We start from the raw sequence: 144,179 nt of genomic DNA on the forward strand, positions 1-144,179 counted from the left end.
AAAATATTCTGCTACTACTTTTATGATGGATTTCAGCATTTACCCAACTACTGGCCTACAGTTTCCTGCTTTGTTTTCTTCCATTCTTGAAGAGGAACTTAATTTTTTCAGTTTTTCCCCTTTCTCCCTCCTATCTTCCATCTCCTCTCCTTCCCCCATCTCCCTCTCCTATCTCCCTCCTCCTCGAGGTCTCCCTTCCCACTATATTTCCCCCTCCTCTCACCCTTCTGCCCTCCACCTCATACCCTTCCTATCGAAACCTCCCCTTCTAACCCCCCTTCTTTTTTTCCCTCCACTCTCTCCCTACCTCCCACCTCTTTGCCTTCCGACCACCCCTCCTCTACACCTCCCCTAACCCCTCCTCTACACCTCTTTCCCCCTTCTCCTTATTCCCTTCCACTCTCCTTTCCCCCTCTTCCCCTTCCCCATCTGTCCTTCTGTCTCCCGCTTTCTCCCACCTACTCCTGCATTCTCGCTTTTTCATCTCAATACTATTCACTCTCTAACCCTTTCTACCCATTTCCCTCGTCCCAGCCTCTCTCGCTACTCTCCTCCCACTAGTCACTCCTTTCACCCACTCTCTCCATCTCCTGCATTTCCTTGACCTCTCTCTACTTCCTCTCCTTTACCTCTCACCTCAGTACTCTCTCCCCTTTCCTTCTACTTTCACCCACCTCTCTATTCCCTCTTTTCTCCCTCTCTTCCCTTCTCTCTAATCTCTCTATTCTCTACCCTGCCCTTTCACCCCTCCTTTCATCTATTCCCTACTTCTTTCTCCATTCCTCTTGCACTCCTTTCTCCCACTCTCCCTCCTTCTCTACTTTTTTTCTCCTGCACTCTCTGCTTTACTCTCTTGCATCTCTCTCACATTCTCCCTCCTTTGTCCCACTCACCCTCTCCCTTTCTCTCCCCTCCTCTCTCGCAGTCCACTCCCACTCCCCTCTTTCCTCCATCTCTCTTCATTCCCTCCTATCCTTGCAACTCTCTCCTATCCTGCTCCTCTGTTTCTCATATCGCTCCCACCCCACTCTCCATCACCCTTTCTCCCATCTTCTACCTTGCTCCCACCTATCTTTCTCCTCCTCTCTCACTCTCCTTCTCTTCACCTCTTTTACCTCATTCCCCTTATCTCTCCTCTATCTATCTTTCTTCCCCTCTCCCCCTCCCACTCAGCCTCTTTCCCACCCTCTTGCTCTCCTCTCCCTATCCTCTGATCTTGCTCTCCCACCCCCTCACTCACTCTCCCACCCCCTCTCTCTGAGGAGAGAGAGAGAGATAGGAAGGAGAGAATATGAGGGAGGGGAGGGTGGGAAGGAGGGAAAGGGGAAAGGAGGGATAGGGGAAAGGAGGGGAAAGGGAAAGGGAAAGGGAAAGGAGGGAGGAGAATGAGTTAGAGAATGAGGAGATAGCTCTCATTATCTCTCTCCCTCTGTCCTCCTTTCCCTCCAGCCTTCTTTCCACCCTCTTCCTTTCCCCCTCCCTCCTCTCTCTCCCCTCTCCCATCATCTCTATCCCTTCCTATCCAACTCCCCATCCCTTATCCTTCCCTTCTCTCCCCTGACTCCTCTCTCCCATCTCTCACCTCTCCTATATCACTCCCCCTCTCTGCCTAACCCCCTTGCGACCTCTATACTACCTCTCTCCCATCCCTTTCCCTCATCCTCCCCCCCTCCCTCATCCTCTCCCTCCTCTTTCCCCCCCTCCCTTCTATCTTTTCCTCCCCCTCTCTCTTTCCCCCACTCTCTCTCTCTCTTCCCCTCCCTTCCCCGCTCTCTCTCCATCCCCCCTCTCACCCTCTATCTCTCCTCTCCCCTCCCTCTGTCTATCTCTGCGTCTCTCTCTCTCTCCCACTTCTCTCTGTGTCTCTGTGTGTATGTCTCTCTCTCCCTCTCTCTCCATGCCTCTCTCTCCTCTTTCCCCCTCTTTGTCTGTCTCCCTCCCTGTCTATCTCCCTCCCTCTTTCCACCTCCCTCCCTCCCTCCCCCCCCTCCCTCTCCCTCTCTCTCTCTCGTCCCCCTCTCTCCTTCCCTCCCCCTCTCTCTCTCCCTCCCTCCTTCGCCATCTCTCCCTCCCTCTCTATCTCTCCCTCCCTCTCCCTACCTCCCACTCCCCCTCCCTTGCTCCCTCCCCCTCTCTTCTCCTCCCTCCCTCCCTCCCTCTTTCCACCTCCCTCCCTCTCCCCCTCCCTCACTCCCCCCTCTCCCTCTCTTTCCCCCCTCCCTCCCTCTCCCTCTCTCCCACCTCCTCCCTCCCTCCCCCTCCTCCTCCCTCCCTCTCCCCCCTCTTCCTCTCTCCCCCCTCCCTCCCCTCCGTCTTTCTCCCTATCCCTCGCCCACTCTCTCCCTATCCCTATCCCTCTCCCTCCCTCTCTCCCCCTCCCTCCTCACTCTCTCTCCTTCCACCCTCCCTCACTCTCTCTCCCTTCCACCCTCCCCCTCCCCCCCTCCCCTCCCCTCCCCCTCTTCCCTCCCACTCTCCACAGCCCTCCCTCCCTCCTTCTCTCCCCCCCCCTACTCTCCCACCCCCCCTACTCTCCCACCCCCCCCCTCTCCCCCCCCCCTCCCCCCCTACTCTCTCCCTTTCCCCTCTCCCTCCCCCCACTCCTCCCTCCCTCCCTCCCTCCTTCTCCCTCTCCCTCCCACTCTCTATCCCTCTCCCTCCCCCTCCCACTCTCTCTCTATCCCTCTCCCTCCCACTCTCTCCCGCCCCACTCTCTCTCTCCCCTTCCCACTCTCTCTCCCTCTCCCCCTCCTCCTTCTCTCCCCCCCTACTCTCCCACCCCCCTCTCCCCCCCTACTCTCCCCCCCTACTCTCTCCCTTTCCCCTCTCCCTCCCCCACTCCCTCCCCTCCCTCCCTCCCTCCCTCCCTCCCTCCCTCCCTCCCTCCTTCTTCCTCTCCCTCCCACTCTCTATCCCTCTCCCTCCCCTCCCACTCTCTCTCTATCCCTCTCCCTCCCCCTCCCACTCTCTCTCTATCCCTCTCCCTCCCACTCTCTCCCGCCCCACTCTCTCTCTCTCTCTCTCTCTCTCTCCCCCTTCCCACTCTCTCTCTCTCTCCCCCTTCCCCCTCTCCCCACTTCTTCCTCCCCCCTCCTCTCCTTTCCTCCCCTCTCCCTCCCTCCCCTCTCCCTCCCCCCCTCTCCCTCCCCCCTCTCTCTCCCCTACTCTCTCCCTTTCCCCTCTCGTTCCCCCCACCCCCCCCCAACCCACTCCCTCCCCCCCAACCCCACTCCCCCCCACCCATTCCCTCCCCTCCCCCCACCCCACTCCCTCCCCCCCACCCCACCCCACTCCCTTCCCCCCACCCACCCCACTCCCTTCCCCCACCCCACTCCTCCCCCCCCCACCCCACTCCCTCACCCCACTCCCTCCCCCCCCACCCACTCCCTTCCCCCCCCCACCCACTCCCTCTCCCTTCCCCCCCACCCCACTCCCTTCCCCCCACCACACCACCCCCACCCCACTCCCTTCCCCCCACCCCCTCTCCCCCCCCACTCCACTCCCTCCCCCCCATCCCACCCCCCCCCACCCCACCCCCTCACCCCCACTCCCTTCCCCCCCCCACTCCCTCCCCCCCACCCCACTCCCCCCCACCCCACTCCCTCCCCCCCACCCCACTCCCTCCCCCCCTGCCTGTCTGGCCGGGTAATTTAAAATTGCTGTCGGGGTGATTGGCGGTTGGCGGGTCACGTGCGCGGCGGGGCTGGCGCTGGCGCTGGCGCTCGAGCCGCAGACGGACCCGGCTGCACTTTATCCGCCGCCGCGCCGCTCCGAGCCGAGCTGCTCCGTCCCCGCACCTCCCAGCCCGCCGTCCTCCCCTCTCTCCCCCCCCCCCTTTTTTTTTTTTTAAATACAAAAAAGAAACCTCCACCTGCACAGAAAGCTCGTCTCCGCCTCAACCGGACTCCCTGCGGCATGGGGGACAAGAAGAGCCCGAACAGGTAGAAACACACGTCTGCTGGCTGGACGGCTGAGGGGAGAGGGAGAGAGAGAGAGGGAGAGAGAGAGAGGGAGAGAGAGAGAGAGAGAGAGAGAGGGCGAGAGAGGGAGAGAGAGAGGAGAGAGAGAGGGAGAGAGAGCTAGAGAGAGCTAGAGAGAGAGAGCGAGACCTTTAAATGGAGGCGCTGCCGCTGCCGCCGCCGGTGTCTGCGGGTCGCTCGCTGTCGATGCCCAAGTGGCCGTGAGTCTGCTGTGCCTAGACTCACCGTCTCCCCCCTCCCTCCCCTCCCCTCTCCCTCGCCCTCTCCCTCGCCCTCTCTCTCTCCCCCTCTCTCTCCCCCCCCCTCCCTCTCTCCCTCCCCCCCCTCCCTCTCTCCCTCCCTCCCTCCCTCCTTCTCTCCCCTCACTCACATCCATGGCGGACGACGCTGTGTACACTCACCCAGGGAGGGAGGGAGGGAGGGCAACGGTGGGTGAAAGAGACGGGGAGGGAGGGAAGGAGGGAGGGGGGAGAAAGAGAGACAGAAGAAGAAATACGGACCTTTTTTTTGTTTTGCAACCACACACACACACACACACACTTAGTCGAGCGCTCTTGTGTCGGCGGCCGGTAATGTCGAAACATTTTCTTACCCCCCCCCCTCCCTTCCCTCCCTCTCTACCCGGGTTCTCTGTCACTCACAGACGTCGATGCATAAACGCTGATGGGTGTAATGTTCCTCTTGGTGTGCATGTATGTGTTTTTTTTTCTCTCCTCTGTCGCAGTTTTTCAAGGCCAAAGAGGCAAGCCAAGCCCGGCTCGGATGACGGCTTCTGGGACTGTAGTGTCTGCACCTTCAAGAACAGTGCGGAAGCTTTCAAATGCAGCATTTGCGATGTAAGGAAAGGGACGTCCACTCGGTGAGCGACGAGTTCTCTCTCTCCCTCCAATTATTATTTGTGTGTGTGTTACTACTTTTGATGTGTATGTGTCTGGGAGGGAGTGGTGGTTATGGAGGAGATGTATGTGGTCTGTGTGTCTGGAAATAATTAAAGACTGGTTGAATCCAGACTTGTTGATTTTGATGTTACCGTGCTGGGATGGATTTCATTGTAGCCCCCCGTCTCCCCCTCCTTGTTCTCTGTGTAATTGTTGGACAGTTAAGGGCTTGCCTCATTTCAGATTATATGTTCGCATTTGGGCTGCCATGACATTTTGTTGTAAATGGCAGGCGACAAGACATGATCATATTGGGGGGAGGGAACTAAGAAAGGTTGAAGTACTCTCGAGGAATGTTTAACTCCTCAGCCCAAATTCCGAGTGTTATCGAGTATTTCAAGAGAGAGTTAGATTAACTAATCGAGGGGGAAGGGGGGGTGGGGAGGGGGGAGGGAAGCAGGAACGGGGTACTGATTTTGGATGATCAGCCATGATCATATTAAATGGCGATGCTGGCTCGAATTGCCTACTCCTGCAACTATTTTCTATATTATCAGCCACTTGCGCTTGGACAAATTTCGCGTGGAGGTGAGTATGGGTTTGTCCTTGGGCAGGTTTAAAACCGAACATGCCACGACTGTTGATGTGCTGGTACTTTTTGTTAGTACCAGTATTTGTTTAACGTAGCCATTCATCTCGATCTTTTACCGTAGTGAATAATTAGTAATGGGTTGGGTAAATCATACTTGGGTCGCCAAGTACATGACTGAACAATGGTGTGTGAGTTTGTGGTAGGATCTCGGGAACTACTTTTATAAACTTCGACGATTGGCGTCATTTGTGATTTTTTCAATTTGAAAATGACGGCATTTCTGTACTTGCTTCCAGCTGTGAGTAATAAGTGATTTTCTGCAGAAATCCTTGTGTGGGTTGTTTGTTGTGATGTGGCCGAGTTCTGACTATTTTACGCAGTGATTGAAACTCATTGTGGGGAAACACTTTCACAACGCTACCTCTTCTGCGTGACAGATGCATGACAGAAAATGCCGTGATGTGAAATTCGATTTCACCATCTAATCCCAGTCTCAAAATATCTTTCCCTGTCACTTTAAATAGGTGTAACGTGTGGATAACTTGGTTGACACCTTTTGGCATCCTCTCATTGTTTGTTGCGGGCATGAAAACAATCAGTTTTGTTTTGGGATAGAATGACTTCCCAATTAACTGGCGATCGCTTCCATCCCACGAACATTAGGTTGGCACCGGTTATGCGTGGAGGCGTCACGGTGGGCTAGAACTTTCAGAATAATACTAGTAACACAAAAATAACTATCTCCCGGAATTAAACGAACATGCGGAATGTTTGTGCCCTAGGTCCAATCGATTTCTGGGATTGATTGATATATTGTAATTGTTGCATTTCCGAGCTCATTTGTTTTGCGAGAACTAAATTTGAAGTGCATCGGTGCCCTTTACACCAAATAGCAATTACTTTGGTTGTAAAAATATAACTTCAATAGTACCTACTTAATACAAAGTAAAATTGTGCGGGAAATACTTAGTATGTCAGGCAGCATATGTGGAAATCTGGTTTAAGCAATGGAGTTTGAAGTATTTATGCAATTGGATAGGGATGGTTTAGAGAGACGTGGGCCGAACACAAGCAAATAGCATTAGCTTAGGGTATTTTGGTCGGCATGGATGAGTTGGACCCAAGGACCAGTTTTTGTGCTGTTTGGCTCTGACTCTTTATGGAATTCTAAGTTGGAGTTAGATGTTAGAGGCAAACAACTGCGGATACTCGTTAATACACAAACGGGCTCAAAGCTCTGGAGAAAGTCGCAGGTCAGGCAGCATCTCTGGAACACACGGATGGGTGATGTTTCAGGTTGAGACCTGTTTTCTGACTGCACGAGTTGAATGTTTTTCAGGCCTGCGTATTTCAGATAGCCAATATTTGCAATATTTTGATTTTTTAAGTATGTTAATGTTGCGAATGAAAATGGGTATTTGTATTTGAGTTCCAGTGTTGGGAGGTTTTCTTTGGTGCTTCAAGCTCAACTAATCTGATCGCTATTTGGCTGAAAATCCAAACGTTGAACGTGTTTTCAAAATGACATGTCCAAAATTACTGTACTGTATCAAGGGTATGTAGTGTGTCTGGTTTCTTCAGTTTAGGATAAATTGAATAATTTGGAGACGGGGTCTTGTCAATTGAACACTTTCAATCAGGAAAATAAAAGCAATTGCCCAGGCTGGAGAACTGAAATGGAAATAGAAAATGATGGAAACGCTCAGCAGATCAGGCCATATCTGCGGAAAGTAAAACTGTCAATGTTCCAGGACTGTTTCCCTTTCCAAACTGAACATTTGTTTGCTTCCAGCAATTTCTGTGAAATATTTCTGGTGTGGAGAGAGGAGAAAGAGATCTTGAAGTGGACATATCTTTATGATTTAAAAAACAATAATATGGAGATATTTTCAGTTTTTTTTAGTTTAGAGATACAGCGCTGAAACAGGCCCTTCGGCCCACCGAGTCCGCACCGACCAGCGATCCTACACACTAGGGATAATTTACAATTTTACCAAAGCCAATTAATGTACAAACCTGTATGTCTTTTGAGTGTGGGAAGAAACCAGAGCACCTTGAGAAAACCTACATGGTCACAGGGAGAACATACAAACTACGTACGGACAGCACCCGTAGTCGGGATTGAACCCATGTCTCTGGTGCTGTAAAGGGCCTGTCCCACTTAGGCGATTTTTTGGGGGCGACTGTCATAGTCATAGCAGGTTGGTGAAAAACCTGCGACTTGACCCCCCCCCCCCACGACAATGTCTATGACAAGCTACAACAATCTACTACCTAGTCGATGGCAAGCTACCGACAACCGGCGACCCAATCGTCGTGACTTAGGACATCCACCTACGACCAAGCAGGCGACAGCCTATGACAACTGAAGTCGACCTATGTCTACCGCGACAAGCTACGACCCTGTTGGCGACAGTTGAAGACAATTCACGTCATTTTCGCCTCCGGTTTTGACGCCGGTACCTGTCGCCGGTTTACGTAGGCAGTCGCCAATGGAATTCACTGAAGTCAGCACCGGCGACAATCTACGCCACCTGGCGACAACCTACGACAGCACCTGCGTCAGGAGACATCAAGCTACGATCATTGGCATCAAACCAACAGTCGCCGAAATTTTTTAAACATTTCAAAATCCAGCGGCGACCAGAAAAAGCCACGACTCTTTGGAGACTACTCACAACCAGACACGCACACCTCGGCGACCGTGTGGCGACAGCCTAATTGCCTAAGTGGGACAGGGGCTTAAGACAGCAACTCTACCACCATGTCACTGTGCCGCCCATGTAGGTATTTTTACATGCCTTAAACTGCAAGTTTATGAGTTTGTGCTTAAATCATGTAATTTGTAAATTAAGACAGCGACACAAGGAACTGCAGAGCGTTTACGCAAAAAACGAAGTGCGGGCGGAATTCAGTGGGTCAGGCAGCATGTGGGTCAGTTGTACTTTGTAGGTGGTATTTCTGAGGTCATAACATCCTAGTGCATTGGTTATTCCTTCTGCCTTGGAGCATTTCTGTTCCTTTGCGAGAATACACCCCAAAATGTATTAAAATATGAATCAACCTAGATAGTCATAGTGTATTATATATAATAATAGAATTTAATAGAATAATATTAATTATTATTATTCACAACACTCAAAGAATTGTGGATTAATGAATGAAGAAATTGCAAATTCATCCATTATTTAGGCAAGGGAAGGATATACATCTTTAGGAAATTATTGTGATTTGGTTTGAATGTGTGCACCCGGGCACTTTAGCAAGGTGGAGCTGATCATTGGAATAGGAATACTTTATTGTCACATGTGACCAGGCACAGTGAAAAATTCTTTGCTTGCATACCCAATGTATACAAATAGCGGTGCTGACAAAGTTACAAAGCACGCCGGTTCCCTCTTTTGTCCCCAACCACCCCCCACCCCACAGTTCTCCCACGCTGGGTCCCTATTGTCCTTTCTCTTCCCCCCCGCCTTAATGTCCATTGGTTTCCCCTCCCTCACGGCGGCGGTCCCCCCACACCGGGTCCTCCATTGTTCTTCCCCTCCCCCCTCATGGTGGTCCTCCACGCCAGGTCCTCCATTGTTTTTCCCTCTCCCCCTCACGGTGGTCCTCCATCCTCTCATCGACTGTCAACCATGGGTCGACCCACGAGGCATCACCGCCGCCACGATGCTTCACCACCGCTGAGGCCCCATTGTCGTGAGGCTTCACCGCTACCGCTACAACAGGAAGATGGAAACAATTGTCTCCAATGGCTAATGCTCCACCTCCGTCCCTGCAAACTTGTATACCATCATCACGGGGTTAAGTAGTGTATGCAAAACTTTGCATTCTGTTGAATCTGCTGCTGTGCTCCTACAAGACTATTTGAATCCATTCAAAACCCAGTTATAAAACATTATCTGAAGTGTCAAGTGGGCCTTTCATCTTTTAACCCTTTGTTACCTTCCTTCTCTAAAGTTCAAATGCCTCGGGATGTTTCCTAGGTTAAATGTGCCATATAAACACATTCAATCTCCATTGTCTTGAGTTAATCATGATATAGTAGCAGCAGTGGTTTGCCTTTGGCCCTAAATTGTCAAAGGGGAATTCAGTCATTTGTTTTTCAGTTCAGTTAAATGTAACATGTCCAAGTTTGCAGATGACACATAGCTTGGTGGCAGTGTGAGGTGTGAGGAGGATGCTATGAGGTACAGGGTGACTTGGGCAGATGCAGTATAATGTGGATAAATGTGAGGTTATCCACTTTGGTGGCAACAACAAAAAGGCAGATTATTATCTGAATGGTATCAGATTGGGGAAAAAGGGAGGTGCAATGAGATCTGGGTGTTGTACATCAGTCACTGAAAGTAAGCATGCAGGTGGTGCAGACAGTGAAGAAAGCAAATGGCCTTCATAGCTAGAGAATTTGAGTATAGGAGCAAGGAGGTCCTACTGCAGTTGTGCAGGATCCTGGTGAGACCACACCTGGAGTATTGTGTGCAGCTTTTGTCTCCTAATTTGAGGAAGGACATTCCTGCTATTGAGGGAATGCAGTGTAGGTTCACCAGGTTAATTCCGGGATGGCGGGACTGACACATGATGAAAGAATGGTTCAACTGGGTTTATATTCACTGGAATTTAGAAGGATGAGAGGGGATCTTATAGAAACATATAAATTCTTAAGGGATTGGACAGGCTAGATGCAGGAATGTTGGTCCAGAACCAGGGGGTCACAGTTTAAGAATAACGGGTAGGCCATTTAGGACTGAGACAAGGAAAAACGTTTTCACCCAGAGAGTTGTGAATCTGTGGAATTCTCTGCCACGGAAGGCAGTGGAGGCCAATTCACTGGATGTTTTCAAGAGAGAGTTAGATATAGCACTTAGGGCTAATGGAATCAAGGGATATGGGGAGAAAGCAGGAATGGGGTACTGATTTTGGATGATCAGATTGAATGGCTGTGCTGGCTCAAAGGGCTGAATGGCCTACTGCAGCTATTTTCTATGATTCTATGCTTTTTCATTGATACTATGCAAGTGTTTTTGTTTACATGTACTCTTGTCATCGAGGTTGGATATCACGTCAATATTTGTTAGACTGTCGTGTGTAGATAGACAACTTTGTGTTATATCAGCAAGTCGCATTTAAACCATAAACTGAACTTTTGGAGAGCAGTAGAAATGTTCTCTATATTTTAGGGATTTGTGATAATAACAAGCTGTTATTATTCAGAGTTCAGATAAGATTTTAGTTTATCGTTCATTTTTAAAAAAAAATTGCTTTTGAGTTATGATTTGAGAGAAGATTGGGAACTCAAATGTATATCTGGAGGATACATTGTTCTCTGGTCAGTTTTATATACAAAATTCTTAAGGTGCTCTATTAGTTGTACTCATTTTATTTATGCATTGTATGTGGCTTCTGAGCTGAATTCAGTGGTAATACATAGAATTATGATATTGTATAATTTATCAATTAAATAAAATGTTTGCAAATTTTGAAGTTTCCTCACTTATTTATTAGAATGGATGTGATTCTGTTTGCACTGTTAAAGGCTTATTTCTGAAAATAATTTGCTCAAAGTACTAGCAGTAACCCAACCTTTTTATATTAATAGAATGGTAGGCAAAGTTGAGGCATCAACTTTATTGCAAAGTTAGAGAAGTATGGTTGAGGTATCACCATGTGATTTCAAGTATCAATGAGTACTATTATGAAATCATAGTACTAACAATCACATGTTTAACATGTAAAAAGACAAATGTAAAAACTTGTGATTTTAGTGGGCATACAGCAAAAGCAGATCAGAGATCCGTCTTGTATTACTACACCTGTTGCAAAATTTTAATATTCTGTTTCGATGCAAATTGCATATTATAGCAATTTTCTGGATGATGAAAAATCAGTGTACATCTTAGAGAAAATGCATGCACATCAACAGATTTTTTTTTTTTTACTGTACACACTTGCTTTTCTGTGAATTTCAATTGTCGCTTTGGTTTTATGCACAGCTCTTTTACTGTTTTGGGTTATCCTTGAACCATATCCTTTTGAGTATAAGTTCAGATAAAAGAGGAAAATGGCAGGACCTTTTTGCAGCAATGTACAGAGGGATCTTGGGAAGCAGTCCTCACCTCTGAAAGTAGCAACACAAGTAGGCAGCGTGGTAAAGGTGGTGTACAACATGCTTGGCTTATCAGTCAGGCCATCGAGTGACTTCCCAACCTTTAAAGTTAGATTGTAGCTGTGTATAACATTTTGGAGTACTGTATGCAGTTTTGGTTGCCCGATTACAGGAAGGATGTGGAGGCTTTGGAGAGGGTGCAGTGGAGGTTTATAAGAATGCTGCCAGGATTAGAAGTTATTTGTTATAAGTAGAGGTTGGACAAACTTAGATGTGGGAGGATGAGGGGAGACCTGATAGAAATATGTAAAGTTGTGAGGTGCAGATAGCCAGTTTTTTTTCTCCATGGGTAGTAATATCAAATTCTAGAATGCATGGATTTAAGGTGAGAGGGGACAGTTTAAAGGAGATTTGTGAGGCAAGTTTTTTTAAGAGTGATAGGTGCCTGGAAAGCACAGCCAGGAGAAGTATGTAAGCAGATACAATCGTATTTTTTAAAGGGGCATTCAGGGGAAGGAGAAAATTATACCATGTTTGGGCAAAAAGGAGTATTTTAAATTGGTGTTATGGTAAGGTGGACAAGGGCCTGTTTCTATGCTGGACTGTCCATGAACCTTATTTTTATTTGTAAACATTAAAAATATATATATTCCATTTTTTCCCCATTGATTATGTATTTCACTTTAATATACATCTAGATCATGATGATGCAGCAAATTATGAGCATACTTGATAGAAGAGAAACAGAATATTGTAGTAATATTGTTAGAAATTAACAGGGTGGTTAATATCTGGGAAATTTTAAAAAATAGAGGATTTTTGGTTATTTAAGGGATGGAAACGGGCTATTCAGCCCAACACATTCATGCTGACATGTGTGCCCATCTGTATTAATTCCGTCTTCCAGCTCTTGGCCTGTAGCCTACGTTAGGCAATTCAGGTACTCGTAAAGCCATGTGAATGCTGTCAGCAACTCTGCTTCCATCACTCTTGCAGGCAGTACATTACAGACACTTGCTATTCTCGGAGTGAAAAATGTTCTCTTCAGATTTCCTCTCAATCTCTTACATATAAACCTAAATCAAGATGTTACAGTTGTATTTGCCTCTTTGGAGAAAAGTTTGCAATCTTCCCTTTCTGAGTCTGTCATAAATTTATATACCTCAATCATGTCCCACCTTTACCACATTTAATCCAGGGAAAACAGATCTAGTCTCTCCTTCTGTAACCTAACCTCTCCACCTCTAACATCCAAGTGAATCTCCTCTGCACCCTTACCAATGCTGTCACATCCTTCCTGTAGGATGGTGACCAGACTACACTACTTCAGCTGAGAGCTGACTAATCCTTTATAAACTTGCAGCATAGCCTCACTGCTCTTGTATTCAGTGTTTCATGATTCATGAAGGATGGTATCCCATATGCCTCTTAACCATGTTATCTACCTTTAACAAGGCCCCTCTGTTCTACAATACTCTCTGAGACCTTGCTTTTAATGGTTTATGCTCTAACCTCATTAGTATTCATGCTATCGATGTGGGCTGGATTTCAAACAACGATGAGATTGGGTGCAGGAGGGAAATAGAAAGTTTAGTAATATAGTGCAAAGATGACAACCTCTCCCACAATGTCAGAAAGATTAACTTCAGGAAGTGTGGTGGAGTACACGGCCAAATCAGCATCAATGGCGCCAAAGAAGAAATGATCAAGAGCTTCAAGCTCTTCAGCATAAATATCATCAGCAATCTGTCCTGGACCAATTACATCAAAGCTTTGTTGAGAAAGCCTACCAATGCCTCTGAAGGAAGATGAAGGAAGTTTGTGTCTCCCACATCTCTTACAAGCTTCTACAGGTGCACCGTAGAAAGCATGCTGTGGGCTGCGTCATGCCTTGGTTTGGGAACACCTCTTGTGTCTCAGGACAGTAAGAAATTGTAGAATTGCCCCGTCTATCACATAGACCAGACTTCCCACCATTTATTCCATCTGCACTTCACAATACCTTGGGAAAGCAGCTAACATAATCAAGGATCTTTGTTTCACCCCGATCATGCTTTTATATAAATGGTAGAAACTACAAAAACGTAAGCGCATACCACCAGAATCGAGAACGGCTTCATCCCTCTTGTCAGATTATTGAATGTCCCTCCCATAACTTAGGGTGTTGCCCCAATCTTCCATTCTACCTTCATTTCTGATGTTGGACTTTTCCCTCTGTACCTAGCACTACAATGCTTTAAAATTATATTCTGTACTCTGGTATTTTGCTCTTGGCACTACTCGCTCAACTTGTATGGCTTAATTGTACTCGTGTATAGCATGGTCTGATTTAATTGGATAGCAAAGACGTACAGGTATGTAGGTTAATTGGCTGGGTAAATGTAAAAATTGTCCCTAGTGGGTGTAGGATAGTGTTAATGTACGGGGATCGCTGGGCGGCACGGACTTGGAGGGCCGAAAAGGCCTGTTTTCCGGCTGCATATATATGATATGATATGATAGCACACAAACAAAAGCTTTTCACTCTCAGTGCATGTGACAACATAAACCAATACTGAGTTGCAGTCAAGTTTGAGAATATTGGCTGCATTGGAGCCAAGACACTGCTTTATGTAGAAATCACAAGTAAAGCTAGGCTAGTTAACATGACTATTGAACCCTATGATCATTCCAACTTGCACTGTAACTTCCATAAATAGCCTGGATTTTGTGGTTGAGCATTGTCATTGCATAGCAGCAGAAGTAAAATACATGCTTTTCACTTTGAGGCTTGGGAAAAGATAGTTTAGTATTCCAGAATAATTTCCCTCTTTCCAGTGCGTGTAAAGGTATGTATAGGTATTTTCTACTAGCTGCTCTTTAAAAACAAAAGTTTGGTGTCAGTGTAACTCGATATTTTTTGTTGTACTGCAGTATTCTCTGCCTGTATTTCACAAAAAATAGTGTCTTTTGTTCCTTGGGATTTGTATATTGATACGAGCAAATTAGCCTGAGGGCATAAATGGTGGCTGTTTAAAATGTAATTTTTGTATCCACTGGAGAAACCAGAAGGGTGAGGTTATATTGAGCTGATGGTTTCTTGGAGTTGTTATGCAGATGATTTTATTGCTCGTCTCTGAAGAGGTTAACCTGTACAAGGATAACCTGTAACTTAATTTTTCATTTCTGAGTGGATTCTTGAGGTTCTCTTTGTTAAGATGTGACTAATGCAAGATCTTTTTATTGTACCTTTGGTTATCAATTTGAAGGTGTTTGCTACCTTCTGATATTGGTTGAAGGCAGCACAAGATTCTTCTTAGAAGCTGCCTTTTCAGTCTTTTTGACTTGCACAATTATGAAAAATGTATAATTATTTCTAATGGATGAAAATATTTGACTTGTTTAAGAGGCAGACTTGGTTAGAAATCTCTGATTGATAGCTATGTAATGCTTGATTATTCTTATGGGAAGAATTTGCATAATTTTAACAAAGGTTTATTGAAGTTCTTTGCATAGTTTGTCTTTTCCAACTTAAATGATCTTTAACCCTTTTGGGGGGAAATCTAATTGCTGAAGTTTGGAAGTGCACAGAATTCATTTTCAAAAGAAAACATGAGTTCATGTCCATATAAGTATTCAGCACTGATTTGCCTTCTGTGACTTTGGGAATTGGATTGGGGGTTTTTTCATTCCTATATATGAAGCTTATGAATTAGCATTGGAAACTTGGAATATGTTTACATTACACCTGCAGTTTATGGCAGTGTACTTTTAGTGTAAGAAGAAGTGTCAAGAAGGTTGGTATTTCCTGAATTCTTTGCAAGCTGTGAATCTGAGCAAGGTAGTCTCATACAGTACACAGTGACTTGGGTAGCACATCTGAAAATATACTGCAATATATTGAGGATCCTCATGCCACCAACAGACCATGTTAGTTTCTGTGTGGTTGTTCCACAGAATGATGAGTTTCCAAAATCGACTTTGAATAAATTAATTGTACACATTTCTTTTTTTTAATTAATTTTTTTTTTTTTTTTTTAATTATAATTCTATTTTTATTTTTATTTTCCAGTTCCATACATTCCGCAATGATACACATTATCATTCACCTTAAACCCTCCTTAGTTAACAAATACTGCATATCCCAAAGTAAAGCATACCACAGGTATTGGAAGCACTACAAGGATGGGTAATGACTTGCTGGACATTTGATCATATCCAAAACTTAACTACACACAAAAACAAAAACAACTAAAACCAACATTTGGGGTATACCTTTATAATATTTCATCACTACTTCTGGAGCGGTATGAAATCAAGGAAAATGAGATAGGACACGGAAGTAGGATACAAAGATCCGCTTTAAAGGAATGATGGCCGTACAGGCATGATGTACAACATCCATTTTTCCCACCTTTTCAAAAATATTCCCCGTTGCAATCTTAAAGCAAAAGTTATCCTTTCCATTATAAAAATATTATATACAATGTTAATCCAGTCATCCACATTAGGTTTTCCAGGTTTCAACCACTTCCTAGTAATAGCTTTCCTGCTGGCAGCACTTAAGATCTGGAAAAGATACTTATCTTTAATAGAAGCATTTTGTACTGGTAAAGCACCAAAATATAAAAACTCAAATTTAAATGGAATATCCATATAAAAAACTTTTCGTAAAACTTTATGAATCTCCTGCCAAAATGGGATCACTGATACACAAGACCAAAATATGTGAAAATGGTTTGCCTCAAGGCACCCACATTGTCGCCAGCATGAAGAAGAATTTGTGTAATGCCTTTTGTGAACTGGTGTAATAAAAAACCTAATAAGGGTTTTCCAGCAAAACACCCGCCAAACATTTGAACTTGAAGTTTTCCATTGTATCTCACATAGGGCGGCACGGTAGCGCAGCGGTAGAGTTGCTGCTTTACAGCGAATGCAGCGCCGGAGACTCAGGTTCGATCCTGACTACGGGTGCTGCACTGTAAGGAGTTTGTACGTTCTCCCCGTGACCTGCGTGGGTTTTCTCCGAGATCTTCGGTTTCCTCCCACACTCCAAAGACGTTGGCTGGGTAAATGTAAAAATTGTCCCTAGTGGGTGTAGGATAGTGTTAATGTGCGGGCATCGCTGGGCGGCACGGACTTGGAGGGCCGAAAAGGCCTGTTTCTGGCTGTATATATATGATATGATATGATATGATAAGCTCTCCCAGGTTTCTTCCTTTAGAACCAGATTACCTTCCCTTTCCCATTTCTGTTTTACATACAGTGAGTTGCCTTTTCTCTGCCGTAAACCCTTGTATAATTTGTAGATGGTTTTCTGTTTTGAGCCTCCATGGTAAGCATCAATAAATACATTTAACAAAATATTATCCCATTTTACTTCTGCACATTCCTTTTGTATTTGATCTATATAATGGCGAATTTGAAGGTATCTATAGAAATCATCATTATTCAAACCAAATTGCCTCTTCAGATTCTCAAAGCTGTTCATAGACCCCTTATATAAAAATGTGCAATATGATGTCAAACCTTGAGAACTCCATCTTTTAAAACTAGTGTCCTGTCTTTTTGGTACAAAATCTGGATCAAACGTGCACCATCTCAAAACCTTCACAGCATCCCCTCAGATGATTTTGGGTAACGACCTTATTCCATACCCTAAGTGATAATCGAATCCATGAGTTTCCCAAATTAATTAACTTATTTGTTAACTCCTTATCTCCGATTGCAGCCTGAATCGGAAATTCCTCTGTTATAGCAATCTCAATCTCCTTCCATCTAGCACAATAGTCGGGGTTGCACCAATAAATTAATGTTCTCAGCTGAGCAGCTGCATAATAGTCTTTCAAACACGGGAGTGCAACCCCACCTTTATTTTTGGTCAGTTGTAACCCCTGGTATCTGATTCTTGGTCTTTGTCCCTGCCAAATATACCTCGAGATATGTTTATCCCATTCTTGAAATTGTTGGTCTGATGTATCTAGTGGAAGTGATTGAAAGAGATACAACAGCCTCGGTAACATAACCATTTTGACCGATTCAATACGAGATCCAAAATTAAGATAAGGTATTAGGTCCCACCTCCTAATGTCTTCCCTGATCTTATTGTTCAATGGGAGGTAGTTAAGCAAGTGCAGTTTAGTCAGATCTATTGGAATGTTTATTCCCAGATATCTCATGGATTCAGCATCCCACCTCAAGTTAAACTTTTCCCTTACTTTTACTGAGGGGCTATATTTGAAACTAAGAATTTGTGTTTTTATAACATTTAACTTATAGCCAGAGAAGGATCCAGATTGTTCCAAAACATAAAATAACTGTAACAAAGACTGTTCAGGGTCTGACAAATACACCAATACGTCATCGGCAAATAAGGAAATCTTTTGTTCCCCTCCTTTCATTACTATTCCTTTGATATTATTATTCTGGATAATCCACTGACTCAAAGGTTCGATTAAAAACCGCAAATAAAAGGGGGCTGATTGGACATCCCTGTCTTGTTCCTCTTTCTAGCAAAAATGGTTTTGAAACTACTCCGTTAATTTTAATTCTTGCACTTGGGCTATCATAAAGAGCCTGTATTGTTTTAATAAAAGTATTGTGAAATCCAAATCTATCTAAAGCTCTAAGCAAAAAAGACCAATTTACACAATCAAAAGCTTTTTCAGCATCTAACCCCACTAGGACTGCTTCTAAGTTAAATTTTGTTATGTGGTCAATTATGTGCAATGTCCTTCAAATGTTGTCTTGGGTTTGTCTCCCTCGAACAAACCCTGTCTGATCCAGGCTAATAATTTGTGGTAGCAAACACTCTAATCGTTTGGCTAGTTTGTGAGTAAAATTTTTGTAATCCTGGTTGAGTACGCTCACTGGCCTAAAATTACTGCATACAGATTTATCTTTTCCCTCTTTTGGAATCAATGAGATTACTGCCTCCTTCCAGGAGGGGGGTATTACGTTCTCTTTGAGAACCCAATTGAAAGTACGTTGTAACGTAGGGACCAATGAGTCCACCATTACCCGGTACCATTCTGAAGGGAACCCGTCTGGGCCCGGGGCCTTATTTGGTTTAAGATGTACTATAGCAGACCTAACTTCTTTCTCTGTTATTTCAGCTACAAGGGACTTACTCTGTTCACTGGTCAATTTTGGCAAATGAATCTCCTTAAAGAAATCCTCCATTTTCTCCCCACTGATTTGAGGTTGTAAATATAATCTTTTGAAATATATATCAAAACAATTTTGTATTTCCTTCAATTTAATGTGTAAAATTAGTTACAGGGTGTTTTATTTTATGAATTGTATTCTCTTCCTGTTGTTTTTTTAGTTTATAGGCTAATAATTTACTGGCTTTTCCTCCCCCATCATAATATTTCTGTTTTACAAAAATCAATTTTTTTCTATATCTTTTGTATAAATATCATTTATTTCATTCTTCTTCTTCACCAGTAGTTCTCGTATTTTTTGATCATTTGTATCCTTATGGTTTTGTTTCAGTTGTTTCAGTTCCACTTGCAGCCGCTCTAACTTTTCATGTCTAGCTTTCTTTATGTGAGCACTGTATCCTATTATCTTGCCCCGAAGCACCGCTTTACATGCATCCCACAGTATCAGAGGTGAAACTTCGTCATTGTCATTTAGTTCCAGATACTCTGTAATATCGTTCTTAATCTGTTCTTTCATATGAGTCAGTACATATGTATTTAATCTCCATAAAGCGTCTCTTTGATACCGATCAAGAAGTAGTTTTAAAAACACAGGACTATGATCTGAAAGGTCCATGCTCCCCACCTCGCAGCTTACAACCCTTCCAAAGGTAAGAAAATAATCAATCCGAGAATATGCCAAATGTGGATTAGAAAAATATGTGTAGTCTCGTTTTGACAAATTTAGTTCTCTCCATACATCAATTAATCCAATATCATTCATTGCCAAATTAATTTTTTTATTTATCAATTTCGGCTGAGCTATATGAACATTTGAAGAGTCCAGTTTAGGATTTAATCTAACATTAAGACCCCCCCCCCCCACAGATTAATACTCCCTGGGTTTCAGATATTATCAAATCAAACACTTGTTTAAAAAATATCCAATCCGAGTTGGGAGGAGCGTAAATATTTAACAGAGTAACCAATGAGCCGCCTAAATTACCTCTCATAAAGATATATCTCCCCTCTGGATCTCTCTTTTCAAAGGTGGGATCAAAACTTATATTGCTAGAGATTAATATTGCCACCCCCTCCTATGACCAGCACTATATGATGAGGAGTACTGATGTTTAAAGCCCAGTCGTTTTAGTTTAGCATGCTCTGTTTCAGACAGGTGTGTTTCTTGTAGAAAGGCCACCTCGACTCTATCTCTCTTTATTTTGGTTAATATCTTGCTTCTCTTAATAGGATTGATAAGGCCATTCACATTATAAGTTACTATTTTAACTGCTTGCATTTAGTGTCCAATAAGTAGAAGAAATAAAAGTATATAAACCATACCAGCTCCAGTATCCATGCACGAAACAGCCCCCAAAAAACAACTACAGAACAAAAACACAATAATGACACTAAAGTAAATAAACGGACTTCCAACTGTGGGGTCCTGATTTTGACCCTATTAAAGCCCTGATGGTGAGAGGGCTTTGAGGTGTTGCCTCTCCCCCTGACAGGTGGGAGAGGGCCGTCTTCTAACGGTGGCTCTTCAGTTCCAAAGCTGTCCATCTATCCGGCTACCCGGTTAGAAGAGTCCACCCGACATATACGTAATATCCGTGTTCATAGTCTATACCATGCTCGTTTAATATAACGAGTAAAAACAAGGCCTTAAAGTCTGTCCTCCGATGGGAGACGGGTCCTGAAACTCCCCAACATCGAAACTCGACTCACCCGCTTCCTTTGGTCACCTCTGCCGTTCGAACCTTTCGGTTCAGTCATTTTCCCGAGTCTTGGCGTCTAAAAGCCTGTAACTTTTCCTTGAAATCCACTTTCCTGACCGTTCTCTCCCGGTTCCCCGGTCTCCCGGCACTACGCCAAGTGAGATGCTGGATCCGCTCCAAAAGGGACTCCGGGTGTTTGATGACTGACACCGGGAGTCCCCTCTTCGCCATATCCTCCGTCGCCTCCTCCGCCGATCCATATACCACTGTTCCCTCCTGGTAGAAAACTCTTAACTTGGCCGGAAATGGAGTTTGAAATCTGATTTTCTTCTCCTTCAGGATACTTTTCGCTTCGGTGTATTCCCTCCGTTTTTTTAACACATCTGGCGCATAATCGTGATCCAGGTTAACTCTCTTCTCGAGGTATTGAAATCCTCTATTCTGCCAGGCCAGTCTAAGCAGCTCCTCTTTCATCCTGTAACTTGACAACTTGGCCACCATGGACCTCGGTCGGACATCCCCGGGCGGCTTCGACATCAGAGCTCGGTGCTCTCTCTCTACCCGTAGTTCAAAGGCGGCCGGGAGCCCCAGTCCTTCTCGCAACAAACTTTCCACAAAATCCACCATTGACGGGGAGTTCTCCTCTGCTCCCTCTTTAACTCCATGAATTCGGATATTTTCACGTCTGGAGCGGCTCTCTATATCCGTCAATTTGGCATCTAGGTATATTTGGAGTTGCAGCAGCTCCGTCACCACGTCCTCTGCCACCTGTAGCCTGTTTTCAGCCGCGTCAATCCTCTCTTCCGCCTCCCTGATTCTGGTGTTCGTCTTAGTAATTTCTTCCCGAATTCCGTTCAGCTGCTCACTATTGTTCTTTCTAAACTCTCTCAACTCTTTCAATATGAGGCTGAGGTCCGCTCTCTCTCGTTCCTTATCTGGGTGCATTTGCTTATCATCGTCCTCCCTTGCACTGCTAGCTGAGGAGGCTCCTTCCCCCTCACCATCGAAAAACTCCATCCGCGTCGACTTTTTACTCTTTCCTCTAGGCATAATCCTGACCCACAATATTTACGAAACTGCAACAAAAATTTTGGAAATATTCGAGTTGTAGTGGGTAAATATTAACTCAAAATGTCAGGAGCTCTTACCCTAATCTACCATCTCGTGGCTCGTTCAACCGGAAGTCTAATTGTACACATTTCGTTTTATTTTGATGCAATGGACAAGTTGGAATGGAAATAACTGTTCTTTGTGTTTACTGATGAAGTGTTCAATGATGGAATGGTGTACATTTCCACTTTGGAAAGGAGGGGAGAAAATGAGTAAATTGTTATATTCTTGCTTTGTGGAAAATGCTGCAATATATTGCTTTGGTTCCCTCATACAGACTGAATTCAACTGTTAATGTTCCTTTTCATATACAAGGGAATATTTTCATGAAGGATGCATCTTGAACTATTACATTTGATTCTTTAAAGTTAACTATCAAGTTGTGTGTAAATAAGGTACTATAGTCCCATGTTTCAGTTATAATATCATAGCGTACAGAATTGAAAGCTGCAGTTTTGAATCATAATTTTTCTAAAATTAGCATATCGGGTATATTGCACACAACACAATGAACTAAAGATAATGCAGATGCTGGTGATATGAAAATATACACAATGCTCATCATATGTCATCTGGGTACAGAGGAATAATTAATGTTTCAGTTTGATCTTTTCATCAGTATTGTAGTCCGACACTTAACAGGTTTTAAATAGAGGCATGGGGAGGAAGGAGCGTGAGAGGCTTTTGTCAGTTGGTGGCAGGGTGGAGGAGAAGGAAGTGGGGATTATAGACAGATAAAAGAAACATGGGTTTACAGGAGGCGCTAAAGACAATTGTAGAATCATAATGACAGTTATTGTTTGGGAGAAAATGAAGGGAGCGATTCTCAACTGTACTTGTGAAAAGATTGGCTTCAGAAGGTTATCATGTGCCCAGTCAATAGATGAAATGCGTGTCCTTGACTTTACATTAGATTTTGTCAGAACAATGTAGGAGGCCAAAGAACAGGTCACAGTGAAAACAGGTGGATAATAAAATGGTGGGAAGCTTTAGCAGCCTGGAGTTGTACTTGTAAACTGAATGGAGATGTATTGTAAAGCCATGGCCTAGTCTGCATTTAATCACCCTGCTGTGGGGAAAATTGCATTGAATGGCAAATACCAAATACAATATTTAAAGGTAAAAGTAAATCAGTGCTTCAACTATAAGCAATGAGATGTTGAAATGTTAGGGCATTGCATGTCACTTTTTGACAAATATTAGGCAGCAATGGTAATATCATTACGGGGCTACTGATTTGGAGACCTTGACTGAGCCAGAGAGGACATGTAAATTTTGTGAAAACTATTCTCTTGAATAAAATGCTTAGAGATAACAATGACTGAAAGCAACCAGGATTGTTAGGAAAAACTTGATTAGTTCTTCAGTGTGCTTTTGGGTGATGAAATCTGCTGACCTGTCTTGGGGTGGTGAATATACCCATACCCAGAGCAACATTGTTATTGGTTATCTCACGGAAAGCCCCAAATAAGGGTAATGTGGAATGGACAGTAAATGACCTTGTGAGCATTGCCCATGTTTTCATTCAACATTGTGGGAAGTTGCATGATGGATTTTGTAAGCTTTTCAAATGCTTCAGATACGATAAACATTTCCACTGGATGTCATACAGTGCTCTCCATAATGTTTGGGACAAAGACACATCATTTATTTATTTGCCTCTGTACTCCACAATTTGAGATTTGTAATAGGAAAAAAATCACATGTGGTTAAAGTGCACATTGTCCGATTTTAATAAAGGCCATTTTTATACATTTTGGTTTCACCATGTAGAAATTACAGCTGTGTTTAAACACAGTCCCCCATTTCAGGGCACCATAATGTTTGGGAGTCCCAAATTGGGACTCAGCAATGTCATGTAAATGAAAATAGTCATGTTTAGTATTTTGTTGCATATCCTTTGTATGCAATGACTGCTTGAAGTCTGCGATTCATGGACATCACCAGTTGCTGGGTGTCTTCTCTGGTGATGCTCTTCTTTTTCTTAAGCCCTTGGCTCCTCTACGGAGCATAGGCCATTGACAAATGTCCTCCACCTCACTCGGTTGTTGGCGGTTCTTTCGAGATCTCCCCAGTTTAGCCCACTCCCAGACATTTCTGCCTGGACACCTCTTCTCCAGCAGGGCTTGCCGGGTGATGTTTGTGGCAGGTTTTCTGAGGGTGTGTCCAATCCAACTCTATTTTCTCTTTTGAATTTGTAAGTCAATGGGATCCTGGCATGTTTTTTTCCACGGGTCCACATTGCTTACTTTGTCTCTCCTCCAGATGTTTAATATTCTCCTGAGGCAGGTGTTAATGAATGTTGTGTGTTTTGTTGTTTTCCATGTCTCTGATCCATACAGCATGATGCTCTGCCAGGCCTGTATTGCAGCCATCTTCAGCGAATGCTTGTTTTGGGGGCTAGTTCCCTTCAGTTTTCTCTTCAGCATATAAAAGGCATGCTCAATTAGGTTCAGATCGGCTGATTGACTTGGCCACTCAAGAATTGACCTTTTTTAGCTTTGAAAAACTCCTTTGTTACTTCCGCAGTATGTTTGGGATCATTGCCTTGCGGTGGAATGAACCACTGGCCAATGAGTTTTGAGGCATTTGTTTGAACTTGAGCAGATAAGATGTTTATACACTTCAGAATTCATTATGCTAATACCATCACCAGTTGTCATCAATGAAGATAAGTGAGCAAGTACTTTCAGCAGCCATACATGCTCAGGCCATAACACTCCCCCTTCCACTGCGTTTCACAGATGAGGTGGTATGCTTTAGATCTTGGGCAGTTTCTTCTCTCCTCTGTACTTTGCTCTTGCCATCATTCTGCTATAAGTTAATCTTCGTCTCATCTGTCCACAAAACCTTTTTCCAGAACTGTGGTTGCTCTTTTAAGTACTTCTTGGCAAACTGTAACCTGGCCATCCTATTTTTTCAGCTAACCAACGGTTTGCATCTTGCAGTGTAGCCTCTGTATTTCTGTTCATAAAGTCTTTAGTGAACAGTGGTCATTGACAAATCCACACCTGTCTCCTGAAGAATGTTTCTGATCTGTCAGACAGGTGTTTGGGGATTTTTCTTTATTGTAGAGAGAATTCTTCTGTCATCAGCTGTGGAGGTCTTCCTTGGCCTACCAGTCCCTTTGCAATTAGAAAGCTCACCAGTGCTCTCTTTCTTCTTAACGATGTTCCAAACAGTTGATTTTGGTAAGCCTAAGGCTTGGATGATGTCTCTTAACAGTTTTATTCTTGTTTCTCAGACTCATAATGGCTTCTTTGACTTTCATTGGCACAACTTTGGTCCTCGTGTTGATAAACAGCGATAAAAGTTTACAAATGTGATGGAAAGACTAGGTGCTGTGACCTCTCTTATACCTGCATTAAGGAAGCATTTAAACTCCTCAGCAATTACAAACACCCGTGAAGCCATGTGTCCCAAACATACTGGTGCCCTGAAATGGGGGGACTATGTATAAACACAGCTGTAATTTCTACATGGTGAAACCAAAATGTATAAAAATAACCTTTAATAAAATCTAACAATGTGCACTTTAACCACATATATTTTTTTTCTATTACAAATCTCAAATTGTGGAGTGCAGAGGCAAATAAATAAATTATGGGTCTTTGTCCCAAACATTATGGAGGGCACTGTAGTTAGATTATTGTACGATATATAAAGGGATTTATAGCAGCTCTTGCGTAAATGAGATTTGTCTTTAATGCCAGCATCTCTTGAGCTCATTCAAGTCGGCTGCATGACGATTATTGGATTATGAAACAGTAATATCTTGGGATTTTGTACTTTCATGACCTTGCAAGTTAAAAAAAATGTTTGGCCTCTGAAGGATTTTAGTGGTCCTCGTTGCAATTGAGGTAAATATATCAGCTGATTTGTATTTTGTAAGTTTCCACAGACACCAGTCAGATTAAATAACGTTCTTCTATTTTGGTGTTTGTTGGCTAGGACACTTGGATGGTCTGCTCTAACTGTCATTCTAAGAATAGATGGATAGATAGACGACCTACTTGTCAGCTTCTGTCGTCACTCTTGCATATTCTTGATTTACTTTTAATGACTTAAAGGCTGATTCTGATCTAATTTATAAATTTCTTCGTCAGTCAACAGATTTCTGAATCTCAGTGTTTTCTCATATGCTTAAGAATTTACATTTGCTTGCAACATAATTTCCATGTTTTAATTTTCAACTGACACCATTTCTGATCATTCAACCTTAATGCTTGTGCAGTTCTGTTATTAGATAAAAAAATAATGTGAATTTCTTGTATGACTGCATCATGATTAACACTCGCCATTGAATGGGGAAAATAATCTTGTGCCTCTTTTTCTTTCTCAAAAAAAATTATTTTGTTCTGAGAAACCTTTAAGTTGTTACTAATTAATTTTGAATTTATTGACTGAATTAATGTGCTATATCTCTGTCATGGTTTATTTAGATATTAGTGCTTTTTTTCCCTTCAGCCATGTCTTGTGCTACTACACTCTGTGGAATGCCTTTTTTGGTACCATCTTTCTGCTTCATTCTTTTCTACCCTCTGAGGACTTTACCTGGCAAGTATTAATTTTCACTTGCATTTAAGTAAAGCAGATGCCAGGTTACAACAGTGTTCAATTCCTGAGATCTGTTCATTACCAGATCAGTTTACAAGTCAGAAACGTGACTGCAAACTATGTTCCCCGGCAACAGAAAATGTCAGCAGCCCCGCAACAGTTAAATGTATCCTGCTGGTCTCCTAAATGCTTGTATATTTGTAAGGGCTATTTGTAAGCTGGGATGCTTTGGATACAGATGTTCGGAAGCTAAGATGTACATGGCTGTCAAGGTTGAGAATGGCTTGTCTTTAGCGTTGTAGATTGGGCTCAATCCACCACCAGTGAGGCTGATGATGTTCGTAAACCTGTGTTTGCTGTTTCTTATCTAGTGCCATTTGTGGTTAAATGCGGTAGGACTGCAGGGTGGCACAGCGGTAGTGTTGTTCTCCCTGTGACTGCATGGGCTTTCTTTGGAGCTCCAGTTTCCTCCCACACTCCAAAGACGTACATATTTGCAGGTAAATTGGCTTTTGTAAATTGTCCCTAGTGTGTAGGATAGTGTTGGTGTACAGAGTAATCACTGGTCAGCATGGACACGGTGGGCCGAAGGGCCTGTTACCATGCTGTATCTCAAGTCCAAAATAAAGCTTGGTTCTGTTTTTGATGGGTTCACTTAGCTCTGGGCACACATGGTCCTGTGTTGCATCTCCACCATGTTGTTATGTTATACTTGTAGGAATGCACGGTGGTGGTCACAGCGTGCTCTTCAGCACATTGCATCAAGATTGATTTCTCAATCATGTTCCATATCCCTTGGTTTATTTATGTTGGTGTACATTCCTACTGATGGCCCGCCATGCCTCTTGGATCTTCTGTTTCGACCATCTATCCCATTTACCATAATTATTGTTCATACACCACATCATCTTAGTGCGAGGTCTGAATTTTGTTTCATCGGAGATTACTCATTAGTCAAAAAATACCCCGTGCTGGAGTAACTCAGTGGGTGTGGCAGCATCTATTCATTGGTTACTTGTCCTGATGCTGTATCATTATCAGATGCATCTGTTGTAGCCTACAACTTGTAGGTGGGTTAGTGAAGGCGTGATAAAGTCATTCTATCCTGATTTGCTCACCACTTGCCACGGATTCCAACCTGGCAGCTGTGTCCTGTATGACTTGGCTAGCTTGCTCAATGGTGATGCTATCAAGCCACTCTTGGGGGAATGGGCATTGAAGTCTTTCCCCCTTCCTCCACAATCCATGACCACGATACATGCTGTGTCCAAGCTACCTTCGGTGTGCGGCCCCACCATGGAGCAGCACAGATTCATCAGGTATGGGCAATTGGTACCAATCAGGTAGGGATTTATTTGCTGTGTGATTTATTTCCTCCCCCCCCCCCCATGAGATTTTGAGGTAAGGAATTAACTACACGTTGGCTACTCCCTTCCATCTATACCTCACTATCCTTCCTCTCTCAGTGAGTTTAACCTGCCTGTTAGGCAGGATACACTTGGATTGTGACGGATTCTGTGACATGAAATGTAGGGTTTGATTTGTGAGTGTGACTGTCAGATTGTTGGTTCATTAACCTCTAGGATGGTTCTCCCAACTTGGGCACTATTGTCTCAAGAGCTGCATGTATGGAGTCATGCAGAGATGAATGGTTGGTTTTCTCACCTTTAGGTTATTGGCGAACCACATGGATATTTGCTCTCTTCAGGTAGTTTCTTTGTCATAATTTCCAATACTTTAATTTCCATATTGTCAAATGAATTTGAGTTAGCAGACTTCTACTACTCTGGTAACTTAATGGTTGTATTGACATACTACATAGAATTATTTAGTTTATTTTGCTTGGCATCCTGCTATCTAAATATAGGGATTGCTGTGTACATTTTCATGTAAAGTTTATTCCATATTCTATACTATTTCTGTTTTTACATTGTAGATTGCTTACTGCTGAAATTACGTTGTCTGCCATTTGATGGAAAGCATATTTGTAAAATGGGAAGCTCGTATAGACTGTTTCTGTGATGCATTCCGCCATCCAGATTTATTATGAGAAAAGGGTTGAATATATAACTTCAAAATGGGACTATAAACTGTGGTTCAATTATCTTAATCTTGGCTTCATGTGTGCCTAACCATGGGAGGTTGTCTGAGTGTCTGTTAATGTTAATTTTTTTCTTCAATGGAATTAAATATTCTGGAAATAATGTGACATTATTCACAGCTGAATGGTTTAGGTTGCATCTTTGTTGCTGTGTAATAATTTTTGATTTTTTAACTTCTAGGTTATTTAGGTGATGTTATGTCTTACCAAAAAGTGAGTTGTAATTGCCTATGGCATTGCTTCAGTTTACATGATGCAATCAGACGATAAAGCTTCAGATATGTAGATATATAAGATATATAAAGCTTCAGATATGTAGTGGTCGGCGTGGACTGGTAGGGCCGAACGGGCCTGTTTCCGTGCTGTAATTGTTATATGGTTATATGTAAGAAGGAGCCAATATTTGGTGGAAGAGAAATAACCATAGAGTTTTGCCACTAATTCCAAATTGAATTAAGTTTTTTTGTGTAATTTATTTATTTGAACACCATCTATTGGAAGTCTGGCACTGTTCAGTGATGTGACTAATTTATCTCAGTAGGTGGTGTATTGTTATGGTGACCTGTTGACCTATCCAAAGGTAATATTTAATGTGCAACCTTTAATGAATTTTGCTGGTATTTTCATGATGCATAAAACAGTTGAATCTACAAAGAAATCTAGATAATTATTTTGGAATCGTGGCATTTTTCACTCCACTGTTTTCATTTTGTCTCAAAGAAAAATAGGTTCCCAAGGTTAATGTGGCTCAATAAACAAGATTTGGCTGATTTATCTAACCGTTTTATTTTTGTTTCTCAGTCTTATAATGGCTTCTTTGACTTTCATTGGCACAACTTTGCTGTTTATCAACATGAGGACCAATAAAAGTTTACAAAGGTGATGGAAAGACTGGAGGAAAGACTAGGTGCTGAGAGCTCTCTTATACCTGCATTAAGGTGCCAATTAAACACACATCAGCAATTACAAATGCCTGCGAAGCCATGTGTCCCAAACATTATGTATAAGAAAATAACTGCAGATGCTGGTACAAATCGAAGGTATTTATTCACAAAATGCTGGAGTAACTCAGCAGGCCAGGCAGCATCTCAGGAGAGAAGGAATGGGTGACGTTTCAGGTCGAGACCCTTCTTCAGTCTGAAGAGGGTCTGGACCTGAAACGTCATCCATTCTTTCTCTCCTGAGATGCTGCCTGACCTGCTGAGTTACTCCAGCATTTTGTGAATAAATGTCCCAAACATTATGGTGCCCTGAAATGGGGGACTATGTATAAACACAGCTGTAATTTCTACATGGTGAAACCAAAATGTATAAAAATATCTTTTAAAATCTGACAATGTGCACTTTAACCACATGTGATTTTTTTTTTCTATTGCAAATCTCAAATTGTAGAGTAGAGACAAATAAATAAATGATGGGTCTTTGTCCCAAACATTATGGAGGGCTCTATACCTGTTGCCAAGTTGATTGACTCGTAGAATGTGAATAAAACATAATCCTATTACCTTGGAGGTGCGCAGGTAAAGCATTGAATTTAAACATGGCTGTCACATGCAAGCACAATGAGCAGGAATAGTAGTAGCCGTGATAAGGATTTTTCACTGTCAACTCTGTTGTTGCTAACGGACGTTTTGTTCCTTCAGTGAAATTGCCTTTGGGGTTTGAATGAATCAGTAACTGCATCCAAGAACTTAGCATTGTTCCCACAGGAATGCTGCAATTCAATCTCCATATACTAACACAAATTAATTTCTTCCTTGAGTGAACATAAAGAAAATTAATGTACTAGTTTCCCCAAAGTTTTACAGATCCTATTGTATATAATGAAGTGCAGCTGAATTCTAATAAGTGCACGCTTAGTGTAATCGGGGGGTGGGGTGGAAGTAACATTGTGATCTTTCTGCCACTTTCCCACTTCTATTCACTTGCACTGCCATGAGTCAAAATTTCGTTTTGCAGAATAAAATATTTTAATTAACAGCTTGTTCTAAAAGATTAACTTGGACTCTCCATTGATGGTATTTTATATGTTAAAATTGGACTTTACAAATGATAATCTTTTTTTAAAAAGTTGTTTAACTTTGAGGAAAACTGCATGCAATGTTAAATAATGACTGAACATTGCTTTGATTCTTGAAGGAGTTTTGTCTTGGTGGAAGTTGGTAAGGAAGCTTAATCTAAAATATTCAAAAGACATTTTGGGTACCCTAGATAGATGAATAAGATCCAAATGCAGCGTTGGCAGACTAATGGAGGAATGGTTCACTAGCTGGCTTCAAGACATAAGTCCGAATCGAGTAGCCTTTTCTAGTGGAAGAAGGTTCCAGTACCTCCACTAGGAGCTTTACAGGGACAGATGTTTTTGCTGACTTGCTTTCATGATTTAAGCCTGGTATCGAGAACACACTCAATTTTTGAATGACATCAAATTGGGAAGAACAGGATTGTCAGTACTGAACCAAACTATAACAAATCATTGCAGGACATTGATAAACTTGTCGAATTGGCTAATAATTAACAAATGAATTTCAATGCAAACATTAATAACTGAGTTCTGTGATCATGCAAAGGTGTAAGTTTAATTTCCCATTTTCAGTTAATTGAGAATAGTACAGCTCAGGAACAGGCCCTTTGGCCCACAATGTCTGTGCCAAACATGATGCCAGGACCAATTCTTATCCGCATGCACATAATCCATATCCCTCCATTCCCTGCACATCCATATGCCTATCTAAGTCTTTTTAATGCCACTATTGTTTCTGCCTCCACCATCAGCCCCAGCGGTGTGTAACAGGCATTTGCCATCCTCTGGTTTAAAAAAAAAGTGCCCCGCACACCTCTTTTAAAATTTGTCCTCTCACCTTAAAGCTATGCCCTCCAGTACTTGATAGTTTCACCCTGGCAAAAAGGTTCTGACTGTCTATCCTATTAAGACTCAAAACTTTTTCTACTACTATCAGGTCTCTCCCCTCAACCTCCAGCATTCCAATAAAAATAAACAAGGTCTGTCCATCCTCTCCCATTAGGTGTTACATTCTAATCTAGACATTCCTGTAAGTCTCCTCTGCACACTCACCTTTCTGGTCCAAGTCCTTTCTGCAATTAAGTGACCAGAACTACACGTGATTTCCAAATGCAGTCTAACCAAAGTCCTATAAAGCTGCATCGTGACTTCCTGATGCCCGAACTGGATGCCCCGACCAATGAATGCAAGCATACAATATGTCTCCTTTATCATGCTATTGTTGCTGTGCTGCGTTGCTACTGTTTCAGGGAGTTATGGATTGGAACCCAAGATTCGTAACTCCATACTGTTAAGGGTCTTGCCATTAATTGTATATTTTCCCCTTGCATTTTGACCTTCCAAAGTGCAACACCTCACACTTACTCGGATTAAATTATCTGCCATTTACCTGCCCATAATCTATTTCTTGCTGTATACTTTGACAGACTTCCTCACAGTCAGCGACCATAGCAATAACCTGTAAACCTACCAACAAACCCACCTTTGGTTTACATCCAAGGCATTTATAAGTATCACAAACAACAACAACAGCAGTCCCAGGAGGGATCCCTGCAGTACTCTACCGGTCACAGACCACCACCTGAATATTGTCATTACACCATAACTCCCTGACTTCCATCAGTAAGGCAGTTCTAAATTCATACAATAAAGTCACTGTTAATCCCTTGCACTTTAATTTGAAATGTAAACAAAGAACGCACTAATTATAAGAATTGAGACCACAAAATTAATGGATTATTGGTTCAGTAATGTCCTTCAGGGGAGGAAATCTACTGTCCTTCACCAGTTTGGTGTGAGCCACATATAAACCTGTGATTTTTAAGTGTATTCTGAACTGATTGAGCAGAGCAGTCAGTTGCACTATAATTGCTGTGCTAAAGCAGAACGGAAGCAGGTGGCCACCTGTTATCAACCTAAAGAAGGAATTCAGACAGAGAAAATTTCCCTTCAATCCAGTCAACTTTCTAGAGTTCTGCTTACCTATATATTATGTTTAATTTGAGAGAACTTTTATGCAGACTTTTTAAGCAACAACCTGACACTTGCGCTTGCAGAATTGTGCCTTATTCACCTTGTTTCAGATTTCTTCCCCAGTTGCTGGGTATGTCCTGTCTCAGCTGCAGGATAAATTCCTAGATGAGTAGGCCGTGTACTAATGTACATGGGGGAACTAGTAGCCTGGAGGTAATGTTGTAGGTTTCAGGTCCCTTGTAGTCCCTTGGCATCAGGTTGAACATGGGTAAGGAAATTCCTTGATTGTGTTTGACTTTTCCCACTTAGCTAGTGAATTAGTGCACTCACACTTTGAATGACACTCGGAAGAAAGGCAAAATAGTAAGGGACTTGGTAGCAGCACCACTGGCCAAGCACTGAAAGTTGCAGCTGCCGCATTGGCTGTGTAGTGGGCGAACAAAAAACAGTGGTAAAAAATGATTTGATTTCCCCTTTGCAATCTATCTATGGCAAATGAATCTGGCCATGATACAACATCGGTAGAAGTGACTATCACACTGTCCTTTGGTGATGAGGTTCCATCTATGCCAAAGGAATATCCTCTCGTGTGTTGTCTGGCACTGCTATGATAAATGTGACTCAATAAATCTGGCAACTGAAAACAGTATCCACAAGGCAAGCAGCAGCAGAATCCTTGAGATAAAGGGACCATTAACATTTCAGATTGAGCCCTGCATAGGGAGTGTGTAGAGGGAAGATAGCCAGTATATTGAAATGGAAGGGAAGGGTGGAGCAGAGCTTGATGGGTGGAATCGCCTAAGATAAGGATGATGGGTAAATGGAACCAGGTGGGTGAGGGGATAGGCAAGGTAATACAAGGGAAGAAGAACCCCAGATAGATTGGTAAGTGGCAGGTGGAATCAGGTGGGGGAGGAATAGAAAAGATGAACGGATGGAGACATTGGGTGGGCTGGAGGTGGTGGGAAAGAAACCTATTGGAAGTTGGCTACCTAAATTTGCAAAATTCGGTGTTCAAGCCATTTGCACTGTAGGCTATAAAAGCTATATATTGTCTTCTCTGTTCAACCAGGGTGGGGGGGTGGTGGTGAGTGGTAGGGCAGCAAAAAAAGACAAGCAGAAAATGGGGTCAATGCATTTGATGACTCCATCTATGGTGGAGGGAAACCATGCATGTTCCCCTAAGGAAGAGGACGTTTTGGAAGTCCTACAGTGGAATGTCTTGCCTTGAGAGCAGATCTGGTAGAGACCGAGAAACTAAGAAAAGGGGTTGGTACTCTTGCACGGGCCAGGGTGGGGTAGGAGTAGTCAAGGTAGTTGTGGGAGTTTATTGGTTTGTAATAAATAGTGATGGATAATTTATCTGCTGAGATGTCGACGGGGATCCAGAAAAGAAAGAAGTGTGAGAAATGGCCTCGGTGAATTTGAGGGCAGTGTGGAAGATGGCTAAGTTGATTAAATGAAAGAGTTTGGCATAAATGTTAGAAACAGCACCAATGCAACTGTCAATGTAGAAAAGAAAGACTTGGAGGGATGCCAAAGTAGGTTTGGAACATGGATAGTTTCACAAATCCCACAAAAGGACAGGTGTAGAGGGAACCCATGCAAGTAACCTTGACTCCACCTCATAGAAAGTGGGAAGTATTGAAATAAAAATTGTACTTGCCCTTAAGTTTTGCCAGGTGGATGAGTGTTGTCGAGAAACTGGATTGGTTGTTCCAGAAAGATGCAAAGAAGTCTTAAGTGTGTAAGAAGGAACTGCAGATGCTGGTTTAAACCGAAGATAGACACAAAAAGCTGGAGAACTCAGCGGGACAGGCAGCTTCTCTGGAGAGAAGGAATAGGTGACGTTTCAGATCGAGAACCAGTCTGAAGAAGGGTCGACATCCGAGACGTCACCCATTCCTTCGCTCCAGAGATGCTGCCTGTCCCGCTGTTACTCCAGCTTTTTGAGTATCTTCAGAGAAGTCTAAGATCAGCTTAATGAGCGAGAGAGGTATACAGAGATGGGACGTCATTGGTAAAGATGAGGTGGTTGAGACCAGAGGATTGGAAGTTGTCAAAATAGTTGAAAGCATGACGGGTGTTCCAGGTGTAGATGAGAATGGGTTCAGTGCATGGGAAATCACGTCTCATAACTATGACCATTTTTTGAAAAGTTCATGAGGATTGAGGGCAGGGCAGTAGATGTTGTCTTCACCGACTTTAGCAAGTTCTTTGACAAGGTCACATATAGCAGATTAGTCTGAAAGGTAAGGTAACATGGAATCCAAGGTGAGCTAAATTGGATATATTCAGATCATAATTCAGTTCAAAATTGGGCATTCAGGTGACATTGTAGGGTAATTTTGCCAGAACAATATTTGTAATATCTGCACATCACCCACAATTATTGTCATTAAGATAGGAGAAAAACTTCAGAGGGAGGAAGCGTGTAATGAGAAGCCACAAAACCAAACGGTGGTAGGCACACAATGCTGGAGTAACTCAGCAGGTCATGCAGCATCTCGGGAGAGAAGGAATGAATGACGTTTCGGGTCGAGACCCTTCTTCAGACTAATGACAATAGACAATAGGTGCAGGAGGAGGCCATTCGGACCTTCGAGCCAGCACCGCCATTCACTGTGATCATGACTGATCATCCACAATCAGTACCCCGTTCCTGCCTTCTCCCATATCCCTTGACTCCGCTATCTTTAAGAGCTCTATCTAACTCTTGAAAGCATCTGAAGAATTGGCCTCCACTGCCTTCTGAGGCAGAGAATTCCACAGATTCACAACTCTGAGTGAAAAAGTGGAAGCCATGCTCTACAGAGATATGTGACCTTATTGTTAGTGGATCAAATCAACTCAAAGTCTGTCACTTTTATTTGGGAATCAGGGTGGTAAGTAAAACAACAAATGGATAGAGGCAACTTCATGAACATCATTATGTGCAGAGTTGAGCAAGTGGGTGCAGAAAATTAGGCTGAAGCATTTGTAGCCGTCGTCAATCAAAAGTGCCCCATAAATCTGTGTCCCTTTATGGAATACTACTGGTCACAGAAGGTGCTTATTGACCAATTTTATTCACTTTGCAGACTAGTGCTCCATAACTATCTGTAATTTAACCAGAATGATGACATCTATTTGATAAAAGTCGAAATCTGCCATTTTTTGTCGTGCCCAAAGTAACAGGATGTTGCTGGGGCATTTATCAATGGTACCGGAGTCCAGCGGCACCATTGGTATTACCATTGATAAATGCCCCAGCAACATCCTGTTAATCTGACAGTTTACTGACTACACAAATATGTAAATAATTTGGTATTTAGTGGGAAGTTGCTTGCCAACTTGCCTGAGCTTTTTTAACTCCAAGGGGCATTGTAAGTGTGATGGAATACTGTCCACTTGTCTGGATGACAGCAGTTCCAAAACACCCAAGAAGCTTGTTATTCATAACAATGGAACCTGCTTGATTGGCATCCTTCCACCTACTGAAATAAGTATTTCTCCTGCCTGTGTTGCACTGTGGTTGCAGTTTGTGAGGTAGAACAACACCACAGGGAAATATGCATTGTAGTAACATGCCATTCCTTGGATAGTGCACCTGGAACCTCTGTTGCGAGGAAGGGTGCGGGTATTAGCATATGGGCACAACCCTCGACATAGTTACCAGGCAATCAGATGTTGGTATAAAGGGCGATTCTTCCTCCATCACTCAATTGGAATTCTGGAGTTGCCTACTTAAGAACACCATGGAGAACTTTCACCAAATTGTTGTCTTGCCATGGTTTTGGGGATGGTTAAGGTTGATCACCAAATACTGACCCCAAGCTACAAAACACACTTCCTGTATGATTGATTAAAGAGAATTCCAAGCAATGTTGAACTATTATTAAAGTAAGATTTTTCCTTTCCAAAAGTTGTTACGTTGCAGTTTTGGGGCTCAACATGAACACTTAGATATTTTTAAAGATTTAATGATAATCGAACAGTTTGAACTAGTGTAAAAACTGGGTTCCTGAACCCATAACATTTCAACAGACCATTGGGTTTTGTATGTTGATGTACTAACAGTGCATTAACATCTCCCGTTTCCATTTAGGTAGCTCACATCTTGTTTCTCAAGTTAGAATGCTTGTGCAGTAACAGTCCAATAATCTGGCACACTTGGGACTTGCATGTTAAACATACAGATTTTCTGGACTATTGGATGTTATTTCTATTAATACCTCAACACTTGTCTTTTGCAAATGTTACACTGATATAATTTTCCAGTAAGCCAGATCATACATGTTTAAAGGGAATGGGGATTAGTGGAAAAATAGCATGACAAATTGCCATAGTGGATTATTGGAGTTTTACGGTGCTTGCAAGTGCTTCTTTTAGAATTGTTTTGGGGGAAGAAATGGTCTCATTGTTTTTCCACTGGTTGGTTAAAGTAAAAATACATTGAGTTGGCTGGTAAGATTAATTAATATTGTGACTTAGAATTTGGGGCATAAATGTTCAACTCTGGCAAGGAAGTGTATTGTTAAGAATCCCGCTATGGTGTTGTAAATTGCAGTTTCACTTTCATGTCTGGTAATGCATTGGATTATGTAACAAACAGGAATGTAATTCTCATCTTGTTTACATTCGGCTCTTAGCTATTTCTGGATTGTTGATCCATGTTACAGCTAAAATGACATTTTAGTTTTGTGCCTGAAAATCTAATGTAGATTCTATACTGAGCTGCCATGGAAATGTCATGCAGCTAATTTACAACTATGTGATTCACAACCAGTATACATGGTCAGTTGTAAACATTTGCTTTTTTACATTAGTTAGAATCATGCAATGCCCTGCCCTAATTTACTTTAGTTTGTGGTTGCTCTTCATGTTTTGAGTTCAAGTTCCAAGGTGCTCATAACTTTAAGTGTATTAAAGAAAATCATCTCCAGAAAAACATTCTGGGCTGTTGAGCGATTCCCACTCATGATGTTGACAGAATTCCTCCGATCTCCATCTTTTTGTATCTGGGAAGCAATTTCTTTTTTTTAAGAACCTGGAATTACAAGAAAAGCTGTCGTAATCTCCACAGAGCAGAGGGACACTGATTGCTGATTTCTGTTTGAGCATCATAGGTTCCAGGATACCTTTTATTAAATAAATAGTAAGGGAGTGACCCTGGTGTCCTGATCAACATTTATCCATACAAATCACTTATGTTGTAGTTTGTGGGGCATTGGTGTGTGTAAATTGGCTACTAGGATGCTTGTTCTTAGACATTCCCTCAGGATTGAGGGTGACTTGCGTTCATTCTGGTTATGAATTCTAATGTGGCTGAGGTCAATGTGGAACTGCAAACATCAATACACGTGGGGCAAGAGGTGCCCGATGAGGCAGGCTTTTGCCATTGTGCTGGCTTTGTGTGCTCTAATGCATTGAGTGAATGTCACCCCAAATGCTGCTACTTTTGAGTAGTTATGGGTGAAAGGCTCCCCAAGGTTTCTTCGCTGAATCTGCACAGATCATAACAATGGCTTCTCATACAATAAGACTTTGGTCCCGGACCTAGAGATCTTGTAAATTATTGGATGCTACTTCTATTAATAAGCCAACACACTTTTATTTGTTTTATATTTGTAACATCACACAGTATTATAATTTTTCCAGTGAACTTTGCAATTTTTAAGAGTTTGTGATTGAGGGTCCTGGTGAGTTTTAAGGGAGAAGGGAGTACATAAAATATCATCTTATGAGCCAGATGTTGAACCATCAGGATTTCTGAATGGTCACATACCAAATGATTTGAATTCTGTGTATCCCGGAAGTGCTTCATGCGTGACAGTATTTTGGGAAGCTTTTGAAGGAGATACAAAAGGTGTCTTATGAATTGTCTTATGGTTGCCATAAACTAGAACCTTTCTGCCAAAGTAGAAGGGGTGTGCCTGTTATGGGTGAATGCAGGTAAAGTTCCACCACAGATTTTCTGCCAATTGGTGGTTTGTCTTCCACTTTAATCTGGACAAATTCCTCCTCCTCTAAAATGCCGTGCCTAGGCCAGGTGAGACATGGCCTTTCAATGCCAAACGGAGGGTCGAAATTGTCCCCTGTGACCAGAGGTCTGGAACTCCAGCCCGACCGGATCTGGCAGATCAGTTGTCATGGTCGACTTCCGCAGTCAATTCCGTGAACCCTATCCTTGTTCCATTTGGGGAGAGGGAGAGCAGAACTGCAGGACATTGGGAGACATGGGTAAGAGATTCATTCACAACACGAAGGCCGGGGGGAGGGGATAGATCACAATTACTAAAGAAGGAAGAGCAGTTTAAAATGAATGTTTTGAGAACTTTAAAAACTGCACAACTAGTTTGGAGAAGGATCCTGATCTGAAACATCACCAGTCCATTCCCTCCCCAGATGCTGCCTGTCCCGTTAACTCCCTCAGGACTCCAGTATCTGCAGTCTCTGTGTCACGTCTGACACCAAATTTGAACTTTGTCATAAATCTCCTGCTCGACAGAATGCCTTTTGTTTTGTGACTGAAGGAAGAAAACTTGATTTGGAAATGTGAAAATCTGAATGATGGACAGAATGCCCCAGGAGATCCTTCTTCCCTGTGGCTATCAAACACTACAACTCCTCCCCCTTCTGTCGTGGAGTAGACTGAGACTGATCCCCTCCCCCCACACCTCCTCAATCTTTGCACATCCCCAAAGCCTTACCACTTGTCACTTTATTTTCAGGTTTCATGTGTTTTGTGTTTTTATGACGGTTGGCAAATGAATTTCCCTCCTGGGATAAATAACATTCTATCGTATCGTATGTTTCATTTAGACTCCTGCATTGTTTCTAATGACCAAAAAACTGCCGGTCATGTAGTAATTGATGCTATTAAAGGGCACCTGATTTTTTTCCCTGCCCATGACCACATCCCCTTGCAACCCCCCCCCCCCCCCCCCCCGGCCTGTCCGAAACTCTACCCATGTTCAATTTCCTCAGCAGGTTTGTGGTTGATATTGTTTAGAACATAGAATAGTCAGGCATGTGAAGTTTCGGCGGATTTCCGCGTTTTTAAAATCCATTTTCCGCGCTTTTTGCATCATTTCCCCGTTTTTCACTGTGCCAAATAAACAGAAATCAGATCGAGGAAAAAAACCAAAATGATGTATAGACTTGTAATGAACACTAGGGTTCTGTTAGAGGTCGCTAGGGGTTCTGCGAGCCCTGGAAGTTTCCCCGAAAATGCGGCACCTAGGTTGGGCAAGGCAGCCAACTTTGACCTCATCGGGACTTCCACGGCCGATCGGTGGGTTGAATTTGCAACCTGCGGCCGGGGCTCTGGAACTCCAGCCGAGCTGGAGCCAGCAAATCTATCCCCATGGCTGACTTCCGTGGCCTGCTGGATGAACCAGCAAAGTTCTGGAACCAAGCGTGCCAGAAAATCAGTGGTGGAACTGTAATGAGTAAATATTAAATTTAAATGCAAGATTATATAACTAAATTAATTAAGACCGGGTTAAAATATAAAACGGCAGAAAAGCCAATTACCACCTTTTTGGGCTGGTTATCAATTAATGTGCGAATTTACTTAAATGTTATTAGTATACAGAGACATATTCACATTATTTTGTAATGTCTGTTTTTACTTTGAAATGAACTAAAAGAGGCTTGAAACTGGTAATTTTGCGTGTAAACTTTCCAATTTTTTGACACCCGCTGTACGCTTCGCGCAAGCGCTCGGCTCTTTTCCTTTTTTTCCCCCCTCACTCGGGGAATTCAATCCCAGTCTCCCCCTTGTCAGGCAGGGGTGCTAACCACTATACTAACGAGAACTTGGCCTCTCTCACCTTAAAGCTATGCTATCTAGTATTTGATATTTCCATTCTGGGAAAAAAGTCTGTCTACCCCACCCTTCACATACTTTTATACTTCTATCAGGTCTTTCCTCAATCTCTGGCGTTCCAAAGAAAACAATCAGTCTGTCCAACACCTTGTAGCTAATGCCCCCCTAATCTAGGCATCATTCTGGTAAAGCCTCCACATCCGCCATGTATTGTGGCTACTAACTCTGCATGCAATACTCCAAATGCGGTCTAACTAATGTCCTATATCACTGCACCTTGATTTCCTGTTTTGTACTTAATGCCCCCACCAATGAGGGCAAGCAAATCATATGCCTTCTTTACCACTCTACTTGCTTTACCAATTTCGGGGAGTTGTGGACTTAGACATCAACACTGTTAAAGGGTCTTGTCATTAATTGTTATATTTTTCTCTTGCATTCGAACTCTCAAAGTGCAATACTTCACACTTGGTTGAATTAAACTCCATCTGCCACTTCTCCACCCATTTCTGCAGCTGATCTATATCCCGCAGTATACTGACAGCCTTTGTTCACAGTTCGTGACCTCGGCAATCTTAATGTCATCTGCAAACTTACTAACCAACCCATCTACGTTTACATCCAAGTAATTTGTATATGTCACAAACAACAGGAGTGAGCAAAGATCCCTGTGGAACTCCACTGTTCACAGATCTCCAGCCTGAATATCATCCTTCTGCCACAACCCTCTGTCCTCTATCAAAACGCCAGTTCTGAATCCATATGAGCAAGTCGCTGTTAATACCGTGCATCTTAATCTTGAACATTGTGTACATAGGATTTTTCTTAGCCACGTTTTAAATCTTGTGGCACAGACTACTGCTTGCTCTGAAACCACACCCTCACTCCACATAATTGAACTAGATAATAAGAAAAGCAGATTATATAACACAGACAATGATCCTTGTCACAATTAAGCACATTCCTTTTTTATTCTTGGCCTCTGTTTTCATCACTGAGTATGAATATTGACTAAATCAAGTTGATAGCAGTTTTGTGATACTTTCTCACAGAAAACATCCAGTTTGTGGGGTGCCAAGAAATTATTTTGGCTATTGTTTCTGCCGTTTATTTGTTCGCTTTTTTGGGTGGAGTAGTCTTGTGTTGATATTTGGGTGTGAATTCTTCAATACTTAAGAATAAATGAGTTGTTTATATTTTGGTCTGGTGCATATTTTGCATTTTTTTAAGTTTGTGCTTCAAGTTGGAGGTGGGTGATGCAGACTTAAAAAAAGGATGGAGCCAGGCAGGGGGAGGGGAAAGTGAAGACAACTAGGTAGATGATAAATAGGAACACAAAGGCTACCAGTCCTTCTCTTTGAAGTCTAAAATTTATTTAAATTTGTGGCACTACTTCCAGAATTTAGAAAATGCCCATCTCTTGAATCATAGTCACTAATTATATATTAGTTTAACCCAAAAGTTCAAACAAAACCAGCTGTTGGAAGAAATCAGCAAGTGAAGCATCTATGGGGGCAAAGAAATGGTTGATGTTTCAGATCCAAAACATTAACTATCCCTTTGCTTCCACAGATGTTGCCTCACCTGCCGAGTTCTTATAGCAATTTGGATTTTTTTTGCTCCAGATTTCAGCATCAGCAATCCTTTGTGTCTCCTAACCCATTATTTCCTAACAACTACAACCAGATAAATCATTAGGCTGGTGATTGTTCCAATGGACTTTTTGTGTCTAAATGATGCCCATTTGGTCTTCCTGCGCAGAGGAGGTACATGCTGCTGATATACAGACTCTGGTGTGTGTGTAGGAAGGAATTGCATTTTTGCTTTTACAGAAATGTCTCCTTATCCATAACTGGAGTACTAGTTTTGTGGTATGTGTGGAGCTGAATCAGCAATTGAATCACGTTTATTCTAAGCTTTAATTGTTCTATTTCAGCACACTGGCTCAGTTTAACTTGGTCACCTGACTCTTTTTGGATCATGTTCGGTGTACATTGTGAAAAATTGTTTGGGGTTGGCCCAATGTATTTTATGCACTAGTGGGAGAGTCTAGGACCAGAGGGCATAGCCTCAGAATAAAAGGCCACAACTTTAGAAATTAGACAAGGATTTTTTTTAGACCAATGGTGGTGAATTTGTGGAATTCGTTGCACCAGATAGATGTGGAGCTGAATCATTGTGTGTTTTTAAAGTGGAGATTGACAGGTTCTTAATTAGTAAGGGCATCAAATGGTATGGTGAGGGCAGGAGAATGGAGTTGAGAGGGAAAGATAGATCAGCCATGATTTGAAATTGTGGAATTGACACTCGGCTGAATGGCCTAATTCTGCTCCAATGACTTATAAGCAGAATTTTAGTAATATCACTCTCCTCTTCTTGCTCAGTTCTTTTTTTTATCCTCCAAGTGATTGACGTTTGAGATTGCTATAAAGTCATAAGTGATAGGAGCAGAATTATGCCATTTAGCCCATCAAGTCTACTCCGCCACTTAATCATGGTTGATCTATCTCGCCCTCCTGACTCCATTCTCCTGCCTTCTCCCCATAACACCTGACCCCTATATAAATAATGTTTTTATTTTGGAGGTTGAATTTGGAAGGATTTGTGTAATTCGGTTTGGATTATTTAATACTTATGCAGACCTCCAAACTGTGTATCTTGGTTCCGTAACTAATTGAGCTGCTTGTTGCTGTTTCATATTGCTTCAATGATAAACCTTGACATTCTTTGCTTTTGGAGATGTATATTTGGGTTCCCTCTTTTCTGTGCCTAGTTATTTTTTGAATGACCAGCTTCTTGGGAAGTGCAAATGCTATTGTTTTTTGATAGAGAGAAGCTATTCAACTCAAATTTGATGACTGATTTGCAAGCTGTACCATGAGATTATTTGCTTTTGTTTTTGTTGCTTTTTTTTGTTTCATTGTGACCCTGTACCATTTAAAAATCCTTACAAATAAAATGAACATGGTTTAAATGAAGGTTTGAAGAAATTTAATCATTTGACAAAGGACGTTTCTACCTGTACAGTATTTTTAAAGGTATTTAAAACTTTATAACAATGATTGTTAGGCCCTGGATTCTAAAGTAAAACTCTGGCGCCGGTCTCGTGTTTTTTGGTGGTAGGATATCAATAAAGCTGTTTGATGTGACACTTTTACATGTACTATGATGTGTACGTTGGAGATGAGAGATCAAACTTGGAAAGTTATCACAAATGATCCTGGGACTGTTTCATTGAGTAGTTCAAATTTGAATAGTTTTGCTTCAATTCGGAACAATAGCAGTTGCTCAATCCTTCAGTCTTTACATTAAAATAAACTATTTTTCTAAAACAAGTTGTTCAATCAGTCAAAGGCCTCTCTGCATGCTTGGAAGAACACTTGAACCCTCTGACTAGTCATGTATCGCATCCTCCTTCCTAGAATGTATGAAATTGAACTGTCTGCCATGGCCAGACTTAGTTCTGCTAATGCCTTTATTGATCTGCTGTAACAAAGCTGCTAATTGTTTAAACATGAAAGCATTATACACAATCTAAATTTGTTAGATTATAATTTGTTCCTTCCATGTTTAGCGCAATAGATAGTCTATATTTTTAGTTCAATAACCTGACTTGAATGAGGTAGTGAAAATTTGTGTCTTTGAGGTGTGATAGAGATATCAATGGAAACACTCTGTCCTAATTCATACTAATGATAGTTATTGACTCACTTAATCAAGTCACTGAATTTTCACCTTGTTGGAATGTGGATAATACTTGCTATTCTTGCTATTGAGGGAGTGCAGCGTAGGTTCACCAGTCCCAGAATGGCGGGACTGACATACGATGAAAGAATGGACCGACTGGGTTTATGTTAACTGGAATTTGAAAGGATGAGAGGGGATCTTGTAGAAACGTATAAAATTCTTAAAGGATTGGCTAAATGCAGGAAAAATGTTCCCGATGTTGGGGGAGTCCAGAACGAGGGGGTCACAGTTTAAGATTAAGGGGTAGGCCATTTAGGACTGAGATGAGGAACAACCTTTTCACCCAGAGAGCTGTGAATCTGTGGAATTCTCTGCCACAGAAGGCAGTGGAGGCCAATTCACTGGATGTATTCAAGCGAGAGTTAGATATAGCTCTTGGGGCTAACGGAATCAAGGGATGGGGAGAGAAAGCCGGAACGGGTTACTGATTTTGGATGATCAGCCATGATCATATTGAATGGCGGTGCTGGCCTGAAGGGTCGGATGGCCTATTCCTGCACCTAATTTCTATGTTTCATGAAGTACTGTTTATTGTACTGAGAAATGCAAAACAAAAAAAAGTGCAAAGAGTAAGAACAGTTAACTTTGTAGTGTTTTTAAATAGATCGTCGAGTCAATATTGCTTGAACAACTAGTAACTTCTCCACATTCTGTAATTGAGCTAATTTTCAATTGATTCTCATTTTGTTCCCATCCACCTGTTTCCTTCATTTTTTTTAACTGAAAGGTTTATTGTTGACATTATCCCATCTATTGTGTGAAGCTTTTTTTGTAGTGGAGAGTGTATTTCGGGTTGTGGAAGCAGTTTCCAGTTGGATTGAAAACTAGGAATTTTGTTACTTTTGGGAGTATATAAATTGAGTAGTCAGTATTTAAACTTAATCTATTTTTAAGATGCCAAGCATCTTGAACAATGTCAAACCCTGTATTCCTTTAATTACCAAGATTATTTATTTAATATTGCATGTTGCTTATGTAAATTCCACCTGAGAATAGATTAGCAATATGGTCTTGATTTCTGTTTGGGAATTTTCTGGACACTGGATTTGCCTTTTTCTTAAATGACCAAAGAGCTATCCAGAAGGAGCAGAAGGCAGGGTGGTTACTTTAGAATGTATCCATGGCCATCCAACATCTTGACATGTTAGATATGATTCCAAAGCTGGTTGGGGATGCACCCTGAATGTGTAACCGAAGAGGCCAGTATGAATGTGGCAACCTTTCAGTTTTCCAGAAACTTCTGGCTCTTCTGTAAAATTCTCTGTTCTATGATTCCCAGCAATTACAGTACTGTTTCTCCAGAACAGATATTCATTGTCATTTATTCTAGTGGAGATGATTTAAATAACATTAAAAAAAATCCGTTGGGAATGTGTTCAAATGCCAAATCTCTCAAATCAGATCGACCCATATTAGAAAATGTTCTATAATTGTTACCTGCAGAGATGTTGGTTGACATCTTTTAACTACATTCAAAGTGCTCCTTGTGCATCATACAACGCAAGAACAGGTTTTGTTTGCCAAGTCTGTGCAGACCAACAACAATCCATTACACTAATCTCGCATTTAATTCCATTCAGTAGTATCCCCATATTCTCATCAACTCCCCCAGACTCTACCACTTACCTACACACTTAGGGCAATTTGTAGGGGCCAAGTAACCTACCAACCCGCAGGTCATTGGGATGTAAGAGGAAACCTAGGTGCTCACAGGGAAAACAATCAGACTCCACGCATATATTGATCCTGGATTTCTGGTGCTATGTGGCAGCAGCTCTACTAGCTATGCCCCACTGTGCCACCCCTTGAATACAAGTAGTGTTATCCCTGCATTACTGCCGTTTGGGTAACAGAAATTCGCCTTTGGGGAATTCACAAATCACCATCAAAAGATTTGAGTTTTGGAATGAAAATTCATTCTTACAAAATTCACACGAGGGGGGTGAAAAATAATTAAGTGAACACAACAGAGAAGAAAATTGTCCATTTTTTGTGGTGGGTCGACATTGTGGAAATTTGCAATCCGTTTGGTTTTCTAGGAAGACAGCCCTGTGGATGTACTGTAGAAAGCTATAACTAAATATTGCCACTGAAAGGAGATACCAGCACTTTTGCCTGCAGCGCTGACCTCAAGCATCGATGTTCATCTGGCCTTAGAGAGCTGCTAAAGGTCAGGGCATCTGAATAAACGTAATTGTATGTTTGGGTGCTGTTAAAGTTTTCCCTGTTTTAAACAGAAGCGTCTCCAGTATAACCTGGTTATATTGTAAAATTGGCAATTATGAATTGTTTTTATTTTAGGGGGTTATTATGGTGCTGTCACCTTCAGATTTTGAATATATCTTGCAGTGACTGAGGCAAATTTAGTTTTTAATCTGAGAAATACTCTTCAGCAGTGCCAGATGTATTTTATTAATTACAGGAAACATTTGCTGGCAATGAGACAAGATGATGCCCCAGACATGCAATTCCCATCTCTTTGGCAGCAGCGTGTACCTTTTCTATATGACTTATTATATTTCCGGAGCAAATGCATAGCAAATAGAACTGTTCAATGCATGTAGCCAATTGTTCATTGTATTTTCTTGGAATGCAATCGGCACTGAATTTCTAATGTTCTGACATGGCTAATTCTGATGTATGTGAACAGACACAAAAAGCTGGAGTAACTCAGTGGGACAGGCAGCATCGAGAGAGAGAAGGAATGGGTGACATTTCATGTTGAGACCCTTCTTCAGACTAGTTAGGGATAAGGGAAATGAGAGATATAGACGATGATGTTGAGAGATAAAGAACAATGAATGAAAGATATGTAAAAAAGTAACGGATAAAGCGAACAGGCCATTGTTAGCTATTTTGTAGGGTGAAAACAAGAAGTTAGTCTGACTTGGGTGGGGGAGGGATAGAGAGGAAGGGAATGTTGGTGCTACCTGAAGTGAGAAATCAATATTCATACCACTGTGCTGTAAGCTGCCCAAGTGAAATATGAGATGCTGTTCCTCCAATTTGTGCTTAGCTTCACTCTGACAATGGAGGAGAGACCTAGGACAGAAAGGTCTGTGGGAATGGGAAGGAGAATTCAAGTGTTTAGCAACCGCAAGATCAGATAGGTTCAGGCGGACTGAACGAAGGTGTTCAGCGAAACGATCTCCCAGTCGATATTTGGTCTTGCCGATGTATGAGTCCACATCTTGAACAACGGATACAGTAGATGACGTTGGAGGAGGTACAAGTGAACCTCTGCCTAACCTGAAAGGACTGTCGGGGTCCCTGGACAAAGCTGAGGGAGGAGCTATAAGGATAGGTGTTACATCTTCTGCGTTTGCAGGAGAAAGTACCTGGGGAGGGTGGGAAAGGATGAGTTAACCAGGGAGTTGCAGAGTGAATAGTCTCTGCAGAAGGCGGAAAGGGGTGGAGATGGGAAGATGTGACTAGTGTTGGGATCCCGTTGGAAGCGGCAAAATTTTGGAGGATTTTGTGTTGTATGCGACAGTTGATGGGGTGAAAGGAAAGGACTGGGGGGACTTTGTCTCTGTTGTGACTAGGAGGAGAGGGAGCAAGGGCAGAGCTGGGGTAGTGAGGAGACACGAGTGAGGGCCTCATCTATATGAACTCCTGTTCCCTAAAGAATGAGGACATCTCGGATGTCCTAGTATGGAACACCACATCTTGGGTGTAAATTGGGAGTAGGGGATAGAGTCTTTGGAGGACGCAGGATGGAAAAAGTATAATTGTGGGAGTCAGTGAGTTTGTAATAGACATCAGTCGATAGACTATTTCCTGTGATAGAGACTGTGAGATCAAGAAAGGGGAGGGAGGTGTTGGAGTTGATCTAAGTAAATTTGAGTGCAGGATGGAAATTGGTAGTGAAGTTGATGGTCCATAAGTTCTGCATGGGTGCAGGAGGTAGCACTGATGCAGTTGTCAATGTAACGGAGATAGAGATTGGGGATAGGGCCAGTGTGCATCTGAAACTGGGATTGTTCAATATATCCTACAAAGAGGCAGGCATAACTGGGCCCCATGAGGGTGCCCATAGCTACGCCTTGGACTTGGAGGAAGTTGGAGGAGCAGAAGGAGACGTTAAGGGCGAGGACCTGCTCCGCGAGGCAGAGTGTTAGTAGAGGGAATTTGGGTGGTTCTGTGGTCGAGGAAGAAACTGAGGACTTCAACGCCTTCCTGGTGGGGGATGGAGGCACAGAGTAACTGAACGTACATAATAAAGATGAGGGAGTGTGGGCTCGGAAGTCATTAAAGAGATGAAGGGTACGTGAGATATCTTGGCCATAGGTCGGGAGAGATTGGACCGGGGGGGATAGGATGGAGTCGAGGTTTGTGGAAATCATTTCAGTGGGACAGGAGCAGGCAGAAACAATGGCTCTGACACGGCAGATGTGTTTATAGATTTTGGGAGAAGGTAAAACCAGGCTGTGCGGGGCTGGGAAACGATATGGTTGGAGGCTGTGCCTGTGGAAGGCAGACAGCCAGAAGTGATGACATCAGCAATGGTCTATGTGCTCACCTGTGGGATCATCGTCCAAGGATAGCTAGAAGGTGTCCGAGACCTGGCGCCTGGCTTCGGGTTAGCGCGCCAGACTCCAACTGCACCTCCCTTGTCTGTGGGTTTGAAGATAAAGTTGTGGTTGCTGCAGTGGAAATGTTGAGACGATTGATGTCACACCGACAGTTAGAAATAAAAAGTCTCGAGAGGGTAGAAGGCTGTTTGGTGGTGTCCAGGAGGAGGGGGACTGGTGGAGAATGGGTCATCACTGGGTGGCGAGGACCCCTTCCCATAGAAAAAGGCATGGAGGCGGAGGCGATGGTAGAAAAGCTCTACATTGTGGCAAAGCTGGAAGTTGTTGAGGTGGGGGCGGAAGGGAAAAAGGTGAGGTCTCTGTTACAGTCATAAACAGGTGAAATTATAATTACAGTCAGAAACCGGTGAATTTATATGGGAAACCAGGAAATGGCAGACCAGTTAAGCACGTACTTTGTTTGTCTTCCTTCGTGACATAAATCTCCTGGAAATACTAGGGGACCGAAGATCTAGTTGGAGGGAGGAACTGAAGGGAATCCGCATTAGTCAGGAACTGGTGTTAGGTAAACTGTTGGGACTGAAGGCAGATAAATCCCCAGGGCCTAATGACCTGCATCCCAGAGTACTCGGAGTTCGCCCTAGAAACCGTGGATGCATTGGTGATCATTTTTGATGACTAATTTTTTTGGTTCTGAACAATAACAGTGGTTAAATTCTTTGAAAGGACAGAAAATTTGAAATCAGTCTGCTCTTTATTTCAAGGATTAATCCTTTTTCTGCCATTCTTGAGATTTCCCATCCTCATTATGAATGTTGAGATTTAATGTAATCAACGTAAAATAACATTGGCAGACATCAGTGAGCGGAAGCTAATTCAAGTGGAAGTGACTACTTCGCTGTTCGGACTTGGCAGTACTCAATTGGATCATGACTGATCGTTGCCTCGATGCCATTCAAAATATTTATGCTGAGAAAGGATCTAGAAACTGCAATATAACCCAAGGGGCTTGGTGCAGATAATGAAGGCTTATTTTAAGCACAGAATGATAACTCAAATTCAAATGGGCAGGTGCATCGACAACCTACAATAAGATCAATGTATGAAGGAGTTTACTGCAGGTGTGTGGCAGTCAGGATGGATTATGTTGGTAGAATTAAGGAGTTACTGTGTGGAAACAAACCCTGCCTACTATGTAATGAGCTACTCCAGTCCATTTGTGTAAATTCTAGAGTAAATATATCCCAGTTGCCATATGCTATATTGAGTTGTGATGTGTTAAAATATTATTTCATGTAAATTTCGACATGGTTTGTCAGTTGATGTTCCTGCATTCAACCACAATTTTAGTATAATTCTGTTTCTGATCACTCGCTATTTCAGCACTGTCCTTTTTACTGTGATTGCATTAATTCAGTATTGTTGTACTAAAAAAAGATACAAGGTGACTACATTTAAGATGACCAAGGGAGTTAATGGGAAAGGGAAAACCTTTGAGCCCAGAGCAAGGGAATGTAGCAATAAAAGTAGAATTTGGCTGTTCATGGATAATACAGGAAGTGTGTCACACAGTTGTGCACATTTGCTTAAAAAATGGTAAATTGAAAATTTCAAGTCTGGGATTGGTCGAATTTGAAATCTAGGATACTAGATTTTCAGAGGATATTTAGGAATATGAAAACAAGGCATGTAAATCAAAAGGTACAGAAGAAAAATAATTTGAATGATTTGATGATACTAGTTAACTAGTGAATGAATGAATAAGTTTATTGGCCGTGTGTACACATACAAGGAATGTGCCTTGGTGCACCTCTTGCAAGTAACAACATGAACATACAGTAAACAATGAAACAATTAAGAATAAAGCAGAAAACATTAAAACATTAAGAATACAACATTCCAGTTTAAACATGTGAGTGAAATAAACCAGAGCAAAAAGAGACTACAGACTTTTGGTTATAAGCTACTATTCGTGGGGAAAAAAGCGTTTTTTATGTCTAGCTGTGGCAGCTTTGACAGCCCGGAGTCGCCTTCCAGAGGGAAATGCTTCAGAGTTTGTGGCCAGGGTGAGAGGGGTCAGAGATAATCTTGCCCACTCACTTCCTGGCCCTTGTAGTGTACAGTTCGTCAATGGGGGGGAAAGGTTGCAATCAACACCTTTCTCAGTTGATCGAACAATTTACTGTGTAGGAAAATAACTGCATATGCTGGTACAAATTGAAGGTATCACAAAATGCTGGAGTAACTCAGCAGGTCAGGCAGCATCTAGGAGAGGGAATGGGTGACGTTTTGGGTCGTGACCCTTCTTCAGACTGATGTCAGGGGGCGGGACAAAGAAAGGATATTGGTGGAGACAGGCAGTGGGAGAACTGGGAAGGGGGAGGGGAAGAGAGGGACAGAGGAATTATCTAAATTTGGAGAAGTCAATGTTCATACCGCTGGGCTCAAGGTTGCCCAAGCGAAATATGAGGTGCTGTTCCTCCAATTTCCGGTGGGCCTCACTGGCACTGGAGGAGGCCCATGACAGAAAGGTCAGACTGGGAGTGGGAGGGAGAGTTGAAGTGCTCAGCCACCGGGAGATCAGGTTGGTTAAGGCGGACTCAGCGAAGGTGTTGAGCGAAACGATCGCCGAACCTGCGTTTGGTCTCGCCGACGTAGAGAAGTTGACATCTAGAGCAGCGGATACAATAGATGAGGTTGGAGGAGGTGCAGGTGAACCTCTGTCTCACCTGGAAAGACTGTTTGCTGCAGCCTCCGGATGTCGTGCTTCGTGGCTGAGCCAAACCAGACCATGATGGGAAAGATGAGGACAGACTCAATGATGGCAGTATAGAATTGGACCATCATTGCCTGTGGCAGATTGTTTCCTCAGCTGCCACAGGAAGTACATCCTCTGTTGGGCCTTTTTGGCTGTGGAGTCGATGGTGGCCTCCCATTTAAGGTCCTTGGTGATGACGGTTCCAAGGAACTTAAATGACTCCACAGATGTGAGTGTGGTGTTGTTGATGGTGAGTGAGAGGAGGGGAGGGGGAGCTCTCCTAAAGTCTACAATCAGTTCCACTGTCTTAAGAGCATTGAGCTCCAGGTTGTTATAATGGCACCAGGACGCTAGCTGTGTCACTTCCTGACTGTAAGCCAATTCCTCCCCATCCTGGATCAGTCCAATCAGAGTTGTGTCATCCACAAACTTGAGGAGCTTGTCAGAGGAGTTTGTAGAGGTGCAGTCGTTGGTGTAGAGAGAGTAAAGGAGAGGGGAGAGCACGCAGCCTTGCGGTGCTCCTATGCTGAGGGTCTGCGGGTCCGAGATGTGCTTTCCCAGCCTCGCATGCTGCTTCCTGTCCGCCAGGAAGTTGATGATCCACTGACGGGTTCAGGCACAGTCAACTGGGAGAGTTTGGAGTGTAGTAGCTCTAGCATAATGGTGTTAAATGCAGAGCGAAAGTCCAAGACCTTGCATAGGTCCCCTTGCGGTCTAGGTGCTGGAGGATGAAGTGCAGGCCTAGGTTGACTACGCCATCCACTGATCTATTGCCCTGGTGTGCAAACTGCAGAGGGTCCAGCAGGGGATTTGTAATGTTTTTCAGCTGGGCCAGCACGTCTTTCAAAGGTCTTCATGACTAGAGGTCAGTGCGACAGGCCTGCAGTCAATAAGACAGTGATCCATGTATTTTTGGGTACAGGGACAATAGTGGAGACCTTGATTGAATAGTGGGACTGATTGAAAATGTCTTTGTAGACTGGTGCCAGTTGTTCGACACAGAGCTTGAGGGTAGAGGGAGAAACATTGTCCGGTCCTGGAGATTTCCGGCTTTTCTGTCTCCTGTCTAGCCTCTCCACCTCCTCAATTTCTATTGTTGGAGATGGAGAAAGTAGCCAGACTGATGTTGGACAGCAAGGAAGGGGTGTGTCGTGGAAGAGGGCCCAGTCTTTGCAGACTGGAGTCACGCTGTGAGTAGGTGTGAAGTGCTGATTGGGGAGGAGTGGGCAGGGAAGGGTCCAGTCTTTGCAGAACGGAGTCAGGCTGTGAGTAGATGTGAAGTGGTGATGGGGGGGGGGGGGTCCCAGGGTTATGTTTCTGTTTCTCGAACCTGCATTAGAACTCGCTCCAAGGAGCGGGAGGTTTTTCTCTTGTAGCTGGTGATTTCTTGCAAGCCCTTCCAAACTGAAGAAGAGTAATTAGCTGAGAACTTGCTCCTCAGCTTCTCAGAGTACCTTTGCTTGGCAGCTCTGATTCCTCTTCTCAGCTTGTACTTGGCCTGCCTGTAGAGGTCTGCATCCCCGCTCCTGTAGGCCTCATCTTTTGACTGGAGGAGCTGTCTGATTTCTGCTGTGAACCGGGGCTTGTTGTTGAACCAGATCCGGGTCTTAATGGGAATTTCAGCAAATATCTTCGTGGTTTACTGTAGCAACTTTTCTTTTAAATATATTCAGATGAAGGAATGTAAATAGCTTGTATGACAAGGATAGAGGCAGATCAGTGCTGAGAAATAGCTTACAAAACAAATTGGAGTTTGTACTTTGATATCCAATAACATTTTATTGATGGAATAATGCACTACGTGATTATGGTGGATTTAGATAAAATATATGGAATCCTTTTTATACAGTTCAAAGACCTGGTAATGTGGTAAAGTCAAAGCAGTTGCAGAGTTTTTTTTGCACAGTTTGATCTGGAACTCTGTGCAGGTGTGGAAGTGGTCAGTGGCTTTCTAAAATAAATTAAACAGGCACTGAGGGGAACATTTGGAAGGGGGGGGGGGGGGGGGAGGAGTAGAGGAATGGAAATAAATGAATTCCTCCATAGGGAATTAACCTGGATGTGATCAGCTAAATGACATAATGATTCAACAGTTCCAAGACATTTACATTATGTTGTACTTTGAACATGTCAAACTTGATTGTTAATTTTAAGTCTGAAATTGGTTTTAGTTACCCAAAGACATTTCCACAAATGGAGTTGAGTTACAGTTCAGCCATCATCTCATTGAATGGACAAATTGTAAGAGAAACTCTGAATACTCCTGATCTTGTGTCGCTCCATTTGACCAATTTATTTGGGTGAAGGGTGTCTTGAGGAGGAGGTGCCATCATGCTTATTGGTCTTCTGCAATTGACATTTCATTTTCTGAATGTTTAGCATCAGGAGATGCAAAATTATATAAAAGTGAGATGTATTTTGACGGTCTTTTTCCCTTTGTAGCATTGCTCTCAATACATTTTGATTTGCTGTCAATATTCATTTTAGCTTTAATGTGCTACAACTTCCAGCAGAGGGCTAGCTGTGCACATTAAACCCTTCTGGAGAGTGTGGAAAGATTAAATGAGTTGTACTGTGACCAAAGCATTGCACATCACTGACTTTGGATTCCGAAAACAAACCTGAGGATTTTTTTTCACTTGGGTAGGAATTTTGGAAATCAATCTGTTTCTCGGAAATCTTTTGGAATTATTCGTGGTTAATATTTGAATTTCATCCCTATTAAACATTACCATCTTAGAACATACTAATGCACTTCATTTAAACTTGTAGTTGATGTCTTTTAAAGATTTTATTTTATTTTTCTTAGCCTAAATTGTACTCACTTTTTGGTCCAGGGTTTTAGTTTGAAGCTCTGCTGCTGCCAATCTCCTGTCCCCCCCCCCCCCCATCCGGACCAAACTCAGATCCTGGGGGGACAGGGCTTTCTCCATCGCTGCTCCCACCCTATGGAACTCACTACCCCAAACCGTCAGAGACTCCTCCTCACTCACCACATTCAAAACATCACTGAAGTCTCACCTGTTCAGCACTGCCTTCAACCACTGAAGGTCACCCCACCTTCTGTCTCCTTTTTCTGTTCGTTTACTTATTTATCTATTTATTCACTTCTCTATGTTCTAGAAATCCCTGTAAAGCGTCTTTGAATGTTTGAAAAGCGCTATATAAATGTAATGCATTATTATTATTATTATTATATTAAGGCAATGGAGTATATTACTAAAAAATACTTTAGCAGAAATGGACCAGTTTGCCAAAACTAGTTGATGCCTATGTAAGTTAGAAGACTAAAGTTGCAGTTCCAATAATCTGATGACTATACAACTAGAAAAGAAGAGGTTGTAGAATTGTGAATTATTAGGAATTTAATTTCTCTATTTTGAAGGAATTCTATATGCCTTTAACACTTAATAATAACGCGAGGATGAAGTTACTTTAACAATTTTAATTACTCCTTCCTTTCACTTCGAAAATCATTGCAGCATGATTAACTCTGTGCTGTTCGCTATTGAAAGAAAACTTAGGTTCTATTTAAACTTTTAACATTTTAAAACCCTGTTAGTTTTTGAATTGGAGGATGAAATTAAAAAATATTTTGAATTTAATACCGCTTAAAGTTGTGTGTGTGCTATTGAAATAAACTGTCAGGGGTGATAGTCAGGGGTTATCATCTCTTCTATTTTCATGTCACAAGCATTTGATAGATTGCAGGTAATAATTTAAACTTGAGTAAACTGACACATTTACAATGCACTGAGTAGGATATAAATTCTAACCCACATCTAACGTGTGCTTACAGTACTTCACAGGTAATGAGATATGAGCAATACTACAATTAAAAATAAATATTCCAACTGTATTCCCAAATATGGAATTATGATCTATATCTGTTGTTCAAGATGTGGACTTGTACATCGGCGAGACCAAACGTAGACTGGTCGATCATTTCGGTGGATGCCTTCGCCCTGGACCAACCTGATCTCCTGGTTACTAAACACTTTAATTCTCCTTCCCATTCCCACACTGACCTTTCTGTCCTAGGTCTCCTCCGTTATCAGAATGAGGCTAAACACAAATTGGAGGAACAGCATCTCATGTTTCGCTTGGGCAGCTTATAGCCCAGTGGTATAAGATTTGATTTCTGTAACTTCAAGTAATCCCGGCATTCCCTCTCTCCATCCCTCCCCCACCCAAATCACACCAGCTTCACATTTTCACCCAACAAACAGTTAACAATGGCCTGTTTCCTTTATCATTGTTACTTTTTTGCATATCTTTCATTCATTGGTCTTTATCTCTCTACGTTATCATCTCTATCTTTCGTTTCCCTTTCCCCTGTCCAGTCTGAAGAAGGGTCTCGACCCGAAATGTCACCCATTCCCTCTCTCCAGAGATGCTGCCTGTCCCACTGAGTTACTTCAGCTTTTTGTGTCTGTTTGATTTTAATTATCATTTGTGGTAATATTGCAAGCCATTTTCACGACAAGGGTTACTTTTTATGCTATGTTTTAGTATTTCATGTATGCCTTAATGTTTATACCATTTGGATTTATTGGAAACGAGAGAGAAGAGTTTTTAATTATGCCATACCAATTGTCAATTTCATTGTGTAAAAGTGAGTCATGTTCTTCACCATAGGATGCACTACATGTGAGTGCATATATTCCTGAAAGAATTCCACCATTTTTTGGTATTTTTAATCTATAATTGTACGCACAATGGTTGATGTAAGAAAATAACCAGATGCTGGTACAAATCGAAGGTATTTATTCACAAAATGCTGGAGTAACTCAGCAGGTCAGGCAGCATCTCAGGAGAGAAGGAATGGGTGACGTTTTGGGTCGAGACCCTTCTTCAGACTGATGGTTGATGGTCAGAATCCAGATAATGCCCTTGTAATTGAAATATTCAGTTAGTTAAATAACCAACCTAAACACCTTCTCCTTGTAGCCCTAAATCCTGAGCCTGACAACACTTGTGCATTTCCCTCCACAGCTTGTTCTATCACATTGTTCCTGGTGTTGTAGTATAAGATTTGCAAATTATTATTTTTTTGGTCAGGATTGATCTTGATTGAGGGACCCCTCTTCCAGAACTAATTATCCAGGCCTGTCAACATCCTCAAATCTCTCCACCTCAAGTACAGTCCCCTGCGATTGTGGTAATTAGAACTTTATGCAGTACTCTGGATATGACCTATCCAACCTTCTGTATAGTTCTAAAATGAGTTTCCTGTTTATGCATTTGAGCCATTGGTCATTTAATGCGATTACCCAATGTCCCAATGTGCTGCTTCATGTCCTTGCCTATCAGTCTTGCTACCTTTGGGGATCTTTAGATGTGTTGTCCAAATCTCTCTTTACTTGCAGTTCTTGGTTTTCTGTGATTTACTGTGGTAATTCTTTGCCTTGTTCATATGCATAACTGGGCATGGATTTGAATTCAATTTGCCAGTTTATTGTCTACTAAATCAGTCACCTGCCTGCCTTACATCCCTGGAATAAATTGTGTGGGTGGAGAAAGCTGAGAAGTGGCTGGGTGTGACAAGCATCAAAGTGATACTTGGATGCAGATGAAAAGAAGCATTTATTGGCAGATGGGTGGACAAAGACCAATTAGTCTGAAGAGGTCCCAACTTGAAACATTGCCTATTCAAGTCTTCCAGAGATGTTGCCTGACCCACTGAGTTATTCCAGTACTTGCGCTTTTTGTAAACCAGCATCTGCGGTTCCTTGTGTCTACATTAATTTGCCCTAACCTCTGGCAATGGTCAGCAGTGATTGCTGGCCAAATGGAACCTTGCATTTGAAGATACACAAAACGTTGGAGTGACTCGGCGTGTCAGGCAGCATCCCTGGAGAAAAGGAACAGGTGGCATTTCAGGTAGAGACCCTTCAGTTTAATCCAGCATTTGCAGTTCCTTCCTACACATTTTGTCGGAGCCTTGTATTCCGCAGATTGGTGCTAAATGGTCACACTGCTTGCCCTGGCCCTTTCAACGTCAGCCAACAGACACTCCGCCTCAAGGCTAGACAATTCATTGCTGCTAGACCGCCAGTGAAGGACAGGAGTTTTCCCAGGCTCTTGGCACAAACGGAGAGGTAGATGTTCACAGCAGCATGCATGCAGCAGCACAAAGTGAGTTTGTGCCAGATTCCCAGTACAGCACTGTCAGCAACAAATCTTTGTGTAATGTTATAATGACTCATTTCAGTGCTGATTCCATTAGTGTTCTTGTTCCTGGAAACACCCAAGTGCTGAGAGAGTTCCTAGTATCTGTGATAAATGTACTTAAACAGAAATTGTTTTTAATTGCAGGTTTACACGTCATTTAATTTTTTTTTACAAATTGCCTCTGGTTTGAACTGGAGCATAATTTCTCTCCATTTAAAAGTTGCGCCATGGTGGAAATGAGCTACGTAGTTGTCTTTTGATTGTAGTGAGACTCTTAAACTAATTTCGATACTCCTATTTTATAAAACCATTTAACTAAATTGACCATCTTTGTCAATTTGCAATAATACTGGACTTGGCCAGTGGAGCTCCTATCTCACAAATTAATTGAAGAAAAATAAATTAAAACCTGGCTTTGTGTGACCAGGAAGTGGCATTTGAGATGAGGGAAGTTTACAGTGAAGCCAGGAGTAAAAATAGAAGATACTTAAAATGCACAGCAAGTCAGCTTCTGTGGGAAGAGAAGTAGTTATATTTCAGAATGAAGATCCTTTTTCAAAAGTGTGAGTGAGAAAATTAATGGACTGGATTGACAAAGAATATCTTTTCTCGGATGTGGCTAGTGTTGCCTTAGTCATTCTGCTGTTTAGGGCTCTGTGGTTGATATATCAATGAGAATAGTTCAAGAGAGAAAACAAGGGGTCATGTAAAAACTGTGAAATACAGTTCAGAGCAGTTGCAGAGACTGAAAATTAAGATGAATTACCCAACAGACTAGGCACTACTGTCGAGAGAGGTAAAACTGAGATAATGTAGCATGATTAACCTTACAGCAGTGCTAACCAGTTCTAATACAGATTTAAGAGAAAAGCCACACTGTCTGAAATTGTTGAATTTCTTATTCTTGAAGGCTGCAGATGGAAGATGAGGTGCTATTCCTCAAGCTTGCACCTGGATTTCAAATCTGCTGAACTCAATTCGATAATCAAGATGTGATCTCTAAATTGGGAAAACTCAATGCAGATCGAGAGGATGTTATGCAGTGCATCATTATTCAATTTGCAGGGGCAGCCTAACCTCCATTTGACTGTTAATTTAATTCTCCATTCTACATTGGATTCTGACTTGTCTGTCTGAGGCCTCTTGCACTATTCCAGTGACACCCACAATGTAAGCTTGATGCACCTTGATGCATCTTCCACCTGGGCACAGTGTAGCCTTCAGGGTTTAATATTGAATTCAACAATTTTGGATAACTTTTTGGACAACTATTTTCATTTGCCTCACAACAGGACAGTTCAGCTGGAAGGTTATCCATTTATAATATTAATCCAGTTTTTCACTCATGCCGGAGCATATCCTGCGGTCGTTTTGGTATTGGGTCTCATTGATGGCGATGATCTGTGTCTCCTAACATTTAGATTTCCACGTTTGTATTCACTCTCCAGTTACCTCCATTAATCTGTCAATCAGATGGCTTCATAGGTAGTTAAATCTGACTGGTGGAAGCTGCAACTCTTCTGAGACATGAAATATTCACAGCATTATTGTGTTGGGAAAGAATTGATTGGTAGGACATAGTTCTTTGTTAACTTTTGCATTGACAATGTGAATTATTGTTTATGCCCAACTCCCATGGTCCGATTGTGCCTCACTATCTAAAGGCAAGAACATGAAAGCTAGTCTAGTGTCATTGCATAGCTAACTTCTAATGACTGCTAGAAGTAGTAGTACATTACCAAATGCCCTGACTGAATATACAATCAAGTTTGAAGGATGACAGATTTCTTCTTGGAACTGTCATTGGGAGAAAGAAGACAAAGCAACTTTTGGATACTCAAATTAAGCTATCACTGCAGCCACTTCTGGAAATCTACTGCGCTTGAAGTTTGCTTTCGCCAGTATATCATGGTGCCCTACTTTACCCTTTATGGCTTATGATTTAAAAAACATTGATGGATTGTTATGCTGAAATGTTCAGGTGGAGGCTTTAGGCCATTTTTACAGAAAGTTCACACTTGGAATCTGAGACATGACTGGTCACACAAACAGTTTAATCAATAAGTAACTTTATTTATTCAAAGGTGTGAGAGTAAATGGTCTCGTGATTTAGTTTTTATGAATCAAACAGTTTAAATGAGTTTGGGCATCCATTTTTGGAGAATCTGCAAATGTTCTTTGCTCCCAGCACAAGTTTAGGAACCATGCCATTGAATCCTAATCTCTTTGTGACCAATGTCTTGTGATGAATTCAACTGTTCAAGATTACGGCATTATTATTCATGATTTGGCACCTTCAGACGTGGTTATTTCTTTGCTGACCTTCCACTATCAAATTGCATAATTTGAGGCTCTAACTCTGAGATAGTCCTATTTTTTAACTAGCTTGAAAAAAAAAATCACTTGAGCACATTTCTGTGAAATGAGTGGTTGGTCTAACTTAAATTTCCAGTGTACCTGACAAATGCCCTGTTGGATGATGGGAGCAAACCAATGTATGCAGAGAACCTTTGTTAGTATAAAAAATGGTGGATTGGAGCATGAAGGGAGAAAGTTTAGTTGCGAGGTCAGGGGGAGGGGGAGGGGGGGGGGTTGAGAAGGTTAGTCCAGAGGGTTTAAGAGATCACCACACAAAAATGAGTTGTTTCCTACCTTTTACAGTGCCTTCCAGAACATAGCCGCACAGTAATTCCAGCAATTAAGGTCAAGAGTTTAAAATTTGCCGTCATCCATTGTGAAACCGAGTTCAGAAGTCTGACTGCAGAAAACGATAATTTTTTTTGGTTGTCGTTGAGGAGGATCCTTGTGCTTTGGCCAGATGCTTGCTCCACACATACAATGCTCTGAGAATAAGGTAGTCCTTTGTAATATTGCGTACCTCCCAACTGTATAGAATCATACAGCACAGGTATTTGCCTTTTCACCCCACCTCATCCGTTTATTACTTCTGTAATGTTTAAAGTCCTTGACAACTACTTTGGCATCCTAATAATGGAGTTGGATAGAAATATTTTGAGACTGATATTTAAACAATGTGGAATCATCTGGTCCAGCTTGATTTTTGCTATATAACCAGTTTTTATCACTTGTTTGGCTTGAGATGCATTTAAATTGAATTTGAGGTTTGCATATGAGCGTTTTGACAAAGTTCATCACCTATCAAGGGCAGGGTGTTGTGATTTAATCTATCGTTTGATCCAGATTTCTGCATTTGGAGGGAGAGGATTCGATCACGCATTGGGTGACTACACTATTCTTGTTCTGTTTGGATCCTGTCAAGATTGCTCAATTGCTTTGAGGCTAGTAAGACCCTATGACCCTGACTCTGGTGTCATCATTTTCAATACTGAGAATCCATTAGGTGTTGATCTACCAGGAGACTTGGAACAACTCCAGTTCTAGTAGAATCACTTCCATAGGCTACTACCTGTTTTCATTTTGACTATTTTTCAAAAATAATCTTAGTATGAGAAACAGTTTAGTCAGAAAATTCATAGCTATGTTGTGAAGCTGTATTTTATTCATTTTTGGTTGTGCTTTGTTCATGTATTCACGGAATTATCAAGGGTTTTGTAGTGGACATTGTTAAATGTTCAATCAAGCCCTACAGAGATGTTGTTATCTTGGCAAAGTCTCACGATACAAAAAAATGGCTGAATAATATTTTGTCCACTGAAGTCAAGAACTTGAATTATATCTTCATGTTTCACAGTGCTGTTACGATAAAGTCAGTAAAATATAGTCGTTAAATGTTGACATTTATCGGCTGTTAAGGGCGATTAGGTTCTCAGAGATAGAATACCCAGTGGATCTTTGGTGCACTAACACTTCTTCCACATTTTTCTGTTAATTTTTTTGGGGGGAAATTTGTCTACCATATAGAAACATAGAAACATAGAAAACAGGTGCAAGAGGAGGCCATTCGGCCCTTCGAGCCAGCACCGCCATTCATTGTGATCATGGCTGATCATCCCCAATCAATAACCCGTGCCTGGCTTCTCCCCATATCCCTCGATTCCACTAGCCCCATGAGCTCTATCTAACTCTCTCTTAAATCCATCCAGTGATTTCGCTTCCACTGCCCTCTGTGGCAGAGAATTCCACAAATTCATAACTCTGGGTGAAAAAGTTTTTTCTCATCTCAGTTTTAAATGGCCTCCCCTTTATTCTAAGACTGTGTCCCCTGGTTCTGGACTCGCCAAACAATGGGAATTTTTTTGCCTGCATCGAGCTTGTCCAGTCCTTTTATAATTTTATATGTTTCTATAAGATCCCTTCTCATCCTTCTAAACTCCAGTGAATACAAGCCTAGTCTTTGCAATCTTTCCTCGTATGACAGTCCCGCCATCCCAGGGATCAATCTCGTGAACCTACGCTGCACTGCCTCAATTACAAGGATGTCCTTCCTCAAATTAGGAGACCAAAACTGTACACAATACTCTAGATGTGGTCTTACCAGGGCCCGATACAACTGCAGAAGAACCTCTTTACTCCTATACTGAAATCCTCTTGTAATGAAGGCCAACATTCCATTAGCTTTCTTCACTGCCTGCTGTACCTGCACGCCAACTTTCAGTGACAGGTGTACAAGGACACCCAGGTCTGGCTGCACCTCCCCCGTCCTAACCTAACTCCATTGAAATAATAATCTGCCTCGTTGTTTTTGCCGCCAATGTGGATAACCTCACATTTATCTATATTATACTGCATCTGCCCACTCACTCAACTTGTCCAGGTCACCCTGCAACCTGCTTGTATTCACTATTGTAGGAAATGATTGTCACTGAAGATTTCTGTATTGGATTATTTTCATGTAGAAGAATCAAAATTGTTCCCTGTTATTCAAAACTTAGCTTAATATGGGTAGCCACCCAAAACTGCACATTCCTTGAGATTTTTGCTGAGACATATGAACTATTTTAAAAGCCTTAAATTTGTTGTAGAGTGGGTTGTTTTGAGTATATCCTGAAGAATCCCACTTGATAATGCTGGATTTGCTTCTGCCTTGAGTTCCTGGAATCTTCAGATAATTTTATCTGGTCTGACTTATTTGCCCATGGCATTTTTCGGTTGCAGATATTAATAACCCATAAATATTTAAAAGAATCTTGGCTAAATAATATAATCAGAAATATCTTGTCTTATAGAGGATCACCTGTTTCCTGCTTTTAAATTTTCGCTTGCAAGATTTACACTTTCATTCTGTTGGGAGCTGCTGTTGAAAGTTGAGCCAATGATAACCAATCTTGGGTTTTTAACGGGGAATTTCAAGGCTCTTGGATGAATTTAAAAGCAAAATCTGCCAATGTTGAAAGTCTGTAATAAAGAGAGTTTTGGAAATAGTCAGTAGGCCAGGCGGGGTTTGTGAACGAAGAATCATATAAGAATGTGAAAAATAGGGAGCAGGAGTTAACTGCCTGGCTCCTCAGGTCTGTCCTGCCATTCAATGTGTTCATGGTTCATTTACCTCAGACTCTCCTCCTTTGCACAAGATCCCCATAGCTTTTAGTCCCCTGATATCTAAAAAAAACTCCAACATCAATATTAATGACAGCTTCCACAATTCCCTGGGATAGAGAATTTTAGAGATACACTATTTCCTGTAAGAAGAAATTTCTATGTACTTTGCTTTTACTTGAACAGACCCTGATGAAACTGTCCCCTTGGTTGAGAATCTCCCATTAATGAATATATCTTTCCCCTCAGTTCCCCTGTAAATCTGCTGTTCTTACCATATGCACTCTAGTTTTAGACTTCCATATGGAAAAAAAATTGACCTCATCCCCATCCTTCTAAATTTTCTGTATGTGTGCATACATCGCCTCTGCATCAGGGAACGTTCATGCTCCAGACTGGGAGTGCTAAGGGTGAAATTTGCTCAGTAAGTTCAGGAAAGTTTGCTTGGGCAATATATAGAAGGCCTACGAGGGAGAGGAAATAGCTTAACCTTCTTGGGGAAATGGGGCAGGGCAATTAATGGGGGTGTGCTTTGGTCCCAGTCGCCACAGCTTAATTAATTTTAAAGTCATTGAAAAAGACAGTTAAAGTTCTAACTTGGAGCATGCCAAATTTTGGCAGTATTAGACAGGAGCTTGCAAATGTTTTGCGGATAATATATGTTGGATCGTTCTATGCTCAGTAAACTTTGTGTGAAACTTTATTTGAGGAGAAAAGCCGAGCATTCAATTATTTCATTGCACACAGAAGCTGTTTGTGACAGTTTGAGTTTGCAGTGTATACAGTTTATATTGCAGTTATATGTAAAGTGTACATTGAGAGTATGATATAGTATCAATTTTTGACCGAAGGAAGTTTCTCACAATTTGTTCAATATGTGGCGGCATGGTGGCGCAGCGGTAGAGTTGCTGCCTTACAGGGAATGCAGCGCTGGAGACTCGGGTTCGATCCTGACTACGGGCGCCGTCTGTACAGAGTTTGTACGTTCTCCCCGTGACCTGCGTGGGTTTTCTCCGAGATCTTCGGTTTCCTCCCACACTGCAAAGACGTACAGGTATGTAGGTTAATTGGCTGGGCAAATGTAAAAATTATCCCTAGTGGGTGTAGGATAGTTTTAGTGTGCGGGGATTGCTGGGTGGCGTGACCCGATGGGATGAAGGGCGTGTTTCTGCGCTGTATCTCTAAATCTAAATCTAATATAACTATCCAATAAATAAACATTTTAATGCCTTAAGGTTATACTGTTGAAAATTTTGTTGAAATGTTTATCACATCATCACCCAGTTTGGGAATGGCCAAGATGGACAGAATTGTGTAAGAAAATAACTGCAGATGCTGGTACAAATCGAAGGTATTTATTCACAAGATGCTGGAGTAACTCAGCAGGTCAGGCAGCATCTCAGGAGAGAAGGAATGGGTGACGTTTCGAGTCGAGACCCTTCTTCAGATGGACAGAATTGTGGTCTTTAATCAAAAGCTTATTAAAAAATACCTCTTGTTTGCATCTAAGACCTACTAATATTTTTCACAAGCTGCTATGGACCCGTTGGGTCCAAACCTCTCCTGCATTGGTGTAGCACCCTCCTTTCCCCCCCCCACGCCCCCACACCCACTCAATCCATCCCCCCATAACCTCCCTTATCCTCCCCTCACCCACTATCCCCCTCAGCCCCCTTAAACGGGGGGGGGGGGGTCTGGCGGGCAAGGCAAGTGGGAGCGAATTATTAAAGTTTAAAAAGTGCTTTATTAAAGTTTAAATAGTGAATAACTTTCAAAATATAACAACCATTTGAACCGCAGGCCAATGGTAAGTAAAGATGGGCCTAAAATTTTGGTGTTCCGTCTTTGCTGTATTTCGGGAACAAACTGACATATAAACCAACATACGTACAAATATACATGCAAGATGAGAGTTTTAGTTTATAATTATATATATATAAATAATAGTGTAATAATAAACTGAAGAAGGGTCTGAAGAAGGGTCTCAACCCGAAACGTCACCCATTCCTTCTCTCCTGAGATGCTGCCTGACCTGCTGATTTTCTCCAGCATTTTGTGTATAAATAATAGGAGCAGTTTCATTTAATTTGAATATATTGATCTATAGATGATAAACAAAATGTTAACATTTGTTCCCATCCTCTTATGCATTTGGTATCAAATGCTATAAAATATGAAATATATTACCCACGTGAATTTTCGATGTGATCACAGGTCATTTGCACCATTTTCCTGAAACAAAAGAAATGTAGGAGAGAAGAATGTTGAGTAGATAAATGCATGGAGATATATTGACTACATAATGCTGAGTTTGTGATTCAACACCTGAGGGAGGAAGGAAAGACTGGGAAATGTAGTACAATTTAGTCGACTTTGTATGATCGTTTCTCTATTGATTTCATGCTAGTAGACCTTGTTCCTTTGGGACAGAAGGTGATTAAATATGCTAATAATTGACTGCAGTCTTGCTGCTGCTCTGTTGAAAACTGTTTCAGCTGATTTGTCAGGGGGTTATTTTGTACTGTCGCAGATTTAATAAAATGTTCAGAACCGTTAAAAGGGTTAGGACACTACTTTCAATTCAACATGTCTGTGATTACCATCCTGAGCATTTCTCCAAGGCATTTCATTTGAAAGCTGTAACAGCTTTTAAGGCATGAGTCAGGAACAGGACCATGATTCCCGAGTCTGTTTTAATGGGCAGTTTTGCCCAGCATATAATGGCATAAAATTACTGCAGGAGTGCACAATAAATGCATTCATTGACACAAGTGCACATAATAGATGTTCTTTTCTGAAATCAAGCAGCGGGTGTAGTCGTAAGCTCTTGCTGCTTAAGAGCAATCCATTCGGTCCTCAGCTTTTCTTGGCTTCTGAATTTTTCTATTCTTATTTATTCTATTCTCTTTTGAATGTCACTGTGTTAAATCTACAATTGCCTTTCTTTAAAATATTTCATTCTGGATTACAGCTTGCTTTTTAATGTTTTATCTACTAAAGTCTGTGGCTGGCAGTTACCCTCACCTGTGCCATTAGAAACAGTTCTACTTATTATATCAAAAGTACTGTGATTTAACTTGAGTCTGCTCTTGCGGCAATGTCCCAGCTTCAGTCCGCTCAATACAAGTTTGTCATTCATAGTTGCATTTCAATAAATCTAATGTCTGATCTCTTTGATATTAAAATGCAGTAGCTAGAGTTGAATATGGTATTTTAGCTGAGATCTGCCATCAAAAATCTGTTATTTAAATACAGGCACAAGGGCTCTGCTACTTGTAAGAAATGTTGCTTTTTTTCTAAACTAGTTTGGTAAAGGCACATTTTAGTTGTATGTTTCTTGGATCATTGGTTTATTGTCGTGTGCACTGAGATCAGTGGAAAACTGTTTTGCATGCTATCCAATCAAATGATACCATATACGAGTACAATCAAATCAAATCATAAACAAATGCAACAAATAGTGTAAAAATAAAAATAAAGAGTGCAGAATGTAGTGCTGCAGTGAAAGTGTAGGTAAGAAATGTGCCTGGGCTGCAACGAGATAGGTTGGTAGATATGGGCACATCCTTGGCTTCAGAGCTTCGATAACCTGATAACTAAGGGGGAGAAACCTGTTGAATCTGGTGAGACATATTTTCAAGCTTTTGTATTTTCCGATGGGAGAGGGACTAAGAGGGAATGACTGGGGTGTGAGTGGTTCTTGGTTATATTAGCTGCTTTCCTGAGGTAAAGTGAAATGTAGATAGTTAATTGGCTCGGATGTTGGTTTGCATGCTGGATGGGGCCGCACATTCAACTCTTTGCCATTTTGTGGTATGTCTTGGGCAGAGCAATTGTCAAATCAGGTTGTGATGCATTATGAAAGGATACTTTCTACGGTGCATCTGTAAAAATTGGTAATAGTTGGAGACGCCTAAATTCCTTTAGTCTTTTGAGGAAGTAGAGGTGTTGGTGTGGATTTTTGCCTGCTGTGTCAATGTGACCAGGATGTTAGTGGTTTTTATGCCCATGAACTTGAAGCTCTTAAACATCTCTTTACCATCTCTTCAGCACCATCGAGTAGGCTGCATACAACAACCTGAAATTGGTAACTTTCCTTTGTTTTGCTAACATTGAGGAGTGGTTGTTGTCTTAATACCTTTTTACCAAGTTCTATATCTCCTTCCTTTATTCTGTTCCATCATTGTTTGAGACCAGGCCCATTACTGTGGTGTCATCTGTGGAGTTAGGGTAAAGTTTGGCCACACAGTTGTGAGCGTAAGGAGATGAGAATGCATCCTTCCAAGGCACCAGTGTTAAGAATTATTGCGGAAGATGTTTTATTTCCTATCCTTACTCATTGTGATCTAAGGGCCAGGAAGTCCAGAATCCAATTGCAGAAGGGGATGTCGGCCCTTGGTTCAGGAATTTGAGGATGTTTGGTCATAAATCAGAGTCTGGTGGAAATTGGCTGGTTATTGACATGTTCCAGAGATGAGTGAAGAACCTTGGAGATAGAAAAGTAGTTGCAGGAGTAGGCCATTCGGCCCTTCGAGCCAGCATGGTTGATCATCTAAAATCAGTACCCCATTCCTGCTTTTTCCCCCCCCATATCCCTTGAGATAGAGGCTGTTGTGAACTTGTTGCAACGGTAGATGAATTTCAGTGGATCCAGACCGGAGTTAATGGGCACCATCAATAGCCTCTCAAACTCTCTGATGGTGGATGTCAGAGCCACTGAGTGGTTATCATTAAGTATCTTTGGCACTAGGAAGATAGTGGTCCATTTAAACCAGGTTGGAATCTCAGAATGAATTGGAAGAGGTTAAAGATATCACAAACATTCCTGTGTAGGAAAGATCTGCAAATGCTGGTTTAAATCTCCAGAGATGCTGCCTGTCCTGCTGAGTTACTCCAGCATTTTGTGTCTATCTTCACAAACACTCCTGCCAGCTTGTCCGGCCGGGGACTCCATTCTGACCATTTGCTTGCAGATGTTCTCTCAAGAAGGCTGATCTGATATCTACGTTGGTGACAGTGGGTAGACACATTGCTGGAGTAACTCAGCGGGACAAGCAGCATCTTGGTGACAGTGGGTACAGGTGCTCCCGAGGCCATCAGGGCGGGTGACATCATTCCACTAACCTATTCAAAGTGAGCTCACTGGGCAATGATACGTAGTAGCCATTGATAATAGCCGAAAGTTTGTAGCATTCAAGCCTTGCCACAATCGATCGGCCGGTGCCCATGTGTTATCCAATAACTATAACTTGGTCTGGAATTCTCTCTTGGCGTTGTTAATGACTTTCAGAAGGTTGTGTATAGAACATTTATTGCTTGTGATCGTTTTGGACAATATTTTCTCAAGTACAATTGGAAAAAAGTTTAGTTGAACTTAGTTTTGTATTCCTGGCTTTACCAACCTTGCTTTATGAACAGCTTTCTTAACTTGTTGTATTGGGGCAACATGTTAAAATTCATGGTTTCTCATTCTTTCTACTGAAATGTTAACTTTCCATTAAATTGCATGTGTCCTTGTACTTGAGGTCTGTTAGAGCTGGAGGTTTGTTACAACCCTCCACATTATGATTTTGATAGAGTACAAGCTTGAAATTATACCCTATGCAAGGTTTCCTTTGAATGCATTCAATACATTTTCTGTATGCCTTTCAGTACTTCCACTGTCAAAGAAGCATGTAACAGAGTGTTTTCTCTGGTGTATAATTCACAATGTCTGTCAGTCCGTATTGGCACTAATGTTGTTTAGAGCATTAATAAATCAGTACAAATATCTCACAGACTTCACACAAATACCAGATTTTTTTTTAAAACTTTCTTTGTGTGGTCCATGTATTTTTTATATTTAACTGTATCCCTTAAGGGTCTGCTTTGGAAGATGGACTTGTGCACAAATGATCAAAATTGGTTACATAAAAATGAAATGTTAAGAATAAAAATAGAACAGAGAAACACAAGGAGCTGCAGATGCTTGTTTACCAAAAAAGTGTTGGAATAACTCAGCTGGTCAGGCAACATCTCTGAAGCCTGAAGGTTCCTGACCGAAGCATCGCCTTTAAAAATAGAAAATGCTGGTGATACTCAAGCCTGACAACAGACAATACCTTTGTTCTCTCAATCCCTACTGCTCTGTAAATTAAATACAATTTTCTGGTTCTGATGAAAGGTCATTCAAATGTTAGTCCCCTCCCCTCTGCAATTGATTACTTTTGTCACATCTAGCCCTGATTATTGCAAAGCATCTGGTTTGCCCTCCGCCTACCACTTTCTGTAAAAAGTTAATCTAAAACTATTTTGCCTGCTGTTTCTGATACTCTTCTTCCATTTGCTCAACTTCCTCTCAAACTCGTTCCTTTGATTTCAGTCCCTTGTGCATTTGAATTATCCTTTTGTTGGCAATCATCCGTTTAGATATCTGGGCCCCACACTTTTGGAATTTGAAATTACAACCCAAAATTATAGCACATATTGTCTTATGCTGTGGATTATTTAATCTTTCTTGGTTCAGCATCTGTTTTCCCTTGTGGAGCATTGAGTTTTTTTCCCTGTAAGTACAACTGCACAAATATTTGTGCTATTGTAATTATACGCATAAGAGCATTGTTTCACCATTTTTACATTTTCATATACTATAATGAAGTTGTACATGAATGCCAGAGGTCTCCAGTACATGCAGGGCAATTTTGTCCCAACTCCTCATCTCTGTTAGATAATTGGTTGGCAATTTGGCAGTAATGGGATTTGGAGTGCTATTTTATAATCGTTGTTTAATTGGCTTCCTTTTACATTAAAAAAAAAAACTTGCTTATGTTTGAGGTGTTTCTTCTTGTAGGAATGTGCATGCACATAATAAAACTAGTGCATCACTTTTAATTTCAGAAAGCCAAGAATAAACTCACAGCTGGTTGCACAACAAGTAGCACAGCAGTATGCAACACCTCCACCTCCAAAGAAAGAAAAGAAGGAAAAGGTTGAAAAAGATAAGCCTGACAAAGAAAAAGAAGTAAGCTCAAATGCAAGCAAAAAGAACAGCAACAAAAAGATAAAGTAAGTGGCATTTTTGAAACTCTTTTGTGCACTCTAATTTTCAGATCTGAACTGTCTTCCCTGTAATTTAGAAGAACTCAAGGTTAATTCAGAATTTACATTTAAAGATTTTTCTTAAACAATGTTAAACTAGGTCATACAATTAAAAGCATATTCTTGCAGTTACTGTGCTAAATTGGGGAAATTGCAATAATTTCTCTAGAAAGAGTAACATTCTTAAATAAGATCTCTGGCATAGAAAAGCAAAGACTAGAGGTACTCTGTATTCATCAAATTTATGGCTGAACACTAATTTCACTTTCCTATGCAATTTCTATCTTTTTTGGTTCCCTTAATGCATTAAAGATTATTCATCTTTAATAAAACTGATCATCCAAAGTCTCCTACGGTGGCAAATATATTCGATTTGCAACCTTTTGAGGGGAAATTCATTTTCAGTTCAGTTCTATAATGACTGATTCTTTGTACAAAGGCGACAAGCCCGTGTCCATCCAGGGGATATAATTTCTCAGCATCTCCTCGAACTCTATAGAATTTTGTTTCATTGGAATTGAAGTTTAGGAAATGAAAGAGAAAATTGGTGCATTTTCAATCTGTTGGCATACACCTGTTACCTCTTTATCTGAGAAGATAATCTAGATATATTTGTTGTACTACAAAAGCTAGTCCAGGCTTACAAGGGAACATTTTTGAAAAAAACTCCTAAATCCTGTATAATTTCTGTGTACTTTATTTTAAAAATAAAGATTGCCTGAACATCAGAAACAGCTTCTTTCCCCCCCCCAATGCCAGCTCTCTTCCTCCCTCCCTCCGTCATCAGGTTTCTGAACAGTCCTTCCATGAGCCAGGGTACTGTCGGATTCACCTCTACCCTTTGTAGGCATTGGACTTTGCATATGGAACTGATGCACTACAATGCCGAGAACTATATTCTGCACTCTGTATCTTCCCCTTTTCTCTATCTATTTTTTTAATTTAAAATTTTTTTTTAAAAGCATATGTACAGATAGAAATAAAAGACAAATTTGTTACAAAGTTCTTACATAGCTTCAATTTTTAAATTTTTAAAGAGAGAAAATAAAAATAAAGAAGAATGAAAAAAAAAAAAAAAAAGAGTTATAGCTATAAAAATTAAAGGGGGTAGATCCGGGAGACAATAACCACAGTTGTACATCCAACCCTAAACTCAAGTTTCAACTTTTAATTTAAATTTTTTATTTTAGTCCTGTGTCAAACCCATTTACTTTTTTAAAAATTCAATAAATGGAGACCTTATTTTAAAAAATAAATCAGGTTTGTCAATTAAGGCAAATCTTATTTTTTCCAAATGTAAGGTCTCTGTCATTTCCGTAATCCACATTTGGGGTTATTGTTTTTTTCCAAAATTTAAGTATTAATTTTTTCGCAGTTATTAAACTAATCAAGAAAATGTACCTGACTTGTTGTAAAGTTTGTAATATGTTCTGATAATCCTAATATTATTAATTTTGGATCCACATCCAATTGCTTGTTGATAACTTTAGAAACTATTTTAAAAATATCCAACGAGAAATTTTGCATTTTTATGCAAGTTATGAAAATATGAGTTAAATTAGCTTCTTGAAATTGAAATTTATCACAAATAGGAGAGATACTAGGAAAAATCCTATTTAATTTCGTCTTCGAATAATGTAGTCTATGTATTATTTTAAATTGTATTAAGGAATGTCTAGTATTTAATGAACATTGGTGTATATGTTGTAAACTTTCATCCCATATATCTTGCATTATGAGTTGGTTCAATTCGTCCTCCCATGCTCGTCTATATGATTCTGATGACGGAATGTCAGTATCTAGGAGAGTATTATAAATAAAGGATATTAATTTATTTGAATTATAATGTCGATTCAGGCATACATCAAGAGTTTCTGGACCTCTAAATTTATATTCTTGCATGTGTAATTTTACATAATCTCTAAATTGTAAATATCTAAAATAATTATTAACATGTAATCCGTACTTCTGCTGTAAATCCTGAAAGGAAAGAAAAGTTCCCTTATGATAAAGATCTCCCACCATTTTAATTCCATAACTTTTCCATTGAGCAAATCCTCTATCTAAGACAGACGGTTTAAAAGAAGGGTTATTCGCAATAGGGAGGAAAGAGGATAATTTACTCAGTTTTAAAGTAAGTTTTAATTGTTTCCAGGTACGGATAACACTATGTATAATCGGATTACCTCCATATGTTTTTTTATTTAAATTTATTGGAGCTAAGAGGATCGCACCAATATCAAATGGTAAACAATCCTCTTTCTCCATCTTTAACCAATCTGGTTGTTGATCAGTGTCATCCAACCAGCAGGTTATATTTTTAATATTAACCGCCCAATAATAAAATAAGAAGTTAGGTAAGGCAATTCCTCCATTAGTTTTAGACTTACATAGATGTCTTTTATTTATTCTATGAGTCTTGTATTCCCAAATAAAATTAGTAATAATTGAATCGATTTAAAAAAAATAAAAATAAAAATTTTGAAAGATAGATCGGAATTGCTTGAAATAAGTATAGTAGCTGTGGAAGAAAGATCATCTTTATAGCATTACTACGACCAACTAATGATATAGGGAGTGTTTTCCAAAATTGGATATTTCTGTGTAATTTAGTAAATAAACAATAGACAATAGACAATAGGTGCAGGAGTAGGCCATTCAGCCCTTCGAGCCAGCACCGCCATTCAATGCGATCATGGCTGATCACTCTCAATCAGTACCCCGTTCCTGCCTTCTCCCCATACCCCCTCACTCCGCTATCCTTAAGAGCTCTATCCAGCTCTCTCTTGAAAGCATCCAACGAACTGGCCTCCACTGCCTTCTGAGGCAGAGAATTCCACACCTTCACCACCCTCTGACTGAAAAAGTTCTTCCTCATCTCCGTTCTAAATGGCCTACCCCTTATTCTTAAACTGTGGCCCCTTGTTCTGGACTCCCCCAACATTGGGAACATGTTATCTGCCTCTAATGTGTCCAGTCCCCTAATTATCTTATATGTTTCAATAAGATCCCCCCTCATCCTTCTAAATTCCAGTGTATACAAGCCCAATCGCTCCAGCCTTTCAACATACGACAGTCCCGCCATTCCGGGAATTAACCTAGTGAACCTACGCTGCACGCCCTCCATAGCAAGAATATCCTTCCTCAAATTTGGAGACCAAAACTGCACACAGTACTCCAGGTGCAGTCTCACCAGGGCCCGGTACAACTGTAGAAGGACCTCTTTGCTCCTATACTCAACTCCTCTTGTTACGAAGGCCAACATTCCATTGGCTTTCTTCACTGCCTGCTGTACCTGCATGCTTCCTTTCATTGACTGATGCACAAGGACACCCAGATCTCATTGAACTCCCCCTCCTCCTAACTTGACACCATTCAGATAATAATCTGCCTTTCTATTCTTACTTCCAAAGTGAATAACCTCACACTTATCTACATTAAACTGCATCTGCCATGTATCCGCCCACTCACACAACCTGTCCAAGTCACCCTGCAGCCTTATTGCATCTTCCTCACAATTCACACTACCCCCCAACTTAGTATCATCTGCAAATTTGCTAATGGTACTTTTAATCCCTTCGTCTAAGTCATTAATGTATATCGTAAATAGCTGGGGTCCCAGCACCGAACCTTGCGGTACCCCACTGGTCACTGCCTGCCATTCCGAAAGGGACCCATTTATCCCCACTCTTTGCTTTCTGTCTGTCAACCAATTTTCTATCCATGTCAGTACCCTACCCCCAATACCATGTGCCCTAATTTTGCCCACTAATCTCCTATGTGGGACCTTGTCGAAGGCTTTCTGAAAGTCGAGGTACACCACATCCACTGACTCTCCCTTGTCAATTTTCCTAGTTACATCCTCAAAAAATTCCAGTAGATTTGTCAAGCATGATTTCCCTTTCGTAAATCCATGCTGACTCGGAATGATCCCGTTACTGCTATCCAAATGCTCAGCAATTTCGTCTTTTATAATTGACTCCAGCATCTTCCCCACCAGGAGGAAAATTTAATTTAAATAAAGAAGTATATTTCCTAGTCACGTAAATTCCAAGATATTTAAACTTTTCATAGGCAATTTAAAAAGGAAATTGTTGAAGCATGGACGGATTTTGCTCCATTATTGGCATAATTTCACTTTTGTACCAGTTAATTCTATAACCTGAAAATGAACCAAATTGAGTTATGAGATTTAATAAATTCGGAATGCTAATTTCAGGATTTGTAATGTATATTAATACATCATCTGCATATAAAGAAATTTTATTGGTTGTATGTTTAGTGTTATAACCGTGAATGTCTGGATTTGATCTAATACTCTCAGCAAGTGGTTCTATAACGAGGGCAAATAGAAGCGGAGATAGTGGGCATCCTTGTCTACAACCCCTAAATAAATGAAATTTGGATGACAGCATTTGATTAGTTAATATTCTAGCTGTTGGGGATGTATATAAAAGTTTCACACATGAACAAAAATTTTCACCTGTCACTGAGAAATTCCATCACTGAGAAATTCCATCACTGAGAAATTCCATGACTGAGAAATTATTTTATTTTAAAAATAAAGATTGCCTGAAAATCAGAAACAGCTTCTTTCCCCCCCCCCCAATGCCAGCTCTCTTCCCCCCTCCCTCCGTCATCAGGTTTCTGAACAGTCCTTCCATGAGCCAGGGTACTGTCGGATTCACCTCTACCCTTTGTAGGCATTGGACTTTGCATATGGAACTGATGCACTACAATGCTGAGAACTATATTCTGCACTCTGTATCTTCCCCTTTTCTCTATCTATTGTACTTTAGTTTGACATGATTGTATTTATGTTTCCTATATTATTATTATATAATATAGTATAAATTATATAATTATAAGTTATAGTTGGGATTGTATTATCAAGTCCTATAAGCTCAACCTATCTGATTGCATAGGATACAAAACAATTTTTTTTCACTGTGACAATAATACACCTAACCCATTTGTTTTCCTAGTTGCATGCTGTGCCTTTATGTAAACGTGCACGCGTGTACGAAGATCACTAAATATCCTGGAATGTCAAATTATAATAGTCTGAAGAAATGCATTTGAAAATGCATCGTTTCTGCATTCTTACTACCAAATTAAGGGACGTTGCTTGTCTCCAAATAATAATCCATTTGCACCACTTGCCTACCACTTAAACCTCCTTGTACCCTTGCAGCCTCTTGTGTTACACTTGTAGCTGTATTTGACGGCAGATGTGGGGTCTTTTATTTGATTCTAGCCAGTTGTTGACTTGTAGTATGCCAGCAGCTAACCAATTATGTGACATGCTATTGGCACCATTCTATTATATTTTTTGCCAGGATACCAATTAACTTGTAATAACTGCACGTGCACTCATCAGATATAATTAACAAATTAATCAAAGATTTTGCACATATTGGAACCGTTGTGTAGAATTTTTTTTTGTATAAATTTACTTAACAGCATGAAATAGGATTGAATTAACGTTTACCGGCAGGGTGGATGCTTACAAATTAAGAATGCCGTGGTAAAATAAATGAAATCAATTTTAGATTCATTTACTGATGGTGCTTATTCAAAAGGTTAATGATTTTGTTTATTTAATAACTGACACAATTATTTTGTGGAATTGCATTGCATACATATGTGGAACTCTATCACTACTATGGGTTTATTTTCAGGCTGAAAATGGAACTTGAAAAGGGACCTCCGAGTGAAATCAACAGTATACAATCTGGGAAAGCCACAACAAAAACTGATAGCATACACACTTCAAGGTAAAGTAATTTCCTGTGAAATACAGTTGCAAGCTTGCATCATTTTCCGTTTGTAAACTGATCTTTGGACCATATAATAACTAGTTAATATAGTTTATAGATTTGAATAGAAATGGACTACACATCTTGCATTGATGGTGAATAGAGTATCTTTTGAACATTCAATAACTAAGAAAACAATCTTCAGGATCAATCTTGTACACTTTTATACCGCTGGCTGGCTTTGTTACAAAAATTGATAATGCTAACACATAATTTCTGACTTTGGACAAATGAAGTCGATGAAGAAATTATTGGCCTTTCCCCCCATTATTATCTTTTTTGACGTTGACATTGCTCTATATTTGTCATTGTGGGCATTTCCTCCAGGCTACTCCATTCTTGTTACTGACTGGAAGTAAATGCGAGTCCTCATTATAAACACAGATCAGTCTTGGCCCACTTTGTGAGCTAATGCAAAACTGCCAAATCCGAGGGAAACATGTGAACACCAAAATGCACAATAACCCCAGCTTATAACGTTTTCTCACAGAGCTGGGTGACATATCTGCATAACTTGCAGGAAGTGTGGATGTACATTGGGAAAGATTCCTTTTCTTCCCCACACCCTTTCCAGGATTAACGTGCCTTTTAAACAGAATGTCTTTGAAATGGAAATTGAAAAATATGTCATGCATCATTATGCCTTGATGATTTTGATAAAGTGTGCAACTTGACCCTTTCACCTCAAGTTTGAATGTTGAAAGCAATATGCTTATTTAACCATAAATATATTTGGAATTATATGGAATTAAAAACATTTAATTCCAAGTGCAGTTTATTTTCAGTCCTGTTAGTTTTTTAAAATTGAGTGTAAAAGGTGTAAGCTGCAGGTTTGGTGAAATTCCAATTGTTAATACTGTTCAGAGGGAGAGTAGAAGTTAGATGGGAAATATTAATCATTCATATGAGCCCACGAAGGATAAAACACAAATGTATGCCTTCTGAGTAGAAAGTAAAACAAATTAATTGTACTTTTAATTGAACTGTTGAAAAATAAAATGCGAATATTTTGAATGGTGAGATGGAAGATGCATCAGCTTTTTAATCTTGCTATTCTAATGTAATTTTGATTATTCATGTTTAAATCTTTGTGGGTCGGACTCTGCAATCTCCAATCCCTCAACCCTCAGATCTCTGTATTCCTCCAAGTATTTGGAGCTCTGTCGATGTGGATGTTTGGCTGGGATTTGAATCCATGAATCAAATTGAGGCTGAAACTATCACATGAAACTTCAGGTTGCTTCCTTCACCATGCCCGAAGAAATGAGATCAAGCAGAAGTCCTCTCCCTCTCCTTTAGTTCTTTCCAAACAACCCACCATCCAGACAAGGCAACAGGCTAGATGGCCAGTTGCCTGAAGTATGGGGTACCATATGAAATGAATGATGGTCCACTGGATTTGTGGTCCCCATTAATATTTTATATTGTCAATTAAATTATTTTTGCACATTTCTCCTCAAACAATTTGCCAGAGTTGCATCAGAATTATTTCCAATTGTGTACTGTACCCTAGTCGTAGAATTGTACAACATGGAAGCATGCTCTTCGGTCCAACGTGTGGCATTTTGCTTACTTGGTCACAGTTAAGATATTTTGAGTTGATGTCCTTTAACATGTTATTGATTAAACAGTAACTGTTTTCAAGTTACAACACTCAAGCCAATTCAGAACTCCAAGTCAAATAAAACACTTAACTAAGCAATGGAACTTTAGCTGGTTTCAATACAGAGCAGGAGTATAGCCATTCAGCTGCTCAAGTCTGAGCCAACCACCATTTAGTTAGATAATAACTGGCTTCATCGTACCTTAAGCTCTTTATTCCTGTCTACTCTCAGTAATCTTTTGCCCACTTGCTTATCAAGAATTTATGTACTCCTTGAATATATTTAAACATTCTGTTTCCACTGTTTTGTGGGAAGAAGTTCCAAAGCTCCTGATCTTAAGGGTTAAAGTTGCCTCACAGATTAAATGGGCATTCCTTTATTTTTAAGCGGTGATCCCTATTTCTGGTTTTTCCCTAGAGGAAATGTTCACTCTTAGGCTCTCATAGTTCAATTCATTCGCCTCCCACTGATTGATATATATAGCATGGAATCAGGCCCTTCGGCCCACCAAATATCTTGAGATTCTCTGAGGAATTTGTCTGTTTTTCCCGTACTTTCAGCAATAAACAAGGTTCAGCCAAGAAATATTTAAAAGTCAGGATCGTTGAGAAGTGTTGAGTTTTTTGCAAAAGTGTTCCATTTTGTAATACCTAACAATAGTGATTTATTTTCTTGAATCAATGCAATCATGAACAGGAAAGTAATTGTTCATGTACAAAATGATAAAAGCCGTTTAAATCCTAGAAACGGAATTTGCACCAATTCTTAAGCCCTGGGTTTCACTGAACATTTAATGCAGACCTCCCAACCAGTCCAAATTTGGCGGAAAGTTTCCGCTTTCTTATTTCATTTCCGCCATTCTGATTTCGCCTCACATTTTTCCACAAAACACTTGCGTTGCCCCCCCCCCTGCCCCGCCGCACGCCTCTCTTCTGGCCTCGCCGCTGGCCCCGCCTCGCCGCTAGCCTCGCCGCTTGGCCGGCCTCGCCTTGCCGCTGGCCTAGCCTCACCGCTCGCCTCGCTACTGGCCTAGCCTCGCTGCGGAGCGTGAGGCCCGTTGATGTTGAGAGGGGATGGGGGGGGGGCAGTGGAGTGGGAGGGGTGGATGAAGGGAGGGGCGTGTGGGTGGGGGAGGAGGGGTGGGCGAGTGGATTTGGGGGGAAAGGGGGAGGGGAGTGGTGGGGGGTGGGGAGAGGGGGGTGGGGGGGGGGACTAGGGTTGGGGAGGACATGGACCATTGAGATTTGCTGTTGAAGACCACTGGAGCAAGTATGTCTTCAATTAAATTAGGTATGTGCAGTTTTTTTTAAATGAAACTTTCTTCATAACTTAGTCATACATTTTATGACCATTGTTCTTTTATTCAATACCAAGAGAATTGGGATGTGTAAGGAAAAAGCAAAATAGACAAAACAAAACTCTTTTTTCTTTGTTATAATAACCTGTATTTGTATTTCTGTTCAATAACCTTTCTATAATAGTAGAATATACTCATGATAGGCTTGACATTGTACATGTAGTCCAAGAACTACAGACTTGGAAATAATAGTCATTTTTCACATGTGAATGTAGCGCAACGCGTACGCGCATTTGGCGTGCATACTTTTTTTTTGCTGAAAAGTTGCATTACGCGCCATATTATGAATTTTGATGTAAAAGTCTGAAGTTTGGACATCAAAATTCTGAATTTAAAATCAAATGTTGGGAGGTCTGCTTAATGTTACTTTGCATGAAATTGCTTTGTCCTATGTGGTCGGAGGAACTAAATTGTCTTTAAAATGGCACACATATTGTATGTTTCTTACTTTGCAGACCCAAACTGAAAAATGTGGATAGAAGTACTGCACAACAGCTTGCCGTGACAGTGGGCAATGTCACAGTAATCATAACAGACTTTAAGGAAAAAATACGATCCTCTTCTACGTCATCATCAACAGTCACATCCAGCGCTGGCTCTGAGCAACAGAACCAAAGTAGTTCTGGATCAGAGAGCACAGACAAGGGTTCATCACGTTCCTCTACGCCAAAAGGTGAAATGTCAGCAGTAAATGATGAATCATTCTGAGCTTTGTCAGGCTCTAGACCCGCACATGCAATGTAAAAAGTATGAGTGAATACTTTTGACATTTTTTATGTATTCCCTTGGTTTTATATTTTCCTAACAATCATTTATAATGGATGTGCTCCTGAATCTACTTTTTTATAAATCTGCAGTGCACAATTTCCATGTACATTATGTATTTTTGACTTTATTTATTACGTTTGCAATTCCACCCTTTCCAACATATCCTTTTTTTGTAAGTTTTGTTGCCAGCAACTATGCTGATTAGCAATTTTAGAGATGTTAAATGTCTTTAACTGGTTTAAACAAAATAAATGGTTGTTAGAAACCAACATATAGAAACACTGGTGCTTAATACACTGTGAAGTAAATGCAGCATTCAACAGATAAGATTTGGATTGTGCATTCCAGCAGAGAAGATCAAGTTTTGCAAACTGTTGCAATGAAACCTGCCTTGACATCAGGACAATTGACTTTTCCAAAGCAGAAATGGCTGAAGATAAGTATACTCGAGGCAATTGAACAATTAAGCTGGATTAGTTCAGTGTTTAAGTTATAGATGTGGGTTCTTCCTTACACTTACCTGAAAGCTGCGTCATTCTGTGCTGTAAATGTAATTACTCAATAATGTATTTCCCAGCCACCCAGCTAATGTAAAGAAGCAATGCCTCATAACTGGCAGCATGATTTAAACATATTTCATATAGACATGTATACTGAAGCAAATTACCTGTGAGAGAATGATAGTGAGAAGTCAAAGTTCCAAGGTAATCAAATGAAAATTCGCTGTGCCCGTGTTGCAGTTTCATGGTAGTTCATTTTTACCTGTGAAGTGAATATCAGCAGTGTAGAATTAGCATTGATTGTTACTGAATTGATTATACACTGTTTCTGAAGACGGGCTCATCCTGAAAATCATACTTATCATCTTTAAATAAACTGTTTTAGTTAATCCTGTGTGAAAGAAACAGATTAGTCATTGTAACTGCAAAATTTGACATGTTCCGTGTCCACTTTCAATTTTTGCACTTGCCAGTAATGTTTGGATCTTTATCACCTCTGATCTCTGTACAGTTAAAGCCAAATCAGTACTAAAATAGAAATGGTAATGGAAGAATATGTAAGAATCTGGTTTGAGGACTTTTATGTAGAATCTCCTGCCATTCCATAAACAAAATGTGCTTTTGTTATAAGTATAAATAACAGAAAAATCTTTAACCGTGTATGTAAGCAAAATTGTGGCTTACTATTTTTCTTGAATCAAGATGTTTCTTGGCTATGTGGGTGCAAAAGTCACTAAATAATTAAGAATTTAATGGGAAATAATGCAGGGTTTTTTTGTACACTCCCTCATTGACATTTTTTATGTCAGATTTTAAAACTAACATAATTGGGTTTGAAGCTTCCATTTTGGTTATCAGCTTTCTTCTCCACTCCAAGGCTTGTCAGTTATAGAGCTGCACATTTAATAATGGAAGTAATATTTCCTCAAAGATACATAGCGCTACGGCATTGTTGAGAGAAATTGAAAGAATGCTGATGCCTATATGATAATATGGGTGTGTATCAGGATTAGTTAAGTATTCCAGAGAATGTTTCTACAAAGTCAAATTGGCTGTTGTGTTTGCCATATTATACCTGACAATTGCATACCAGCAATACAGAACATTGGAGCAATATCTACTAAACATTTTGTGATATTACTTCCACATCAATCTAGAAAGCCCAATGAGATAAATAACTTGGCACTACCAATGAAGTTTCAAAGAAGAGAATTATTCTAAATTTCAGTTAACAAATATACGCCACTTATTTATTACCACGGTGGTATTTGTTTTTTTTGGAATTAGAATACATTTAAATGCTGCAAAGTACATGACACGTATTAAATGTTATTATGCTTTGTATTAAAATTACATTAATCATCAAATATTCTTATTTTTGTCTGACATCATAATGGGAAGAATTTCCCAATGTTCTTTAATATATTAACTCCAAACTCTTTGGGGGGGGGGGGGGGGCGGCTTTGTACAAGTTTTACAGAATGCAAGCCCCAATGTAACAGTTAGTTCACTGTTCCCTTATATTAAAACATGTATAAGTTCATATTGTAATTTATCTTTGTATAGAATGATGCACTTAGATTTTGCAAACTTTACTGATATTTTTCTTTCTTGTAAATTGTATCTCTGGAATTTAATACTTCTGTGCAGTGTTAACACTTGCTTGAAATAAAGTTTATTCCAACTGCATTTAGAATGTTTAAGATGCTTCACTTAGTATTTTGATTCTAAGAAGGTGATAAACTTAAGGATAAATTTTTAAAATGTGATGGCCTTCATACAGGCATAGCTGTACAGATAATTTAACTGATCAGAGTGGAACATAAAAGATAAATGCCACTCTGCTGGGGCAGGCATAAACTGAATGCAATTTTCACGTAATGTAATGAACCCTTATTCTATTGGAAAATTATTTTCATTTAATTAGGTGCTGTTCTTTGGGGTCATAGCCAGCTATCTTTGTGCTGCTTAGCCTAGTTTTTTTTTTTTTAAACTTAGGATCTGATTGCTTTTCTGCAGTGCCTCCTTAATGGAAACTACACAGCCAAATAGGCATGTCGATGATGACTTGGAAACAGGTCACTATTTTAATGTTGTATTCTGTAGACTGAATTGGTGCACAGTTTTTTTTAAAAGAACAGTCTTAAAAGTAACAGTAATACTGCAAGTTGAAATTGGTAGTTTAAACCTAATGAGCCACTTTCAAAGTTAATACAACTTGAAAAAATATTTCTATTTCTAGAAACATTATTGGAAAGAGTGGCACTTCATCTGCCTTACCAAAAATATTTCAGTCTACTTTTATAAACTATTGTAACTTAAGTTATTGAAACATGTATTGTTTGCTGGAAATATTAAAGAAAAATGCTTGTATGTAACTTGAAATGGTTCAAGAGCCAACATTTAGAGAATGACGAGTTGAACAGTTTTTTAATGCGCAAGCAGTTCTGTTCTTGTGTATGACTTGTAACCTTTATTTACTGTGTAAAGATGGTTACATTGTTATTTCTTTAGCTTTGTTCATTGGAGACCCAGATAGAATGCTTGTTTAAAGTGGCATAACATAATCTTGTGAATTTTGTTATTGTAATGTCCAAGGTATATTTTCATTTGGCCTGAAAAATGTCCTGCATAATGCTTTGAAGTTTTTTGCCTTGTAAATTCATTAGGGCTGACAGCGTGCTGGATTTGTTTCCTTTAATCTTCATGCTGGTGTGTTCATGGTGGTTTTGTGAGTTGGTAAAATTATTTCCAGGTCTTAAACGTTTTGGGAACTTTATAACCTACACTGCTTTTTGTCTAGCAAATAAAAGATGTTAATATATTCCTGTTACTGGCATGTGCACGAATATGTTATTAGAAGCCACTTTATTATTTCTTCCTTAACTGCTTCAAATAGAAATGTCTATTTATGAATTCTGCTTGTAGTTTTTCACAAATAAAATAGTTAAAATTTATTTAATTGTAGTTTTTTTTTTTAAGAGGAGTTTAACATTATGACAGACCTTGCAGTTTAATGAAAGCAAAGTAATGAGACAAAGTTTACATTTAATGTTGTAGCAGTTATTCTCCTTTTCAGTCCTGTACACAGTCGGAAGACATTTATGGGTTAGTTTTATAGAGTGTTCATTTTTCTTTCATTTCAAACACGCACTGGGACTTTCCCTACATTGTGGTTAAAATTCAATCTCCTGCATCAAGTTCAGGCAGTTTGTCAACCTTGATTACATGAATTTGGAAATGCAGCATGAATTGAACCACTTACAATTTAGGTTTCTTTGACTCGACCAAGATTGTGATGTTTGAAGAATTGGATGAAATACTGTGATCATCACAACAGAAGAAAAAACGCACGCAGTCATTTTGTGTCAGGTTGACCAATGTATGCAAGCTCTCTATTGAATTTATTTCTTATGCAAGCTCATTAAATGTGCATTGTATTGAACCTTTTGTTGGCCCAATGAAATTTTGTAAAATATGTTTTCTTAACTTTGAGAGACAAACCAATGCTGTATTGCTGAGCTATTTTAGTTTGCAAATGCTAAATATATTTCCATTGTCCCATTCAATTCTATTTAAAACTCATTAAAACATTTATTAGGGTATTCACCTCGGAGATTAAGTTCCAGAGAATGTGATCCTCTTTTTTCTGATATCCTGCAGTAGAATATTTAAGCTATTAACATTTGTGTTTCAAGAACTTGGGCGTTAATTAATTTTGGGATTCTGTATTGTAGAAAAATATTGTAGCGTTTAAAATTGCTTATATTGCAACATTCACGGACATGGTCTCAAGCATCAACGCATTTGTCATTACTTTGAGTGTCAAATTAATTGTCCTGAATTTCTTCTGAGTAAACAATATGGAGATCAGTTTGCATCCTGTTGCCTTTTTCCATGTAAAAAATGTTTTACCAATATAAATTTGGCAGTATCTAGTTGGCATTATCAATGTGTTTTATATAAGCACATGAATAGGGAGGGATATAGGTCGGGTCCGAGCATAAAGGAATTTGTTTAAATTGGCATTATATTCAACACAGTCATGCAGGACTGAATGGCCTGTTATGCTGTACTGTACTATATCTAAATCATGTTGGACTTTTGAAGCTCTTTACATAAAAAGCAAGTCATATTCTTATGACAAATGTCAGGCAATGGATACTTGTAATCACAGCATGTATGCATCTCCCTTATAGACAATGTGGCACATCATCAAAATTCTGAGTGGGTCACGTTTGACGAGAAATAGCCACATAAATTCAATGGATCATCCACTTGTATGTTCGGTCAGAGGTTTGATATTTTTCTTGTGAATGTCTTGTCTTCATCAGCCACAAGGCACCGACCGCAGTGCAATAGAATGCTGTTCGGAGAGTTAAAGAACTGTAATAGGAAGTCTGGACGAGTGAATCTTCAAAAAATATCAGCTCAACACGATGCAGGACAAAATGATCATTTGATTGGTATCTTCATTTATTTATTCATGTCATCACACAACTGTTTGCCAATAGCGAGCAAATTTTAGTGCCATGTCATTGGCCTCGGCAAGATCCTTTACAGTGCATGTGTCATGCAGCATGTCACAGCCAAGGAGATGCTCCATAGTCCGGAGGCCCTGTCCGCACTCGCAGTCTGCCGCATCTTCAGTATATCCCCACTTCATATATCTTCATGTTAAACTTCCACCACCTGAAAAGAGGCGCACAATGGAATTCAGCAACTGGAAACACTGCAGTAAATCAATACTCTTTTTGCAATAGCACCTCTCTGCCTAAAAAGACAATGACAGGAAATAGTTTGGAATACTATTATCTCTTAAGTGTGTCAGGATGTTGACTTGGAAATCTATCACGGTTCTTTCATGGTCACAGAGTCCGAATGCTAAAGCTCTAATGTGGGGTTAACTGTTTTCCAGAACAGTGAATCAAGAAGGTTGTTTCACTAAGGCTTTCAGGGTGATTTGGAATGTGCAATAAATCTTACTTTTGCCATCTAAAGCCAGCAAGAACACAAGGATTGATTTCAATTGGTATCAAAATGAACTGGTGAAAATGGTTATGGTTTTATTTGGTCTCCAACTTGTATGGTTCAGTATGGATAGGTATCTTATTATTTACATCTGGTAGGAATGTTAATGCTAAAATGTAGAGCAAATTAAATTCCCAAAGTCTTTCATAAGATGAATTCCAGATTACATGGAGGATTGTTATTTTGTGCTTTTACCTCATTTAAAACAAGCGATGGCCATGAGTACTTATTGACAAAATGTATTAGTATGTAATGCATCAAGTATTTCAAATATTAGAAGGAAATTAACAGATGGCAAACTGATATGTTTCAGATTTTGGATTGGCAGAAAATTTGAGAAACCAAACATGGAGCATAAAATGTTCTTTTTAAAGTAAATTGCATAAAAATCGGACAATTTGATACGAAGATGCACTGCTTTTTGTTCATTGCCAGAAATTGATATATTTGAGCAGAAAGGACAGATTTTTCCTTGTGGCACAACTTTTGTGCTCAGTGGACAGAATATGTTGCAGGGTATTGAAGCTTGTTGAAGCCCAGCTGCTCAGTACAAAGCCTGCCAGGTGATGTGTTTAAACGTATTTTTATTGCTAAGTATGCTTGGATTGTTGCACGGAGGCATATGCTTTGCTTGTGTTACTTTTAAAGAAGTGTTGCTGTGCCTGCTAGAAGACCACGGAAATATCCTGGGCACGGACCGTTTGTCTTATCAACTGCAAGAGCATGTTGCTTCAGGAATGAATTACAGGTTCGGAAAGCTCACTGGATGCACAACTAAGTCTCCCTACTATCTCTATCCTACTGCAATAATTGATTTAAAAATGGGTGTTTCATATGCCAATATCACTTACTTATTTTTCTTGACCAGACCAAATGAGAGAATACAGCTTGTTTTTCCAACTGAGTGTGTGAATTTGACACACGATATGCTTCCCTTCAATGTCCCAACATAAAAATGAGTTGTATCATATTTTATCCCATACCTTGTGGAAGCAGGAATATAAATTTTCCATGTGTTTACTACTATTCTCCATCCGAGTCTTGCGCTGTGTGAGATTTGTTGCATGCTTGATCATTACATTATGGGGGGGGGGGTTGGAGTTGGACAGAGACAGCCGGGCAAGATTTGTCATGAGGGTGGGAACAGTGGGTGGAATATGATGGGTTCAAGTGTGGGACAGCTTTGTGGAAAGAGTGGAATTGGATTGGGTGGGTGATTGAAATTGATGCTCTAAAAATTGCAGCTGGCAGAGGGGACTGCCTGGACAGGGGTAAAGAGGAATTTGTGCCTGAAGCAGTTCAGAAAGAATAAAGGACAAAAAACCTAAAAATATGTTTGGAAATAAAAGTGTTGCCAGAAATTAGCAAAGTGACATGGGGCAATGTGGAGTGAGAAATAGTTAACTTTTTAGGTCAAATTTCTGAGAATTTAATTGGAATTTAGCCAGGAGAACAATGACAATTTATGGACTTGTAAAGGATGCTGATTTCTAACTTTAATCCCAGTCTGAAAATCGAGCAGTCTAAAAAAACAAGACCGTTGTAGATGAAGTATGTAAACAAAACCAGGATGGAGGTTGGCAGCAAAGGTGATGGAACTTTAAAATTCTGTGGAAGAATAGGTATCGGCTTTCAATGTAATCATCAAAATACCAGAAAAAGAGGATAGGGAGGAGGCCTAATATAAGGATGTGTCCCACAAAAAGGTGGCATGGATGTGGTTAGCTAAAGGACTTGTTCCTGTGCTTTGCTCTCTGACTTTGAAAATACTGATATAAATTGGCACCACGCTGCTTCCCATTGTCACTCGGCCTTTCAACTAAAACATTAGCTCGTGTATCTTTTTCTACAGATGCTGCCTGAACTGACTGTTTCTCCCATTTGCTGTTTTTATCTCGGATTTCCAGTAACTGCTGGGGTTTTTTCTGATTTTGCATAGCTACATATTTTGATTTGGAAAAAGAATCAATGCGAGAACAAGGTCAGCCAGATGGAGAGGGACTGCTTGGGCATCTGTTTCAGTAAAAAGTAAACTGCTCTCAGATTGTTCTGATGTGGGATGGAGAACATTAGAGAAGAATTGTGTGGCCATGGTAAAAACAAAGCAATTGACTACAAGTAAATGGGAGGTGTTAAAGTAGCAGGTGCCAACTGGAGTATCATGAAATGGAAGAGACTTAATAAAGAAAGATAAAACAGTAAGGTCAAAAGAAATCACTACTATGGGACAAGCTCCTTGCACTCAGCAGTGTTCCTTTACTGAATTTAGGAGTGTGAATGCAGTGCATTGATTAGCTCTTCTTGCAACTGTTCCTTCTCCTGAGAAGCTGCCTGACCTCTGCCTTTGTGGTCTTTTGTTAATTTAGATTTCCAGCAATTGTCATGGTCTCTGTTTTTAAAAATAATTAGACATCTTATTCAAATGGGTTCTAAGTAATGGGTATTTTGAAAATCGGCAATAATTCTGATACATCTGAGATAATCTCGGAAAAGTATTTTTACTGTAGATTTGTTAACTAACCTATCATTTTTATAACTTCTGCAAAGGACATATCTAATTTTAAATTTGGAACAGTTTGATATACTGTTTGTATGGGCTGTTAAATGTTGTACTTTGTTTTTTATTCCTTTTTATAAAACTATGTGATTTGCCGCAGCCATACAATCTACTAATTTAATTCTGTTCCCTAATTATTTCAACTCTCCAGTTTACTCTGTTCATTCAATGAGCTAAAATATTACCGAGTTACTGTGCGTGACAATGTGACGTTTCTGCAGCTGTCTATAAAATTTGCAGTATTAGAAATAATTAGATCCAAACTGGTTATAAAAAACAATCTTGCTTTGGATTTGGCTTTATTCATTTTGTGCTTGGTGTGAGTTTTACGATCTAAACAATTAATGCTTATATGTATTACAGATGGTTCTCACCGGAGTGTTTTGTGTTTGGAGTTCTCAATAATTAAACATTAATTTCTAAATTAATTTAATAAGTATACATTTTAAAAGATCAGTCTCTGATTATAACTCCATTATTCATAATTTGGCCTATTATGTTCAATTAAATAATTTCCCTTCACTTGGTCTGAATGATCTACTTTATTTGACAGCAAAATGCACTGTAAAATATAATAATGTATCATCATCAGTGTATACAATTTTTCTCTTCATTTAAATTTGTAATCAGCAGATCTGTGAAGTTCCTTGCCAAGTGAAAATTGTCTTTTATTCTCCCATTGAAGCAAATTTGAGATGCTTTGAAACACAAAGCTGGCCTCGACAATCAAAATGACCATATTTTTGCAATGACACATTTTGTTTACATTCATCCTTATCCAGTGTGGACCCAGTAATGTGGTTAACTCTTAACTGTTTTCAGGATCAATCAGTGATGGACATAAATGCCAGCATTACCAATAACATCCACAATTTGTTAATGAATGAAAACCATTGTCAAATGATATGATTGCAAAGATGCACGGATGTAACATTCATAATGATTCCTAAACGTTATACAGTATTTGTTATTTAAAAATTATTTTATTCTGGAGGCATACAAAAGAAAATTAAACAACATGTGTCTATTTAGATAATGCTTTTTGAGATTATGCTATGTCTTTGAGCCTCCACTGTAAGTGAGATCATGACAAATATCTTTTACTAATATCACCATGCATGTAGTCATAATTCATTCAAAGTGGAAATAATTAAGCATCATTTGAAATATGATGAATGAGCAACCTGGCAGTGTTCTGTTCAATTTAACAGGAGTTATTTTTTTTTCAAAGAAATGCTTGGGTTTGTAACACAAGCATACAAGCATACCATACTGAAAAACAGCAGCAAGGTCAGTAATTTTCTTCCCATTTTAGCTTTCTATATTCACTCAATTTGCTTGATAGACTTGACAAAAAAAAAGCATATAACAGATGTAGATCAAAAAGAAATAAACACCTGCCTACCTTGGGGATTGCATGTAGAACTGCAGATAGCATGATAATTTTGATTATGTACGCTACTGTGTTCTCTATTGCTGTCTCATCAACTTGAGGTTGGGCCATGGTCACAGAAAGCCAAGTTCAAAAGGAATTACTTTACTTCAGTTTAAAATGGAAGGGATTTACTTGGTTGGAAAGATTTTTTAAGATGCTGGGTATCTTCTAAAAACCTAACATGAAGAAAGTAATGGTGGCAGAATATTTGGAAATAGCTGAAAGCGTTTTGAGACAATAATCCAAGACAAATTCATTGTCATTTATAAACTATGGGTTCGTAAATGAAAGACCCCATGGATTTATTAAAGGCAAATTCACAGCTCTAATCTGAACGTGGACCAAAGATCTGAATTCTAGAAATGGCATCAAGTTAGAATTTGACCAAGTGTGGTGACAAGAATCCCCAGTAAAACTGAACTCAATGGGCCTCAAATGGAAAAGTCTGGTGACTGGGGTTGTGCAGAAAGATGGTCATGGATATTATGGGTCATTTATCCCAGGCCTTGCAATCTCTGCAGGAGTTCCTCAAGGCTGGGTATTAGTTCCAACTGTCTTCAAATGCTACTCGATGATGAGAATGACCATGAGATGGAGAAGCTCATTAATCGCAAGTGAAAGGAATTCCTGTATGCGCCATTTCCCAAGAACCAGTAGTCCAGCTAGTTCTAACCTTGTCGCCACTCAGACTGATGCGTCATAAAATGTAACAAGTGGTATCCCCATAGAAACCTGGTGGTGATGAGCTGCAGCCATGAAACCAGAACCACATGAGCAGATGAGGATATTCCAGAGGACATCGGAGATGCTGGCATCTTGATTATTTTAAGAACGCAGTCAAAATCCGCCTGTTGTGCCTGCTGCAGAGGGATCTCCCTGATGTTTGCTGCAAGGAACATCACCATTGTCCTGCACAACTGACTCTTACCAGTGACTGAAGCACTAATCCTGGAAAGCAGCATGGGAAAGCAACATGATCGTCGCTGGGAAGTAGCTCTGCAGTAAATACTGTTTGCTGAACTTGGTCTTTTTATGACCTCTGGGAGGAAGGGATCATGGAGCACTTCTTAAAATCAACTGTCGCCAGAAATTCATCTCCATCTTACATTTGCTTCATGATGGCATGGAAGGAAAGATGCCACCCAATGGATCTACAATACAGCTAATTGTGATGACTATTGATGTAAATAAGGCAGAGGTATTGGTCAGAGACCTATTTCAGACGTTCTTGCTGCAGCTCACATCCAGCTGACATTCCAGAGAATTGGAGCCAATGTAAAGTTGTTCATCCTTGGGCAACTGAATCCTTTGGAATCCAAAACCAAGGTCTTCCAAACCGCATTTCCATCTGTCGTGTGCAGTTTGTGTTTATCCATGTTCAGAAACTGAGCTGCAAGCCATTGTCCCATTCAATAAAGCACTGAGGTGGACGGGCCTTGTCTCAAGAACTGTAACAAGCAGAACAAAACTTTTCATTGTATCTCTACATGTGACAGCAATAAACCTAAATCTCAGATAAAGGTCGTTCACCAACCTGCCCCCTCTGTGTTACGCCTCTTGCTGGCAAAGAAAGTTCACTAGAACATTTGGGTTTCTCAATTATCACCTCTCAGGAAGGGCAGACATTGATGAAATTCACTATCGCCTCCAGAGCCTTTCATGGATTGCAATAAGGGAACTAGATCAAAACCTGGCACAATGCTCATGATATAATGGGTATTACATTACATTTTAGTATGTGTGGTTTTGATCCCTGCCCTCCCATATGCTTCAGAGACCTGGACTATTGGTAGCAGCACAGTGACACAGCCCCAGAGACCCAGGTTCCTTCAGAGACTCTCTGCCTTCTGCCACTTGCACCATTTCCAATTTCCCGATTGCCAAGGCTCATCTTAATCAGGAATATAACATTTCTCCTTATTGCCTCCATCCCACCTCAGGAGGGTCTGATGGCCTCCAATTCTTCCTTGAGCAAGCCACAGCCATACCCAGTGCGCTCATTCATCTGACTGAACTTATTCTTGTATTGAACAACAACTCTTTCAACTCTACTCACCTTCTCAATCAAAAATGGGGGCGAGGGCTGAATTTGTTTATGGACTCTGAAGGAAGGCACTGCAGCATCAAGGCAGTGGGAGGAGTTTTTTTTTTCTGAGATAGGCAGAACCAAGTTGTTTTGCTAGCCTTTACAATTTATTGAACACAGTTCTAAGCATTAAAATTGAGCTAAAACAAAATATGGTATCTGGATTTTGTGACCTAATACTAATTGACTTGGGTATTTCCACATTTTCTGATCTTCCTTTCAGCCCATGTGTAATTTACCATGTTGTTTGCTATGGAAGAAAGAGATGAATAGATAAAATTCTTGAGATAATTGCCCCTAAATTTCTCTTGAAGACAATTCAACAAAATTCTCAGAACTAAACCCAAGCCTATATTCTACGTTATGAAAATATGCACAGTGCTGGAGTAACTCGGTGGGCCAGACAGCACCTCTGGAGAGCATGGATAGGTGATGTTTCGGGTTGGGACTCTTCTTCAGACTTGAGTCCCAATAGACATTAGACAATAGGTGCAGGAGTAGGCCATTCGGCCCTTCGAGCCAGCACCACCATTTAATATGATCATCGCTGATCATTCTCAATCAGTACCCCGTTCCTGCCTTCTCCCCATACCCCCTGACTCCGCTATCCTTAAGAGCTCTATCTAGCTCTCTCTTGAATGCATTCAGAGAATTGGCCTCCACTGCCTTCTGAGGCAGAGAATTCCACAGATTCACAACTCTCTGACTGAAAAAGTTTTTCCTCATCTCTGTTCTAAATGGCCTACCCCTTATTCTTAAACTGTGGCCCTTGTTCTGGACTCCCCCAACATTGGGAACATGTTTCCTGCCTCTAACGTGTCCAACCCCTTAATAATCTTATACGTTTCGATAAGATCCCCTCTCATCCTTCTAAATTCCAGTGTATACAAGCCTAGTCGCTCCAGTCTTTCAACATATGACAGTCCCGCCATTCCGGGAATTAACCTAGTAAACCTGCGCTGCACGCCCTCAATAGCAAGAATATCCTTCCTCAAATTTGGAGACCAAAACTACACACAGTACTCCAGGTGCGGTCTCACTAGGGCCCTGTACAACTGCAGAAGGACCTCTTTGCTCCTTTACTCAACTCCTCTTGTTATGAAGGCCAACATTCCATTGGCTTTCTTCACTGCCTGCTGTACCTGCATGCTTCCTTTCAGTGACTGATGCACTAGGACACCCAGATCTCGTTGTACGTCCCCTTTTCCTAACGCCATTCAGATAATACTCTGCCTTCCTATTCTTACAACCAAAGTGGATAACCTCACACTTATCCACATTAAACTGCATCTGCCATGCATCCGCCCACTCACACAACCTGTCCAAGTCACCCTGCAACCTCATAGCATCTTCCTCACAGTTCACACTACCACCCAGCTTTGTATCATCTGCAAATTTGCTAATGTTACTTTTAATCCCTTCATCCAAGTCATTAATGTATATTGTAAATAGCTGCGGTTCCAGCACCGAGCCTTGCGGTACCCCACTAGTTACTGTCTGCCATTCTGAAAGGGACCGTTGGGCCCATTCCCACACCCCCCATTCTCTTACTCTCCCCACACCCCCCCCTTTCCCCACGACCTCCCCTTTTCCCAGTACCCCTTTTTCCCCCACCACCAAGTCCCCTCTGGACGACCCCTGCTGTCTCCCTCCCCAGTCCCCATTCTCAGACCCCGCCATTCTCTCTCCCCCAGCACGCGGTGGTCCAGCCCCTACTGAAAAAACCTAACCTAGACCCCACCTTGCCTAGCAACTACAGACCCATTTCCAAACTGCCATTCCTGTCAAAAGTCCTTGAAAAGGCAATTCTAAACCAATTAGTGCCCTACCTGCACCAATACACCATCCTGGAAAGTTTCCAGTCAGGTTTCAGAGCCCACCACAGCACAGAGTCTGCCTTGTTGAAGGTACACAACGACCTGCTTCTCGTCATCGACACCGGCGACTGTGCAATCCTACTCCTTCTCGACCTCAGCGCAGCGTTCGATACAGTGGACCACACCATCCTTATTGACCGTCTCCGGTACGCGGTTGGCATTGATGACACTGCCCTGAGCTGGTTCGCTTCGTACCTCAAAGATAGAAGTTTCGCCATCAACATAGGCAGTTATTCCTCTGCTCCAGCTAGCCTCTCCTGCGGTGTTCCACAAGGCTCCATCCTAGGCCCCATTCTCTTCTCTCTATACATGCTCCCCCTTGGCCAAATCATTCAAAGGCACGGCATTTATTTCCACTGCTATGCCGATGACACTCAGCTTTACCTCCCCCTGAAACCCAACAACCAGTCAAATTTAAACAGCCTCTTACACTGCCTTGAGGACATAAAATGTTGGATGGCACAGAACTTCCTCCAATTAAATGAGAGCAAGTCTGAGGTCATCCTATTCGCCCCCCCCCGACTCCATCAAATCGATAACAGGCAGTCTTGGAAGTCTATCCTGCCTAGTCAAACCGCATGTCAAAAACCTCGGCATGATATTTGACTCTGCATTAAAATTTGATAAGCAAGTCAACGCTGTGGTAAAAGCCAGCTTCTTCCAACTTCGAACCATAGCTAAAATCAAACCTTTCCTCCAATTCGACGACACAGAAAAAATCATTCACGCTTTCATTTCCTCCCGCCTAGACTACTGCAACTCCCTATACACTGGGATCAGCCAATCTTCCCTGTCCCGCCTGCAACTGGTCCAAAACGCCGCAGCGAGACTCCTGACGGGTACCCGTAAAAGGGACCACATCACCCCGATTCTGGCCTCTCTCCACTGGCTCCCTGTACGGTACAGAATCAACTTCAAGCTCCTCCTGTTCACGTATAGAGCCCTAAATGAACATTCCCCCCCCTACATCAAAAATCTTCTAAACCCCCTCTCTAAGGGCGTCCATGTTGTTGGTGCGAGTGAAGAGAGGCCGCGCGTGCTGACGTCATACGCACAGACGCACAGCAGCGCCACGCTGAAAACCTTCAATAAATCAGTAGGAGGGGGGGCAGCGCGAGCTCATCTCACAGGGGCATTGTGACGTCACACGCTGAAGACCTTGAATAAATCGGTTAGAAATAAAATGTTTTAACTTTAAAACCTCTGTAACTTAAAAAATATACGATCAAATTAAATGAAAATATCATTTTCCACCAGCGTTCAGCGTGGTGATTAGGCGGTGCAAAAATTGTGGCACTACGGTTCACCGTTTTGCCGAAATCAGCCGAAATCACTGATACAAACACACTCTTTGCTTTCTGTCTGTCAACCAATTTTCTATCCATGTCAGTACCCTACCTCCAATACCGTGTGCTCTAATTTTGCCCACTAATCTCCTATGTGGAACCTTGTCGAAGGCTTTCTGAAAGTCGAGTTACACCACATCCGCCGGCTCTCCCCTGTCAATTTTCCTAGTTACATCCTCAACCCGAAACATCACCTATTCTTGTTCTCTGGAGATGCTGCCTGACCTATTGAGTTACTACAGCACTTTGTGTCTTTTTCCTTTTGAAATCCAGCATCTGCAGTTCCTTGCATTACCTTTCATATCCCATTTTGGCTGATTTAAACTTCATATTTGCCATAGGACAACACAAGCAAGAGTACCCCTTTTTAGACTTTGCTTGTTATACCTTGAATACTACAGGGATTTGAAGTTTACAGCTTTTTTGTTCTATTCATGTGAGGGAGGGAGAGGGGGGGGGGGAAATGATTTCCATGCAATGTTTGACATAAAATAATAAAATAATGACACATAATACTCATGGCAGTAGGTGAAAAGAAAAACTGCCTACAAATTCCATATGGTTATTTGAAATAATACTGGAGTTGATACTTAACAGGAGAGATGGATAAAACAGTCATAGCATTAGACTTCTGTGAAGTACAATGCATTATTTTGTTAATAATTTAGCCTTTTCTTTTCAAACTTTCTTTTCTGGTAATCATGGAATGGCTAGTGCTGAAACGTGCATGGTTTCTGTTTCAGTTCCTGCCTTTTGTCTGTTTGATTTTCCATAAATGCTGACAGATGCCAGAGTGGAGATTTTATTACGGTGCTCTCCAGTACCATGAACTCTGAACCATTCCAAAGTCAGATGTATTTTCTGTAGCTTTTATGCAGTTTGTAGTTGGCAATCTGTAGTTAATTGACTTGGAACTGATTTAAAAAAAAAAAAATTTACACACATAATTGCTGAAATATTTAACTACCTCTTATAAAAGGTTTTAAAACTGACATTGTTTGAATGCAGTGAAATATGCTCACCAAATGAGAGGATTGCATTAACTGCTGTGAGTGGAGCAGAGTGCAAGTGTGCATACCTGTTCAAGCCTTCTAGTTTTCATTGAATCCCAGCCAACCTAGTTTAAGTCCAATACAAGATTGTGTAGGAAAGAACTGCAGATGCTGCTTTAAACCAAAGATATACACAAAATGCAGCATCTCTGGAGAGAAAGAGTGGGTGTTGGTTTGAGACCCTTCAGGCTGAAGAGGATTTGGGTCGAGACCCTTCAGACTGAAGACGATTCGGGTCGAGATCCTTCAGACTGAAGAAGATTGGGGTCGAGACCGTTCTGACTGAAGATTGGGGTTGAGACCCATCTGACTGAAGAAGGGTCTCGACCCGAAACGTCACCCATTCCTTCTCTTTAGAGAAACTGTCTATCTCCAATTCAAGGCTGTTGAGCTTTCAAGTGAATAGGCAAATGTCAACCATTCTCAGCAATTGAAGTTTATTAGGTCTTGCCCAAGCATTATGTATATTTCTTCATGATGATGGATCACTGCATTCCATTGAACCGAATCTTTGCATTGGATTTTGTGCCAGCTGATATGTGGAATAATGAATAAATGGAGGGCGTGGGGGTTGAATTATAAAGAAAGCCTCAAATGCGCATACTTCAGTTTTTTTGTTTGTAGTTTCACCTTGGCTCATTTGCTTCAAGCAAATTCATTCGCACATTTTCTGTGAAGGCACAGTGGATGATTGCAGTATATGGTATGCTACTAAACGTGACAACCTGGCAAAGCAAGTTTCATTCCTGACCTAATTTCACTCCTCATTGTAGCTGTAGATTTGGCAACAATAGCAAGGTAATTCTTCTCCGTGTTTCCATGTTTGTAACAAGACAACCAACCCTGGATCACTTCTGGAAGGTCAGCGTTTGGATAAGCTGAATGATTTGGCTCAGTAACATCCTACAATCAGAATTAGCTTGTTAATATGTTATTTCGGGCTCTTGAATTCAAAGGAGTTCCATTGGAAATTGATGTCCCACTGAGGCAATAAACTATGCATTTGTTGTCGAAGTTTGAAAAGGAATTAAAACTTTGGAAAGAGTAATAGAAAATGGTCTTAAGTTAGTAATTGTTCTAAGAGCAGGCTGATCTTGGCAAAGATTGCAGTTAAACATTGAGAAATTACTCAGCTGAAATTTTTCTCAAACTCACAAATAACTATTGGTTTTGTATTCTAACTGCAGTTTAGTAGGGAGCAGAATTTCTTATGTATCTTGGTTGGAGCTTTTACTAAGTATTTAGATATTTTATTGAATGGACGCAGAGCAGTTTTGTAATCTAAAACAGGTTACAAAGCATAAAATGGTTCTAATAGTGTGGGATAAAAAGTTGGATCCCAGTCAAGGCATGTTTTTGCAGTGTGACTGGATCCGAAATTTAACCAATAAGGGACAAATTGATAGCATCCACATTTTTTGTCAAGTAAAGAGCTGTGTCAGAAATGTGGTTAGGTGCCCCTGGTTGTGCTGGTCTTACCATCTGCCAATTAAGTAATTTTGTGGGAAATTAAACGTGAATCGAGAATACCATTGAATTGAGAATGATCAATAATTAACAGCCGGTGATTCAAAATAAATAGTTCCATCTACTTTTGGTGTGCTAAACCATTCTTGCAATGTTACATTGTTGTTCTGTGCTCATCCTGATTCGGGTCTCCTCCAAACGAAATGTGAAATGGATCCAAATCTGGTTAGAAGCTGCATCATGGCGGTTCATGTTTTGAAATGTTATTAAACTGGATCCTCTGTTCCTTGCCTGGAACCCACTCATGAACGTAGTTTTGCACATCTTTGGAATGTAAGAGAAAACTGGAGCACCCGGAGGAAACCCATGCGATCACAGGGAGAATGTACAAACTCTGAACAGACATCGCCCACAGTCAGGATCAAACCTGATCTCTGGCGCTGTAAGGCAGCAACTCTACCACTTACCTGCACACTAACTGGATGTTAAATTCTGAAGGCACACACTCCTCGACAGCAAGGTGGCAACAATAGCACATGTGTCCATTGTCAATGGAAGCTGCAGGGGAGGGAGATTCCTATTCAATGACACACTGCACAAATAAACCTGTTTGCCTTGTACAGTCTGTTACCAAACAATTCCTGCAATTTGTTTTGTGGTTTAATAACCTGTAAAGCAGCATGCAAAGCCCTATTATGTAACCTTCAAACTCTCCTGTATGATTATTAGTGCACTGTATTAATAGCAACTGTTGGCATGTGGAGAAGGGCGGGCACCTGCAATTTCACAAGCTCATTGCAATACATGTCTATTTGTCAATGAGTTCCTTATACCCATGTGGACAATAGCTGCCTCATCTGCTCAGCTGGAAGATACCAATCCGGTGTGGCTACACTGGGAATCTACATCACTCTTCGCTCTCTCCATTCAAGAGTCATGTTGTGTCTTGGCTTTGCTGTTTGTGGCCTCACCTTGTGCTGCTCAAATTTCCTTTGTGGGCATTCCTACATCAGCAGGTCCCTACTCTTGATCTCCTGCAGGGAAATGGACATTTACTGTGATCTGTGATCTGTGACCACTAACCAGTCTCAGAACTAGCTGCCGGGGAGGTGGTAGAAGCAGACACGATAGAGACATTTAGACAAACACACAAACACAGGCAGGAAATAATGATGTGAAGTGTATGCAGGCAGATGGAATTAGTTGTTTCCAAGTACACAGGACAACATGTTAGAAATCCAAAGTGCCAAATGTCAACTTGCTCCCGGTGGTGATGGGAGGCTTATGCACTCACCTATGCTCCTCCGATGTTGAGAAAGGCTAGGCAGACACGTCATTGGGGTTATCAAATGGGCACCTACTTTCATCGATGTTTCGCTGATTGGACCCACGACGTCTCCAGTAGGCTCAGCAGTGCATTCTGGCGTCCCAGAACCACCCCCCTCTGCATCTGCCTAGCCGGCTTATTTGGGAGACCAGATGGGGTCTTTCCTCTTCAGCCAGAGCCACTGGCTACTCCGCTCTGCCACCTGTGATGTTTCCTTGATAGCCTGGCATAGGGCTTGTCCGCTGATCCCCAGGTCCTTCATCAGTCTTACGGTAGATGTTGCCACAAATCCTCGACATCCAACTTCTACCGGGCAGATCTTTGCTTTCCAGCCCCGCTGTTCTGCTTCCGCTGCAAGGTCTGTGTCGTGCAGTTTCTTTCTTTCAAAGGCTTCCTGCACAGCATCCTCCCAAGGGACTGTGAGCTCCACAAAATACACCATGCGCTGAGAGTTGGACCAGAGGACAAGATCAGGCCTCAAGGATTAATATCACGGCCAGTGCATACATGATGGGCCGAAGGGCCTGTACTTGCTCTGTACTGTTCTGTTCTAATCTTGTCACAATTCTCTGCTTCCCTTTGCTTGGTAATGCAGCTCGAATCCAGTTGAGCAGGTTCCTCTCCACTGCATTTCACAACTGTTGTGACTTTTCAAGTTCTTCCTCTGACGTAATGTCCCCATTCAGTGCTCTTTCATTGTCTGCCTAGGTGATGTGTTTTGTGCGCCCCTCCTTTGCTCACCTCGTTTGCAAACGTGTGATTCTGCATCTGACGCATCCAGATACTTCCTCTCTCCACTTTCACTGTTGTCTTTATTGAGTATCAGTCTTTTTCCTCTTCTTCACGACGTCAAATTCAGGGAAAAGCGAGTGATTCTGCAGGGAAAGATCAGTGTACTCCTTCTCTGTTCCGCCAACTGTTGCAGTTGAAATGGAATATGTTACTCCCAAGTGCTCTAACCCACTTCTTGGCTGACACTGTCTGTTTTTGAATTCCTGGCACACTTAGTGCAGCGCCTCCATTATCTTGGGCCATAAGGCAGCTCTTTTCTCTTTTGTGTTTGTACACTTTTCTGGAGAATGTGCAAAATGAGCAGCAGTTGTTCAGAAGGCATCTTATTGAGTCTACTGCAGTATCCCAATCTATTAAATGTTCGAAGCCAATAACAGATGCAAATGCACCGTAGTTCTTTGTCATATCGCCCTCTAAGGCATGGATACCATTAAACATGCAGCACTTGATGTCACTGTTAATTTCAATAAAGTTCGAGTATTGGCAACCCTTCATCGGTGAGACTAAGTGTAGATTTGGCAACTATTTTATAGGGCACCTGCACCTGTCCATAACTTGAGCTTCCAACTGCATATCATTTCACCTCCCTTTTCTATTCCCACACCAACCTGTCTATCCATGACTTCCTCCACTGCTGCAATGAGGCCTTACACCAACTGGAAGTAAAACATCTCCTATTCAGCTTGGCTAATTTATAACCTAATGGTATGAACACGGATTTTTTTGAATTTCAGATAACCCATGCCCCTTTCCCAGGCCACTGAAGATCTCCCTTTTCTTTCCATCCATCCATTCCTTCATTCCTTCCCCCTCATTTCCTCGACTTGCCACCTTCTTCTAACTTGATCCATCTGTCTGTCATTCGCATCTCTTTTCCCACTCCCACTGTGGATCTCCCTCCATATCCTGTCCCTTCCGGCTTGTTCCCAAGACTCTTCACCCTCCTCCACCACCTGGATCCATCTGCTCATCACCCTACATTCAACCTTCTACCCGAGTTTCATCTTGCTTTTCCTTTTTGTTCACCTCACCCTGCCCCGGCAAGGCCAGCAGCATAATCAAGGATGAGTCGCACCCTGGCCACTCCCTCTTCTCCTCTCTCCCATTGGGCAAAAGGTATAGAAGTGCGAAAATGCACACCTCAAGATTCAGGGACAGTTTCTTCCCAGCTGTTATCGGGCAACCGAACCGTGACGAGAGAGCAGTCCTTGTCAGAGACCCTGGGACTATCTTTGATTGGGCATTACCTTGCACTAAACGTTATTCCCTTATGTATCTGTACACTGTGAATGACTCAATTGTAATCATGTATTGTCTTTCCACTGTCTGGTTAGCACGCAACAAAAACTTTCCACTGTACCTCAGTACACGTGACAATAAACTGAACTGGAAAAAATATTAACCTTTCCTTGTTACTCCCTCGCCTGGTTTCATCAGCCCAATTAGCTCTACATTTCTGCTTTCACCTATCACCTTACGAGTCTGTCTCTCCACTCCCCCTCTCCTCTCCACCCTCTTCTACCTGCCTAACTTTAAAAAAATGTATCTGTTTCCACCTATCATTGATGAACCTCCATCTTAACACTCTCCTCCCCTCTCCCACACCTCGTCTGGTTTCTCCCATCACCTCCCTGTCTCATTCTTACCCCTCCCTCTCACTTGTACGCACAAGCTGTCTTCCCCCTGCAATCTCGGTCTTGATGCAGATTCTTGACTCGAAGTGTTGACGAGTTCTCTGCCCCCACGGAGGCTGCTTGACCGGCTGGGGTCTTCCAGCAGTTTGCTTTTGTTCCAGTTCCCAGCGACTGCAGTTTCATGTGCCTGAGTTCTGAAGCATTGGTATATTTCCTTGCCTCTCAGCAAGTCCTGGACTGCAATCTGCTGTGTTGGAGTCACAGTGTGTTTGCTTTCCAAATTGATGCCAGATGTCCAATCTTATCGCTATCGTAACAGCAGGCTGCCTGAAGTGGACAGATGTTATCGTGGATTCTCTAACATGGTAACAATACCTCCGGCCTTTTGCGGTATGGCGCATAGTTTTCACACTTCCCAGGTTCCTGTGGCCTGCTGATTGCCCTCTGAAACCACCCTTCATGCCCACTTAACCTGCTCCCCTGATGGAGAAGAAACAGCTGATGCTGCCGTTCCTGCCATTTGTAACCTTGCCTAATCAACTCTCAGTTACACCTTGAACTGACTGAAATCTGTTTACGTTTCCGACTTCTACTGCTTTGCGTTCTTTAAAAAGTAAGGCTTAGTTTCTCAAAGAGTTTGGCTTGCATTTGCCTGACACTTGACTTGTAATTTAATCTGCCCCCATTCTCCCCAAGAAAGCTTCAAAAGGAAACTATCCTGTAAAGTCCGTTGAACTGACGATGTGTTCTAGGTCGGGCAGGGCATGTTCCCCACTCCTAGAGGTGAAAAATGGGTGAGCAGATACAAACTGAGCCAACAGCACAGTTGGATGACTGATACAAATGGACAAATCAAGTTAAAATGATATTAATATTGTGATATTGGCTGTTAGCTTTCTTCCCCTACGTGCCCAGGAGGTCAGGATGGGTAGGTTTTCCTGCTCTGCATTTTACAATGTCTATATTCATTCCATCAGTGGCCTCCATATTTACTCTTCCCGCCCCCAATCTGGCTTCCATCTGTCCTTTCTTCTTTGATTGCTTCCACCTGTCACTCACCTGCCTCTGTCTCCCTGCTCCACATGGCTAAATCTGCCTGTTGCCTTTCACTCCTGCTCAGTCTATCTATCATCCACCGGCCTCTGCCTCCCCCCTCTATACGCTGGATATAGACAATAGGTGCAGGAGTAGGCCAATAGGCCCTTCGAGCCAGCACCACCATTCAATGTGATCATGGCCGATCATTCCACCTCCACTCCATCCTGATGCAGGGTCTCGACCCAAATTGTTGACAATTCCTGTGGTGCAGCAGTAGAATAGCTGCCTTACAGTGTCAAAGACTCAAGTTCAATCCTAACTATGGATGCTCTCTGTACGAAGTTTGCATGATCTCTCTGTGACCTGCGTAGATTTTCTCCGGGTGCTCCTGTTCCCTCTCACACACCAAAGATGTACAGGTTTGGAGGCTGATTGGCACGGTTAAACTCTCCCTAGTGTGTGTAGGATTCTGTCCATGTGTGTGTGTGTGTGTGTGTGGGGGAATTGCTAGTCAGCGTGGACACAGTGGGCCAAAGGCCTATTTCCAAGCTGTATCTCCAAACTAAACTATCTCTCAACTAATCCATAGATACTGCTTAACCCGCTGAGTTTCTCTGGTCTATCTTTGGTTTAAACCAGCCTCTGCAGTTCCTTCCTACACATTTCCACTGTCCTCTGCTCCACTGTGAAATCTCCTCAAGGTATGCCTACTTTGAAGAAGTTCTCCAACATCCTCTCGCGCTGCACCCTCTCTGTGATTCCTTCTGCTCTCCGACTTTATGGCCACGTTTTAACCCAGACTCGCTACCACAGCGCTTGGGCAGCTTGCATCCCAGCGGTATGAATATTGACTTCTCTAACTTCAAGTAACCCTTGCTTTCCCTCTCCATCCCCCCCTCTTCCCAGTTCTCCGACCAGTCTGACTGTCGATGATTACATTTTATCTCTGTCTGCTTTGTTGTTACCTTCTCTTAGCTAACAATGATCTATTCTACATTTTCCATGACATCCACCCCCTTTGATGTCTCATTCTCACACCTTACACTTTCTTATCTCTCTATCTCCCCCTCACTGTCCCCTGACTCTCAATCTGAAGAAGGGTCTCGACCCGAAATGTCACCCATTCCTTCTCTCCGAAGATGCTGCCTGTCCCACTGATTTACTCCAGCATTTTGTGCCTGTCTTGAGTTTCTCCGGTAGTTTGGTTTTTGCTTCAGATTCCAGCATCTACTCTTGTGCCTCCTACATTCTTCTGTATTGTTACGCCTATGTTTTCACTCTCTAACTGTTCCCATTCACTCATTGAACGCAACCTTGTTTGCAGTGTATCCCTGTGGTCATCTGGTTGTCGAAAAATCCCCTCCCCCACCCAACCTGCAACTCAATGAGCTGCTTTTGTCTCCTTCCTGCTTCTGACAAAGGCGCTCTGACCTACATAACTCACTGTTTCTCTTCCCACGGATGTGCCATTAACTGCTGAGTATTTCCAGTATTTTTTTGTTTTTTAAATTTTTTAGGTTTCCAGCATCTATAGCTTTTTGATTTCCAGTTAATCTGATGTCAGCTATATTGAAAAAAAAAATCCTAACAGTTTCATTCTAAAGGAAATACCCCAACACACTGATAACAAACATTTTGTTACGGTTACAGGTCCACCGCCGATTCTTCGGCACCCTTGGTTCCAGAGCCTTGGAGTATTATCTGTTTTGCAGGACCAACAGGTCACGGCCTTGGAGATACCGGCTCGCAAAGTCGGCCGTGGACGGCGCCAATGGGAAGAGATCTGTCGGGCCAGGGTGCAAGAGCACCAGCTGTGGGGGCCACATTCGACCCACCGATCGCAGCGGAAGTCCCGATGAAGTCGAGATCGACTGCCTCACCCAGCCTGGGTGGCACACTTCCGGAGGGGATTTCAAATGCGCTCTTGTTAATTTGTTCGGATTAAAGGAGGTGCCGGACCACCAGTTGCCGGAAAATAGTTTGTTGACCTGTATTGCCATTAGAACATGGAACAGTTCAGCGCAGGAACCCACAATGTCTGCAATAGACATGATGCCAAGACCAACTCTTATCTGCCTGCATATATTCCATGTCCCTCCATTCCCTGCAAACCCACCAAAAAGTGAGGTGCCATTGTAGTCTGGCGGGCTGACCTTTACTGTGCTGAGGCCAGGTGCCAGTTCTTGGACACCACCTCATACCTACCCCTTGACCATTACCCCACAGACCAACACCAGGCCATCATCTCCCGTACTCCAGCACTTTGTACCTTTTGTTGTAAACTCGCAGCTGCAGTTCTTTGTTTCTAGCTTCTCCAGTTTCTCCTCATAACTGAACTGCTTCATCGCGGGCAATATCCTGGTGAGTCTCCTCTACAAATATGGTTAAGTGTGTAGAAGTATCAGATCTCTGAATCTGAGAAGTACTCGGCTACAATGTGCAATGTACTCTTTCAGGGGTAAATATTTGGGACAGACATTATAAACAAGTAACTTGCATTTATACAAAAATATTTAACATCAAAGGAAGTTCCTTTTAAGAAGTGCATTCACTATTTTAATGAAGAAAATGTGTCTGTTAATTTATCCACAAGAATCCCCCAATAATAATGGTGACGATGATCAGTTGAGTGTATGGTGGCACAGCGATAGAGCTGCTGCCTCATGGAGTCCGAGACTTGGGTTTGATCCTGACAGTGGAGTTTGTACGTTCTGCCTGTGACCGCATGGATTTCCTCCGGGTTCTCCAGTTTCCTCCCACATCCCATTAACATGCTGGTGTATAGTTTAATTGGCCTCTGCTAATTGCCCCTTGTGTGCAGGAGTGATAGTGTTTGGGGGATCAATGGTCGGCATTGACTCGGTGCCGAAAGGCCTGTTTCCACGCTGTATCTCTAAACTAAAGACCTGCTCTAGGTGATGTTTTTCAACTGATATATATTGGTGTGGATACATTAAATGACATCTCTGTTCTGCAAAATAATGTCTTGGGATGATTTTGCATCCGCCTGAGGGAACAGATAAGACCCTGTCCAAAGGCAGCACTTTGAACAGTGTTTTACTCTTTCAAATATTACCCTGTAGATTTTCACGCTGACGTTTCTGGAAGAAGGACTTGTACCCACAAACCTCTGGCACACATATTAGCACCTTCTCACCGAACCACAACCAACTCTGTCTGGCTTGGAGTCTGACTTTTCATATGCTTATGTGAAGTGCGCTTGAACAGTCTTTGTAAGTGCACTGTGATAAATTCAAGTTGTTGTGCTGAAAATAATGTTAATATTCTGAAACTGTTTACAAGAATTGTATCAATGGACTGGATATTAATAAATGTCACACCTCTAATCAAAAATAGAAAGCGATAAACCTGGTAATTATAGACCAATTAGCTTCACATTGGTTGTACGAAGATGGGATGACATTAATGAACAATTAGATAAAGCTTAAATGGAGACCGTTAACATAGATTTATAAAGAGCAGGTCATGCTTGACTAATTGAATTCTTAGAAGAAATTACTGAATATAAGGCCAAGAGGAAGACACTTGATGTAGAGGGTTTGAACGTTAAAGGAATCTGCTAGGGAGCATGAAGATTAAGGCTTGTGCTGTCATAGGTATAATGGGATACATTTTATTATATATAAGTAATTTCTGACTTAAATACAAAAGGAAAAGGGCACTCTTGGATTGTAAAAATTATAACTAGTTTTGAATGTTGAGGTCCTTCAGACTCCTATCATTGTCCAAGTACAAAAGATTTAAAGTGTTATTGAAGGATTCATTAATATACTTTCTTTAAAAGGGCAATTACTGGGCATATTGGCCTTCGATAGAGGATGTAAGAGAAAATAGACAAGGCATTCAAGAGAGAGCTGGATAGAGCTCTTAAGGATAGCGGAGTCAGGGGGTATGGGGAGAAGGCAGGAATGGGGTACTGATTGAGAATGATCAGCCATGATCACATTGAATGGCGGTGCTGGCTCGAAGGGCCGAATGACCTCCTCCTGCACCTATTGTCTATTGTCTATAAGTGAATGTGACGAAGATCCGAGGGGTCATGAAACATTGATTGGCTCCACACTGACCCGTGTGTAGGTGGGTGTCAGCATGACAAGGTGGTGAGGACAGTTAATGGGGCTGTGAGAAGAAAAACACAGTTGGTGTAGGTGGGTGGACGCAATGGGATGCAGGACCTGTCTCCGTGCGGTTTGAGAAAAAGTGTTCCGACCCAAAACGTCACCAATTCTTTTGCTCCAGGGATGATGCTGCCTGTCCCGCTGCATTACTCCAGCACTTTGTGTCTATCTTCTGTGCAGTTTGACTCTGACTGTTTCTAAGGAGGCCTTGAGGTGCGCCCTCATGTTTGGGGGAAGGCGTTTGGCCAGAAGGGATGTGTGGTGGCACTTGTTGGGGGAGGGTGGACTGGGAGTTAGCTTGGACTAAACTAGTTCAAGTTGCTACTCAGTATGTCGGAGGTTAATGAGAATCTTACTGGCAGATCAAAGAGTAAGCTGCAGTGCGTCTGATTACTGTGAGCAGCCTTTTACCTTCAGTCACCAAGTTAGGGAGGAGTGACCTGGTCAGTCACCAGATGCCAGTGGGTTGGCCATTTTAAGAGAGATTTTTTTTAGATTTTAGATTTAGAGATACAGCGCGGAAACAGACCCTTCGGCCCACCGAGTCCGCGCCGCCCAGCGATCCTCGCACATTAACGCTCTCTTGCACACACTAGGGACAATTTTTACATTTACTCAGTCAATTAACCTACACACCTGTACGTCTTTGGAGTCTGCAGTCGTGCAAAATGTGGTCAGTCAACAAAAGGCTATCCATTGGATAATTGGTGGATTGGCCCTAGAGATGACTGTGGGTGCATATGGTTAAGGTCGTAATTTGGAGGTGGGGAGAGGGTATTGTAGCCTCAGAGGGTATTGTAACCAAAATTCTGTAGTTTTCAACATCAAGCAGAGGTAACTCACCACAGAATATGAGCTACTGGTCGGATGTTATTCATTAATCCCTGGACCAGGCTCCTGACACCTGATTGGGAGTGCACTGCCAGCACGTTGTAAACATAAAGGAGAGAAACATGGAAATATGAGGAAGATCTGGGAAGGGATTGATGTCGGAGGAAGTGAACAAGAATGTGCAAAGTCGTTAATATTTCATGGTGTCAGGATAAAATCTAAAGGGCAGACAAGCTAAAAGATTAAAAAGCTGGCGGACTGGACCAATGTGCATTAAGTAATTAGGAGTGCAAGTCAATGTGGATAAAAGTTAAATAACCTATTTTGGGGCTTCTACACTTTTGTACAATGAGATATAGAACGAAGAACCATGCAGCACAGCAACAGATCCTTGGGACCGCAATCTCTGTGCTAACCATGATGTCAAGTTAAACTAAACTCCTCTGCCTTAAACTAAACCCCACGTGCTCCATATCCCTCCATCCCCTACATATTCATGTGCCTATCTTAAAGCATCTTAAGTATCCCCAGCGTATCTGCCTCCAAACCCAGCAGTGCATTTCAGGCACCCACCACTCACTGTGTAAAAAAAAAAAAAAAATGCCATGTGCATCTCCTTTAAATTTTGCCTCTCTTATCTTAAAGCTATGCCCTCTCGTCTTAACCATTTCCACCCCTCGGACTGACTATCTACCCAAGCTAATGCTCTCTAATCCAGGCAAAATTCTGAAGAAGGGTCTCGACCCGAAACGTCACCCATTCCTTCTCTCCAGAGATACTGCCTGTCCCGCTGACACACAGAGCACCAGCACTTTGTGTCTATCTTTGGTGTAAACAAGCATCTGCAGTTCCTTCCTACACATTCTGGTAAACCTCTTCTGCACTCTCTCCAAGTCCTTCCTGTAATGGGGAACTGGAACTGCACACAGTAGTCCAAATGCAGCCTCTCAAAATCCTATCAAACCTGCAACATAGATTTCTGGTTCTTGCATCAATGTCCCAACCAATGAAGACAAGTATACCGTACACCTTCTTTACCACTCTATCTACTTGTTTTCACTTTCAGGGAGCTATGGGCTTGAACCCCCCAAATACCTCTGTACTGCGAGAGATGTCTTTCATTTCATTCACTGTCATAAAGTAATTCCTAAGACAGTCCTTGTTTCATATGACCTGGAGTCTGACTTTACTTGCCCAATAATTTTAGGGTGGCACGGTGGCGTAGCGGTAATGTTGCTGCCTGACAGTGGCAGAGACTTGGATTTGATCCAGACTATGTGGTGCTCTCTGTGCAAAGTTTGTATGTTCTCCCTGTGGCCTTGTGTTTTTTTTCGTGTGCTCCGGTTTCCTCCCACTTTCCAAAGACCTACTGGTTTGTAGGTCAATTGTAGGTTAATTGGCTTCTGTAAATAGCCCCTAGTGTGTAGGATGTGAAACTGGGTTAACATAGAACTTGTGTGAACAGGTAATTGTTGGTCGGTGTAGACTTGGTGGGCCAAAGGGCCCGTTTCCATGCTGTATCTCAAAACTGAATATATGAAGAAAGGCCAGCAATGGCCTAGGAACCCTTGCCTATGTGTTTTTATTTAATTGGATATACTATATTACTATATGCCGTCATGTGGTCTCTGCTTCAGAACGACGGAGCATTAAAAACTCAGACTATGGATTAGGCAGAACACTTTGGGGCAGATTTATTAAACAATAACCAGATGAACAAACTGACGACTATTCTTGGAGCATCAAAAACAATGAAGGCACTGTGCTAACACTGTACATGATAAGCCTCGAAAACCAATTCCTTATGTGGCTGTTTGTTACCATGGAGCCTCTGGTCTGCCTTAATGCTGTTGGCTGTGGAGTGATTGGTGAGCTGGATAAAGGCTGCCAAATACAAGTCCACATCCAGCAGCTGCTGATTACATAGCTGTCTGTCAAATGGACCACAAATTAACAAAGCCCTGTCCTCTCAGATCTGGTCAGGATATCCCGGGATCCTGCCAAGGAAAATCAAAACAATGTTTCCCTACACATACGCCGCTGCCACTTACAGGAGAGTTCAAAGACGATTGCCAGCTCCCAACAACAGACCTGTCAAAGAGAACCACAAACTATCACATTCGAGCAGACTTGACTCAAACCTGCGCTGTCATACTGATGAGAGAATGATAGTTAATGACATGGAAGTCAGTGGAAAAAAGACACAAAATGCAGGAGGAACTCAGCGCGTCAGGCAGCATCTCTGGAGGACATGGATAGGCGACGTTTCGGGTTGGGACCCTTATTCTGAAGTTTCTTGTATCTACCTGGATGCCAGGAAATGCATTTTCAGGATAATGCCTTGTGCATTCTTCTGTCAATTACAAAGGTCTGACATGGCAGCTAGCAGTGACTAATATGTAAAATAGCTACGCAAGGACAAAATGGCAGGAACGTGACAACTATCTGAATGATAACTTGAGAGGAAGTGCTACATTGGCAGTGGTGGTGTCCTCTGATTGAGACATTAAACTGAGACCCTCCCCCCAGGCTGCTGAATCAGCAAATCAATCTTTCAAGTCCTGGATTTTCTTGGCATTTTCACGTTATTCCATCGGGAGTTAGAGTTGTCAGCGATACTTTTCGAGCCTTCCAAGAAGCTAATTACAGTGGCACATTGATAAAGACCTAGGAGTAAGTTGTCAACACAGTCAGGGAATGATGTACGATGTAGAAAAATCAGAAGGAAAGAAGAATTATTGTGAAGAATGTAATGTTTAAGAATTTCCAAATGCTACCAGTGCTGCCAACTGGAAAGAGATCAATTAAAGATCTTTAAAAAAAAAACCTAGCTGCTTGCAGTGCTGATGGTACAGACAGTTAGAATGTGTCCTTTTCATCTCGTGACATGGCTTCAACTGTCTGGACAGAGAAGTTGAAAGCCGCCTTGTTCAGTTTATCAAACAGATAACGTGACATGATTTGGGTGGTTTTGATGGAGTTGCGAGAGACTAGATTGCATAGCATTTTCTTTTTCCCTACCACATGATCCAAAATTGACTCTACTGGGAGTAAATCAAGTTTATGATTTCTAGGTTAAATTGTACCAACTGTAAAATTAGATTGATGCTATGATCTTTGTGTGTGCCGGAAATATTCCCACCGAGTTTAGTTTAGAGATGCAGCATGGAAATGAGCTCTTCGGTCCACCAAGTCCATGCCGAACAACGATCACTTTCACACTAGTTCTATTGTATACGCTTGGGACAATTTACAGAAGCAAATTAAGCTGCAAACTCGCACGTCTTTGGGATGTGGGTGGAAACCTGAGTATGTGGTGAGAAAGCACACGGTCACAGGGAGAATGTACAAACTCCGTGCAGACAGCAGCTGAGGTCAGGATCGAACCCACGTCTCTGGCACTGCAAGGCAGCAACTCTACCGCTGCGCCACCGTACTGCCCTTAATGACGACAATCATTGCGCAGTGCAAATTCCACCACTTTCCAACATAAACTGGTGCTCAGATGTCCAAAAATCACCCATCATGGTACAGTTTCAGTTTCGAGGCACAGAAAACTGTTCTTCCTGGTTCAAGCTATTTATTGGGACACTCTCCTGACAGGAGAGTACTTCATGGCAACTTCAGTACAGATCACAGCCAACTCAAACACTCTTCAATTCAAAGTCTAGTCAATGCTTGTAGAAGTGCTTGCCGAGCTTGTGCAGCACAGTTCTTTTAGTTTTAGATACAGTGCGGAAACAGGCCCTTCGGCCCACCGAGTCTGCACCGACCAGCGATCCCCGCACATTAACACTGCCCTGAACACATTAGGGACAATTTTAACATTTATACCAAGCCAATTAACCTACAAACCTGAACGTCTTTGGAGTGTGGGAGGAAACCGAAGATCTCGACAAAAACCTTTGCAGGTCACGGGAAGAACGTACAAACTCCGTACAGACAGCACCCAAAGCCAGGATTGAACCGGGGTCTCTGTCGCTGTAAGGCAGTAGCTCTACCGCCACACCATCATGCTGCTGTATCAAGATGTCCCGGCTTTCATGCTCAATTTCCTTCCCAATGAAGGCAAACATGCCAAAGCTGCCTTCACCACACTGTACGCCTGACTCGCCACTTTCAGGGAACCCACTTGCACTCTCAGACGCTTCTGCTCTGCAACACTCCCCAGGGCTTCACCATCTATCATGCTAGTCCTGCCCCGGTTTGCCATAATTTATTGCCAAAGTATATTGTTTTGTGATCTCCCATGAAGCAATAGGCCTATCTTTGCAGACAACGGCGTGTGTTTGATCATTGCTTGTAAGTTGCACGCAAACAGGTTTTCATTGGTGTTAATGGCTGTCACCCTCATAACCCCTGAACAAATTTGACATGCCAACACTGACACCCTAATATCAACTAAAAAGCAGTCAGGAATGACACATGGGCATGAAATGAAGTTCCACTACTCTCCCTCCATTCTCTGGTTTAATAATCTGAGAAGTAAAATATAAATTTTCACTTAGGAGTGCAATAGTTTACACCATATTAAGAGGAAGCTGCCAGAGGAAGTAGTTGAGGCAGGCACAATAATGACAGACTTTTGGAAAGAAATACGGATAGGAAAGGTTTAGAAGGATATGGACCAAATGGATGAAAATTGACTCACTTTGATGGGGCTTCTTGATCGGGATGGAAAGGCTCTATAATTCTGAATAGCTCTATGAAGGACATTGCATAAATCATTTACAGTTGGTTCACGAGGTACATTTAAGTTCATTCTGTCTTTATTTCATCTTTCTCCATGGAATATGTATATTATTGTTTCCCAAGAGTTAGCTAATTGTTGAGCAGGTGTAAGTGAATGACACAGGGAGGAAGCATAGAAACATAGAAACATAGAAAATAGGTGCAGGAGTAGGCCATTCGGCCCTTCGAGCCTGCACCGCCATTCAATATGATCATGGCTGATCATCCAGCTCAGTAGCCTATACCTGCCTTCTCTCCATACCCCCTGATCCCTTTAGCCACAAGGGCCACATCTAACTCCCTCTTAAATATAGCCAATGAACTGGCCTCAACTACCTTCTGTGGCAGAGAATTCCACAGACTCACCACTCTCTGTGTGAAGAAATGTTTTCTCATCTCGGTCCTAAAAGACTTCCCCCTTATCCTTAAGCTGTGACCCCTGGTTCTGGACTCCCCCAACACCGTAAACAATCTTCCCGCATCTAGCCTCTCCAACCCCTTAAGAATTTTATATGTTTCTATAAGATCCCCCCTCAGTCTTCTAAATTCCAGTGAGTACAAGCCTAGTCTATCCAGTCTTTCTTCATATGAAAGTCCCGCCATCCCAGGGATCAATCTGGTGAACCTTCTCTGTACTCCCTCTAAGGCAAGAACGTCTTTCCTCAGATTAGGAGACCAAAACTGCACACAATACTCCAGGTGCGGTCTCACCAATGTCCTGTACAACTGCAGTAGAACCTCCCTGCTCCTAAACTCAAATCCTCTTGCTATGAATGCCAACATACCATTCGTCTTCTTCACTGCCTGCTGCACCTGCACGCTTGCCTTCAATGACTGGTGCACCATGACACCCAGGTCACGATGCATCTCCCCCTCTCCTAATCGGTCACCATTCAGGTAATACTCTGCTTTCCTGTTCTTGCCGCCAAAGTGGATAACCTCACATTTATCCACATTATATTGCATCTGCCATGCATTTGCCCACTCGCCCAATCTATCCAAGTCGCTCTGCAGCCTCCTAGCATCCTCCTCGCAGCTAACACTGCCACCCAGCTTCGTGTCATCCGCAAACTTTGAGATGTTGCATTCAATTCCCTCGTCCAAATCATTAATATACAGCATTTGATTGCTTTTGATTTGATGAAGCCAAACTTGAGTACAATAGGTAGAATGAAGGGAAAGATACAGAGTGCTGAATATGGCTCTCATTATTGTAACGTAACAGCTTCAGAGACAAGATCCAATGCTTGTAATGAGATAGGTTGGAGAATCGGACTGTCCCCTTGCTTATGGAAGGACCATTCAGAAGCCTGATAACAGAGGGGAAGTCGCTGTTTCTGAGTCTGGTGGTGCATGTTTTAAAATTTCTGTATCTTCTGCCCAACAGGAACAGGGAAGAGGAGGAATGGCCAGGTTGAGAATTGTCTTTGATTATGTGGGCTGCTTACTGGAGGTAGCATGAAATATAGATGAAGTCAATGATGGGGAGTCTGGTCTGATAGGTTTGAATGAGCTACACCTACATCTCTCTGTAATTTCTTGCGGTCTTGGGCAGATCTGTTCCCAAGCCAGACAGTGATGCAACCTGTTGGTATGCTTGCTATAGTGCACCTGTAGAGGTTTGTAAGAGCCTTCTTGGTTGTCACATTCATGCACGTAGGAAGGAACTGCTGATGGTGGTTTACACTGAAGAGAGACACAATAAGCTGGAGTAACTCAGCGGTCCAGGCAGCATCTCCGTAGAAAAGGAATAGGTGACGTCTCAGTTCAAGACCCTTCTTCAGACTGAGAGAGGGAATGGAGAGATATGAAAAGGTATAATTAATGAAAGATCTGCAGAAAGGCAGATCAAAGCCAGGCTGGACCATCACAGATTGTAAGCAATATTTAAATTGGACTACTTTGAAAGATTTTTTTTAATCTACCTTTGTATTACAGTTTAAATTCTTTTATTTGAAAAGGTATGAGTGAAATTGGAAATTTTGTGACATTATGGATGCATTCTTTGGAAGAATACAACAGCTAAAAAAATCCTTTGTATTATTGCAATGACATCTGTGGTTCAGAGGTTCAACTCACAGACTATCACACAATGTCACAATCAATCTGCCCATTTCATATTATTTTCCTACAAGTCCCAAGGCTAAGGAATTTGAGAAAATATTTTTTTCTTGACTGCAGGAATTTAGTCTCTCCTGGTCTTGAATTCCTTGCTTTATCTTTTTTTTAATATCTCCTAAGTACTGGTCCAATATAATTTTGTATGCTGTCCTCGATCCACCATCTGTTACCAATGTGCCAAAGTAATACACATCTCCACTGTGCTTTGCATAAAAAGATGCTTCTACTTTCATTTCCCCTACTTTGCAACTAATGCTAATCTTGAGATCTTAATTTATCTGCGAATGGAAGCAATTCACATTCATCCTTATTTATTATTTTTGTAGTTTTGTGCACTCCATCATCTTTATTATATCTGCACTTCAGTTCACCTGTAATCCCATCACCAATTCCCTGCTCTCTGGAATGAATTTTTTACAATGAGAAATAATAGCTGAGGAGGAAAGAGTTGAGAAGTTGAAAAATCTGGACCAGTTTCACTGAATTAAAAAGGCTTGAGACGATTTAATAGAAGTTGTAAAATTTATAGGGGGTAGCTTAATTTAGTTTGGAGATAAAGCATGGAATCAGGCCCTTCAGCCCACCAAGTCCACGCTGACCATTGTTCACCGGTTCACACTATTCTATGTAATCCCACCTTCTCATCAACCCCCTACATGTTAAGGGCAATTTGTTTTTAATATACAGGCCAATTAACCTGCAAGCCTGCATGTCTTTGGGGTGTGGAGGGGGAAACCGGTGAACATGTAGGAAATTTGCAGGGTGAACATGCAAACTCTACACAAACAGCACCCGAGGTTAAGATTGAACCTGGGTCTCTGGCGCTGAGAGGTAGCAGCTCTATCAGCTGTGCCACTGTGCTACCCTTAGATTGTTGGATTGTGTTTAAAAAGGAAAGACTATTGATATTAATTGATCATTGCCGCCTCAAGGAAAAATAATAAGCCATCAAGGCAGATCAAGCAAAGGAGTGCACATCAGGGGAATTCAATGCTAAACTGCATATATTTTAATGCAAGGCATATCACTAATAAAGTGAATAAACTAGTAATAAGCTTCGAAAATAGGCACAAAAAGTTGGAGTAACTCTGCGGAACAGGGAGCATCTCTGGAGTGAAGGAATGGGTGACGTTTCATGGTTGAGACCCTTTCTTCAGACTTCAGAATTAATAAGCTTCAATTAATATGGGGGATTATGATATTGCGATTAATAAAACATGGTTGAAGGATCGGCAGCTTCCAGTATATAAAAAATTCAGGTGTGGAGAGTCAAGGAGTAAAACGGGGAGGACTGTAAACTTAAGAGATGCCACGTGGAAACAGAACCTTTGGCCACTGGGTCGATGCCGACCAGCGATCCCCATACGCTCGCATTATCCTAAACACTAGGGACAATGTACAATTTTACCGAAGCCAATTAACCTACAAACTTAAGTCTTTGGGGTGTTGGAGGAAACCGGAGCGCACAGAGAAAACAGTATTGAACTATTTGTGAAAGATTAAATGCTTCAGCATTAAAGGAGGATATCCTAGAGGATTCCTCAAATTAGGTCAAATGGGTAAAGATTAGAGACAAAAACCATGTTCTCACTTTGTATGGTTGTTGCCCTAGCAGTCAATAGGAGATAGAGGAACAAATATGTAGAACAATATCAAGGAGATGCAATAAATTCAGGTGATTCTGATTCTGATTCTGATTCTGATTCTAAAAATAGGGTTCCCAAATATTTCAATTTCCCAAATATTAACTGGGATTGCCTTGTCATTAGAGAGACAGGTGAGGTGGAATCTTTAAGATGGGTCAAGAGAGCCAGGTTCAATTCTGACCTGATCCTCGTGACCACATCAGTTTCCTCCAGGTGTTCCAGTTTCCTCCGCCATCCCAAAGAATTGCAGGCTTGTAAGTAAATTGGTTACACACGCACACGCATGCAAAGCTGGCAGGGCTGCTGCCTCGCAGTGCCAGAGCCCCGAGTTCAATCCTGACCTCGGGTGCTATCTGTGTGGAGTTTGCATGTTCTCCCTGTGACCGCGTGGATTTCCCCTGGGTGCTCCGGATTCTTCTTACATCCCAAAGATGCTCTGTAGGGTAATTGGCCTCGATATATATATTTTTTTAAATTGTTCTTGGTGTGCAGAGAGTGGATGAGAAGGTGGGATAACATAAAACTAGTGTGAACGGTTGATCGACGGTCAGTGTGGACTTTAGATTTTAGATTTACAGATACAGCGTGGAAACAGGCCCTTCGGCCCACCTAGTCCGCGCCGCCCAGCGATCCCCGCGCACTAACCTACACACACTAGGGACAATTTTTATTTTTTTTACATTTTACCCAGCCAATTAACCTACATACCTGTGCGTCTTTGGAGTGTGGGAGGAAACCGAAGATCTCGGAGAAAACCCACGCAGGTCACGGGGAGAACGTACAAACTCCGTACAGACAGCACCCGTAGTCAGGATCGAACCCGGGTCTCCGGCGCTGCATTCGCTCTAAGGCAGCAACTCTACAGCTGCGCTACTGTGCCGCCCTAGGTTAGTGTTAGGTTAGTGGAAAGAGAAAATAAATGTTAGGTTAGTGGAAAGAGAAAATAAATGTGGAGAGGTGGACTAGTTTTAGTCATTCCAGAGTTTTGGCCATTGATTGTTAAGGACTGAGCCACCAATAATGGAGTTGTTCAGTTTAGGAGTAAGCTCGGGGATAGAGTAAGTGTATGGATAACCCATCTCTGGGGCAGAGGTGAAAACAGACAGGATATGAAGAGAATGAATGAAAATGTTCTGAAAAAGGGTTTATAAACCCTAGATATTCCATTTGAGAATAAACTAACAATGGTACTAAAATGCTATTCGACACAACTCAAAACTATACCCCGCTGTCTGTGTTTGCAATCTTCTATTCCTTATTATGGATGAGAGAACGACTCAGTAAGTGAGATCCAGACAAATTTCAACAGCAAACAAAAGTATCAATAGCAAAGTTGTTCTGCTTATTATCCTGGGTAGACTTGCTAAAGCTATAGAAAGCAAGAAGGTCGGGGAGGATGTGGGACTCAATTATAAGAATAATATATAAAATATGGGCACAGAGTTCTGAGAGTTGAAAATGTCTAAAAAGCTACAAAGCTTTCTTTTGTTAGAGGCATGGTCACGAGGGAGGCTGTCAAATTGACTTTCAACAAAACACACATTTCACATAACGTCCTGCAAAACTAACTTAACATTTTACGCTTTTCAAGCTGGGGGCAGCTACATTTGAAAACACACTACTCTGTGCCAAGGCTGTGAGGATGCATGGTTCTGCTCATTTTTCAAGCAACGCGGATCATGCTTGTAGGGGTTACCAGTCTGAAGAAGGGTCTCGACCCGAAACGTCACCCATTCCTTCTCTCCAGACACACTGCCTGTCCCGCTGTTACTCCATCTTTTCGTGTCTCTCTTCTGTGAGTTACATAGATGAGTGTCAAACATGTGTGTCAAACGTGTAGTGTTTTATGCGAGCAAGGTTTTGGTGCCAACTTTTTGATGATTTTTACCACGGAGCCCAGTCCTGTGGAACTCTCAGGAGCCCTGCAGTTTCTGCCTGCAATATGCCGCAGCTGGACTCAATTATAACTGCAGCTTGGCTCGGGAGGGAAGAGGCACCATTGGGAGGATGCAAAGAGGGGCAAATGTTCTCATATTCCTCACGTTCTCTCAGAATGCAGAAAGTCATTCCATCTATAGTTTCGGCTCGTAGAGCATCCATTGCTACCTCTTTCTCTTGCAGGCTTCTCAACTCAGTCTTGGCACGACTACGGTGCGCAAATGTCAATTCTGCTGTAATATACTGTCAACAAGCAAGTTCAGAAGTCATAGAAGCAGAATTAGGCCATTCTGCCCATCAAGTCAGCTCCGCCATTCATTCAAGGCTGATCTATCTTTCCCTCTCAACCCCATTCTCCTGCCTTCTCTCCATAACATCTGACACCATTATTGATCAAGAACCTGTCAATCTCAGCTTTAAAAATACCCAATGACTTGCCCCCCACAGCCGTCTGTGACGATGAATTCCACAGATTCACCACCCTCCGGCTAAAGAAATTCTTCCTCGTCTCCTTTCGCAAGGTGCGTCCTTTTTTTTTTATAAGGCTGTGTCCTCTGGTCCTAGACTCTCCCACTAGTGGAAGCATCCTCTCCACATACACTCTATCCAGGCACATCACTACTCGGTAAGTTCCAATGAGTTTCCCCACCCCCTCATCATTCTAAACTCCAGCAAGTACAGGCCCAGAGCCATAACATACAGGCACATCTCTGGGATGTGAGGGGAAATCAAAGCACCCTGAGGAGAAAGGGCAGTGTGGTTGCTAGTGTTTCTTAAAGCGCACCGGAGGACAGGATCGAACCTGGGTCGTTGGGAGCTGTGAGGTAGCAGCAGCTCCACCAGCTGCACCCTGAGCTGCCCCAGCAGAAGTCAAGGAAAGAAACCCGGGATGGTGTTAAAATGCAAGAGGCCCAACATGGTGGTTAGGAGAGGAGGTGCTTTGGAGAAGAGGAAATAAGTGAGCCGTGCCATTTCTATGGAGTGGGGAATCGGAACTGAGGGGGATCAGCAGAAACAGCACGACAGTTTGGAGCTATGTGGAATACCAAGTTGAACTGAAGATAGACAATTGCCACTGGAGTTGATCTTAAGAGACAGGCCTAACGTTCATGGCAGTAACAATACAATAAGATACAATAGAACTTTATTTATCCCAGGAGGGAAATTGGTCTGTCATAAAACACAACAAGGTACATGAAATTAAAGTGACGAATGGAAAGTCCAGGATTGGGGATGTGCAAAGATTCAAGAGGGAGGGGGAGGGTGAGGAAGTAGGTGGGCGGAGGAGGGAGGGGAGTCAGTAATGAGGGAGGGCCGCTTTTCTGAAGGAGTTGTCCTTTCAACTGGCCTGAAACTCCATCTGTGTTTTCAGGTTGGCACAATAAGATTCTCAGGCATTCTTCTGCTGCTGAGCCGTAAAGAAGATCTTGCTGATTGTTCGACATCTACTTTTCCCCTCAAATAACGTTGTTAATTAAAACAGGCTTTCCGGTCAATATCACATTGCTATGTTGTGAGGGCTTTCTGTGCACATGTTGTCTGCCATGCCTCCTGCACTATAACATTGAATAGACAAGCAATGTACAGAATTGGCTATAATTGGCTGTGGGGCATCCTGAGGATTTGAAAGGGACTTCATAAATGCAAGTTTCTCCTCAGTGCAAGGAGGGCTTCCAAGAATGCAGGGGGGGCCGGCAGGAGGAGGGGGGGGGGGGTACCGAGAATGTAGGGGGACCCGGCATAAGACTGTTCGATGAACTTTGTCGACCAAAAATGTGGCAACTCTTTGTGTACTGCCTCGGTGAGGCATGTATGATTTTACCGGATTGTATGCAAAAACAAAGCATTTCACTGTACCTAGGTACATGTGACAATAAAATATCATTGAACCATTGAAGCTTCCTTCTTGTCTCAGTGATCTCAGTGAATGGAGGCGTTTGGGCAATGAGGAGTCGCGTGACCTAGCAGAGCTAGCAAACAGCAATAACAGTGTATGGCCTTGATGCGTGGAAACTGCACAACAGAGTATCCCTGTGAAGTTGCGGAGAGGGTGCAGGAGCCGGAAGAAAAACCTTTGGGGTGGTAACGATTTGCGATGAGTTGTGAAAATCCCCCCCAAAAATAAAATAAATCAGTCCTTTGAAGTGGAAATCTATGAATTGTGAAATATATTAGTTTGCAAAATTAATGGGAATGGGATATTGTGATTTGAAAATTAAATTAACTTTCCCGGGGAGTGTGTCCAGAATGTATAAAAGGTAGCCATCAATTTGTATAATGATGGGAGAGGAGAGTGTTTGCAAGGCATCTATACACAATCTCAGATTTGCTGCCTGCAGTCCTGGCTGTGAAGGTTTGGTTAATAAGATTGGGGCAAGTCTCTTCGTAGCTATTGAGTGATTGCAGCAAGTAATTACATTTTATTTTTTCTCTCCTAGCAGCTACCGGGAGATGGAGGTTTTCATGTACCAAGAAAAATAAATGTATTCCCACATAACAAATGTGGAGCAGTTTTGAATAACACTGAGAAAATGTCATTTTCAAAATGACAGTAAAACATAATAATTATGTTCACCGTGGATTTCAAAATACTGCAAAATCACCCAAATGTCAATCTATTTTCTGGGGAAACCACCTCCAGACATTAGCAGAATGTAAATTTTATACCTTCAGTTTCTATATTACTCTTCAATCTTTGACGATCTGTTGATTTTTGTTGGATTTTTAAAAGAATTATGGCACGGAAGAAAGCCATTTGGCCCATCATATGCAGCTTAGAAGATGGGTTCAATGGACTCCTTCTGTGCCTGAACAAGTCCATGATTCTGTGGAAGGAATTGTTCAATCCACCTGTGTCGGAAGGAAGGACCTGCAGATGGTGGTTTAAACTGAAGACAGACACAAAATGCTGGAGTAACGTGAAGAGGAAAAAAATAGTCAAGGCAAATGTGGGTCCCTTGAAGACAGAAGCAGGGAATTTATTATGGGGAACAAAGAAATGGCAGACGAGTTAAACCGTTACTTTGGATCTGTCTTCACTGAGGAAGATACACACAATCTCCCAAATGTTCTAGGGGCTGGAGAACCTAGGGTGATGGAGGAACTGAAGGAAATCCACATTAGGCAGGAAATGGTTTTGGGTAGACGGATGGGACTGAAGGCTGATAAATCCCCAGGGCCTGATGGTCTGCATCCCAGGGTACTTAAGGAGGTGGCTCTAGAAATAGTGGAAGCATTGGAGATCATTTTTCAATGTTCTATAGATTCAGGATCAGTTCCTGTGGATTGGAGGATAGCAAATGTTATCCCACTTTTTAAGAAAGGAGGGAGAGAGAAAACGGGTAATTATAGACCAGTTAGTCTGACATCAGTGGTGGGGAAGATGCTGGAGTCAATTATAAAAGACGAAATTGCTGAGCATTTGGATAGCAGTAACAGGATCATTCCGAGTCAGCATGGATTTACGAAGGGGAAATCATGCTTGACAAATCTACTGGAATTTTTTGAGGATGTAACTAGGAAAATTGACAGGGGAGAGTCAGTGGATGTGGTGTACCTCGACTTTCAGAAAGCCTTCGACAAGGTCCTACATAGGAGATTAGTGGGCAAAATTAGAGCACATGGTATTGGGGGTAGGGTACTGACATGGATAGAAAATTGGTTGACAGACAGAAAGCAAAGAGTGGGGATAAATGGGTCCCTTTCGGAATGGCAGGCAGTGACCAGTGGGGTACCGCAAGGTTCGGTGCTGGGACCCCAGCTATTTACGATATACATTAATGACTTAGATGAAGGGATTAAAAGTACCATTAGCAAATTTGCAGATGATACTAAGCTGGGGGGTAGTGTGAATTGTGAGGAAGATGCAATAAGGCTGCAGGATGACTTGGACAGGTTGTGTGAGTGGGCGGATACATGGCAGATGCAGTTTAATGTAGATAAGTGTGAGGTTATTCACTTTGGAAGTAAGAATAGAAAGGCAGATTATTATCTGAATGGTGTCAAGTTAGGAAGAGGGGATGTTCAACGAGACCTGGGTGTCCTAGTGCATCAGTCACTGAAAGGAAGCATGCAGGTACAGCAGGCAGTGAAGAAAGCCAACGGAATGTTGGCCTTCATAACAAGAGGAGTTGAGTATAGGAGCAAAGAGGTCCTTCTATAGTTGTACCGGGCCCTGGTGAGACCGCACCTGGAGTACTGTGTGCAGTTTTGGTCTCCAAATTTGAGGAAGGATATTCTTGCTATTGAGGGCGTGCAGCGTAGGTTCACTAGGTTAATTCCCGGAATGGCGGGACTGTCGTATGTTGAAAGGCTGGAGCAATTAGGCTTGTATACACTGGAATTTAGAAGGATGAGGGGGGATCTTATTGAAACATATAAGATAATTAGGGGATTGGACACATTAGAGGCAGGAAACATGTTCCCAATGTTGGGGGAGTCCAGAACAAGGGGCCACAGTTTAAGAATAAGGGGTAGGCCATTTAGAACGGAGATGAGGAAGAACTTTTTCAGTCAGAGAGTGGTGAAGGTGTGGAATTCTCTGCCTCAGAAGGCAGTGGAGGCCAGTTCATTGGATGCTTTCAAGAGAGAGCTGGATAGAGCTCTTAAGGATAGCAGAGTGAGGGGGTATGGGGAGAAGGCAGGAACGGGGTACTGATTGAGAGTGATCAGCCATGATCGCATTGAATGGCAGTGCTGGCTCGAAGGGCTGAATGGCCTACTCCTGCACCTATTGTCTATTGTCTATTGTCTAACTCAGCGATTCAGGCAGCATCTCTGGATACAAGGAATGGGTGACGTTTTGGGTCAAGACCCTTCTTCAGACTGAAGAAGAATCTCGACCCGAAACATCGTCCATTCCTTCTATTCAGGGATGCTGCCTGACCCTCTGAGTTACTCTAGCATTTTGTGCTTGATCCACTTCCCAGCCCTTGGTACTACCTCTGTGAGGAATGGCCCCAATTCCTCATCCATGTGATCAGTGATTCTGCCCACTCCTCCACTCTCAGGTAGTTCGTTCTAAACTTCTCCAACCCAGGCCACAATCTTCTCAATCTCTCCTGCACTCTCTCTGGAACTACTACAGTTTTCCAGTAGCATAGTTTGTAGACGAGCACTAAGCATCCTAACTATGACTACAGCTCTTGGTTGATTTCTGTGCCTCAGCACTGTACACCCCAGTTAATAAAGGAAATAATCCCATTTACCATCTTATCTCAAAGTGCTGGGGAAACTCAACTGGTCAGCCAGCCTCTGTGGAGGGAATTGACAGAGGATGTTTTGGGTCGGGACCTTCCAGACCTGAACTGTTGTCTCTGTCCATTCCCTTCACAGATGCCGCCTGACCTGCTGAGATCCTTGAGCACTTTGTGCTTTGCTCAAGATTCCAGCATCTGCAGTTTCTAGTGTCTACCATCTTATGCCCCTGTCCTGTTATATTTAGGGTCCGTAAACAAGCATAAATCCTCCAGCTCCTTTACACTGAGTTGTCAATCAGTTTTAGTAAATTTCCTTCCTATCTTTGCTCTCTCTACATTTCTCCTGTTCCCATACTTGTGCCACCTGTCCAATGCATTGATGTCTCCACCAGACAGGAGACTAAACAGCCATGGTTTAGAGACACAGCATGGATTCAGACCCTTCAGTCCACCGAGTCCACGTTGAACATTCACACTAGTTTAAGTTATCCCACTTTCTCTCCACTCCCTGCACTCGAGGGGCAATTTTATAGAGGCCAATTAATCCACAAGCCCGCACATCTTTGGAATGTGGGTGTACACGGAGGAAACCCACACAGTCACAGGGAGAATGTGCAAACTCCACACAAGGTCAGGATTGAACCTGGGTCTCTGGTGCTGTGAGGCAGCAGTTCTACAAGCTACTTCGCTGTGCTGCATTGCAGAGCCCCATTGCTGGCAGTTCCCATTCACTATTACCCTGCCACTGAACCAATTTCCAATTTCCAATCCAACATACCATAGCCCATTGCATTCTGTGGTTTTAAATTTTCGAATCAGTCCTTCACATGAGACTTCGATAAGCACAACACTCACATCCAAATGGACTACATCAAATGTGCTACTTTTCTCGATTGACCTTATTACCAACCTCAAGAATTCAATCAAGTTAATCTGGTACAAAGCTCCCTTTACTTCCACTATGATTGAAGGAATGATGGATTTGTTTGTGGTTTGCATTACAACCGTTCCTATGTCATTTGCAGTGTAATTGCCTCTTTCAGCCGAGGTTCATGGCTGTGAAGATTTTTGCAGCAAGTGGTCAGCTATTATTTCGTAGGTTATTTTTTTGCATAAATATCAGTTTTTTTTCAATGTCGGGCTCTCTGCACAAATGTGTAAGAATTCAACTGAAATATGACGAATTAAAAATGTTTGACGGGGTAATGTTCTGTTTTATGAAGGCAAACATAAAAGAAGAACCTCTATTAACAAAGGCTCCTAAATATTGTTACTTTGTAGTCAGAAAGATAAAAATATATTTATCTATAATTCCTCGGGGAATATTTTGCTGCAACTCTGGACATTAGGCTGGAGATTGGATCCATTTGCATAGTAAGAGCTATTTTGCACGTTAGATCAGACATGCAATTATTTCTGATTTGAGCAGCAGTCATTAGGAAATTAGCCCAAGGAATTTCTGGGTAGGATTCCTCTTCGTGCAGCTGATAATCTCCTGGTGTCTGTCACACAGCCAGTTACATCATTAGTTGTGTGGCCCATGATTCCTCCCCTATCAGGAGTTGTGGAGTATTTGTGGAGGGAGCCTGCAACATTGGTCACAAAACCACAAGATGTTTAGATTTTAGAGATACAGCGTTGAAACAGGCCCTTCGGCCTACCCCTGTCCGTGCCGACCAGCGATCACCCCGTACACTAGCACCGCCCTACACACGAGGGACAAGTTGCAGAAGCTAATTAACCCACAAACCTGTACGTCTTTGGAGTGTGGGAGGAAACCGGAGCGCCCTGATAAAACCCACGTGGTCACAGTAGCTCCACCACCGTGTCACCGTGCCGCCCATGTAGGCTACCATGGGGAGGGCAATAATGAGTTATTTGTGAACTCTGCATCGAGGTGCTAACAGAATCTGAAGCAGAACCACGCGAGTGAATGCATTTTACATGAAACAAACAGTATACATCCATCAGCTCACAATATCCATGTTGAACATGATGCCAAGTTACCCTCAACTCCTCTGCCAGCACTTGATCCATTTACCTCCCCTCCCTGCATATTCACATCCCTGCCTCAAAACCTCTTAAATGCCGGTGGTATGGGGAGAAGGCAGGAACGGGGTACTGATTGGGAATGATCAGCCATGATCACATTGAATGGCGGTGCTGGCTCGAAGGGCCGAATGGCCTCCTCCTGCACCTATTGTCTATTGTCTATTGTCTATTTTATCGGCCTCCACCACCACCCCTGACCGCACGTTCCAGGCACCCACCACTCTTTTTGTTTAAAGAAAAACAACCTGTCCCAAGCATTTCCTTTAAACTTTGCCCCTCTCACTTTAAAGCTATGCTCTATAGTTTAGTGGTAAATACTGGAGCACAAGATTCAATGGATTTCTGAGCAATTCTGGGATTTTTTCAGGAGACTAAGCAGGGACAGTGCTTTGCAGTGCATACTTGCTGCACCACAGAGGGTAAACTCCAGTTTCTAGCCACTTTTTGTTCAAGAGTTGGGAAGTGCACGATAATTAGGTCTGAATTTATTTTGCCCCAGCAAGGCCGTTTCGCCACCTTAAGTGTGATGCTCATTCCTGTTCTTCAGCAACAAAAAAAAAGAACCAGCCTAATGTTCCTTCAAATACATCCACGAGGAATTACCTTTGGTAACTCCTTTGTCAGTGCTGACAGAGTCAAGCACAATTGAAAGTGAAAATAATGCCGGCTCAGGAGCAAAATGAGAAGTTCGAGATGAAGCAAGCTTGCTTATTCTTTAGGGTTTAGGCAGCCATGTCTTTGAGATGAAAGGGATAAGTGTTTGTCCTAGACACACACAGAGGCTTTTATGGACAATTGAGTGGAACTGATAAACTCGTGTAGATAACAACATTGCACTTGTATATATCTGTATAATCTAAACTGCCTGAGTTAAGCATGTGGTCTGTCTCAATTGATAAAGGGGAGTACTCTGCTGACTCATACAAACCAGGGAATTGCACGCTCTGTTCTCACTCTGTGTGGACTTAGCAAATCTCAGTTGGGGGTGGAGAGAAAGTGGGTGGTTTTGATGGAATTTGCTGTGTTTAGCCACTGCGGCTTTGAGCTTTGAATGAAAACCTAGCAAAGGCTTCTTCGCCTGATCGCTGCCCTTTAACTCTTGTACGCTTGTGGATAATAAATGAGAAAAATGTCACCTTTAGCAGTGATACTTCTCGCAAGTGATATATTTAGTTCATCCACATTTTGTACTTATTAGGATGTATTGTCAAACAACTACGTTACTGTTTGGAGTCTAATGCCATGTTAATATAAGAAAATAACTGCAAACTGCAGAACCATTTCTCATCATGAAGAAAATGGTTTACAACCATTTTCCAAACAAGATAAAAGAGATAAGGCAACAATTTATAACTTCATAATGTTAATATTGTTAGAGTCTCTTCATATTAGTACCATTCATTAGTTGATATCATAACAGGATCTCAACGTTTCATGCAAAAGCCTTCTTTCTTTTTATATTCTCTTTATTGCAGTAAAAGACAGGATCGGGAAGTCCGTTTGGCTGGAGTTTCAAGAGTCAAGAGAGTCTGGAGACAAAAATGTTTAATTATTATGTCAACCGAAATGGAACAATGAAATTCGCAGTTGGAGCACAGGACTCAATAGATGATCAAACAAACAAACAGAGCAGTTTAATAATTTTTTTTAAAAACCCAATATTAGTGCAAATGCAAAACAAAGCCTGAAGTCCTGAGTGCAACCAAGAGAGTTGATAGTTCGGAGATTTGTTGGTGCTTGTAGTGTTCAATGGCCTGATCGTTGTTGGAAAGAAGCTGCTCCTGAACCTGAAGATCATGGTTTCCCGATGAGACCCCTGCACCGTTCCGATGACAGAGGTGAAATGAGAGTGTGATGTGGGTCTCTGATAAAGCTGGCTGCCCTTTTGAGGCAGCGTCTCTTCCAGAACCCATCGATGGTGGGGAGGTCAGTCCCTGTGATGGGCTGGGCAGTGTTCACCACTTTTTGTTATCTCCTTTGTTCCTGGGCATTCGAGTTACCAAATCCAGCCATGATGCAACCAGTATATACTCTCTACTGCACACCCGTAGAAGTTCAGGAGTATTTGTCAACATACCGAATCTTCTCAATCTTCTAAGGATGTGTATGTGATTAGTTTAGTTTAAAAATACAGCATGGAAACAGGCCCTTCGGCCCACCGCGTTTGCACCGACCAGCGATCCCCACACATTAACACCACCCTACACACATGTCAAGCCAATTAACCTACAAACCTGTAGTGTAAGAAAATAACTCCAGATGCTGGTACAAATCGAAGGTATTTATTCACAAAATGCTGGAGTAACTCAGCAGGTCAGGCAGCATCTCAGGAGAGAAGGAATGTCACGGGGTGAACGTACAAACTCAGTACAGACAAGCACCCGTAGTGAGTGGCAGCAACTCTACCGCTGCGCCACCGTGCCACACTGTTGATGGGCTTTCTTCATGATTGCATCAATGTGATTGCATCAATGGATGTGTGTTTTTCCTTCAATTATTTTCCTCCTTCGTGTTCGTTGTTAGTGCAAATGCAAAACAAAGCCTGAAGTCCTGAGTGCAACCAAGAGAGTTTCCGTTCTGCAGACATTAGACTTCCTACCAGTTTTGAATCTATTTTCTGCCTTCTCTCCAATCAGTGAACACCCTCCTAGCCCGCTGTGTTTTGTGTAGTTGCAGTCGCAAGGCTGTGGGGCTTGCTGCTGTCAGGCATGCTGAAGTGCTGCTGTACAATGAGAAATGAGCAAGGGCAGTGGAAACAATTAATCATAAGCTGCCTCAGTCACGTCGCTGATTGCAGCTTGTTTAACCCAGCCTGGCTGAGTGGGTTTCAGACGGAGGTAACAGAGCAGGTGTGGCCTACAGCTGCCCATGGCTATTTCTCATCTCAGTTCACTCGCTGTAGGAAGTAACTACAGATGTTGGTTTAAACCGAAGATAGCCATAAAAAGCTGGAGTAACTCAGCGGGTCAAGCAGCATCTTTGGAGAAAAGGAATAGGTGACGTTTCGGGTCAAGTCCCTTCTTCAGACTTCTCGACCTGAAACATCACCTATTCCTTTTCTCCAGAGATGCTGTCTGACCCATTGAGTTATTTTCCAGCTTTTCGTGTCTGTCTTTGGTTTTAAACCGGCATCTGCACTTGCTTCCTCCACTTGTCTGGCTTTGTCCACCCCCCACCTCTCTTCCAGCTTTCTTCCCCCCTACAACAATCAGTGTGGGGAGAGGTCAGAACTCACAACCTTTCCCCCCCCCACACACACACACACACACACGCTATAATCAGTCTGGGAAGGGATCTCAATGCGAAATCTCATGTCACGTATTCTTGTACTCCACAGATGCTGCCTGACCCGCCACGCTACTCCAGCACTTTGTGTCTTCTTTGGAGCTGATCGATGCTTTAACTGGTAAGAAGTAGCAACATTTCTTGTCACACATTCTCTTACTTCAATTAATAGCATTCAAACAAATGAAGTGGGATAATGGAGGATGCATGCAAAAATCAAACGTTCAGTGCAGTGAATGCTTGTCTGTTAATGGTGCATTCACAAGCTACAAGCTTCAATTATCTGAGATGGACAATAACTTGGAGGCTGAATATTTCAACACAGAATTGCCCTGTCTGTTCACGAGCTTTCCTTTCTGTGTTCATTGTGTTCTGGCCACGTTAAGTAGGAAACTCTTTTTATAATGAAATTAATTTTAATAAATAAATATTTAAAAAAATACTTCGAATACTTTCCTCCATTAGCATGGCCAACATGATTGGAGGTGCGCATAACTTATTTTCCCACATGAATTCTGTTCCGATATGCCATTCAAAGGGTCAATTCGAATTACTCTGAGCATTTTATGTAACACTCTCTCATTTAAGCTACAGAAATGTGGTGTTGGTGTGAAGCCAAACCCATCTTACATTGATGAAGGGTGACCAAACATCCCATCTTTAATGACAGCCAGTAATTAGGCCATAACGCGGATGACCTGACTTGTTAAATTGCAGTTTGTCTTACAGTTTCTAATCCAAACGACCGTTGCACTTCACAATAAAGAGCACAGTAACTTGATTTCGCCAAATGATTATGTTCCTGAAACAAACCTCATTTAGAAGGATGAGAGGAGATCTTATCGAAACGTATAAGATTATTAAGGGGTTGGACACGTTAGAGGCAGGAAACATGTTCCCAATGTTGGGGGAGTCCAGAACCAGGGGCCACAGTTTAAGAATAAGGGGTAGGCCATTTAGAACTGAGATGAGGAAAAACTTTTTCAGTCAGAGAGTTGTGAATCTGTGGAATTCTCTGCCTCAGAAGGCAGTGGAGGCCAATTCTCTGAATGCATTCAAGAGAGCTAGATAGAGCTCTTAAGGATAGCGGAGTCAGGGGGTATGGGGAGAAGGCAGGAACGGGGTACTGATTGAGAATGATCAGCGATGATCATATTAAATGGAAATAGGCCCTTTGGCCCATCGAGTCCACACCAACCATTCACACTATTTTTATGCTATCCTACTTTCTGGAAGCTGATGCTTGTCACATGTCCAAGAAGGTGGTTGGGCTGCCCTGCAGCACAGTGCTGAAGGGAGAGAGCTAGAGGGAGGGAAGGAGAAATCAGAGGGGGTAGTGGAGGTTGGAGATTTGAGGGGGGGGGGGGGGGAGTGAAGGAGTTCAGAAATAGAGTGTGCAGGGGGTGAAAAGGGGGTAAATGATGGAAGGGAAATTAGGAGGTTAGGAGGGAGTGTCTAAATGCTTTCACGTTATTCATGTAAACAATGGAAAGGTTTCTCCCAATTTGTGAGCCTTGGAAAAAAGATAGCAGCACGTGGTTTCCACCTTATTGACCAGAGCTAGACGGGATTATTTTGAATTTTGAAGTGCTTCCCACAGATTTTTATTTCGGAATGGAAGTGCCAACTTCTATGAAAAACATCTTTCATGACTCTTGCACCAACTTGTGGCTTGCCTTTGCTTGTAAACAAAAAAATGTCCTTTCTAAAACAGGAGAGTTTATTGAAAATTGTCAGTGACTGACGGTGCACTGTAAACCTATAGCCTCTTCAAGAAAACTTCGCAGCAAAGCTCAAAGAAAGATTGCTCACATCAGAATTGCTTGTCGGGTTTGGTTGAGGATAGGGATATTGGGGAAGGGGAATTCGATGATGCAGTCTAAATCATTTTTCTCTGTAGAATGGAGTTAACTAGATCTGTGCAAACCAATCTTTGAGTGGGTGTTGTTCAGGAGTATGCTCGTAAGGTCACGACGAATAGGAGTAGAAATAAGCCATTCGGTTCATCAAGTCTACTCCGCCATTCAATCATGGCTGATCTATCTCTCTCTCTCCTAACCCCATTCTCCTGCCTTCTCCCCTTAACCTCTAGGGTTGAGTGAGACAGTAAAGCCACTTGCCAAACAAGAATCACCACTCCAATAAATAAGAACCATGCTCTTGATAAATATGGAAATATTCAACCACATTGGCACCGTGGTCAAGAAACCACCAACACCTTTGCCTCCCCAGAAGACCGAGGATATTTAGCATGTACGAATGACTATTATCAATTTCCACAGAAGCACCACAGAAATCAACCTAGACTGCTAGAAATTGCAAAAAGATATGAATGCACCTCTGTCCATGATACAAACCTGCCTCCCCCCATCAACTCCATCTACACTTCACATTGTCACGAGAAACCAGCCAACATAATCAATGATCATTTATACTCCGGTCATTACGTTTCTACCCACTCCCATTTGATTTTATTTAAAAAAAATTTTTTTAGAGATACAGCGCGGAAACAGGACCTTCGGCCCACCGAGTCCATGCCGCCCAGCGATCCCCGCACACTAACACTATCCTATACCCACTAGGGACAATTTTTTTACATTTACCCAGTCAATTAACCTACAAACCTGTACGTCTTTGGAGTGTGGGAGGAAACCGAAGATCTCGGAGAAAACCCACGCAGGTCACGGGGAGAACGTACAAACTCCGTACAGACAGCACCCGTAGTCAGGATCGAACCTGAGTCTCCGGCGCTGCATTAGCTGTAAGGCGGCAACTCTACCGCTGCGCCACCGTTTGGTGGAAGATTCAACAGCTTGAAAGTACCTACCACCAGATCCAGGATAGCGTCTTCCCCGCTGTTATCAGACCATTAAACGGATCTCTCGTAAGCTAAAGATGCATCTCTCAATCTACCCCATGATGGCCCTTGTACCTTTTTTTAATCAGCACTTTTTTCCATAGTTGTAACACTATATTTTGCACTGCCTGCACAGCATGCAAAACAAAGTTTTTCAACGTATCTCAGTACAAAGCAATACCTAATGCAAAACAAGATCTTCCGGTTGATGTCTGTTTGAAATGCAAATATCTCAAATGTGCTGTACTGTTTTTCAGATGATGGACAAAAGTGTGGTAAAATACTCAGATCTGGCAAAGACAATTACAAACTCATTTTGTGTCTACTTCATGACACAGTTCAACTTCAACAAGCATCTTTCGACACAGCCTGGTCATGTGAGCATTCAGGTCTCAGTGTATGAGACTCAGTGTACAAGTCTCAGATGAAGGCAACTTGGTTGCATGGTAAGTAAATTTTGACCTGCACTGCACAGTCCTTAAAACATAGGATCAAGGATCTGCAGATGCTGATTTACAAAAACAGACACAAAGCGCTAGAGTAACTAGTAACTCAGAGGGTCAGGCAGTATCTCTGGAGCACATGGCCAGATGACGTTTTGGGTCAGGACCCTTCTTCAGACTGATTGTTGGGGAGGGGGGAGGGGTGGGGGGGGGGGGGGGAAGAGGAAAGAGAGGAGGTGCAAGACAAAGCCTGGTAAGTGATAGGGTGGATACAGGTGAGAGAGAGTTTGTGATGGGCAGATGGTTGGATAAACGTTAGAGATGCAAAAGCAAGGGGGTGACATAAGTTAGACATGAAGTGCTGGAGTAACTCAGCGGGTCAAGCAGCATCTCTGGAGACAAAGGATGGGTGATATTTTTGGTGGGGACCCTTCTTCAGACTGAAAGTGGGGGGGAGGGGGGGGGGAGGGGGGGGGGGAGGGGGGGGGAGGGGGGGGGTTTTGGCAGGTGAAGAGCTGGAGGCAAATAACGACCAGGACCAATCTGGGCCAGCCACAACTGACCTCAGGCAGGGCGATGCCTGGTAGGTCCATGGGTTGGTGAGTTGCGAATTAGGAAACTAGAGGAGGGAATGAAGGTGGAAGGGGAGGCTGTTTCTGCACTGTGAATCTCAAGTCTAAAGTAAAGTCTAAACTGAAGTGCAGCACAGTGATGCAAATTTATTTTAGGAAGCTGGAATGTATCTTTAAGAATACTACTATCTCTACCTCTATCTGTGTATTCATATTGTGAGCTCATGGGACAGGCATTGAGACTGAATTACAATGATATCACTTGGTCACGGGAAGCCTGCAATATTCAGTTTGCAGCAACAGTTCGGAGACTCACCAGGTACCATGTTTCAATCCATTCACGTCTTCATTACAGGAAGGAGACCTTGGATTAGGATTAGATATTGTTATCCGATAAATGTTTCTATGTTTCTAAATGTAGAGGGTGGGAATAATGTTGCTAATCAGAAACATCATTTAAACCACACTATGTGGCCACTTTAGGAGCACATTAAGTATTAGCATTCTTTGTCAGCCATCCTGCTCTAGATTATAATAATAATAATAATAATATTCATTTATTGTCATTGCAACGAGTACAACGAAATTAAAAAATAGCCAATCCTGACGGTGCGTACAAACATATATGCAATAAATGCAAAAACAAATAAATACATAAATACAATTAAATACAATTATATTAAGTACAAGATTTTTTAACGGTGTTGCCTAGTGCAAAGGTAGTGTTCAGTTCTCGTATGGCCCTGGGGTAAAAACTGTTCTTAAGTCTGTTTGTTCGGGATTTGATCGACCTGAAACGTCGACCAGAGGGCAGATGAACAAACAGACGGTGGCCGGGGTGGGATGGATCTTTTATTATTTTGCCTGCTCTACTGAGGCAGCGTAGGCTGAACAGGTGCTCCAGGGAGGGCAGTGAGCAGCCGATGATCTTCTGGGCCGTCGTGATGACCCTCTGAAGGGCCTTCCTGTCCTTTTCTGAGCAGCTGGCATACCATGTGGTTATACAGTATGCCAGCACACTCTCGATGGAGCAGCGATAGAAGGACAACATGAGCTTCTCCTGCAGGTTGGTTTTCCTGAGGATCCTCAGGAAGTGGAGTCTCTGCTGTGCCTTCTTTACTGTGGTGATGGTGTTGGTAGACCAGGTAAGATCCTCTGCGATGTGCGTACCCAGGAACCTGAAAGCTGGTACCCTTTCCACACAGACCCCATTGATGTAGAGTGGGTCGTAGTCTACACTGGTTTTTCTAAAGTCAATTATAAGTTCCTTTGTTTTGGAGGAGTTCAGGACCAGATTGTTCACTGAACACCATGCTGCCAGCCTTTGGATTTCATCCCTATAGGCTGTCTCATCTCCTTCTGAGATGAGTCCAACCACAGTCGTGTCATCCGCGAACTTGATGATGGTGTTGGTGGGATGGGTGGGGGCGCAGTCGTGAGTGTAGAGGGAGTAAAGGATGGGGCTCAACACACAGCCCTGTGGTGAGCCGGTGCTCAGTGTAATGGTGGAGGAGAGGTGAGGGCCTATTTTGACGGTCTGGGGGCGGTTGGTCAGGAAGTCCTTGATCCATTGGCAGATGGTTTGGGAAAATCCAAGGTCGGAAAGTTTGGTGACCAGTCTGCTCGGGATGACCGTGTTAAAGGCAGAGCTGAAGTCGAGGAAGAGCATCCTCACATAGCTCCCCTAGTGTTCAAGGTGGGTCAGTGCAGTGTGAAGAGCAGTGTCGATGGCATCCCCTGTAGACCTATTTGCTCTGTAGGCAAACTGGTGTGGGTCGAAGGTGGGTGGGAGGCTGGCTTTGATGTGCTGCAGGACCAGTCTCTCGAAGCACTTTGTGATGACCGGTGTGAGTGCTACCGGACGGTAGTCGTTAAGACCGCTGATGACAGACCTTTTCGGCAGTGGGATGATTGTGGCGGACTTCAGGCAGGGAGGGATGGTGGATTTTAAAAGGGACAGGTTGAAGATTTTTGTGAAGACCTCAGATAATTGGTCTGCACATTCCCTCAGCACTCTGCCCGTCACACCATCGGGGCCTGCAGCTTTCCTGGGATTCACTGCTCTGAGCACGCGCTTAACATCATACTCCTGCACAGTGAAGGTGTTGCTGTCAGGTGCTGGAGAGGGTGTTATGTCTGCCACTGTAGCTTTCACCTCGAAACGAGCAAAGAAACAGTTAAGTTCCTCTGCCAGCGAGGCGTCGCCGTCGGCAGTCGTGCGGTTGCTGGTCTTGTAGTTGGTGATGTGCTGGATGCCTTGCCATACCCGCCGTGGGTCATTGTTGGAAAAGTGGTCCTCAATCTTCCTCTTGTAGGACGCTTTGGCATCCTTGATGCCTCTCTTCAGGTTGGTTCTAGCAGCACTGTATAGAGCTCTATCACTAGACCTGAAGGCGGTGTTACGGTCCTTGAGGAGAGACCTGACATCCTTTGTCATCCAGGGTTTTTGATTGGGATACAACCGGATGCGTTTGTCGACGGTGACATTGTCAACACAGTTTTGGATGTAGCAAAGTACAGTTGATGTGTACTCCTCCAAGTCCTGATCCTCAAAAATATCCCAGTTGGTCCTTTCGAAGCAATCCTGCAGCTGCGAGGAAGCTCCTTCAGGCCATGTCTTAACAGTCTTTATGGTGACTGGAGCTTTCCTCCTGAGTGGGGTGTATGCTGGAGTTAGGAATATGGACAGGTGATCTGACTGCCCCAGGTGTGGTAGTGGTGCTGACCTGAAACCCTTCTTAATATTTGAGTAAACCTTGTCTAGTGTGTTTTTCCCCCTGGTAGCACATCTTATGTGTTGTTCAAGTTTCGGGAGAACTGACTTTAGGTCTGCATGGTTGAAGTCCCCGGCTATGATGTGGGCTGCTTCTGGATATGTGCTCTGTTGTGAGTTTATTGCACCGAGCAGGTAGCCTAAAGCTGTGCTAGCGTTAGCATTCGGTGGGATGTAGACTGCTGTTACTATAACCCCTGTAAATTCGCGAGGAAGGTAAAAAGGCCTGCATTTAACTGTTAGGGACTCCAGATCAGGAGAACAGTGGCTATCTATGATTTGGATGTTAGTGCACCAGCTGTTGTGCACGTAAATGCATAACCCCCCCCCCTTGCTCTTACCGGAGTCGATGTTTCTGTCCCAACGAAACGCTGTACGCCCGGCTAGCTCAATGGCTCCGTCTGGGATAAGTGGATGAAGCCATGTCTCTGTTACTAAGAGAATGCAACAGTCCTCCACGAGTTTGTTTGCTGATATCTGTAGTTTTAGTTCGTCCATTTTGTTGATGATGGATCTGGCGTTGGTGAGAAACATGCTGGGTAGCGGTGGTTTGTGTGGCTGTCTCTTTAGCTTGGCAAGTATACCGGACCGGCATCCTCGCTTTTGCTTCCTGTTTCTCCTCCGCCTGCGACGCCTGTTCGCGCCGACAACTATCCACGGAGCGCCCGGTGTCCTGGCTATCTCTTCCGGTATATTTCGCGGGTGTGGAAATTCGCGCACAAGGTCCCGATTGCACTGGAATCCTATGATCAGAAGATCCTTTCGGTTGTAGGTAGGATTTGCCTGATTTGCCTGGTTTGCATGACTAAAATTGACTAACAGACATAACACAGATAACACACATAAAACGCACCGAAAGGGAGAGCTGTGAGCCGCTGCGTCCGTGCGCGCCGCCATCTAACGTTTCGAGACATGTTAGAAGTCTTGGATGGATACATGGATAGGACAGGTTTGGAGGGATCAAGGACCAAGCGCAGGCAAGTGGGACTAGTGTAGCTGGGACATTGTTAGCTGGGGTGGGCAAGTTGGGCCGAAGGGCCTGTTTCCACACTGTATCACTATGACTCTATAAGTCACCCACTTAACCACAGGGAGCCTTGCAGTTCCCTCCCCCCCCCCCTCCCCCCCCCTCCCCCCTCTCCCCCCTCAAGAACAAGAAGACTGGCCGATTATTTATCTCTTCCCCTTCCCATCGCAGAGCGTGTTGGAGCACTACAAGCCCTTTCAAACCTGTGTACCATTTACACAGGTCCCAATCTGTTCATCTGGTACCGTGTACCAGAGGAACACCTTTTTTTTTACATGGCTCGGTCAGTGTAGAGTAAACAACTTGTTATTATGGACTACTTTATAATGGATTTGGTGATAGCGGACAGACCTGCTGCCCTTCGCCACCAGACCAGGTTGCTGCCGTCACCCCGGGCCCACACCGCCTCACCAGCCGCTTCCAGGCCGGACCTACTGCTGCCAAGTTAGGAACAGGGGACGTACAACGAGATCTGGGTGTCCTAGTGCATCAGTCACTGAAAGGAAGCATGCAGGTACAGCAGGCAGTGAAGAAAGCCAATGGAATGTTGGCCTTCATAACAAGAGGAGTTGAGTATAGGAGCAAAGAGGTCCTTCTGCAGTTGTACAGGGCCCTAGTGAGACCGCACCTGGACTACTGTGTACAGTTTTGGTCTCCAAATTTGAGGAAGGATATTCTTGCTATTGAGGGCGTACAGCGTAGGTTTACTAGGTTAATTCCCGGAATGGCGGGACTGTCATATGTTGAAAGACTGGAGCGACTAGGCTTGTATACACTGGAATTTAGAAGGATGAGAGGGGATCTTATCGAAACGTATAAGATTATTAAGGGGTTGGACACGTTAGAGGCAGGCAACATATTCCCAATTTTGGGGGAGTCCAGAACCAGGGGCCACAGTTTAAGAATAAGGGGTAGGCCATTTAGAACGGAGATGAGGAGAAACTTTTTCAGTCAGAGAGTTGTGAAACTTTGGAATTCTCTGCCTCAGAAGGCAGTGGAGGCCAATTCTCTGAATGCATTCAAGAGAGAGCTAGATCGAGCTCTTAAGGATAGCGGAGTCAGGGGGTATGGGGAGAAGGCAGGAACAGGGTACTGATTGAGAATGATCAGCCATGATCACATTGAATGGTGGTGCTGGCTCGAAGGGCCGAATGGCCTACTCCTGCACACAGCTTCCTCGGCCACTTCCAGACCGCGCCTGCTCCCGCCACCGTCGACCCTCACCTGTATTTCAGCCACCCACTGGCCCTGACCAATGACACCTCAACTCACCTGGAATCCAGGCCCTGATCCAGACCGCGAACTTCAAGAATGATCTCGACCTGTAATGACACCTACCCATGTTCTCCAAAGATGCTGCCTGACCTGCTGAGTTACTCCAGCACTTTGTGTCCCTTTGTGTATTAACCAGCAACTGCAGTTCTTTATTTCTACCACTTATACGATGATGGTCTATTACTCGGTAATCCCTTACTCAGTTATAGTGGTCAATTGGCAATAATGGACACCATTCCACCCACTCCCACCGCCTACCCATGATCCGTTATAACGAGATTTTGCTGTATACACAAGCAGCAGGATTTTACCAAGTAAATTAGATTAATCAGAACGGTTACTGATGCAATCAAACTTTCTACTGAACATGAAGAAGCAACCCTGTGTCAGTGGTTCTGTGTGAAGAGCTTATGTATTCAACCCTATAACACATGGATTTGAACAGACAGTCTATGCTACACAATCCAGACATTCAAATAGCCAAGTATCTGATCTGAACAGATGGAGGGAAATTAATTTAGTTTAGCTTAGAGATACAGCATGGAAACAGGCCCTTTGGCCCACCAGGTCTGTGCTGACCAGCAATCCCCGTAAATTAGGGCTATCCCACACACTGGGGTCAATTATTGAAGCCAATTAACATACAAACCTATACGTCTTATAGAGTGTGGGAGGTAACTGGACCACCCGGAGAAAACCCACGCAGTCACAGGGAGAATGTACAAACTCCAAACGGACAGCGCCCGTAGTCAGGATTGAACCCGGGTCTCTGGCGCTGTAAGGCAGCAACTCTACCCCTCTGCCACTGTGCCGCCCTAATTAACAAAGACTGCCCACAGATTCTAGCCCATGGACTGCACGGGACTAAACAACCTCTCAAGTAAAACATTGTTTATCAAAGCCCAGAAATGTTAGACAGATGGTCTGATCGGCTTTGAAATATAAAGGCCCAGCAGACCAGTGCACAATGTTTGTTTTTGCTTTCAGGTGCTGTTGGGATTGTGGCATTGTGTTCAAAGATACAGACAGACTTCAGTTCTGCCGCATTTCCCAAGGACTCAAACAGATGCTGTGAAACGCAAGTGGCTTTCCTAGGGTTTTCAGACAGGCTGTCTGTATGTTACGCTGTGCAGGATTTGACATTTGAATAAATGCGACGCAATTCAAACGGGGAGACCTATTGATCTGAGCAACAGGCGGCTGGCGATTTGAACAGGCAGCCTGAGGTTTTAACAGGGAATTTATGGATTACATGACACAGCCCTGACACTTGAACAGGCAGCCTGGGGATTCAAAGAGATAGCACTGGGATTCAAAATGGATCACATTAGACAACCCTGGGAAGTCAAGCCGACATTCCTGTAATGCGAACAGACAAACTGCGGATTACATTAGGCAGCTAACATTTTAACAATCCGTCGTGAGATTTGAACATGCCTCCCATCACATTGAGAAATGCCGGCCCAACAATCGGACAGGGATGGCCCGATGGTCAAAGTGCAGCCCACAGATTATGTTGCATGAAATAGTTTAAGGATCTAACCCTTCGTGGATTTCAGTGTACGGAGGTCGTATCTCTCTGGCATCTGTGAGATTGTAAGATGGCTTTGCCTGGAATTTGAACACACAGCCAATCAAAGGTTGGACTTCAGCCCGACCTTTGATCAGATGAAAGTCGGGAGTCAGAAGACAGACACAAAAAAAAGCTGCAGTAACTCAGCGGGTCGGGCAGAATCTCTGGAGAAAAGGAATAGGTGACGTTTTGGGTCGACACTCTTCTCCAGACTGAGAGTCAGGGGAAAGGAGAATGAAAGATATAGACGGTACCTAGAAAAAATGGAATGGAAGAAATGCGAAAAAGCATGTTAATCAAGGAAATGTGGAGCCCACAATGGTCTATTGTTGGCTGTGGGATAGGTGATAATGAGTTATCTCCTCCACACCTTTCCATTGACTAATTGCAATGCGGTAAGGAAACGGTGTAAGGTTTGGGATCAATGAAATGGTTCTTTCTGAGAACTGGCAGTGAAACAATGGGAGGAATATCCTTCTTTTGTACCTCATGCTTCCATGATGTTAATCATTGTAATTACGCCATTGGAAACATAGAAAATAGGTGCAGGAGTAGGCCATTCGGCCCTTCGAGTCAGCACCGCCGTTCAATATGATCATGGCGAATGATCCAAAATCAGTACCGCATTCCTGCTTTCTTCCCATATCTCTTGATTCCGTTAGCCCCAAGAGCTAAATCAAACTCTCTCTTGAAAACATCCATTGAATTGGCCTCCACAGCCTTCTGTGGCAGAGAATTCCACAGATTCACAACTCTCTGGGTGAAAAAGTTTTTCCTCATCTCAGTCCTAAATGGCCTACCCTTTATTCTTGAACTGTGACCCCCTAGTTCTGGACTCCCCCTACATCGGGAACATTTTTTCCTGCATCTAACCTGTCTAATCCCTTAAGAATTTATATGTTTCTATAAGATCCCCTCTCATCCTAAATTCCAATGAATATAAGCCCAGTTATAGGTCCATTATCCCAGTGAATATTGGCCCAGTTGATCCACTGTTGTATTAAAGTGGGCAGGTTGTTGTTTCCCCAGCTCTGGAACTTCATTAGGAGCCTATGAATCATGCAAGATGAGATTCCAAAGGCCGTACATAAATTATATTCAGAGAGTATAAGAAAATAACTGCAGATGTTGGTACAAATCGAAGGTATTTATTCACAAAATGCTGGAGTAACTCAGCAGGTCAGGCAGCATCTCAGGAGAGAAGGAATGGGTGACGTTTTGGGTCGAGACCCTTCTTCAGACTGGGTGAAACTCTCCCAGTAAGGAAGGAAACAAGTCTGAAGAAGGGTCTCGACCCGAAACGTCACCCATTCCTTCTCTCCCGAGATGCTGCCTGACCTGCTGAGTTACTCCAGCATTTTGTGAATAATTATATTCAGAGAGCCCAGGGTGTGAATAGACAGCTCAGTGGCTCTAACACTGCCACTAATTCAGCTATGTTATTTTGATGAGCCCAGGAGCCAATAGTTCCAAGTTAGTTCATTATTGTCACATACACCAAGGTACAGTGAAAAGCTTTTTGTTGCACAATCTATCCAGTCAGCGAAAAGACTACATATGATTACAATCAAGCCGTCCATACTGTACAGACACAGGATAAAGGGTTATAATGTTTAGTGCAAGATAAAGTACAGTAAATATATAATAATATAATAATAATAATAAACATTTATTTTTTATAGCGCTTTTCCAAATGCTCAAAGACGCTTTACAAAAACAGTCAAGACATAAAAACAAGCAGACAAACTATCCTGACGGAGAAGCGGCGAACAAATAGCGCCAGCGTCCTCTCACGTCAGGGTCCGGCAGTAGACAATAAAAACACAAGACACACAATTACAATTTTTAACACAAACAGCCATCACAGTGATTGCTCCAGGCACACCCTCACTGTGATGGAAGGCAAAGAAAAGTCTTATCTCCTCCTCATTCTTCTCCCGTGGTGCCACGAGGTGATCGAGGCTCCCGACTTTTGAAGCCCCCACCGGGCGATGGAAAGTCCCAGGGCCGAGCCGAGCAGGCCGATGAAGGTCCTGAGCCCCCACCGGGCGATGGAAAGTGCCGCAGCCAGGCCACGCAGGGCGATGAAGGGCTTGCGAACAGGTCGATCAAACCTCACGCTCCGGGGTGGTCGAAGCTGCTACGGCTGGAGCTCCCGAAAGCCGGTCGCCAGCCAGGGACCTGCGAGCTCCCGATGTTGCGGTCTGCAGGGCCCACGGCCGAAGCCTCCGAGATGGTAAGTCCAGGCCCTGCGGCCGGAGTCTTCAAGGTCGATCCCAGCTGGAGGCCGCCGACTCCACGGTGTTAGGCCGTAGCACGAACGGAGATACAACACGGCAAAGGCCGCATCTCCATTGAGGAGGAGATTAGAAAAAGTCCGATTAAAGGTAGTTCAAAGAACAAGTGTTCGGTATATCTCTGGTCCAGTGTGGACGGTGGGCTGAAGAGCCTGTTTCCACGCGGTATCTCAAAAATTAAAACTAAAACATTTATTTTTAAGGCTGGACAGGTAATCTCTTAAATTACCATTTAAAAACTTAACAGCCCAAATTTTTTAAACTGCAGCATTTTTGTTTCTTTCCTTCTGCCCCTTACACCTAATGACTGCTTCAAAAACCAAGCTAAAAGCAGGTGCTCGTGTGCAGATATAACAAGTTCATGCCGTTGCTGTTATTGAAATTTTAGTTTAGTTTGGCTTAGAGATATAGCCTGTAAACAGGCCTTTCGACCCACCAAGCCTGCACCGCCCAGCGATCCCCACACAGGAGCACTCTTCTACACAGCAGGGACAATTTACAATTGTTACCGAAGCCAATTAACCTACAAACCTGTGTGTCTTTGGAGTGCGGGAAGAAACCGAAGCACCCAGGGAAAGCCCACGTGGTCACGGGGAGAACATACAAACTCCGCACAGACAGCACCCGCAGTCAGGATCGAATGCGCGTCTCTGGCGCTGTAAGGCAGCGACTCTACCGCTGCACCGCCATGCCGCCCCTATCCATGCTGTGTCCATCAGGAAGACCTTCAGTCATGTGGCCTGTGACAGACAGAGCAGTGTCCACATGCGCTCACACAAACTGAAGCAGTTGTCGGCTGATTCCTTCTGTTAATAACAAAGAATGTTGATCGCTGCACCAACACGCCCAATGCAAATACACGCCATGATTAAAGGATAGAATTCAGGTTTAAAATACAATCGGAAAAGGATGCAAGTAATTTACCATCACAGCCTCTCAGGAAATAGTGCATCCGCCAACAATTTGAACACAGCGATGATGCTTCCATTACATCCATTATTACGTCTCGGCAAGTTCCCTAAAAGTGTATTCATTATCTCAATCAGCTGGAATGCTAATTGTTCAACCCCTGGGTAAGCATCCACACTTGAAAGTTGTAAGAAAATAACTGCAGATGCTGGTACAAATCGAAGGTATTTATTCACAAAGTGCTGGAGTAACTCAGCAGGTCAGGCAGCATCTCAGGAGAGAAGGAATGGGCGACGTTTCGGGTCGAGACCCTTCTTCAGACTGATGTCAAGGGGCTGGGACAAAGGAAGGATATAGGTGGAGACAGGAAGACAGTGGGAGATCTGGGAAGGGGAGGGGAAGAGAGGGACAGAGGAATTATCTAAAGTTGGAGAAGTCAATGTTCATACCACTGGGCTGCAAGCTGCCCAGGCGAAATATGAGGTGCTGTTCCTCCAATTTCCGGTGGGCCTCACTATGGCACTGGAGGAGGCCCATGACAGAAAGGTCAGACTGGGAATGGGAGTTGAAGTGCTCAGCCACCGGGAGATCAAGTTGTTTAAGGCGGACTGAGCGAAGGTGTTGGGCGAAGTGATCGCTGAGCCTGCGCTTGGTTTCGCCGATGTAGTAAAGAAGTTGACATCTAGAGCAGCGGATGCAATAGATGAGGTTGGAGGAGGTGCAGGTGAACCTCTGTCTCACCTGGAAAGACTGTTTGGGTCCTTCGATGGAGTTGAGGGGGGAGGTAAAGGGACAGGTGTTGCATCTCCTGCGGTTGCAAGGGAAAGTGCCCGGGGATGGGGTGGTTTGGGTAGGAAGGGACGAGTGGACCAGTGAGTTACGGAGGGAACGGTTTTTGCGGAATGCAGAGAGGGGAGGGGATGGGTTATTGACATCAGGAAGAGAAAGCCAGGCATTGATGAGCCTGTCTTATTTTTTGGAGATACAGCATGGAAAAAGGCTCTTCAGCCCAACGACTTTACATCGTCCATCAATCACCCGATCACACTAGTTCTATGTTATCCCACTTTCTCATCCACTCCCTAGACACGGGAGAATTTACAGAGGCTACTTAACCTACATACCCCGTCTTCATGGATGGACGATAGCAGAGAGAGTCAACAGCTCAAGTACCTGAGTGTATACACATCTGAAGATCTGTCCTGGACCGAGCATATCGATACAATCACCGAGAAAGTTCATTTATTCTTCTCAGAAGATTGAGGTGATTCAGTAAGTTGATGAATACTCCACCGAACATCTACGGGGGTGCGGTAGAGAGCATACTCACTAGCTGCATCTTGGGCAGGTTCAGCAACTCGAATGGCCAGGAGTGAAGGTGACAACAGAGGGTGGTAACATTTGCCACCATCACAAGTGTTGACTTCAGTGCTGAGTCAGTGGATATTTTTAAGGCAGAGATAGACAAATTCTTGATTAGAACGGGTGTCAAGGGTTATGGGGAGAAGGCAGGAAAATGGGATTAGGAGGCAGAGAGCAGCCATGATTGAATGGCGGAGTAGACTCGATGGGCCGAATGGCCTAATTCTACTCGTGAACATTGAAGGAATCCACAGGAAGCGCTGCCTCAAAAAGGCAGCCAATCTCATCAAAGACCCACTCCACCCTGGCCGCTTTCTCATTTCCTTACTGCCATCAGGAGCCGGAAGATCGTAACCTCCAGGTTCAAGAACAGCTTCTTCCAAGCAACCCTCAGGCCCTTGAAAACTGCGCGACACTAACTGTTACTTCAGCAAATGTGTTCTTCTCCGGACTGGTTAGAACACAATAAAAGTTTTTCACTGTACCTAGGCACACGTGACAATATACAAAACTAAGCTAAAATAAACTACCTTTGGTTGTGCTGCAGTAATTTGTTTTGCGCTGTTATGGATATCTTGTAGTATTCTTATTAATTTATAGTTTTATTGATTATTTTATATATATATGTGTGTGTGTTATTACGTTTATGTGCCTGTTGAGCTGCAGCTAGTAGGAATTCCATTGTTCCCTTGCGGGTAGATGCAGCAATTAAACACCCTTGACTTGGGGGGGAAAAGAAATGATAAGATTTTTTTCCATGCAGTTAATGAGCAAGTATTTAAAATGACAGATAATATTAATGGGGTGATTGTGGAGAAGCATTAAATCTGTAACCAATTCAGTTATTAAAGGAGTCATTAGGTGTAAGGGGAGGAGGAAAGAAATATAATACTATATTGGCTGTGTCCCCGTGCATTGAACTGTCAGACCTCAAGTCATTAGGATAGCATTTATTCCTCTACCCAATTCATTACTTATTTGGCTACCATGATGTGGTCAGGCACGATGTTTGCAGAATTATGCTTGCAGTTTTGTTTCTCATTTAGGCATAGACAGGCAGCAGAGATGTCTAAATACAGAAGGCTTATGAAATATTGTCAGGCACTCAAGCTTCGAGATTAGACTTGCGTATATTTGTCATTCCCTCTCACCAACAGTCCGGTTTGGTTTAGTTTAGAGATACAGCATGGAAAGAGGCCCTTCGGCCCACTGAGTCCAGGCCGACCTGCGATCCCCGCACACTAACACTATCCTACACACACTTATCATCATATCATATCATATATATACAGCCGGAAACAGGCCTTTTCGGCCCTCCAAGTCCGTGCCGCCCAGTGATCCCCGTACATTAACACTATCCTACACCCACTAGGGACAATTTTTACATTTACATTTACCCAGCCAATTAACCTACACACCTGTACGTCTTTGGAGTGTGGGAGGAAACCGAAGATCTCGGAGAAAACCCACGCAGGTCACGGGGAGAACGTACAAACTCCTTACAGTGCAGCACCCGTAGTCAGGATCGAACCTGAGTCTCCGGCGCTGCATTCGCTGTAAAGCAGCAACTCTACCGCTGCGCTACCGTGCCGCCCTGGGAAAATTTACAATTTTACCGAAGCCAATTAACTGACGAACCTGTAGGCCTTTGGAGTGTGGGAGGGAACCAGAGCTCCTGGAGACAACCCACACAGGTCAGCTATGGACAGTGCCTGCAGTCAGGATCAAAC

At 42.4% G+C, this 144,179-nt stretch overlaps 1 protein-coding gene across 4 annotated transcripts; it reads left to right on the top strand.

Annotated features, from left to right (window-relative positions):
- Positions 1-3,705: 3,705 nt before the first annotated feature.
- On the top strand, positions 3,706-82,735 carry rybpb (RING1 and YY1 binding protein b). Of its 4 annotated transcripts, none has more exons than XM_078414497.1 (6): positions 3,965-4,180; positions 4,705-4,839; positions 69,530-69,697; positions 75,412-75,507; positions 78,966-79,183; positions 79,627-82,735. In XM_078414497.1, exons 1-6 carry the CDS (start codon positions 4,116-4,118, stop codon positions 79,659-79,661), a joined length of 717 nt encoding a protein of 238 aa, XP_078270623.1. In that variant the 5' UTR covers positions 3,965-4,115; the 3' UTR covers positions 79,662-82,735. The 4 variants fall into 4 exon arrangements, with proteins under 4 accessions (XP_078270625.1, XP_078270623.1, XP_078270624.1 ...); XM_078414498.1 differs by having other exon boundaries at positions 3,966-4,180; positions 79,630-82,735; XM_078414499.1 differs by lacking the exon at positions 3,965-4,180 and adding an exon at positions 3,706-3,941 and having other exon boundaries at positions 78,966-82,735.
- Positions 82,736-144,179: the final 61,444 nt, after the last annotated feature.

The sequence above is a fragment of the Rhinoraja longicauda genome, chromosome 17, assembly GCF_053455715.1.
Source record: "Rhinoraja longicauda isolate Sanriku21f chromosome 17, sRhiLon1.1, whole genome shotgun sequence".
NCBI classification, from domain to species: domain Eukaryota; kingdom Metazoa; phylum Chordata; class Chondrichthyes; order Rajiformes; family Arhynchobatidae; genus Rhinoraja; species Rhinoraja longicauda.

Excerpts from the sequence above, each read along its gene's own strand:
- rybpb (XM_078414497.1), top strand. The coding sequence starts at position 4,116 with ATGGAGGCGCTGCCGCTGCCGCCGCCGGTGTCTGCGGGTCGCTCGCTG. Across the intron at positions 75,508-78,965 it reads GATAGCATACACACTTCAAG|ACCCAAACTGAAAAATGTGG; the intron begins GTAAAGTAATTT and ends CTTACTTTGCAG. Across the intron at positions 79,184-79,626 it reads ACGTTCCTCTACGCCAAAAG|CAGAGAAGATCAAGTTTTGC; the intron begins GTGAAATGTCAG and ends TGTGCATTCCAG.